This window comes from Strongylocentrotus purpuratus, unplaced genomic scaffold, assembly GCF_000002235.5.
Source record: "Strongylocentrotus purpuratus isolate Spur 01 unplaced genomic scaffold, Spur_5.0 spur5_scaffold_18, whole genome shotgun sequence".
Taxonomy (NCBI): Eukaryota; Metazoa; Echinodermata; class Echinoidea; order Camarodonta; family Strongylocentrotidae; genus Strongylocentrotus; species Strongylocentrotus purpuratus.
Genome location: NW_022145603.1, coordinates 6,916,551 through 7,060,729, shown reverse-complemented (window position 1 = coordinate 7,060,729; position 144,179 = coordinate 6,916,551). Strand labels below are relative to the sequence as shown.

Here is a 144,179-nt window from a genome sequence, read left to right as displayed (position 1 = left end):
ATCAAATTCATTGCCTTCGGAAATCATTTTTTTTTTTTTTACATGTTTAGCTTCTTGTGCTGCCGATTCGTGTACGAGTGCAAGTAGAGGAACTTGTACTCCTGGATCACCCGACTTTACGTGCGCGTGTATTTCTGGCTACGAGGGCAGTTTTTGTGAAACAGGTAATCTATAACTTCTGAATAGATTATAAAAAAAACATACATACATTCACTTTTGATGTAAAGCAAAATCCAATGAAATTCTTATTCGTTGCTTATCAAGAAATTAAAGATACAGAGCGAACAGGGGAACAGAAAGAAAGAAATTACAGTGATTGTTGAGGAAACTCTTTGAGTTTCTTCTTACTTGAGAGTCAACAGAAGTGAAAGTACAGACATACAGATTTGAACTTTGAAAGAAATAATCAGTCCGTTTACTTTGTTTGATTTATTGACTGATAGTTTCACAAATGAGGTAACTCTTTCCCTCACTGTCGTTAATCGAATTGAAGATACCACTTTTGACTCTATTTTACTGTATCCCTCCAAGTGAAGATTAATCTTTTCAAACGGGTATTTTTTCTTCTCGTCATATTTATCAAATTCATTGCCTTCGGAAATTTTTTGTTTTGTTTACATGTTTAGCTTCTTGTGCTGCCGATTCGTGTACGAGTGCAAGTAGAGGAACTTGTACTCCTGGATCACCCGACTTTACGTGCGCGTGTATTTCTGGCTACGAGGGCAGTTTTTGTGAAACAGGTAATCTATAACTTCTGAATAGATTATAAAAAAACATACATACATTCACTTTTGATGTAAAGCAAAATCCAATGAAATTCTTATTCGTTGCTTATCAAGAAATTAAAGATACAGAGCGAACAGGGGAACAGAAAGAAAGAAATTACAGTGATTGTTGAGGAAACTCTTTGAGTTTCTTCTTACTTGAGAGTCAACAGAAGTGAAAGTACAGACATACAGATTTGAACTTTGAAAGAAATAATCAGTCCGTTTACTTTGTTTGATTTATTGACTGATAGTTTCACAAATGAGGTAACTCTTTCCCTCACTGTCGTTAATCGAATTGAAGATACCACTTTTGACTCTATTTTACTGTATCCCTCCAAGTGAAGATTAATCTTTTCAAACGGGTATTTTTTTCTTCTCGTCATATTTATCAAATTCATTGCCTTCGGAAATCATTTTTTTTTTTTACATGTTTAGCTTCTTGTGCTGCCGATTCGTGTACGAGTGCAAGTAGAGGAACTTGTACTCCTGGATCACCCGACTTTACGTGCGCGTGTATTTCTGGCTACGAGGGCAGTTTTTGTGAAATAGGTAATCTATAACTTCTGAATAGATTATAAAAAACATACATTCACTTTTGATGTAAAGCAAAATCCAATGAAATTCTTATTCGTTGCTTATCAAGAAATTAAAGATACAGAGCGAACAGGGGAACAGAAAGAAAGAAATTACAGTGATTGTTGAGGAAACTCTTTGAGTTTCTTCTTACTTGAGAGTCAACAGAAGTGAAAGTACAGACATACAGATTTGAACTTTGAAAGAAATAATCAGTCCGTTTACTTTGTTTGATTTATTGACTGATAGTTTCACAAATGAGGTAACTCTTTCCCTCACTGTCGTTAATCGAATTGAAGATACCACTTTTGACTCTATTTTACTGTATCCCTCCAAGTGAAGATTAATCTTTTCAAACGGGTATTTTTTTCTTCTCGTCATATTTATCAAATTCATTGCCTTCGGAAATCAATTTTTTTTTTTACATGTTTAGCTTCTTGTGCTGCCGATTCGTGTACGAGTGCAAGTAGAGGAACTTGTACTCCTGGATCACCCGACTTTACGTGCGCGTGTATTTCTGGCTACGAGGGCAGTTTTTGTGAAACAGGTAATCTATAACTTCTGAATAGATTATAAAAAAACATACATACATTCACTTTTGATGTAAAGCAAAATCCAATGAAATTCTTATTCGTTGCTTATCAAGAAATTAAAGATACAGAGCGAACAGGGGAACAGAAAGAAAGAAATTACAGTGATTGTTGAGGAACTCTTTGAGTTTCTTCTTACTTGAGAGTCAACAGAAGTGAAAGTACAGACATACAGATTTGAACTTTGAAAGAAATAATCAGTCCGTTTACTTTGTTTGATTTATTGACTGATAGTTTCACAAATGAGGTAACTCTTTCCCTCACTGTCGTTAATCGAATTGAAGATACCACTTTTGACTCTATTTTACTGTATCCCTCCAAGTGAAGATTAATCTTTTCAAACGGGTTTTTTTTTTCTTCTCGTCATATTTATCAAATTCATTGCCTTCGGAAATCAATTTTTTTTTTTTTACATGTTTAGCTTCTTGTGCTGCCGATTCGTGTACGAGTGCAAGTAGAGGAACTTGTACTCCTGGATCACCCGACTTTACGTGCGCGTGTATTTCTGGCTACGAGGGCAGTTTTTGTGAAATAGGTAATCTATAACTTCTGAATAGATTATAAAAAAACATACATACATTCACTTTTGATGTAAAGCAAAATCCAATGAAATTCTTATTCGTTGCTTATCAAGAAATTAAAGATACAGAGCGAACAGGGGAACAGAAAGAAAGAAATTACAGTGATTGTTGAGGAACTCTTTGAGTTTCTTCTTACTTGAGAGTCAACAGAAGTGAAAGTACAGACATACAGATTTGAACTTTGAAAGAAATAATCAGTCCGTTTACTTTGTTTGATTTATTGACTGATAGTTTCACAAATGAGGTAACTCTTTCCCTCACTGTCGTTAATCGAATTGAAGATACCACTTTTGACTCTATTTTACTGTATCCCTCCAAGTGAAGATTAATCTTTTCAAACGGGTATTTTTTTTCTTCTCGTCATATTTATCAAATTCATTGCCTTCGGAAATCAATTTTTTTTTTTACATGTTTAGCTTCTTGTGCTGCCGATTCGTGTACGAGTGCAAGTAGAGGAACTTGTACTCCTGGATCACCCGACTTTACGTGCGCGTGTATTTCTGGCTACGAGGGCAGTTTTTGTGAAACAGGTAATCTATAACTTCTGAATAGATTATAAAAAAACATACATACATTCACTTTTGATGTAAAGCAAAATCCAATGAAATTCTTATTCGTTGCTTATCAAGAAATTAAAGATACAGAGCGAACAGGGGAACAGAAAGAAAGAAATTACAGTGATTGTTGAGGAACTCTTTGAGTTTCTTCTTACTTGAGAGTCAACAGAAGTGAAAGTACAGACATACAGATTTGAACTTTGAAAGAAATAATCAGTCCGTTTACTTTGTTTGATTTATTGACTGATAGTTTCACAAATGAGGTAACTCTTTCCCTCACTGTCGTTAATCGAATTGAAGATACCACTTTTGACTCTATTTTACTGTATCCCTCCAAGTGAAGATTAATCTTTTCAAACGGGTATTTTTTTCTTCTCGTCATATTTATCAAATTCATTGCCTTCGAAATCATTTTTTTTTTTTTACATGTTTAGCTTCTTGTGCTGCCGATTCGTGTACGAGTGCAAGTAGAGGAACTTGTACTCCTGGATCACCCGACTTTACGTGCGCGTGTATTTCTGGCTACGAGGGCAGTTTTTGTGAAACAGGTAATCTATAACTTCTGAATAGATTATAAAAAAACATACATACATTCACTTTTGATGTAAAGCAAAATCCAATGAAATTCTTATTCGTTGCTTATCAAGAAATTAAAGATACAGAGCGAACAGGGGAACAGAAAGAAAGAAATTACAGTGATTGTTGAGGAAACTCTTTGAGTTTCTTCTTACTTGAGAGTCAACAGAAGTGAAAGTACAGACATACAGATTTGAACTTTGAAAGAAATAATCAGTCCGTTTACTTTGTTTGATTTATTGACTGATAGTTTCACAAATGAGGTAACTCTTTCCCTCACTGTCGTTAATCGAATTGAAGATACCACTTTTGACTCTATTTTACTGTATCCCTCCAAGTGAAGATTAATCTTTTCAAACGGGTATTTTTTTCTTCTCGTCATATTTATCAAATTCATTGCCTTCGGAAATCATTTTTTTTTTTTACATGTTTAGCTTCTTGTGCTGCCGATTCGTGTACGAGTGCAAGTAGAGGAACTTGTACTCCTGGATCACCCGACTTTACGTGCGCGTGTATTTCTGGCTACGAGGGCAGTTTTTGTGAAATAGGTAATCTATAACTTCTGAATAGATTATAAAAAACATACATTCACTTTTGATGTAAAGCAAAATCCAATGAAATTCTTATTCGTTGCTTATCAAGAAATTAAAGATACAGAGCGAACAGGGGAACAGAAAGAAAGAAATTACAGTGATTGTTGAGGAAACTCTTTGAGTTTCTTCTTACTTGAGAGTCAACAGAAGTGAAAGTACAGACATACAGATTTGAACTTTGAAAGAAATAATCAGTCCGTTTACTTTGTTTGATTTATTGACTGATAGTTTCACAAATGAGGTAACTCTTTCCCTCACTGTCGTTAATCGAATTGAAGATACCACTTTTGACTCTATTTTACTGTATCCCTCCAAGTGAAGATTAATCTTTTCAAACGGGTATTTTTTTCTTCTCGTCATATTTATCAAATTCATTGCCTTCGGAAATCAATTTTTTTTTTTACATGTTTAGCTTCTTGTGCTGCCGATTCGTGTACGAGTGCAAGTAGAGGAACTTGTACTCCTGGATCACCCGACTTTACGTGCGCGTGTATTTCTGGCTACGAGGGCAGTTTTTGTGAAACAGGTAATCTATAACTTCTGAATAGATTATACAAAAACATACATACATTCACTTTTGATGTAAAGCAAAATCCAATGAAATTCTTATTCGTTGCTTATCAAGAAATTAAAGATACAGAGCGAACAGGGGAACAGAAAGAAAGAAATTACAGTGATTGTTGAGGAAACTCTTTGAGTTTCTTCTTACTTGAGAGTCAACAGAAGTGAAAGTACAGACATACAGATTTGAACTTTGAAAGAAATAATCAGTCCGTTTACTTTGTTTGATTTATTGACTGATAGTTTCACAAATGAGGTAACTCTTTCCCTCACTGTCGTTAATCGAATTGAAGATACCACTTTTGACTCTATTTTACTGTATCCCTCCAAGTGAAGATTAATCTTTTCAAACGGGTATTTTTTTCTTCTCGTCATATTTATCAAATTCATTGCCTTCGGAAATCAATTTTTTTTTTTTACATGTTTAGCTTCTTGTGCTGCCGATTCGTGTACGAGTGCAAGTAGAGGAACTTGTACTCCTGGATCACCCGACTTTACGTGCGCGTGTATTTCTGGCTACGAGGGCAGTTTTTGTGAAACAGGTAATCTATAACTTCTGAATAGATTATAAAAAACATACATACATTCACTTTTGATGTAAAGCAAAATCCAATGAAATTCTTATTCGTTGCTTATCAAGAAATTAAAGATACAGAGCGAACAGGGGAACAGAAAGAAAGAAATTACAGTGATTGTTGAGGAACTCTTTGAGTTTCTTCTTACTTGAGAGTCAACAGAAGTGAAAGTACAGACATACAGATTTGAACTTTGAAAGAAATAATCAGTCCGTTTACTTTGTTTGATTTATTGACTGATAGTTTCACAAATGAGGTAACTCTTTCCCTCACTGTCGTTAATCGAATTGAAGATACCACTTTTGACTCTATTTTACTGTATCCCTCCAAGTGAAGATTAATCTTTTCAAACGGGTATTTTTTTCTTCTCGTCATATTTATCAAATTCATTGCCTTCGGAAATCATTTTTTTTTTTACATGTTTAGCTTCTTGTGCTGCCGATTCGTGTACGAGTGCAAGTAGAGGAACTTGTACTCCTGGATCACCCGACTTTACGTGCGCGTGTATTTCTGGCTACGAGGGCAGTTTTTGTGAAACAGGTAATCTATAACTTCTGAATAGATTATAAAAAAACATACATACATTCACTTTTGATGTAAAGCAAAATCCAATGAAATTCTTATTCGTTGCTTATCAAGAAATTAAAGATACAGAGCGAACAGGGGAACAGAAAGAAAGAAATTACAGTGATTGTTGAGGAAACTCTTTGAGTTTCTTCTTACTTGAGAGTCAACAGAAGTGAAAGTACAGACATACAGATTTGAACTTTGAAAGAAATAATCAGTCCGTTTACTTTGTTTGATTTATTGACTGATAGTTTCACAAATGAGGTAACTCTTTCCCTCACTGTCGTTAATCGAATTGAAGATACCACTTTTGACTCTATTTTACTGTATCCCTCCAAGTGAAGATTAATCTTTTCAAACGGGTATTTTTTTCTTCTCGTCATATTTATCAAATTCATTGCCTTCGGAAATTTTTTGTTTTGTTACATGTTTAGCTTCTTGTGCTGCCGATTCGTGTACGAGTGCAAGTAGAGGAACTTGTACTCCTGGATCACCCGACTTTACGTGCGCGTGTATTTCTGGCTACGAGGGCAGTTTTTGTGAAACAGGTAATCTATAACTTCTGAATAGATTATAAAAAAACATACATACATTCACTTTTGATGTAAAGCAAAATCCAATGAAATTCTTATTCGTTGCTTATCAAGAAATTAAAGATACAGAGCGAACAGGGGAACAGAAAGAAAGAAATTACAGTGATTGTTGAGGAACTCTTTGAGTTTCTTCTTACTTGAGAGTCAACAGAAGTGAAAGTACAGACATACAGATTTGAACTTTGAAAGAAATAATCAGTCCGTTTACTTTGTTTGATTTATTGACTGATAGTTTCACAAATGAGGTAACTCTTTCCCTCACTGTCGTTAATCGAATTGAAGATACCACTTTTGACTCTATTTTACTGTATCCCTCCAAGTGAAGATTAATCTTTTCAAACGGGTATTTTTTTCTTCTCGTCATATTTATCAAATTCATTGCCTTCGGAAATTTTTTTTTTTGTTTACATGTTTAGCTTCTTGTGCTGCCGATTCGTGTACGAGTGCAAGTAGAGGAACTTGTACTCCTGGATCACCCGACTTTACGTGCGCGTGTATTTCTGGCTACGAGGGCAGTTTTTGTGAAACAGGTAATCTATAACTTCTGAATAGATTATAAAAAACATACATACATTCACTTTTGATGTAAAGCAAAATCCAATGAAATTCTTATTCGTTGCTTATCAAGAAATTAAAGATACAGAGCGAACAGGGGAACAGAAAGAAAGAAATTACAGTGATTGTTGAGGAAACTCTTTGAGTTTCTTCTTACTTGAGAGTCAACAGAAGTGAAAGTACAGACATACAGATTTGAACTTTGAAAGAAATAATCAGTCCGTTTACTTTGTTTGATTTATTGACTGATAGTTTCACAAATGAGGTAACTCTTTCCCTCACTGTCGTTAATCGAATTGAAGATACCACTTTTGACTCTATTTTACTGTATCCCTCCAAGTGAAGATTAATCTTTTCAAACGGGTATTTTTTTCTTCTCGTCATATTTATCAAATTCATTGCCTTCGGAAATCATTTTTTTTTTTTACATGTTTAGCTTCTTGTGCTGCCGATTCGTGTACGAGTGCAAGTAGAGGAACTTGTACTCCTGGATCACCCGACTTTACGTGCGCGTGTATTTCTGGCTACGAGGGCAGTTTTTGTGAAACAGGTAATCTATAACTTCTGAATAGATTATAAAAAAACATACATACATTCACTTTTGATGTAAAGCAAAATCCAATGAAATTCTTATTCGTTGCTTATCAAGAAATTAAAGATACAGAGCGAACAGGGGAACAGAAAGAAAGAAATTACAGTGATTGTTGAGGAAACTCTTTGAGTTTCTTCTTACTTGAGAGTCAACAGAAGTGAAAGTACAGACATACAGATTTGAACTTTGAAAGAAATAATCAGTCCGTTTACTTTGTTTGATTTATTGACTGATAGTTTCACAAATGAGGTAACTCTTTCCCTCACTGTCGTTAATCGAATTGAAGATACCACTTTTGACTCTATTTTACTGTATCCCTCCAAGTGAAGATTAATCTTTTCAAACGGGTATTTTTTTCTTCTCGTCATATTTATCAAATTCATTGCCTTCGGAAATTTTTTTTTTTTTTACATGTTTAGCTTCTTGTGCTGCCGATTCGTGTACGAGTGCAAGTAGAGGAACTTGTACTCCTGGATCACCCGACTTTACGTGCGCGTGTATTTCTGGCTACGAGGGCAGTTTTTGTGAAACAGGTAATCTATAACTTCTGAATAGATTATAAAAAAACATACATACATTCACTTTTGATGTAAAGCAAAATCCAATGAAATTCTTATTCGTTGCTTATCAAGAAATTAAAGATACAGAGCGAACAGGGGAACAGAAAGAAAGAAATTACAGTGATTGTTGAGGAACTCTTTGAGTTTCTTCTTACTTGAGAGTCAACAGAAGTGAAAGTACAGACATACAGATTTGAACTTTGAAAGAAATAATCAGTCCGTTTACTTTGTTTGATTTATTGACTGATAGTTTCACAAATGAGGTAACTCTTTCCCTCACTGTCGTTAATCGAATTGAAGATACCACTTTTGACTCTATTTTACTGTATCCCTCCAAGTGAAGATTAATCTTTTCAAACGGGTATTTTTTCTTCTCGTCATATTTATCAAATTCATTGCCTTCGGAAATTTTTTTTTTTTGTTTACATGTTTAGCTTCTTGTGCTGCCGATTCGTGTACGAGTGCAAGTAGAGGAACTTGTACTCCTGGATCACCCGACTTTACGTGCGCGTGTATTTCTGGCTACGAGGGCAGTTTTTGTGAAACAGGTAATCTATAACTTCTGAATAGATTATAAAAAAACATACATACATTCACTTTTGATGTAAAGCAAAATCCAATGAAATTCTTATTCGTTGCTTATCAAGAAATTAAAGATACAGAGCGAACAGGGGAACAGAAAGAAAGAAATTACAGTGATTGTTGAGGAAACTCTTTGAGTTTCTTCTTACTTGAGAGTCAACAGAAGTGAAAGTACAGACATACAGATTTGAACTTTGAAAGAAATAATCAGTCCGTTTACTTTGTTTGATTTATTGACTGATAGTTTCACAAATGAGGTAACTCTTTCCCTCACTGTCGTTAATCGAATTGAAGATACCACTTTTGACTCTATTTTACTGTATCCCTCCAAGTGAAGATTAATCTTTTCAAACGGGTATTTTTTTCTTCTCGTCATATTTATCAAATTCATTGCCTTCGGAAATCAATTTTTTTTTTTTACATGTTTAGCTTCTTGTGCTGCCGATTCGTGTACGAGTGCAAGTAGAGGAACTTGTACTCCTGGATCACCCGACTTTACGTGCGCGTGTATTTCTGGCTACGAGGGCAGTTTTTGTGAAACAGGTAATCTATAACTTCTGAATAGATTATAAAAAAACATACATACATTCACTTTTGATGTAAAGCAAAATCCAATGAAATTCTTATTCGTTGCTTATCAAGAAATTAAAGATACAGAGCGAACAGGGGAACAGAAAGAAAGAAATTACAGTGATTGTTGAGGAAACTCTTTGAGTTTCTTCTTACTTGAGAGTCAACAGAAGTGAAAGTACAGACATACAGATTTGAACTTTGAAAGAAATAATCAGTCCGTTTACTTTGTTTGATTTATTGACTGATAGTTTCACAAATGAGGTAACTCTTTCCCTCACTGTCGTTAATCGAATTGAAGATACCACTTTTGACTCTATTTTACTGTATCCCTCCAAGTGAAGATTAATCTTTTCAAACGGGTATTTTTTTCTTCTCGTCATATTTATCAAATTCATTGCCTTCGGAAATTTTTTGTTTTGTTTACATGTTTAGCTTCTTGTGCTGCCGATTCGTGTACGAGTGCAAGTAGAGGAACTTGTACTCCTGGATCACCCGACTTTACGTGCGCGTGTATTTCTGGCTACGAGGGCAGTTTTTGTGAAACAGGTAATCTATAACTTCTGAATAGATTATAAAAAAACATACATACATTCACTTTTGATGTAAAGCAAAATCCAATGAAATTCTTATTCGTTGCTTATCAAGAAATTAAAGATACAGAGCGAACAGGGGAACAGAAAGAAAGAAATTACAGTGATTGTTGAGGAAACTCTTTGAGTTTCTTCTTACTTGAGAGTCAACAGAAGTGAAAGTACAGACATACAGATTTGAACTTTGAAAGAAATAATCAGTCCGTTTACTTTGTTTGATTTATTGACTGATAGTTTCACAAATGAGGTAACTCTTTCCCTCACTGTCGTTAATCGAATTGAAGATACCACTTTTGACTCTATTTTACTGTATCCCTCCAAGTGAAGATTAATCTTTTCAAACGGGTATTTTTTTCTTCTCGTCATATTTATCAAATTCATTGCCTTCGGAAATCATTTTTTTTTTTTTACATGTTTAGCTTCTTGTGCTGCCGATTCGTGTACGAGTGCAAGTAGAGGAACTTGTACTCCTGGATCACCCGACTTTACGTGCGCGTGTATTTCTGGCTACGAGGGCAGTTTTTGTGAAATAGGTAATCTATAACTTCTGAATAGATTATAAAAAAACATACATTCACTTTTGATGTAAAGCAAAATCCAATGAAATTCTTATTCGTTGCTTATCAAGAAATTAAAGATACAGAGCGAACAGGGGAACAGAAAGAAAGAAATTACAGTGATTGTTGAGGAAACTCTTTGAGTTTCTTCTTACTTGAGAGTCAACAGAAGTGAAAGTACAGACATACAGATTTGAACTTTGAAAGAAATAATCAGTCCGTTTACTTTGTTTGATTTATTGACTGATAGTTTCACAAATGAGGTAACTCTTTCCCTCACTGTCGTTAATCGAATTGAAGATACCACTTTTGACTCTATTTTACTGTATCCCTCCAAGTGAAGATTAATCTTTTCAAACGGGTATTTTTTTCTTCTCGTCATATTTATCAAATTCATTGCCTTCGGAAATCAATTTTTTTTTTTACATGTTTAGCTTCTTGTGCTGCCGATTCGTGTACGAGTGCAAGTAGAGGAACTTGTACTCCTGGATCACCCGACTTTACGTGCGCGTGTATTTCTGGCTACGAGGGCAGTTTTTGTGAAACAGGTAATCTATAACTTCTGAATAGATTATAAAAAAACATACATACATTCACTTTTGATGTAAAGCAAAATCCAATGAAATTCTTATTCGTTGCTTATCAAGAAATTAAAGATACAGAGCGAACAGGGGAACAGAAAGAAAGAAATTACAGTGATTGTTGAGGAAACTCTTTGAGTTTCTTCTTACTTGAGAGTCAACAGAAGTGAAAGTACAGACATACAGATTTGAACTTTGAAAGAAATAATCAGTCCGTTTACTTTGTTTGATTTATTGACTGATAGTTTCACAAATGAGGTAACTCTTTCCCTCACTGTCGTTAATCGAATTGAAGATACCACTTTTGACTCTATTTTACTGTATCCCTCCAAGTGAAGATTAATCTTTTCAAACGGGTATTTTTTTCTTCTCGTCATATTTATCAAATTCATTGCCTTCGGAAATCAATTTTTTTTTTTACATGTTTAGCTTCTTGTGCTGCCGATTCGTGTACGAGTGCAAGTAGAGGAACTTGTACTCCTGGATCACCCGACTTTACGTGCGCGTGTATTTCTGGCTACGAGGGCAGTTTTTGTGAAACAGGTAATCTATAACTTCTGAATAGATTATAAAAAAACATACATACATTCACTTTTGATGTAAAGCAAAATCCAATGAAATTCTTATTCGTTGCTTATCAAGAAATTAAAGATACAGAGCGAACAGGGGAACAGAAAGAAAGAAATTACAGTGATTGTTGAGGAAACTCTTTGAGTTTCTTCTTACTTGAGAGTCAACAGAAGTGAAAGTACAGACATACAGATTTGAACTTTGAAAGAAATAATCAGTCCGTTTACTTTGTTTGATTTATTGACTGATAGTTTCACAAATGAGGTAACTCTTTCCCTCACTGTCGTTAATCGAATTGAAGATACCACTTTTGACTCTATTTTACTGTATCCCTCCAAGTGAAGATTAATCTTTTCAAACGGGTATTTTTTTCTTCTCGTCATATTTATCAAATTCATTGCCTTCGGAAATCATTTTTTTTTTTTTACATGTTTAGCTTCTTGTGCTGCCGATTCGTGTACGAGTGCAAGTAGAGGAACTTGTACTCCTGGATCACCCGACTTTACGTGCGCGTGTATTTCTGGCTACGAGGGCAGTTTTTGTGAAACAGGTAATCTATAACTTCTGAATAGATTATAAAAAAACATACATACATTCACTTTTGATGTAAAGCAAAATCCAATGAAATTCTTATTCGTTGCTTATCAAGAAATTAAAGATACAGAGCGAACAGGGGAACAGAAAGAAAGAAATTACAGTGATTGTTGAGGAAACTCTTTGAGTTTCTTCTTACTTGAGAGTCAACAGAAGTGAAAGTACAGACATACAGATTTGAACTTTGAAAGAAATAATCAGTCCGTTTACTTTGTTTGATTTATTGACTGATAGTTTCACAAATGAGGTAACTCTTTCCCTCACTGTCGTTAATCGAATTGAAGATACCACTTTTGACTCTATTTTACTGTATCCCTCCAAGTGAAGATTAATCTTTTCAAACGGGTATTTTTTTCTTCTCGTCATATTTATCAAATTCATTGCCTTCGGAAATCATTTTTTTTTTTTTTACATGTTTAGCTTCTTGTGCTGCCGATTCGTGTACGAGTGCAAGTAGAGGAACTTGTACTCCTGGATCACCCGACTTTACGTGCGCGTGTATTTCTGGCTACGAGGGCAGTTTTTGTGAAATAGGTAATCTATAACTTCTGAATAGATTATAAAAAAACATACATACATTCACTTTTGATGTAAAGCAAAATCCAATGAAATTCTTATTCGTTGCTTATCAAGAAATTAAAGATACAGAGCGAACAGGGGAACAGAAAGAAAGAAATTACAGTGATTGTTGAGGAAACTCTTTGAGTTTCTTCTTACTTGAGAGTCAACAGAAGTGAAAGTACAGACATACAGATTTGAACTTTGAAAGAAATAATCAGTCCGTTTACTTTGTTTGATTTATTGACTGATAGTTTCACAAATGAGGTAACTCTTTCCCTCACTGTCGTTAATCGAATTGAAGATACCACTTTTGACTCTATTTTACTGTATCCCTCCAAGTGAAGATTAATCTTTTCAAACGGGTATTTTTTTCTTCTCGTCATATTTATCAAATTCATTGCCTTCGGAAATCAATTTTTTTTTTTTTTACATGTTTAGCTTCTTGTGCTGCCGATTCGTGTACGAGTGCAAGTAGAGGAACTTGTACTCCTGGATCACCCGACTTTACGTGCGCGTGTATTTCTGGCTACGAGGGCAGTTTTTGTGAAACAGGTAATCTATAACTTCTGAATAGATTATAAAAAAAAATACATACATTCACTTTTGATGTAAAGCAAAATCCAATGAAATTCTTATTCGTTGCTTATCAAGAAATTAAAGATACAGAGCGAACAGGGGAACAGAAAGAAAGAAATTACAGTGATTGTTGAGGAAACTCTTTGAGTTTCTTCTTACTTGAGAGTCAACAGAAGTGAAAGTACAGACATACAGATTTGAACTTTGAAAGAAATAATCAGTCCGTTTACTTTGTTTGATTTATTGACTGATAGTTTCACAAATGAGGTAACTCTTTCCCTCACTGTCGTTAATCGAATTGAAGATACCACTTTTGACTCTATTTTACTGTATCCCTCCAAGTGAAGATTAATCTTTTCAAACGGGTATTTTTTTCTTCTCGTCATATTTATCAAATTCATTGCCTTCGGAAATCATTTTTTTTTTTTTACATGTTTAGCTTCTTGTGCTGCCGATTCGTGTACGAGTGCAAGTAGAGGAACTTGTACTCCTGGATCACCCGACTTTACGTGCGCGTGTATTTCTGGCTACGAGGGCAGTTTTTGTGAAACAGGTAATCTATAACTTCTGAATAGATTATAAAAAAACATACATACATTCACTTTTGATGTAAAGCAAAATCCAATGAAATTCTTATTCGTTGCTTATCAAGAAATTAAAGATACAGAGCGAACAGGGGAACAGAAAGAAAGAAATTACAGTGATTGTTGAGGAAACTCTTTGAGTTTCTTCTTACTTGAGAGTCAACAGAAGTGAAAGTACAGACATACAGATTTGAACTTTGAAAGAAATAATCAGTCCGTTTACTTTGTTTGATTTATTGACTGATAGTTTCACAAATGAGGTAACTCTTTCCCTCACTGTCGTTAATCGAATTGAAGATACCACTTTTGACTCTATTTTACTGTATCCCTCCAAGTGAAGATTAATCTTTTCAAACGGGTATTTTTTTCTTCTCGTCATATTTATCAAATTCATTGCCTTCGGAAATCATTTTTTTTTTTTTTTTACATGTTTAGCTTCTTGTGCTGCCGATTCGTGTACGAGTGCAAGTAGAGGAACTTGTACTCCTGGATCACCCGACTTTACGTGCGCGTGTATTTCTGGCTACGAGGGCAGTTTTTGTGAAACAGGTAATCTATAACTTCTGAATAGATTATAAAAAAACATACATACATTCACTTTTGATGTAAAGCAAAATCCAATGAAATTCTTATTCGTTGCTTATCAAGAAATTAAAGATACAGAGCGAACAGGGGAACAGAAAGAAAGAAATTACAGTGATTGTTGAGGAAACTCTTTGAGTTTCTTCTTACTTGAGAGTCAACAGAAGTGAAAGTACAGACATACAGATTTGAACTTTGAAAGAAATAATCAGTCCGTTTACTTTGTTTGATTTATTGACTGATAGTTTCACAAATGAGGTAACTCTTTCCCTCACTGTCGTTAATCGAATTGAAGATACCACTTTTGACTCTATTTTACTGTATCCCTCCAAGTGAAGATTAATCTTTTCAAACGGGTATTTTTTTCTTCTCGTCATATTTATCAAATTCATTGCCTTCGGAAATCAATTTTTTTTTTTACATGTTTAGCTTCTTGTGCTGCCGATTCGTGTACGAGTGCAAGTAGAGGAACTTGTACTCCTGGATCACCCGACTTTACGTGCGCGTGTATTTCTGGCTACGAGGGCAGTTTTTGTGAAATAGGTAATCTATAACTTCTGAATAGATTATAAAAAAACATACATACATTCACTTTTGATGTAAAGCAAAATCCAATGAAATTCTTATTCGTTGCTTATCAAGAAATTAAAGATACAGAGCGAACAGGGGAACAGAAAGAAAGAAATTACAGTGATTGTTGAGGAAACTCTTTGAGTTTCTTCTTACTTGAGAGTCAACAGAAGTGAAAGTACAGACATACAGATTTGAACTTTGAAAGAAATAATCAGTCCGTTTACTTTGTTTGATTTATTGACTGATAGTTTCACAAATGAGGTAACTCTTTCCCTCACTGTCGTTAATCGAATTGAAGATACCACTTTTGACTCTATTTTACTGTATCCCTCCAAGTGAAGATTAATCTTTTCAAACGGGTATTTTTTTCTTCTCGTCATATTTATCAAATTCATTGCCTTCGGAAATCATTTTTTTTTTTTTTACATGTTTAGCTTCTTGTGCTGCCGATTCGTGTACGAGTGCAAGTAGAGGAACTTGTACTCCTGGATCACCCGACTTTACGTGCGCGTGTATTTCTGGCTACGAGGGCAGTTTTTGTGAAACAGGTAATCTATAACTTCTGAATAGATTATAAAAAAACATACATACATTCACTTTTGATGTAAAGCAAAATCCAATGAAATTCTTATTCGTTGCTTATCAAGAAATTAAAGATACAGAGCGAACAGGGGAACAGAAAGAAAGAAATTACAGTGATTGTTGAGGAAACTCTTTGAGTTTCTTCTTACTTGAGAGTCAACAGAAGTGAAAGTACAGACATACAGATTTGAACTTTGAAAGAAATAATCAGTCCGTTTACTTTGTTTGATTTATTGACTGATAGTTTCACAAATGAGGTAACTCTTTCCCTCACTGTCGTTAATCGAATTGAAGATACCACTTTTGACTCTATTTTACTGTATCCCTCCAAGTGAAGATTAATCTTTTCAAACGGTATTTTTTTCTTCTCGTCATATTTATCAAATTCATTGCCTTCGGAAATCATTTTTTTTTTTTACATGTTTAGCTTCTTGTGCTGCCGATTCGTGTACGAGTGCAAGTAGAGGAACTTGTACTCCTGGATCACCCGACTTTACGTGCGCGTGTATTTCTGGCTACGAGGGCAGTTTTTGTGAAACAGGTAATCTATAACTTCTGAATAGATTATAAAAAAACATACATACATCACTTTTGATGTAAAGCAAAATCCAATGAAATTCTTATTCGTTGCTTATCAAGAAATTAAAGATACAGAGCGAACAGGGGAACAGAAAGAAAGAAATTACAGTGATTGTTGAGGAAACTCTTTGAGTTTCTTCTTACTTGAGAGTCAACAGAAGTGAAAGTACAGACATACAGATTTGAACTTTGAAAGAAATAATCAGTCCGTTTACTTTGTTTGATTTATTGACTGATAGTTTCACAAATGAGGTAACTCTTTCCCTCACTGTCGTTAATCGAATTGAAGATACCACTTTTGACTCTATTTTACTGTATCCCTCCAAGTGAAGATTAATCTTTTCAAACGGGTATTTTTTTCTTCTCGTCATATTTATCAAATTCATTGCCTTCGGAAATCAATTTTTTTTTTTTACATGTTTAGCTTCTTGTGCTGCCGATTCGTGTACGAGTGCAAGTAGAGGAACTTGTACTCCTGGATCACCCGACTTTACGTGCGCGTGTATTTCTGGCTACGAGGGCAGTTTTTGTGAAATAGGTAATCTATAACTTCTGAATAGATTATAAAAAACATACATACATTCACTTTTGATGTAAAGCAAAATCCAATGAAATTCTTATTCGTTGCTTATCAAGAAATTAAAGATACAGAGCGAACAGGGGAACAGAAAGAAAGAAATTACAGTGATTGTTGAGGAAACTCTTTGAGTTTCTTCTTACTTGAGAGTCAACAGAAGTGAAAGTACAGACATACAGATTTGAACTTTGAAAGAAATAATCAGTCCGTTTACTTTGTTTGATTTATTGACTGATAGTTTCACAAATGAGGTAACTCTTTCCCTCACTGTCGTTAATCGAATTGAAGATACCACTTTTGACTCTATTTTACTGTATCCCTCCAAGTGAAGATTAATCTTTTCAAACGGGTATTTTTTTCTTCTCGTCATATTTATCAAATTCATTGCCTTCGGAAATCATTTTTTTTTTTTTTACATGTTTAGCTTCTTGTGCTGCCGATTCGTGTACGAGTGCAAGTAGAGGAACTTGTACTCCTGGATCACCCGACTTTACGTGCGCGTGTATTTCTGGCTACGAGGGCAGTTTTTGTGAAACAGGTAATCTATAACTTCTGAATAGATTATAAAAAAACATACATACATTCACTTTTGATGTAAAGCAAAATCCAATGAAATTCTTATTCGTTGCTTATCAAGAAATTAAAGATACAGAGCGAACAGGGGAACAGAAAGAAAGAAATTACAGTGATTGTTGAGGAAACTCTTTGAGTTTCTTCTTACTTGAGAGTCAACAGAAGTGAAAGTACAGACATACAGATTTGAACTTTGAAAGAAATAATCAGTCCGTTTACTTTGTTTGATTTATTGACTGATAGTTTCACAAATGAGGTAACTCTTTCCCTCACTGTCGTTAATCGAATTGAAGATACCACTTTTGACTCTATTTTACTGTATCCCTCCAAGTGAAGATTAATCTTTTCAAACGGGTATTTTTTTCTTCTCGTCATATTTATCAAATTCATTGCCTTCGGAAATCAATTTTTTTTTTTACATGTTTAGCTTCTTGTGCTGCCGATTCGTGTACGAGTGCAAGTAGAGGAACTTGTACTCCTGGATCACCCGACTTTACGTGCGCGTGTATTTCTGGCTACGAGGGCAGTTTTTGTGAAATAGGTAATCTATAACTTCTGAATAGATTATAAAAAAACATACATACATTCACTTTTGATGTAAAGCAAAATCCAATGAAATTCTTATTCGTTGCTTATCAAGAAATTAAAGATACAGAGCGAACAGGGGAACAGAAAGAAAGAAATTACAGTGATTGTTGAGGAAACTCTTTGAGTTTCTTCTTACTTGAGAGTCAACAGAAGTGAAAGTACAGACATACAGATTTGAACTTTGAAAGAAATAATCAGTCCGTTTACTTTGTTTGATTTATTGACTGATAGTTTCACAAATGAGGTAACTCTTTCCCTCACTGTCGTTAATCGAATTGAAGATACCACTTTTGACTCTATTTTACTGTATCCCTCCAAGTGAAGATTAATCTTTTCAAACGGGTATTTTTTTCTTCTCGTCATATTTATCAAATTCATTGCCTTCGGAAATCATTTTTTTTTTTTTACATGTTTAGCTTCTTGTGCTGCCGATTCGTGTACGAGTGCAAGTAGAGGAACTTGTACTCCTGGATCACCCGACTTTACGTGCGCGTGTATTTCTGGCTACGAGGGCAGTTTTTGTGAAACAGGTAATCTATAACTTCTGAATAGATTATAAAAAAACATACATACATTCACTTTTGATGTAAAGCAAAATCCAATGAAATTCTTATTCGTTGCTTATCAAGAAATTAAAGATACAGAGCGAACAGGGGAACAGAAAGAAAGAAATTACAGTGATTGTTGAGGAAACTCTTTGAGTTTCTTCTTACTTGAGAGTCAACAGAAGTGAAAGTACAGACATACAGATTTGAACTTTGAAAGAAATAATCAGTCCGTTTACTTTGTTTGATTTATTGACTGATAGTTTCACAAATGAGGTAACTCTTTCCCTCACTGTCGTTAATCGAATTGAAGATACCACTTTTGACTCTATTTTACTGTATCCCTCCAAGTGAAGATTAATCTTTTCAAACGGGTATTTTTTTCTTCTCGTCATATTTATCAAATTCATTGCCTTCGGAAATCAATTTTTTTTTTTACATGTTTAGCTTCTTGTGCTGCCGATTCGTGTACGAGTGCAAGTAGAGGAACTTGTACTCCTGGATCACCCGACTTTACGTGCGCGTGTATTTCTGGCTACGAGGGCAGTTTTTGTGAAACAGGTAATCTATAACTTCTGAATAGATTATAAAAAAACATACATACATTCACTTTTGATGTAAAGCAAAATCCAATGAAATTCTTATTCGTTGCTTATCAAGAAATTAAAGATACAGAGCGAACAGGGGAACAGAAAGAAAGAAATTACAGTGATTGTTGAGGAAACTCTTTGAGTTTCTTCTTACTTGAGAGTCAACAGAAGTGAAAGTACAGACATACAGATTTGAACTTTGAAAGAAATAATCAGTCCGTTTACTTTGTTTGATTTATTGACTGATAGTTTCACAAATGAGGTAACTCTTTCCCTCACTGTCGTTAATCGAATTGAAGATACCACTTTTGACTCTATTTTACTGTATCCCTCCAAGTGAAGATTAATCTTTTCAAACGGGTATTTTTTTCTTCTCGTCATATTTATCAAATTCATTGCCTTCGGAAATCAATTTTTTTTTTTACATGTTTAGCTTCTTGTGCTGCCGATTCGTGTACGAGTGCAAGTAGAGGAACTTGTACTCCTGGATCACCCGACTTTACGTGCGCGTGTATTTCTGGCTACGAGGGCAGTTTTTGTGAAATAGGTAATCTATAACTTCTGAATAGATTATAAAAAAACATACATACATTCACTTTTGATGTAAAGCAAAATCCAATGAAATTCTTATTCGTTGCTTATCAAGAAATTAAAGATACAGAGCGAACAGGGGAACAGAAAGAAAGAAATTACAGTGATTGTTGAGGAAACTCTTTGAGTTTCTTCTTACTTGAGAGTCAACAGAAGTGAAAGTACAGACATACAGATTTGAACTTTGAAAGAAATAATCAGTCCGTTTACTTTGTTTGATTTATTGACTGATAGTTTCACAAATGAGGTAACTCTTTCCCTCACTGTCGTTAATCGAATTGAAGATACCACTTTTGACTCTATTTTACTGTATCCCTCCAAGTGAAGATTAATCTTTTCAAACGGGTATTTTTTTCTTCTCGTCATATTTATCAAATTCATTGCCTTCGGAAATCAATTTTTTTTTTTACATGTTTAGCTTCTTGTGCTGCCGATTCGTGTACGAGTGCAAGTAGAGGAACTTGTACTCCTGGATCACCCGACTTTACGTGCGCGTGTATTTCTGGCTACGAGGGCAGTTTTTGTGAAATAGGTAATCTATAACTTCTGAATAGATTATAAAAAAACATACATACATTCACTTTTGATGTAAAGCAAAATCCAATGAAATTCTTATTCGTTGCTTATCAAGAAATTAAAGATACAGAGCGAACAGGGGAACAGAAAGAAAGAAATTACAGTGATTGTTGAGGAAACTCTTTGAGTTTCTTCTTACTTGAGAGTCAACAGAAGTGAAAGTACAGACATACAGATTTGAACTTTGAAAGAAATAATCAGTCCGTTTACTTTGTTTGATTTATTGACTGATAGTTTCACAAATGAGGTAACTCTTTCCCTCACTGTCGTTAATCGAATTGAAGATACCACTTTTGACTCTATTTTACTGTATCCCTCCAAGTGAAGATTAATCTTTTCAAACGGGTATTTTTTTCTTCTCGTCATATTTATCAAATTCATTGCCTTCGGAAATCAATTTTTTTTTTTTTACATGTTTAGCTTCTTGTGCTGCCGATTCGTGTACGAGTGCAAGTAGAGGAACTTGTACTCCTGGATCACCCGACTTTACGTGCGCGTGTATTTCTGGCTACGAGGGCAGTTTTTGTGAAATAGGTAATCTATAACTTCTGAATAGATTATAAAAAAACATACATACATTCACTTTTGATGTAAAGCAAAATCCAATGAAATTCTTATTCGTTGCTTATCAAGAAATTAAAGATACAGAGCGAACAGGGGAACAGAAAGAAAGAAATTACAGTGATTGTTGAGGAAACTCTTTGAGTTTCTTCTTACTTGAGAGTCAACAGAAGTGAAAGTACAGACATACAGATTTGAACTTTGAAAGAAATAATCAGTCCGTTTACTTTGTTTGATTTATTGACTGATAGTTTCACAAATGAGGTAACTCTTTCCCTCACTGTCGTTAATCGAATTGAAGATACCACTTTTGACTCTATTTTACTGTATCCCTCCAAGTGAAGATTAATCTTTTCAAACGGGTATTTTTTTCTTCTCGTCATATTTATCAAATTCATTGCCTTCGGAAATCATTTTTTTTTTTACATGTTTAGCTTCTTGTGCTGCCGATTCGTGTACGAGTGCAAGTAGAGGAACTTGTACTCCTGGATCACCCGACTTTACGTGCGCGTGTATTTCTGGCTACGAGGGCAGTTTTTGTGAAATAGGTAATCTATAACTTCTGAATAGATTATAAAAAACATACATACATTCACTTTTGATGTAAAGCAAAATCCAATGAAATTCTTATTCGTTGCTTATCAAGAAATTAAAGATACAGAGCGAACAGGGGAACAGAAAGAAAGAAATTACAGTGATTGTTGAGGAAACTCTTTGAGTTTCTTCTTACTTGAGAGTCAACAGAAGTGAAAGTACAGACATACAGATTTGAACTTTGAAAGAAATAATCAGTCCGTTTACTTTGTTTGATTTATTGACTGATAGTTTCACAAATGAGGTAACTCTTTCCCTCACTGTCGTTAATCGAATTGAAGATACCACTTTTGACTCTATTTTACTGTATCCCTCCAAGTGAAGATTAATCTTTTCAAACGGGTATTTTTTTCTTCTCGTCATATTTATCAAATTCATTGCCTTCGGAAATCAATTTTTTTTTACATGTTTAGCTTCTTGTGCTGCCGATTCGTGTACGAGTGCAAGTAGAGGAACTTGTACTCCTGGATCACCCGACTTTACGTGCGCGTGTATTTCTGGCTACGAGGGCAGTTTTTGTGAAACAGGTAATCTATAACTTCTGAATAGATTATAAAAAAACATACATACATTCACTTTTGATGTAAAGCAAAATCCAATGAAATTCTTATTCGTTGCTTATCAAGAAATTAAAGATACAGAGCGAACAGGGGAACAGAAAGAAAGAAATTACAGTGATTGTTGAGGAAACTCTTTGAGTTTCTTCTTACTTGAGAGTCAACAGAAGTGAAAGTACAGACATACAGATTTGAACTTTGAAAGAAATAATCAGTCCGTTTACTTTGTTTGATTTATTGACTGATAGTTTCACAAATGAGGTAACTCTTTCCCTCACTGTCGTTAATCGAATTGAAGATACCACTTTTGACTCTATTTTACTGTATCCCTCCAAGTGAAGATTAATCTTTTCAAACGGGTATTTTTTTTCTCGTCATATTTATCAAATTCATTGCCTTCGGAAATCATTTTTTTTTTTTTACATGTTTAGCTTCTTGTGCTGCCGATTCGTGTACGAGTGCAAGTAGAGGAACTTGTACTCCTGGATCACCCGACTTTACGTGCGCGTGTATTTCTGGCTACGAGGGCAGTTTTTGTGAAATAGGTAATCTATAACTTCTGAATAGATTATAAAAAAACATACATACATTCACTTTTGATGTAAAGCAAAATCCAATGAAATTCTTATTCGTTGCTTATCAAGAAATTAAAGATACAGAGCGAACAGGGGAACAGAAAGAAAGAAATTACAGTGATTGTTGAGGAAACTCTTTGAGTTTCTTCTTACTTGAGAGTCAACAGAAGTGAAAGTACAGACATACAGATTTGAACTTTGAAAGAAATAATCAGTCCGTTTACTTTGTTTGATTTATTGACAAATGAGGTAACTCTTTCCCTCACTGTCGTTAATCGAATTGAAGATACCACTTTTGACTCTATTTTACTGTATCCCTCCAAGTGAAGATTAATCTTTTCAAACGGGTATTTTTTTCTTCTCGTCATATTTATCAAATTCATTGCCTTCGGAAATCTTTTTTTTTTTTACATGTTTAGCTTCTTGTGCTGCCGATTCGTGTACGAGTGCAAGTAGAGGAACTTGTACTCCTGGATCACCCGACTTTACGTGCGCGTGTATTTCTGGCTACGAGGGCAGTTTTTGTGAAATAGGTAATCTATAACTTCTGAATAGATTATAAAAACATACATACATTCACTTTTGATGTAAAGCAAAATCCAATGAAATTCTTATTCGTTGCTTATCAAGAAATTAAAGATACAGAGCGAACAGGGGAACAGAAAGAAAGAAATTACAGTGATTGTTGAGGAAACTCTTTGAGTTTCTTCTTACTTGAGAGTCAACAGAAGTGAAAGTACAGACATACAGATTTGAACTTTGAAAGAAATAATCAGTCCGTTTACTTTGTTTGATTTATTGACTGATAGTTTCACAAATGAGGTAACTCTTTCCCTCACTGTCGTTAATCGAATTGAAGATACCACTTTTGACTCTATTTTACTGTATCCCTCCAAGTGAAGATTAATCTTTTCAAACGGGTATTTTTTTCTTCTCGTCATATTTATCAAATTCATTGCCTTCGGAAATCATTTTTTTTTTTTTACATGTTTAGCTTCTTGTGCTGCCGATTCGTGTACGAGTGCAAGTAGAGGAACTTGTACTCCTGGATCACCCGACTTTACGTGCGCGTGTATTTCTGGCTACGAGGGCAGTTTTTGTGAAACAGGTAATCTATAACTTCTGAATAGATTATAAAAAACATACATACATTCACTTTTGATGTAAAGCAAAATCCAATGAAATTCTTATTCGTTGCTTATCAAGAAATTAAAGATACAGAGCGAACAGGGGAACAGAAAGAAAGAAATTACAGTGATTGTTGAGGAAACTCTTTGAGTTTCTTCTTACTTGAGAGTCAACAGAAGTGAAAGTACAGACATACAGATTTGAACTTTGAAAGAAATAATCAGTCCGTTTACTTTGTTTGATTTATTGACTGATAGTTTCACAAATGAGGTAACTCTTTCCCTCACTGTCGTTAATCGAATTGAAGATACCACTTTTGACTCTATTTTACTGTATCCCTCCAAGTGAAGATTAATCTTTTCAAACGGGTATTTTTTTCTTCTCGTCATATTTATCAAATTCATTGCCTTCGGAAATCATTTTTTTTTTACATGTTTAGCTTCTTGTGCTGCCGATTCGTGTACGAGTGCAAGTAGAGGAACTTGTACTCCTGGATCACCCGACTTTACGTGCGCGTGTATTTCTGGCTACGAGGGCAGTTTTTGTGAAACAGGTAATCTATAACTTCTGAATAGATTATAAAAAACATACATACATTCACTTTTGATGTAAAGCAAAATCCAATGAAATTCTTATTCGTTGCTTATCAAGAAATTAAAGATACAGAGCGAACAGGGGAACAGAAAGAAAGAAATTACAGTGATTGTTGAGGAAACTCTTTGAGTTTCTTCTTACTTGAGAGTCAACAGAAGTGAAAGTACAGACATACAGATTTGAACTTTGAAAGAAATAATCAGTCCGTTTACTTTGTTTGATTTATTGACTGATAGTTTCACAAATGAGGTAACTCTTTCCCTCACTGTCGTTAATCGAATTGAAGATACCACTTTTGACTCTATTTTACTGTATCCCTCCAAGTGAAGATTAATCTTTTCAAACGGGTATTTTTTTCTTCTCGTCATATTTATCAAATTCATTGCCTTCGGAAATCATTTTTTTTTTTTTTACATGTTTAGCTTCTTGTGCTGCCGATTCGTGTACGAGTGCAAGTAGAGGAACTTGTACTCCTGGATCACCCGACTTTACGTGCGCGTGTATTTCTGGCTACGAGGGCAGTTTTTGTGAAACAGGTAATCTATAACTTCTGAATAGATTATAAAAAACATACATACATTCACTTTTGATGTAAAGCAAAATCCAATGAAATTCTTATTCGTTGCTTATCAAGAAATTAAAGATACAGAGCGAACAGGGGAACAGAAAGAAAGAAATTACAGTGATTGTTGAGGAAACTCTTTGAGTTTCTTCTTACTTGAGAGTCAACAGAAGTGAAAGTACAGACATACAGATTTGAACTTTGAAAGAAATAATCAGTCCGTTTACTTTGTTTGATTTATTGACTGATAGTTTCACAAATGAGGTAACTCTTTCCCTCACTGTCGTTAATCGAATTGAAGATACCACTTTTGACTCTATTTTACTGTATCCCTCCAAGTGAAGATTAATCTTTTCAAACGGGTATTTTTTTCTTCTCGTCATATTTATCAAATTCATTGCCTTCGGAAATCATTTTTTTTTTTACATGTTTAGCTTCTTGTGCTGCCGATTCGTGTACGAGTGCAAGTAGAGGAACTTGTACTCCTGGATCACCCGACTTTACGTGCGCGTGTATTTCTGGCTACGAGGGCAGTTTTTGTGAAACAGGTAATCTATAACTTCTGAATAGATTATAAAAAAACATACATACATTCACTTTTGATGTAAAGCAAAATCCAATGAAATTCTTATTCGTTGCTTATCAAGAAATTAAAGATACAGAGCGAACAGGGGAACAGAAAGAAAGAAATTACAGTGATTGTTGAGGAAACTCTTTGAGTTTCTTCTTACTTGAGAGTCAACAGAAGTGAAAGTACAGACATACAGATTTGAACTTTGAAAGAAATAATCAGTCCGTTTACTTTGTTTGATTTATTGACTGATAGTTTCACAAATGAGGTAACTCTTTCCCTCACTGTCGTTAATCGAATTGAAGATACCACTTTTGACTCTATTTTACTGTATCCCTCCAAGTGAAGATTAATCTTTTCAAACGGGTATTTTTTTCTTCTCGTCATATTTATCAAATTCATTGCCTTCGGAAATCAATTTTTTTTTTTACATGTTTAGCTTCTTGTGCTGCCGATTCGTGTACGAGTGCAAGTAGAGGAACTTGTACTCCTGGATCACCCGACTTTACGTGCGCGTGTATTTCTGGCTACGAGGGCAGTTTTTGTGAAATAGGTAATCTATAACTTCTGAATAGATTATAAAAAAACATACATACATTCACTTTTGATGTAAAGCAAAATCCAATGAAATTCTTATTCGTTGCTTATCAAGAAATTAAAGATACAGAGCGAACAGGGGAACAGAAAGAAAGAAATTACAGTGATTGTTGAGGAAACTCTTTGAGTTTCTTCTTACTTGAGAGTCAACAGAAGTGAAAGTACAGACATACAGATTTGAACTTTGAAAGAAATAATCAGTCCGTTTACTTTGTTTGATTTATTTGACAAATGAGGTAACTCTTTCCCTCACTGTCGTTAATCGAATTGAAGATACCACTTTTGACTCTATTTTACTGTATCCCTCCAAGTGAAGATTAATCTTTTCAAACGGGTATTTTTTTCTTCTCGTCATATTTATCAAATTCATTGCCTTCGGAAATCATTTTTTTTTTTTTTACATGTTTAGCTTCTTGTGCTGCCGATTCGTGTACGAGTGCAAGTAGAGGAACTTGTACTCCTGGATCACCCGACTTTACGTGCGCGTGTATTTCTGGCTACGAGGGCAGTTTTTGTGAAATAGGTAATCTATAACTTCTGAATAGATTATAAAAAAACATACATACATTCACTTTTGATGTAAAGCAAAATCCAATGAAATTCTTATTCGTTGCTTATCAAGAAATTAAAGATACAGAGCGAACAGGGGAACAGAAAGAAAGAAATTACAGTGATTGTTGAGGAAACTCTTTGAGTTTCTTCTTACTTGAGAGTCAACAGAAGTGAAAGTACAGACATACAGATTTGAACTTTGAAAGAAATAATCAGTCCGTTTACTTTGTTTGATTTATTGACTGATAGTTTCACAAATGAGGTAACTCTTTCCCTCACTGTCGTTAATCGAATTGAAGATACCACTTTTGACTCTATTTTACTGTATCCCTCCAAGTGAAGATTAATCTTTTCAAACGGGTATTTTTTCTTCGTCATATTTATCAAATTCATTGCCTTCGGAAATCATTTTTTTTGTTACATGTTTAGCTTCTTGTGCTGCCGATTCGTGTACGAGTGCAAGTAGAGGAACTTGTACTCCTGGATCACCCGACTTTACGTGCGCGTGTATTTCTGGCTACGAGGGCAGTTTTTGTGAAACAGGTAATCTATAACTTCTGAATAGATTATAAAAAACATACATACATTCACTTTTGATGTAAAGCAAAATCCAATGAAATTCTTATTCGTTGCTTATCAAGAAATTAAAGATACAGAGCGAACAGGGGAACAGAAAGAAAGAAATTACAGTGATTGTTGAGGAAACTCTTTGAGTTTCTTCTTACTTGAGAGTCAACAGAAGTGAAAGTACAGACATACAGATTTGAACTTTGAAAGAAATAATCAGTCCGTTTACTTTGTTTGATTTATTGACTGATAGTTTCACAAATGAGGTAACTCTTTCCCTCACTGTCGTTAATCGAATTGAAGATACCACTTTTGACTCTATTTTACTGTATCCCTCCAAGTGAAGATTAATCTTTTCAAACGGGTATTTTTTCTTCTCGTCATATTTATCAAATTCATTGCCTTCGGAAATCAATTTTTTTTTTTTTACATGTTTAGCTTCTTGTGCTGCCGATTCGTGTACGAGTGCAAGTAGAGGAACTTGTACTCCTGGATCACCCGACTTTACGTGCGCGTGTATTTCTGGCTACGAGGGCAGTTTTTGTGAAATAGGTAATCTATAACTTCTGAATAGATTATAAAAAAACATACATACATTCACTTTTGATGTAAAGCAAAATCCAATGAAATTCTTATTCGTTGCTTATCAAGAAATTAAAGATACAGAGCGAACAGGGGAACAGAAAGAAAGAAATTACAGTGATTGTTGAGGAAACTCTTTGAGTTTCTTCTTACTTGAGAGTCAACAGAAGTGAAAGTACAGACATACAGATTTGAACTTTGAAAGAAATAATCAGTCCGTTTACTTTGTTTGATTTATTTGACAAATGAGGTAACTCTTTCCCTCACTGTCGTTAATCGAATTGAAGATACCACTTTTGACTCTATTTTACTGTATCCCTCCAAGTGAAGATTAATCTTTTCAAACGGGTATTTTTTTCTTCTCGTCATATTTATCAAATTCATTGCCTTCGGAAATCATTTTTTTTTTTTACATGTTTAGCTTCTTGTGCTGCCGATTCGTGTACGAGTGCAAGTAGAGGAACTTGTACTCCTGGATCACCCGACTTTACGTGCGCGTGTATTTCTGGCTACGAGGGCAGTTTTTGTGAAATAGGTAATCTATAACTTCTGAATAGATTATAAAAAACATACATACATTCACTTTTGATGTAAAGCAAAATCCAATGAAATTCTTATTCGTTGCTTATCAAGAAATTAAAGATACAGAGCGAACAGGGGAACAGAAGGAAATTACAGTGATTGTTGAGGAAACTCTTTGAGTTTCTTCTTACTTGAGAGTCAACAGAAGTGAAAGTACAGACATACAGATTTGAACTTTGAAAGAAATAATCAGTCCGTTTACTTTGTTTGATTTATTGTTAATCGAATTGAAGATACCACTTTTGACTCTATTTTACTGTATCCCTCCAAGTGAAGATTAATCTTTTCAAACGGGTATTTTTTTCTTCTCGTCATATTATCAAATTCATTGCCTTCGGAAATCATTTTTTTTTTTTTACATGTTTAGCTTCTTGTGCTGCCGATTCGTGTACGAGTGCAAGTAGAGGAACTTGTACTCCTGGATCACCCGACTTTACGTGCGCGTGTATTTCTGGCTACGAGGGCAGTTTTTGTGAAACAGGTAATCTATAACTTCTGAATAGATTATAAAAAAACATACATACATTCACTTTTGATGTAAAGCAAAATCCAATGAAATTCTTATTCGTTGCTTATCAAGAAATTAAAGATACAGAGCGAACAGGGGAACAGAAAGAAAGAAATTACAGTGATTGTTGAGGAAACTCTTTGAGTTTCTTCTTACTTGAGAGTCAACAGAAGTGAAAGTACAGACATACAGATTTGAACTTTGAAAGAAATAATCAGTCCGTTTACTTTGTTTGATTTATTGACTGATAGTTTCACAAATGAGGTAACTCTTTCCCTCACTGTCGTTAATCGAATTGAAGATACCACTTTTGACTCTATTTTACTGTATCCCTCCAAGTGAAGATTAATCTTTTCAAACGGGTATTTTTTCTTCTCGTCATATTTATCAAATTCATTGCCTTCGGAAATCAATTTTTTTTTTTACATGTTTAGCTTCTTGTGCTGCCGATTCGTGTACGAGTGCAAGTAGAGGAACTTGTACTCCTGGATCACCCGACTTTACGTGCGCGTGTATTTCTGGCTACGAGGGCAGTTTTTGTGAAATAGGTAATCTATAACTTCTGAATAGATTATAAAAAAAACATACATACATTCACTTTTGATGTAAAGCAAAATCCAATGAAATTCTTATTCGTTGCTTATCAAGAAATTAAAGATACAGAGCGAACAGGGGAACAGAAAGAAAGAAATTACAGTGATTGTTGAGGAAACTCTTTGAGTTTCTTCTTACTTGAGAGTCAACAGAAGTGAAAGTACAGACATACAGATTTGAACTTTGAAAGAAATAATCAGTCCGTTTACTTTGTTTGATTTATTGACAAATGAGGTAACTCTTTCCCTCACTGTCGTTAATCGAATTGAAGATACCACTTTTGACTCTATTTTACTGTATCCCTCCAAGTGAAGATTAATCTTTTCAAACGGGTATTTTTTCTTCTCGTCATATTTATCAAATTCATTGCCTTCGGAAATCATTTTTTTTTTTTTACATGTTTAGCTTCTTGTGCTGCCGATTCGTGTACGAGTGCAAGTAGAGGAACTTGTACTCCTGGATCACCCGACTTTACGTGCGCGTGTATTTCTGGCTACGAGGGCAGTTTTTGTGAAATAGGTAATCTATAACTTCTGAATAGATTATAAAAAAACATACATACATTCACTTTTGATGTAAAGCAAAATCCAATGAAATTCTTATTCGTTGCTTATCAAGAAATTAAAGATACAGAGCGAACAGGGGAACAGAAAGAAAGAAATTACAGTGATTGTTGAGGAAACTCTTTGAGTTTCTTCTTACTTGAGAGTCAACAGAAGTGAAAGTACAGACATACAGATTTGAACTTTGAAAGAAATAATCAGTCCGTTTACTTTGTTTGATTTATTGACTGATAGTTTCACAAATGAGGTAACTCTTTCCCTCACTGTCGTTAATCGAATTGAAGATACCACTTTTGACTCTATTTTACTGTATCCCTCCAAGTGAAGATTAATCTTTTCAAACGGATATTTTTCTTCTCGTCATATTTATCAAATTCATTGCCTTCGGAAATCAATTTTTTTTTTTACATGTTTAGCTTCTTGTGCTGCCGATTCGTGTACGAGTGCAAGTAGAGGAACTTGTACTCCTGGATCACCCGACTTTACGTGCGCGTGTATTTCTGGCTACGAGGGCAGTTTTTGTGAAATAGGTAATCTATAACTTCTGAATAGATTATAAAAAACATACATACATTCACTTTTGATGTAAAGCAAAATCCAATGAAATTCTTATTCGTTGCTTATCAAGAAATTAAAGATACAGAGCGAACAGGGGAACAGAAAGAAAGAAATTACAGTGATTGTTGAGGAAACTCTTTGAGTTTCTTCTTACTTGAGAGTCAACAGAAGAAAGTACAGACATACAGATTTGAACTTTGAAAGAAATAATCAGTCCGTTTACTTTGTTTGATTTATTGACTGATAGTTTCACAAATGAGGTAACTCTTTCCCTCACTGTCGTTAATCGAATTGAAGATACCACTTTTGACTCTATTTTACTGTATCCCTCCAAGTGAAGATTAATCTTTTCAAACGGGTATTTTTTTCTTCTCGTCATCTTTATCAAATTCATTGCCTTCGGAAATCATTTTTTTTTTTACATGTTTAGCTTCTTGTGCTGCCGATTCGTGTACGAGTGCAAGTAGAGGAACTTGTACTCCTGGATCACCCGACTTTACGTGCGCGTGTATTTCTGGCTACGAGGGCAGTTTTTGTGAAACAGGTAATCTATAACTTCTGAATAGATTATAAAAAACATACATACATTCACTTTTGATGTAAAGCAAAATCCAATGAAATTCTTATTCGTTGCTTATCAAGAAATTAAAGATACAGAGCGAACAGGGGAACAGAAAGAAAGAAATTACAGTGATTGTTGAGGAAACTCTTTGAGTTTCTTCTTACTTGAGAGTCAACAGAAGTGAAAGTACAGACATACAGATTTGAACTTTGAAAGAAATAATCAGTCCGTTTACTTTGTTTGATTTATTGACTGATAGTTTCACAAATGAGGTAACTCTTTCCCTCACTGTCGTTAATCGAATTGAAGATACCACTTTTGACTCTATTTTACTGTATCCCTCCAAGTGAAGATTAATCTTTTCAAACGGATATTTTTTTTCGTCATATTTATCAAATTCATTGCCTTCGGAAATCATTTTTTTTGTTTACATGTTTAGCTTCTTGTGCTGCCGATTCGTGTACGAGTGCAAGTAGAGGAACTTGTACTCCTGGATCACCCGACTTTACGTGCGCGTGTATTCTGGCTACGAGGGCAGTTTTTGTGAAACAGGTAATCTATAACTTCTGAATAGATTATAAAAAAAACATACATACATTCACTTTTGATGTAAAGCAAAATCCAATGAAATTCTTATTCGTTGCTTATCAAGAAATTAAAGATACAGAGCGAACAGGGGAACAGAAAGAAAGAAATTACAGTGATTGTTGAGGAAACTCTTTGAGTTTCTTCTTACTTGAGAGTCAACAGAAGTGAAAGTACAGACATACAGATTTGAACTTTGAAAGAAATAATCAGTCCGTTTACTTTGTTTGATTTATTGACTGATAGTTTCACAAATGAGGTAACTCTTTCCCTCACTGTCGTTAATCGAATTGAAGATACCACTTTTGACTCTATTTACTGTATCCCTCCAAGTGAAGATTAATCTTTTCAAACGGGTATTTTTTCTTCTCGTCATATTATCAAATTCATTGCCTTCGGAAATCAATTTTTTTTATTTTCATGTTTAGCTTCTTGTGCTGCCGATTCGTGTACGAGTGCAAGTAGAGGAACTTGTACTCCTGGATCACCCGACTTTACGTGCGCGTGTATTTCTGGCTACGAGGGCAGTTTTTGTGAAATAGGTAATCTATAACTTCTGAATAGATTATAAAAAAAACATACATTCACATTCACTTTTGATGTAAAGCAAAATCCAATGAAATTCTTATTCGTTGCTTATCAAGAAATTAAAGATACAGAGCGAACAGGGGAACAGAAAGAAAGAAATTACAGTGATTGTTGAGGAAACTCTTTGAGTTTCTTCTTACTTGAGAGTCAACAGAAGTGAAAGTACAGACATACAGATTTGAACTTTGAAAGAAATAATCAGTCCGTTTACTTTGTTTGATTTATTGACAAATGAGGTAACTCTTTCCCTCACTGTCGTTAATCGAATTGAAGATACCACTTTTGACTCTATTTTACTGTATCCCTCCAAGTGAAGATTAATCTTTTCAAACGGGTATTTTTTTCTTCTCGTCATTTATCAAATTCATTGCCTTCGGAAATCATTTTTTTTTTTTACATGTTTAGCTTCTTGTGCTGCCGATTCGTGTACGAGTGCAAGTAGAGGAACTTGTACTCCTGGATCACCCGACTTTACGTGCGCGTGTATTTCTGGCTACGAGGGCAGTTTTTGTGAAATAGGTAATCTATAACTTCTGAATAGATTATAAAAAAACATACATACATTCACTTTTGATGTAAAGCAAAATCCAATGAAATTCTTATTCGTTGCTTATCAAGAAATTAAAGATACAGAGCGAACAGGGGAACAGAAAGAAAGAAATTACAGTGATTGTTGAGGAACTCTTTGAGTTTCTTCTTACTTGAGAGTCAACAGAAGTGAAAGTACAGACATACAGATTTGAACTTTGAAAGAAATAATCAGTCCGTTTACTTTGTTTGATTTATTGACTGATAGTTTCACAAATGAGGTAACTCTTTCCCTCACTGTCGTTAATCGAATTGAAGATACCACTTTTGACTCTATTTTACTGTATCCCTCCAAGTGAAGATTAATCTTTTCAAACGGGTATTTTTTCTTCTCGTCATATTTATCAAATTCATTGCCTTCGGAAATCAATTTTTTTTTTTTACATGTTTAGCTTCTTGTGCTGCCGATTCGTGTACGAGTGCAAGTAGAGGAACTTGTACTCCTGGATCACCCGACTTTACGTGCGCGTGTATTTCTGGCTACGAGGGCAGTTTTTGTGAAATAGGTAATCTATAACTTCTGAATAGATTATAAAAAAACATACATACATTCACTTTTGATGTAAAGCAAAATCCAATGAAATTCTTATTCGTTGCTTATCAAGAAATTAAAGATACAGAGCGAACAGGGGAACAGAAAGAAAGAAATTACAGTGATTGTTGAGGAAACTCTTTGAGTTTCTTCTTACTTGAGAGTCAAAGAAGTGAAAGTACAGACATACAGATTTGAACTTTGAAAGAAATAATCAGTCCGTTTACTTTGTTTGATTTATTGACTGATAGTTTCACAAATGAGGTAACTCTTTCCCTCACTGTCGTTAATCGAATTGAAGATACCACTTTTGACTCTATTTTACTGTATCCCTCCAAGTGAAGATTAATCTTTTCAAACGGGTATTTTTTCTTCTCTTCATCTATTTATCAAATTCATTGCCTTCGGAAATCATTTTTTTTTACATGTTTAGCTTCTTGTGCTGCCGATTCGTGTACGAGTGCAAGTAGAGGAACTTGTACTCCTGGATCACCCGACTTTACGTGCGCGTGTATTTCTGGCTACGAGGGCAGTTTTTGTGAAACAGGTAATCTATAACTTCTGAATAGATTATAAAAAAAACATACATACATTCACTTTTGATGTAAAGCAAAATCCAATGAAATTCTTATTCGTTGCTTATCAAGAAATTAAAGATACAGAGCGAACAGGGGAACAGAAAGAAAGAAATTACAGTGATTGTTGAGGAAACTCTTTGAGTTTCTTCTTACTTGAGAGTCAACAGAAGTGAAAGTACAGACATACAGATTTGAACTTTGAAAGAAATAATCAGTCCGTTTACTTTGTTTGATTTATTGACTGATAGTTTCACAAATGAGGTAACTCTTTCCCTCACTGTCGTTAATCGAATTGAAGATACCACTTTTGACTCTATTTTACTGTATCCCTCCAAGTGAAGATTAATCTTTTCAAACGGGTATTTTTCTTCTCGTCATTTATCAAATTCATTGCCTTCGGAAATCAATTTTTTTTTTTACATGTTTAGCTTCTTGTGCTGCCGATTCGTGTACGAGTGCAAGTAGAGGAACTTGTACTCCTGGATCACCCGACTTTACGTGCGCGTGTATTTCTGGCTACGAGGGCAGTTTTTGTGAAATAGGTAATCTATAACTTCTGAATAGATTATAAAAAAACATACATACATTCACTTTTGATGTAAAGCAAAATCCAATGAAATTCTTATTCGTTGCTTATCAAGAAATTAAAGATACAGAGCGAACAGGGGAACAGAAAGAAAGAAATTACAGTGATTGTTGAGGAAACTCTTTGAGTTTCTTCTTACTTGAGAGTCAACAGAAGTGAAAGTACAGACATACAGATTTGAACTTTGAAAGAAATAATCAGTCCGTTTACTTTGTTTGATTTATTGACAAATGAGGTAACTCTTTCCCTCACTGTCGTTAATCGAATTGAAGATACCACTTTTGACTCTATTTTACTGTATCCCTCCAAGTGAAGATTAATCTTTTCAAACGGGTATTTTTTTCTTCTCGTCATATTTATCAAATTCATTGCCTTCGGAAATCATTTTTTTTTTTTTACATGTTTAGCTTCTTGTGCTGCCGATTCGTGTACGAGTGCAAGTAGAGGAACTTGTACTCCTGGATCACCCGACTTTACGTGCGCGTGTATTTCTGGCTACGAGGGCAGTTTTTGTGAAATAGGTAATCTATAACTTCTGAATAGATTATAAAAAAACATACATACATTCACTTTTGATGTAAAGCAAAATCCAATGAAATTCTTATTCGTTGCTTATCAAGAAATTAAAGATACAGAGCGAACAGGGACAGAAAGAAAGAAATTACAGTGATTGTTGAGGAAACTCTTTGAGTTTCTTCTTACTTGAGAGTCAACAGAAGTGAAAGTACAGACATACAGATTTGAACTTTGAAAGAAATAATCAGTCCGTTTACTTTGTTTGATTTATTGACTGATAGTTTCACAAATGAGGTAACTCTTTCCCTCACTGTCGTTAATCGAATTGAAGATACCACTTTTGACTCTATTTTACTGTATCCCTCCAAGTGAAGATTAATCTTTTCAAACGGGTATTTTTTTCTTCTCGTCATATTTATCAAATTCATTGCCTTCGGAAATCATTTTTTTTTTTTTACATGTTTAGCTTCTTGTGCTGCCGATTCGTGTACGAGTGCAAGTAGAGGAACTTGTACTCCTGGATCACCCGACTTTACGTGCGCGTGTATTTCTGGCTACGAGGGCAGTTTTTGTGAAATAGGTAATCTATAACTTCTGAATAGATTATAAAAAAACATACATACATTCACTTTTGATGTAAAGCAAAATCCAATGAAATTCTTATTCGTTGCTTATCAAGAAATTAAAGATACAGAGCGAACAGGGGAACAGAAAGAAAGAAATTACAGTGATTGTTGAGGAAACTCTTTGAGTTTCTTCTTACTTGAGAGTCAACAGAAGTGAAAGTACAGACATACAGATTTGAACTTTGAAAGAAATAATCAGTCCGTTTACTTGTTTGATTTATTGACTGATAGTTTCACAAATGAGGTAACTCTTTCCCTCACTGTCGTTAATCGAATTGAAGATACCACTTTTGACTCTATTTTACTGTATCCCTCCAAGTGAAGATTAATCTTTTCAAACGGTATTTTTTTCTTGTCATTTATCAAATTCATTGCCTTCGGAAATCATTTTTTTTTGTTTACATGTTTAGCTTCTTGTGCTGCCGATTCGTGTACGAGTGCAAGTAGAGGAACTTGTACTCCTGGATCACCCGACTTTACGTGCGCGTGTATTTCTGGCTACGAGGGCAGTTTTTGTGAAACAGGTAATCTATAACTTCTGAATAGATTATAAAAAAACATACATACATTCACTTTTGATGTAAAGCAAAATCCAATGAAATTCTTATTCGTTGCTTATCAAGAAATTAAAGATACAGAGCGAACAGGGGAACAGAAAGAAAGAAATTACAGTGATTGTTGAGGAAACTCTTTGAGTTTCTTCTTACTTGAGAGTCAACAGAAGTGAAAGTACAGACATACAGATTTGAACTTTGAAAGAAATAATCAGTCCGTTTACTTTGTTTGATTTATTGACTGATAGTTTCACAAATGAGGTAACTCTTTCCCTCACTGTCGTTAATCGAATTGAAGATACCACTTTTGACTCTATTTTACTGTATCCCTCCAAGTGAAGATTAATCTTTTCAAACGGGTATTTTTTCTTCTCGTCATATTTATCAAATTCATTGCCTTCGGAAATCAATTTTTTTTTTTTACATTTTAGCTTCTTGTGCTGCCGATTCGTGTACGAGTGCAAGTAGAGGAACTTGTACTCCTGGATCACCCGACTTTACGTGCGCGTGTATTTCTGGCTACGAGGGCAGTTTTTGTGAAATAGGTAATCTATAACTTCTGAATAGATTATAAAAAAAACATACATACATTCACTTTTGATGTAAAGCAAAATCCAAAGAAATTCTTATTCGTTGCTTATCAAGAAATTAAAGATACAGAGCGAACAGGGGAACAGAAAGAAAGAAATTACAGTGATTGTTGAGGAAACTCTTTGAGTTTCTTCTTACTTGAGAGTCAACAGAAGTGAAAGTACAGACATACAGATTTGAACTTTGAAAGAAATAATCAGTCCGTTTACTTTGTTTGATTTATTGACAAATGAGGTAACTCTTTCCCTCACTGTCGTTAATCGAATTGAAGATACCACTTTTGACTCTATTTTACTGTATCCCTCCAAGTGAAGATTAATCTTTTCAAACGGATATTTTTTTCTTCTCGTCGTATTCATCAAATTCATTGCCTTCGGAAATCATTTTTTTATTTTTACATGTTTAGCTTCTTGTGCTGCCGATTCGTGTACGAGTGCAAGTAGAGGAACTTGTACTCCTGGATCACCCGACTTTACGTGCGCGTGTATTTCTGGCTACGAGGGCAGTTTTTGTGAAATAGGTAATCTATAACTTCTGAATAGATTATAAAAAAACATACATACATTCTTTTGATGTAAAGCAAAATCCAATGAAATTCTTATTACGTTGCTTATCAAGAAATTAAAGATACAGAGCGAACAGGAGAACAGAAAGAAATTACAGTGATTGTTGAGGAAACTCTTTGAGTTTCTTCTTACTTGAGAGTCAACAGAAGTGAAAGTACAGACATACAGATTTGAACTTTGAAAGAAATAATCAGTCCGTTTACTTTGTTTGATTTATTGACTGATAGTTTCACAAATGAGGTAACTCTTTCCCTCCCTGTCGTTAATCGAATTGAAGATACCACTTTTGACTCTATTTTACTGTATCCCTCCAAGTGAAGATTAATCTTTTCAAACGGGTATTTTTTTCTTCTCGTCATCTTTATCAAATTCATTGCCTTCGGAAATCATTTTTTTTTTTTTTACATGTTTAGCTTCTTGTGCTGCCGATTCGTGTACGAGTGCAAGTAGAGGAACTTGTACTCCTGGATCACCCGACTTTACGTGCGCGTGTATTTCTGGCTACGAGGGCAGTTTTTGTGAAATAGGTAATCTATAACTTCTGAATAGATTATAAAAAAACATACATACATTCACTTTTGATGTAAAGCAAAATCCAATGAAATTCTTATTCGTTGCTTATCAAGAAATTAAAGATACAGAGCGAACAGGGGAACAGAAAGAAAGAAATTACAGTGATTGTTGAGGAAACTCTTTGAGTTTCTTCTTACTTGAGAGTCAACAGAAGTGAAAGTACAGACATACAGATTTGAACTTTGAAAGAAATAATCAGTCCGTTTACTTTGTTTGATTTATTGACTGATAGTTTCACAAATGAGGTAACTCTTTCCCTCACTGTCGTTAATCGAATTGAAGATACCACTTTTGACTCTATTTTACTGTATCCCTCCAAGTAAAGATTAATCTTTTCAAACGGATATTTTTTTCTTGTCATATTTATCAAATTCATTGCCTTCGGAAATCATTTTTTTGTTTACATGTTTAGCTTCTTGTGCTGCCGATTCGTGTACGAGTGCAAGTAGAGGAACTTGTACTCCTGGATCACCCGACTTTACGTGCGCGTGTATTTCTGGCTACGAGGGCAGTTTTTGTGAAACAGGTAATCTATAACTTCTGAATAGATTATAAAAAAACATACATACATTCACTTTTGATGTAAAGCAAAATCCAAGAAATTCTTATTCGTTGCTTATCAAGAAATTAAAGATACAGAGCGAACAGGGGAACAGAAAGAAAGAAATTACAGTGATTGTTGAGGAAACTCTTTGAGTTTCTTCTTACTTGAGAGTCAACAGAAGTGAAAGTACAGACATACAGATTTGAACTTTGAAAGAAATAATCAGTCCGTTTACTTTGTTTGATTTATTGACTGATAGTTTCACAAATGAGGTAACTCTTTCCCTCACTGTCGTTAATCGAATTGAAGATACCACTTTTGAATCTATTTTACTGTATCCCTCCAAGTGAAGATTAATCTTTTCAAACGGGTATTTTTTTCTTCTCGTCATATTATCAAATTCATTGCCTTCGGAAATCAATTTTTTATTTTTACATGTTTAGCTTCTTGTGCTGCCGATTCGTGTACGAGTGCAAGTAGAGGAACTTGTACTCCTGGATCACCCGACTTTACGTGCGCGTGTATTTCTGGCTACGAGGGCAGTTTTTGTGAAATAGGTAATCTATAACTTCTGAATAGATTATAAAAAAACATACATACATTCACTTTTGATGTAAAGCAAAATCCAAAGAAATTCTTATTCGTTGATTATCAAGAAATTAAAGATACAGAGCAAACAGGGGAACAGAAAGAAAGAAATTACAGTGATTGTTGAGGAAACTCTTTGAGTTTCTTCTTACTTGAGAGTCAACAGAAGTGAAAGTACAGACATACAGATTTGAACTTTGAAAGAAATAATCAGTCCGTTTACTTTGTTTGATTTATTGACAAATGAGGTAACTCTTTCCCTCACTGTCGTTAATCGAATTGAAGATACCACTTTTGACTCTATTTTTACTGTATCCCTCCAAGTGAAGATTAATCTTTTCAAACGGATATTTTTTTCTTCTCGTCGTATTCATCAAATTCATTGCCTTCGGAAATCATTTTTTTTTTTTTACATGTTTAGCTTCTTGTGCTGCCGATTCGTGTACGAGTGCAAGTAGAGGAACTTGTACTCCTGGATCACCCGACTTTACGTGCGCGTGTATTTCTGGCTACGAGGGCAGTTTTTGTGAAATAGGTAATCTATAACTTCTGAATAGATTATAAAAAACATACATACATTCACTTTTGACGTAAAGCAAAATCCAATGAAATTCTTATTCGTTGCTTATCAAGAAATTAAAGATACAGAGCGAACAGGAGAACAGAAAGAAATTACAGTGATTGTTGAGGAAACTCTTTGAGTTTCTTCTTACTTGAGAGTCAACAGAAGTGAAAGTACAGACATACAGATTTGAACTTTGAAAGAAATAATCAGTCCGTTTACTTTGTTTGATTTATTGTTAATCGAATTGAAGATACCACTTTTGACTCTATTTTACTGTATCCCTCCAAGTGAAAATATCTTTTCAAACGGGTATTTTTTTCTTCTCGTCATATTTATCAAATTCATTGCCTTCGGAAATCATTTTTTTTATTTTTACATGTTTAGCTTCTTGTGCTGCCGATTCGTGTACGAGTGCAAGTAGAGGAACTTGTACTCCTGGATCACCCGACTTTACGTGCGCGTGTATTTCTGGCTACGAGGGCAGTTTTTGTGAAACAGGTAATCTATAACTTCTGAATAGATTATAAAAAAACATACATACATTCACTTTTGATGTAAAGCAAAATCCAAAGAAATTCTTATTCGTTGCTTATCAAGAAATTAAAGATACAGAGCGAACAGGGGAACAGAAAGAAAGAAATTACAGTGATTGTTGAGGAAACTCTTTGAGTTTCTTCTTACTTGAGAGTCAACAGAAGTGAAAGTACAGACATACAGATTTGAACTTTGAAAGAAATAATCAGTCCGTTTACTTTGTTTGATTTATTGACTGATATTTTCACAAATGAGGTAACTCTTTCCCTCACTGTCGTTAATCGAATTGAAGATACCACTTTTGAATCTATTTTACTGTATCCCTCCAAGTGAAGATTAATCTTTTCAAACGGGTATTTTTTTCTTCTCGTCATATTAATCAAATTCATTGCCTTCGGAAATCAATTTTTTTATTTTTACATGTTTAGCTTCTTGTGCTGCCGATTCGTGTACGAGTGCAAGTAGAGGAACTTGTACTCCTGGATCACCCGACTTTACGTGCGCGTGTATTTCTGGCTACGAGGGCAGTTTTTGTGAAATAGGTAATCTATAACTTCTGAATAGATTATAAAAAAACATACATACATTCACTTTTGATGTAAAGCAAAATCCAATGAAATTCTTATTCGTTGCTTATCAAGAAATTAAAGATACAGAGCGAACAGGGGAACAGAAAGAAAGAAATTACAGTGATTGTTGAGGAAACTCTTTGAGTTTCTTCTTACTTGAGAGTCAACAGAAGTGAAAGTACAGACATACAGATTTGAACTTTGAAAGAAATAATCAGTCCGTTTACTTTGTTTGATTTATTGACTGATAGTTTCACAAATGAGGTAACTCTTTCCCTCACTGTCGTTAATCGAATTGAAGATACCACTTTTGAATCTATTTTACTGTATCCCTCCAAGTGAAGATTAATCTTTTCAAACGGGTATTTTTTTCTTCTCGTCATATTAATCAAATTCATTGCCTTCGGAAATCAATTTTTTTATTTTTACATGTTTAGCTTCTTGTGCTGCCGATTCGTGTACGAGTGCAAGTAGAGGAACTTGTACTCCTGGATCACCCGACTTTACGTGCGCGTGTATTTCTGGCTACGAGGGCAGTTTTTGTGAAATAGGTAATCTATAACTTCTGAATAGATTATAAAAAAACATACATACATTCACTTTTGATGTAAAGCAAAATCCAATGAAATTCTTATTCGTTGCTTATCAAGAAATTAAAGATACAGAGCGAACAGGGGAACAGAAAGAAAGAAATTACAGTGATTGTTGAGGAAACTCTTTGAGTTTCTTCTTACTTGAGAGTCAACAGAAGTGAAAGTACAGACATACAGATTTGAACTTTGAAAGAAATAATCAGTCCGTTTACTTTGTTTGATTTATTGACTGATAGTTTCACAAATGAGATAACTCTTTCCCTCACTGTCGTTAATCGAATTGAAGATACCACTTTTGAATCTATTTTACTGTATCCCTCCAAGTGAAGATTAATCTTTTCAAACGGGTATTTTTTTCTTCTCGTCATATTAATCAAATTCATTGCCTTCGGAAATCAATTTTTTTTATTTTTACATGTTTAGCTTCTTGTGCTGCCGATTCGTGTACGAGTGCAAGTAGAGGAACTTGTACTCCTGGATCACCCGACTTTACGTGCGCGTGTATTTCTGGCTACGAGGGCAGTTTTTGTGAAATAGGTAATCTATAACTTCTGAATAGATTATAAAAAAACATACATACATTCACTTTTGATGTAAAGCAAAATCCAAAGAAATTCTTATTCGTTGCTTATCAAGAAATTAAAGATACAGAGCAAACAGGAGAACAGAAAGAAAGAAATTACAGTGATTGTTGAGGAAACTCTTTGAGTTTCTTCTTACTTGAGAGTCAGCAGGAGTGAAAGTACAGACATACAGATTTGAACTTTGAAAGAAATAATCAGTCCGTTTACTTTGTTTGATTTATTGACAAATGAGGTAACTCTTTCCCTCACTGTCGTTAATCGAATTGAAGATACCACTTTTGACTCTATTTTTACTGTATCCCTCCAAGTGAAGATTAATCTTTTCAAACGGATATTTTTTCTTCTCGTCGTATTCATCAAATTCATTGCCTTCGGAAATCAATTTTTTTATTTTTACATGTTTAGCTTCTTGTGCTGCCGATTCGTGTACGAGTGCAAGTAGAGGAACTTGTACTCCTGGATCACCCGACTTTACGTGCGCGTGTATTTCTGGCTACGAGGGCAGTTTTTGTGAAAAGGTAATCTATAACTTCTGAATAGATTATAAAAAAACATACATACATTCACTTTTGATGTAAAGCAAAATCCAATGAAATTCTTATTCGTTGCTTATCAAGAAATTAAAGATACAGAGCGAACAGGGGAACAGAAAGAAAGAAATTACAGTGATTGTTGAGGAAACTCTTTGAGTTTCTTCTTACTTGAGAGTCAACAGAAGTGAAAGTACAGACATACAGATTTGAACTTTGAAAGAAATAATCAGTCCGTTTACTTTGTTTGATTTATTGACTGATAGTTTCACAAATGAGGTAACTCTTTCCCTCACTGTCGTTAATCGAATTGAAGATACCACTTTTGAATCTATTTTACTGTATCCCTCCAAGTGAAGATTAATCTTTTCAAACGGGTATTTTTTTCTTCTCGTCATATTAATCAAATTCATTGCCTTCGGAAATCAATTTTTTTATTTTTACATGTTTAGCTTCTTGTGCTGCCGATTCGTGTACGAGTGCAAGTAGAGGAACTTGTACTCCTGGATCACCCGACTTTACGTGCGCGTGTATTTCTGGCTACGAGGGCAGTTTTTGTGAAATAGGTAATCTATAACTTCTGAATAGATTATAAAAAAACATACATACATTCACTTTTGATGTAAAGCAAAATCCAATGAAATTCTTATTCGTTGCTTATCAAGAAATTAAAGATACAGAGCGAACAGGGGAACAGAAAGAAAGAAATTACAGTGATTGTTGAGGAAACTCTTTGAGTTTCTTCTTACTTGAGAGTCAACAGAAGTGAAAGTACAGACATACAGATTTGAACTTTGAAAGAAATAATCAGTCCGTTTACTTTGTTTGATTTATTGACTGATAGTTTCACAAATGAGATAACTCTTTCCCTCACTGTCGTTAATCGAATTGAAGATACCACTTTTGAATCTATTTTACTGTATCCCTCCAAGTGAAGATTAATCTTTTCAAACGGGTATTTTTTTCTTCTCGTCATATTAATCAAATTCATTGCCTTCGGAAATCAATTTTTTTTATTTTTACATGTTTAGCTTCTTGTGCTGCCGATTCGTGTACGAGTGCAAGTAGAGGAACTTGTACTCCTGGATCACCCGACTTTACGTGCGCGTGTATTTCTGGCTACGAGGGCAGTTTTTGTGAAATAGGTAATCTATAACTTCTGAATAGATTATAAAAAAACATACATACATTCACTTTTGATGTAAAGCAAAATCCAAAGAAATTCTTATTCGTTGCTTATCAAGAAATTAAAGATACAGAGCAAACAGGAGAACAGAAAGAAAGAAATTACAGTGATTGTTGAGGAAACTCTTTGAGTTTCTTCTTACTTGAGAGTCAGCAGGAGTGAAAGTACAGACATACAGATTTGAACTTTGAAAGAAATAATCAGTCCGTTTACTTTGTTTGATTTATTGACAAATGAGGTAACTCTTTCCCTCACTGTCGTTAATCGAATTGAAGATACCACTTTTGACTCTATTTTTACTGTATCCCTCCAAGTGAAGATTAATCTTTTCAAACGGATATTTTTTTCTTCTCGTCGTATTCATCAAATTCATTGCCTTCGGAAATCAATTTTTTTATTTTTACATGTTTAGCTTCTTGTGCTGCCGATTCGTGTACGAGTGCAAGTAGAGGAACTTGTACTCCTGGATCACCCGACTTTACGTGCGCGTGTATTTCTGGCTACGAGGGCAGTTTTTGTGAAATAGGTAATCTATAACTTCTGAATAGATTATAAAAAAACATACATACATTCTCTTTTGACGTAAAGCAAAATCCAATGAAATTCTTATACGTTGCTTATCAAGAAATTAAAGATACAGAGCGAACAGGGGAACAGAAAGAAAGAAATTACAGTGATTGTTGAGGAAACTCTTTGAGTTTCTTCTTACTTGAGAGTCAACAGAAGTGAAAGTACAGACATACAGATTTGAACTTTGAAAGAAATAATCAGTCCGTTTACTTTGTTTGATTTATTGACAAATGAGGTAACTCTTTCCCTCACTGTCGTTAATCGAATTGAAGATACCACTTTTGACTCTATTTTTACTGTATCCCTCCAAGTGAAGATTAATCTTTTCAAACGGATATTTTTTTCTTCTCGTCGTATTCATCAAATTCATTGCCTTCGGAAATCATTTTTTTTATTTTTACATGTTTAGCTTCTTGTGCTGCCGATTCGTGTACGAGTGCAAGTAGAGGAACTTGTACTCCTGGATCACCCGACTTTACGTGCGCGTGTATTTCTGGCTACGAGGGCAGTTTTTGTGAAATAGGTAATCTATAACTTCTGAATAGATTATAAAAAAACATACATGCATTCACTTTTGATGTAAAGCAAAATCCAATGAAATTCTTATTCGTTTCTTATCAAGAAATTAAAGATACAGAGCGAACAGGGGAACAGAAAGAAAGAAATTACAGTGATTGTTGAGGAAATTCTTGAGTTTCTTCTTACTTGAGAGTCAACAGAAGTGAAAGTACAGACATACAGATTTGAACTTTGAAAGAAATAATCAGTCCGTTTACTTTGTTTGATTTATTGACTGATAGTTTCACAAATGAGGTAACTCTTTCCCTCACTGTCGTTAATCGAATTGAAGATACCACTTTTGACTCTATTTTACTGTATCTCTCCAAGTGAAGATTAATCTTTTCAAATGGATATTTTTTTCTTCTCGTCATATTTATCAAATTCATTGCCTTCGGAAATCAATTTCTTTATTTTTACATGTTTAGCTTCTTGCGCTGCCGATTCGTGTACGAGTGCAAGTAGAGGAACTTGTACTCCTGGATCACCCGACTTTACGTGCGCGTGTATTTCTGGCTACGAGGGCAGTTTTTGTGAAATAGGTAATCTATAACTTCTGAATAAATTATAAAAAAACATACATACATTCACTTTTGATGTAAAGCAAAATCCAAAGAAATTCTTATTCGTTGCTTATCAAGAAATTAAAGATACAGAGCAAACAGGGGAACAGAAAGAAAAACATTACAGTGATTATTGAGGAAACTCTTTGAGTTTCTTCTTACCTTAGAGTCAAGAGAAATGAAAGTACAGACATACAGATTTGAACTTTGAAAGAAATAATCAGTCCGTTTACTTTGTTTGATTTATTGACTGATAGTTTCACAAATGAGGTAACTCTTTCTCTCACTGTCGTTAATCGAATTGAAGATACCACTTTTGACTCTATTTTACTGTATCCCTCCAAGTGAAGATTAATCTTTTCAAACGGGTATTATTTTCTTCTCTTCATCTTTATCAAATTCTTTGCCTTCGGAAATCATTTTTTTTTTTACATGTTTAGCTTCTTGTGCTGCCGATTCGTGTACGAGTGCAAGTAGAGGAACTTGTACTCCTGGATCACCCGACTTTACGTGCGCGTGTATTTCTGGCTACGAGGGCAGTTTTTGTGAAATAGGTAATCTATAACTTCTGAATAGATTATAAAAAACATACATACATTCACTTTTGATGTAAAGCAAAATCCAAAGAAATTCTTATTCGTTGCTTATCAAGAAATTAAAGATACAGAGCGAACAGGAGAACAGAAAGAAAGAAATAACAGTGATTGTTGAGGAAACTCTTTGAGTTTCTTCTTACCTGAGAGTCAACAGAAGTGAAAGTACAGACATACAGATTTGAACTTTGAAAGAAATAATCAGTCCGTTTACTTTGTTTGATTTATTGACTGATAGTTTCATAAATGAGGTAACTCTTTCCCTCACTGTCGTTAATCGAATTGAAGATACCACTTTTGACTCTATTTTACTGTATCCCTCCAAGTGAAGATTAATCTTTTCAAACGGGTATTTTTTTCTTCTCGTCATCTTTATCAAATTCATTGCCTTCGGAAATCAAATTTTTTATTTACATGTTTAGCTTCTTGTGCTGCCGATTCGTGTACGAGTGCAAGTAGAGGAACTTGTACTCCTGGATCACCCGACTTTACGTGCGCGTGTATTTCTGGCTACGAGGGCAGTTTTTGTGAAACAGGTAATTTATAACTTCTGAATAGATTATAAAAAAACATACATACATTCACTTTTGATGTAAAGCAAAATCCAATGAAATTCTTATTTGTTGCTTATCAAGAAATTAAAGATACAGAGCGAACAGGGGAACAAAAAGAAAGAATTACAGTGATTGTTGAGGAAACTCTTTGAGTTTCTTCTTACTTGAGAGTCAACAGAAGTGAAAGTACAGACATACAGATTTGAACTTTGAAAGAAATAATCAGTCCGTTTACTTTGTTTGATTTATTGACTGATAGTTTCACAAATGAGGTAACTCTTTCCCTCACTGTCGTTAATCGAATTGAAGATACCACTTTTGACTCTATTTTACTGTATCCCTCCAAGTAAAGATTAATCTTTTCAAACTTATATTTTTTTCTTGTCATATTTATCAAATTCATTGCCTTCGGAAATCATTTTTTTATTTTTACATGTTTAGCTTCTTGCGCTGCCGACTCGTGTACGAGTGCAAGTAGAGGAACTTGTACTCCTGGATCACCCGACTTTACGTGCGCGTGTATTTCTGGCTACGAGGGCAGTTTTTGTGAAATAGGTAATATATAACTTCTGAATAGATTATAAAAAGCATACATACATTCACTTTTGATGTAAAGCAAAATCAAATGAAATTCGTATTCGTTGCTTATCAAGAAATTAAAGATACAGAGCGAACAGGAGAACAGAAAGAAAGAAATTACAGTGATTGTTGAGGAAACTCTTTGAGTTTCTTCTTACTTGAGAGTCAACAGAAGTGAAAGTACAGACATACATATTTGAACTTTGAAAGAAATAATCAGTCCGTTTACTTTGTTTGATTTATTGACAAATGAGGTAACTCTTTCCCTCACTGTCGTTTATCGAATTGAAGATACCACTTTTGACTCTATTTTTACTTTATCCCTCCAAGTGAAGATTAATCTTTTCAAACGGGTATTTTTTTCTTCTTGTCATCTTTATCAAATTCATTGCCTTCGGAAATCTTTTTGTTTTGTTTACATGTTTAGCTTCTTGTGCTGCCGATTCGTGTACGAGTGCAAGTAGAGGAACTTGTACTCCTGGATCACCCGACTTTACGTGCGCGTGTATTTCTGGCTACGAGGGCAGTTTTTGTGAAATAGGTAATCTATAACTTCTGAATAGATTATAAAAAACATACATACATTCACTTTTGATGTAAAGCAAAATCCAATGAAATTTTTATTCGTTGCTTATCAAGAAATTAAAGATACAGAGCGAACAGGTGAACAGAAAGAAAGAAAGTTCAGTGATTGTTGAGGAAACTTTTTGAGTTTCTTCTTACTTGAGAGTCAACAGAAGTGAAAGTACAGACATACAGATTTGAACTTTGAAAGAAATAATCAGTCCGTTTACTTTGTTTGATTTATTGACTGATAGTTTCACAAATGAGGTAACTCTTTCCCTCACTGTCGTTAATCGAATTGAAGATACCACTTTTGACTCTATTTTACTGTATCCCTCCAAGTGAAGATTAATCTTTTCAAACGGGTATTTTTTTCTTCTCGTCGTCTTTATCAAATTCATTGCCTTCGGAAATCATTTTTTTTTTTTTACATGTTTAGCTTCTTGTGCTGCCGATTCGTGTACGAGTGCAAGTAGAGGAACTTGTACTCCTGGATCACCCGACTTTACGTGCGCGTGTATTTCTGGCTACGAGGGCAGTTTTTGTGAAACAGGTAATCTATAACTTCGGAATAGATTATAAAAAAACATACATGCATTCACTTTTGATGTAAAGCAAAATTCAATGAAATTCTTATTCGTTGCTTATCAAGAAATTAAAGATACAGAGCGAACAGGGGAACAGAAAGAAAGAAATTTCAGTGATTGTTGAGGAAACTCTTTGAGTTTCTTCTTACTTCAGAGTCAACAGAAGTGAAAGTACAGACATACAGATTTGAACTTTGAAAGAAATAATCAGTCCGTTTACTTTGTTTGATTTATTGACTGATAGTTTCACAAATGAGGTCACTCTTTCCCTCCCTGTCGTTAATCGAATTGAAGATACCACTTATGACTCTATTTTACTGTATCCCTCCAAGTGAAGATTAATCTTTTCAAACGGGTATTTTTTTCTTCTCGTCATCTTTATCAAATTCATTGCCTTCGGAAATCATTTTTTTGTTTATATGTTTAGCTTCTTGTGCTGCCGATTCGTGTACGAGTGCAAGTAGAGGAACTTGTACTCCTGGATCACCCGACTTTACGTGCGCGTGTATTTCTGGCTACGAGGGCAGTTTTTGTGAAACAGGTAATCTATAACTTCTGAATAGATTATTAAAAAACATACATACATTCACTTTTGATGTAAAGCAAAATCCAAAGAAATTCTTATTCGTTGCTTATCAAGAAATTAAAGATACAGAGCGAACAGGGGAACAGAAAGAAAGAAATTAGAGTGATTGTTGAGGAAACTCTTTGAGTTTCTTCTTACTTGAGAGTCAACAGAAGTGAAAGTACAGACATACAGATTTGAACTTTGAAAGAAATAATCAGTCCGTTTACTTTGTTTGATTTATTGACTGATAGTTTCACAAATGAGGTAACTCTTTCCCTCCCTGTCGTTAATCGAATTGAAGATACCACTTTTGACTCTATTTTACTGTATCCCTCCAAGTGAAGATTAATCTTTTCAAACGGGTATTTTTTTCTTCTCGTCATCTTTATCAAATTCATTGCCTTCGGAAATCATTTTTTTTTTTTTTACATGTTTAGCTTCTTGTGCTGCCGATTCGTGTACGAGTGCAAGTAGAGGAACTTGTACTCCTGGATCACCCAACTTTACGTGCGCGTGTATTTCTGGCTACGAGGGCAGTTTTTGTGAAACAGGTAATCTATAACTTCTGAATAGATTATAAAAAAACATACATACATTCACTTTTGATGTAAAGCAAAATCCAATGAAATTCTTATTCGTTGCTTATCAAGAAATTAAAGATACAGAGCGAACAGGGGAACAGAAAGAAAGAAATTACAGTGATTGTTGAGGAAACTCTTTGAGTTTTTTCTTACTTGAGAGTCAACAGAAGTGAAAGTACAGACATACAGATTTGAACTTTGAAAGAAATAATCAGTCCGTTTACTTTGTTTGATTTATTGACTGATAGTTTCACAAATGAGGTAACTCTTTCCCTCACTGTCGTTAATCGAATTGAAGATACCACTTTTGACTCTATTTTACTGTATCCCTCCAAGTAAAGATTAATCTTTTCAAACGGATATTTTTTTCTTGTCATATTTATCAAATTCATTGCCTTCGGAAATCATTTTTTTGTTTACATGTTTAGCTTCTTGTGCTGCCGATTCGTGTACGAGTGCAAGTAGAGGAACTTGTACTCCTGGATCACCCGACTTTACGTGCGCGTGTATTTCTGGCTACGAGGGCAGTTTTTGTGAAACAGGTAATCTATAACTTCTGAATAGATTATAAAAAAACATACATACATTCACTTTTGATGTAAAGCAAAATCCAAAGAAATTCTTATTCGTTGCTTATCAAGAAATTAAAGATACAGAGCGAACAGGGGAACAGAAAGAAAGAAATTACAGTGATTGTTGAGGAAACTCTTTGAGTTTCTTCTTACTTGAGAGTCAACAGAAGTGAAAGTACAGACATACAGATTTGAACTTTGAAAGAAATAATCAGTCCGTTTACTTTGTTTGATTTATTGACTGATAGTTTCACAAATGAGGTAACTCTTTCCCTCACTGTCGTTAATCGAATTGAAGATACCACTTTTGAATCTATTTTACTGTATCCCTCCAAGTGAAGATTAATCTTTTCAAACGGGTATTTTTTTCTTCTCGTCATATTAATCAAATTCATTGCCTTCGGAAATCAATTTTTTTATTTTTACATGTTTAGCTTCTTGTGCTGCCGATTCGTGTACGAGTGCAAGTAGAGGAACTTGTACTCCTGGATCACCCGACTTTACGTGCGCGTGTATTTCTGGCTACGAGGGCAGTTTTTGTGAAATAGGTAATCTATAACTTCTGAATAGATTATAAAAAAACATACATACATTCACTTTTGATGTAAAGCAAAATCCAAAGAAATTCTTATTCGTTGCTTATCAAGAAATTAAAGATACAGAGCAAACAGGGGAACAGAAAGAAAGAAATTACAGTGATTGTTGAGGAAACTCTTTGAGTTTCTTCTTACTTGAGAGTCAGCAGAAGTGAAAGTACAGACATACAGATTTGAACTTTGAAAGAAATAATCAGTCCGTTTACTTTGTTTGATTTATTGACAAATGAGGTAACTCTTTCCCTCACTGTCGTTAATCGAATTGAAGATACCACTTTTGACTCTATTTTTACTGTATCCCTCCAAGTGAAGATTAATCTTTTCAAACGGATATTTTTTTCTTCTCGTCGTATTCATCAAATTCATTGCCTTCGGAAATCATTTTTTTTATTTTTACATGTTTAGCTTCTTGTGCTGCCGATTCGTGTACGAGTGCAAGTAGAGGAACTTGTACTCCTGGATCACCCGACTTTACGTGCGCGTGTATTTCTGGCTACGAGGGCAGTTTTTGTGAAATAGGTAATCTATAACTTCTGAATAGATTATAAAAAAACATACATACATTCTCTTTTGACGTAAAGCAAAATCCAATGAAATTCTTATACGTTGCTTATCAAGAAATTAAAGATACAGAGCGAACAGGAGAACAGAAAGAAATTACAGTGATTGTTGAGGAAACTCTTTGAGTTTCTTCTTACTTGAGAGTCAACAGAAGTGAAAGTACAGACATACAGATTTGAACTTTGAAAGAAATAATCAGTCCGTTTACTTTGTTTGATTTATTGTTAATCGAATTGAAGATACCACTTTTGACTCTATTTTACTGTATCCCTCCAAGTGAAAAATATCTTTTCAAACGGGTATTTTTTTCTTCTCGTCATATTTATCAAATTCATTGCCTTCGAAAATCATTTTTTTTATTTTTACATGTTTAGCTTCTTGTGCTGCCGATTCGTGTACGAGTGCAAGTAGAGGAACTTGTACTCCTGGATCACCCGACTTTACGTGCGCGTGTATTTCTGGCTACGAGGGCAGTTTTTGTGAAACAGGTAATCTATAACTTCTGAATAGATTATAAAAAAACATACATACATTCACTTTTGATGTAAAGCAAAATCCAAAGAAATTCTTATTCGTTGCTTATCAAGAAATTAAAGATACAGAGCGAACAGGGGAACAGAAAGAAAGAAATTACAGTGATTGTTGAGGAAACTCTTTGAGTTTCTTCTTACTTGAGAGTCAACAGAAGTGAAAGTACAGACATACAGATTTGAACTTTGAAAGAAATAATCAGTCCGTTTACTTTGTTTGATTTATTGACTGATATTTTCACAAATGAGGTAACTCTTTCCCTCACTGTCGTTAATCGAATTGAAGATACCACTTTTGAATCTATTTTACTGTATCCCTCCAAGTGAAGATTAATCTTTTCAAACGGGTATTTTTTTCTTCTCGTCATATTAATCAAATTCATTGCCTTCGGAAATCATTTTTTTTTTTTTTACATGTTTAGCTTCTTGTGCTGCCGATTCGTGTACGAGTGCAAGTAGAGGAACTTGTACTCCTGGATCACCCGACTTTACGTGCGCGTGTATTTCTGGCTACGAGGGCAGTTTTTGTGAAATAGGTAATCTATAACTTCTGAATAGATTATAAAAAAACATACATACATTCACTTTTGATGTAAAGCAAAATCCAAAGAAATTCTTATTCGTTGCTTATCAAGAAATTAAAGATACAGAGCAAACAGGGGAACAGAAAGAAAGAAATTACAGTGATTGTTGAGGAAACTCTTTGAGTTTCTTCTTACTTGAGAGTCAGCAGGAGTGAAAGTACAGACATACAGATTTGAACTTTGAAAGAAATAATCAGTCCGTTTACTTTGTTTGATTTATTGACAAATGAGGTAACTCTTTCCCTCACTGTCGTTAATCGAATTGAAGATACCACTTTTGACTCTATTTTTACTGTATCCCTCCAAGTGAAGATTAATCTTTTCAAACGGATATTTTTTTCTTCTCGTCGTATTCATCAAATTCATTGCCTTCGGAAATCAATTTTTTTATTTTTACATGTTTAGCTTCTTGTGCTGCCGATTCGTGTACGAGTGCAAGTAGAGGAACTTGTACTCCTGGATCACCCGACTTTACGTGCGCGTGTATTTCTGGCTACGAGGGCAGTTTTTGTGAAATAGGTAATCTATAACTTCTGAATAGATTATAAAAAAACATACATACATTCTCTTTTGACGTAAAGCAAAATCCAATGAAATTCTTATACGTTGCTTATCAAGAAATTAAAGATACAGAGCGAACAGGGGAACAGAAAGAAATTACAGTGATTGTTGAGGAAACTCTTTGAGTTTCTTCTTACTTGAGAGTCAACAGAAGTGAAAGTACAGACATACAGATTTGAACTTTGAAAGAAATAATCAGTCCGTTTACTTTGTTTGATTTATTGTTAATAGAATTGAAGATACCACTTTTGACTCTATTTTACTGTATCCCTCCAAGTGAAAAATATCTTTTCAAACGGGTATTTTTTTCTTCTCGTCATATTTATCAAATTCATTGCCTTCGGAAATCAATATTTTTATTTTTACATGTTTAGCTTCTTGTGCTGCCGATTCGTGTACGAGTGCAAGTAGAGGAACTTGTACTCCTGGATCACCCGACTTTACGTGCGCGTGTATTTCTGGCTACGAGGGCAGTTTTTGTGAAATAGGTAATCTATAACTTCTGAATAGATTATAAAAAAACATACATACATTCACTTTTGATGTAAAGCAAAATCCAATGAAATTCTTATTCGTTGCTTATCAAGAAATTAAAGATACAGAGCGAACAGGGGAACAGAAAGAAAGAAATTACAGTGATTGTTGAGGAAACTCTTTGAGTTTCTTCTTACTTGAGAGTCAACAGAAGTGAAAGTACAGACATACAGATTTGAACTTTGAAAGAAATAATCAGTCCGTTTACTTTGTTTGATTTACTGACTGATAGTTTCACAAATGAGGTAACTCTTTCCCTCACTGTCGTTAATCGAATTGAAGATACCACTTTTAAATCTATTTTACTGTATCCCTCCAAGTGAAGATTAATCTTTTCAAACGGGTATTTTTTTCTTCTCGTCATATTAATCAAATTCATTGCCTTCGGAAATCAATTTTTTTATTTTTACATGTTTAGCTTCTTGTGCTGCCGATTCGTGTACGAGTGCAAGTAGAGGAACTTGTACTCCTGGATCACCCGACTTTACGTGCGCGTGTATTTCTGGCTACGAGGGCAGTTTTTGTGAAATAGGTAATCTATAACTTCTGAATAGATTATAAAAAAACATACATACATTCACTTTTGATGTAAAGCAAAATCCAATGAAATTCTTATTCGTTGCTTATCAAGAAATTAAAGATACAGAGCGAACAGGGGAACAGAAAGAAAGAAATTACAGTGATTGTTGAGGAAACTCTTTGAGTTTCTTCTTACTTGAGAGTCAACAGAAGTGAAAGTACAGACATACAGATTTGAACTTTGAAAGAAATAATCAGTCCGTTTACTTTGTTTGATTTACTGACTGATAGTTTCACAAATGAGGTAACTCTTTCCCTCACTGTCGTTAATCGAATTGAAGATACCACTTTTAAATCTATTTTACTGTATCCCTCCAAGTGAAGATTAATCTTTTCAAACGGGTATTTTTTTCTTCTCGTCATATTAATCAAATTCATTGCCTTCGGAAATCAATTTTTTTATTTTTACATGTTTAGCTTCTTGTGCTGCCGATTCGTGTACGAGTGCAAGTAGAGGAACTTGTACTCCTGGATCACCCGACTTTACGTGCGCGTGTATTTCTGGCTACGAGGGCAGTTTTTGTGAAATAGGTATTCTATAACTTCTGAATAGATTATAAAAAAACATACATACATTCACTTTTGATGTAAAGCAAAATCCAATGAAATTCTTATTCGTTGCTTATCAAGAAATTAAAGATACAGAGCGAACAGGGGAACAGAAAGAAAGAAATTACAGTGATTGTTGAGGAAACTCTTTGAGTTTCTTCTTACTTGAGAGTCAACAGAAGTGAAAGTACAGACATACAGATTTGAACTTTGAAAGAAATAATCAGTCCGTTTACTTTGTTTGATTTACTGACTGATAGTTTCACAAATGAGGTAACTCTTTCCCTCACTGTCGTTAATCGAATTGAAGATACCACTTTTAAATCTATTTTACTGTATCCCTCCAAGTGAAGATTAATCTTTTCAAACGGGTATTTTTTTCTTCTCGTCATATTAATCAAATTCATTGCCTTCGGAAATCAATTTTTTTATTTTTACATGTTTAGCTTCTTGTGCTGCCGATTCGTGTACGAGTGCAAGTAGAGGAACTTGTACTCCTGGATCACCCGACTTTACGTGCGCGTGTATTTCTGGCTACGAGGGCAGTTTTTGTGAAACAGGTAATCTATAACTTCTGAATAGATTATAAAAAAACATACATACATTCACTTTTGATGTAAAGCAAAATCCAATGAAATTCTTATTCGTTGCTTATCAAGAAATTAAAGATACAGAGCGAACAGGGGAACAGAAAGAAAGAAATTACAGTGATTGTTGAGGAAACTCTTTGAGTTTCTTCTTACTTGAGAGTCAACAGAAGTGAAAGTACAGACATACAGATTTGAACTTTGAAAGAAATAATCAGTCCGTTTACTTTGTTTGATTTATTGACTGATAGTTTCACAAATGAGATAACTCTTTCCCTCACTGTCGTTAATCGAATTGAAGATACCACTTTTGAATCTATTTTACTGTATCCCTCCAAGTGAAGATTAATCTTTTCAAACGGGTATTTTTTTCTTCTCGTCATATTAATCAAATTCATTGCCTTCGGAAATCATTTTTTTTTTTTTTTACATGTTTAGCTTCTTGTGCTGCCGATTCGTGTACGAGTGCAAGTAGAGGAACTTGTACTCCTGGATCACCCGACTTTACGTGCGCGTGTATTTCTGGCTACGAGGGCAGTTTTTGTGAAATAGGTAATCTATAACTTCTGAATAGATTATAAAAAAACATACATACATTCACTTTTGATGTAAAGCAAAATCCAAAGAAATTCTTATTCGTTGCTTATCAAGAAATTAAAGATACAGAGCAAACAGGGGAACAGAAAGAAAGAAATTACAGTGATTGTTGAGGAAACTCTTTGAGTTTCTTCTTACTTGAGAGTCAGCAGGAGTGAAAGTACAGACATACAGATTTGAACTTTGAAAGAAATAATCAGTCCGTTTACTTTGTTTGATTTATTGACAAATGAGGTAACTCTTTCCCTCACTGTCGTTAATCGAATTGAAGATACCACTTTTGACTCTATTTTTACTGTATCCCTCCAAGTGAAGATTAATCTTTTCAAACGGATATTTTTTTCTTCTCGTCGTATTCATCAAATTCATTGCCTTCGGAAATCAATTTTTTTATTTTTACATGTTTAGCTTCTTGTGCTGCCGATTCGTGTACGAGTGCAAGTAGAGGAACTTGTACTCCTGGATCACCCGACTTTACGTGCGCGTGTATTTCTGGCTACGAGGGCAGTTTTTGTGAAATAGGTAATCTATAACTTCTGAATAGATTATAAAAAAACATACATACATTCTCTTTTGACGTAAAGCAAAATCCAATGAAATTCTTATACGTTGCTTATCAAGAAATTAAAGATACAGAGCGAACAGGGGAACAGAAAGAAATTACAGTGATTGTTGAGGAAACTCTTTGAGTTTCTTCTTACTTGAGAGTCAACAGAAGTGAAAGTACAGACATACAGATTTGAACTTTGAAAGAAATAATCAGTCCGTTTACTTTGTTTGATTTATTGTTAATAGAATTGAAGATACCACTTTTGACTCTATTTTACTGTATCCCTCCAAGTGAAAAATATCTTTTCAAACGGGTATTTTTTTCTTCTCGTCATATTTATCAAATTCATTGCCTTCGAAAATCATTTTTTTTTATTTTTACATGTTTAGCTTCTTGTGCTGCCGATTCGTGTACGAGTGCAAGTAGAGGAACTTGTACTCCTGGATCACCCGACTTTACGTGCGCGTGTATTTCTGGCTACGAGGGCAGTTTTTGTGAAATAGGTAATCTATAATTTCTGAATAGATTATAAAAAAAACATACATACATTCACTTTTGATGTAAAGCAAAATCCAAAGAAATTCTTATTCGTTGCTTATCAAGAAATTAAAGATACAGAGCGAACAGGGTGTTTTATGCTTTTGTTTGACTCTACATAATAGGCAATAAAGTCTGTTTAAAGTTTACAACTTCAACTGGTTAGTGCTTTATTCTAGTAATCTTCATTCTGGTTGTCAAGTCAGTACATAACACAAGAGGGCGCACTGCCACTCTAAACCATATATAACATCCTTCCTTCTTTAAGAAGTTAATACCTGTATATTAGTTTGTCGGCCTGAAATGCATGTATGAATGCCCATGTCAGTACACATAAATCTAATTATAAATCCTCTGGAAATATCTGTGTTTATAGAAATAGTATCATAATAAATCAACTTCAGCATGGATGCATAATTACACTTGAGTGGTTTTGTTGTTCTTTTGAGACAATACATAAGAGCTTAAATTCTGTTTTCTCTCGATTAGTCCTTTGGAACACTGGCTTAGATTATGTATCATCTTCATCAAATTTCAAATAGATCCAAAATCAAATACTTTTGTTTTGATTTGTCTAAACAACATCAACCAATCAATATAAACAACATACTAACTTTCTTTCTTGTTAATTAACAGGTGACTTTCCTGTATAAACAATTAACTTTCTCTTAATGAAACAAATATATAGTTGTCTGTCTACATCTATATAAAGTAGTTACACATAATGTTTATTTAATGATAAACAACAAAATCTTTCATGTGAGCTGGTGGATGGCGAGCTCTGGTACTACGGCGAGCTGGTCTTGGTGGTTCTTGAGTCTCTTCAGCGAGCTGGGGTTCGCGAATATCATTATTTGCTTCGCGACGAGGAGACTTCGCTACGTGATCTGGTGAATTTGTGTCGCTACGCTTCGCTTCGGATGTTGATGGCTCTGGTTGTTCGCGAGTTACACTAGTAGGCGTGGAGAATATATCTGACTGGTCACTGAATGTGCTACTACATGTGCGCAAGTGCTTCCTGTTTCGTCGAACTATATTGCCATTCTCTGACCTGACTAGATATGATCTGGAATCAACTTGTTTCTCTACTCTCGCTTTGTGCCATCGCTTACTCTGTGCGTTAGACTGCGGCTGAACACGAACAATATCTCCGCGTTTCAATGGTGGTAGCTCTTTCGTGCTCTTATCGTAGTACTGCTTTTGCTTCTTCTGCTTTTCCGCTTTCTTTGCGACAACTCTATTTTGTGTGCGTGGAATCAGAAGCTTGGACGCGGTTGGTACAAGAGTGCGAGTGCGACGACCATACAGGCGTTGAGCTGGCGAGCTATCAAGTCCTGCTGTGGGTGTGTTACGCCAATTTAGAAGAGCTACAGTAGCTGAAAATCTTCTTGAGCTTCAGTTGTCTTACGTAAGAGACCCTTCGCAATCTTGACGGCACTCTCCGCTTTCCCATTGCTCTTGGGATAATATGGGGAACTCGTGATGTGCTCAATCTCATACTCCTGCATGAAGGTCGCGAAATCTTGAGAGTTAAATGGGGGACCATTGTCCGACATAATGGTTTCTGGGATACCGTGACATGCGAAAATGCTCTTTAGTCGCCTGACGACTGCTCTGGTATCTTTCTTGTGTGGCAGAGGAAGAACTTCGAAGTAGTCTGAGAAATAGTCCACAACACAAACATAGTTCTTGTTGTTCAACTCGAATAAGTCTATACCGAGTTTCTGCCACGGACGTTTCGGCAAGTCATGATTGATCAGAGGTTCACTTCTTTGCTTCGGAGCAAAGGTTGCACAGACTTCACAGTGTGAGAGATAGTCTGTAAGATCGCTTGTCATCCCTGGCCAAAATACACATTCTCTGGCCCTTGCGAGTGTGGCCTGTATTCCTGTGTGTGCGCTATGAAGTCGCTGTTTCACACGAGGTCTCACTTTGACAGGAATTACACAACGCTGTCCGCGGAAGATTATACCCTCATCATACGTTAGTTCATCACGGATGTCAAAGTATGGAGAAGTCCCAGGTGGCAGACGAGACTTGTCTTCGGGCCACCCCTCAAGGATCAGTCCCTTTACAGCTTGTATGCTTTCATCCTGTTGCGTTTCAATCCTGATGAGCGCTAACGTCTTCTGCGACACCGCTATGTCCTCAAGCATGTGAATGCTTTCAACTTCTTTCTCTGTCGGCGATTGCTCGGAGTTCGGTAAGTATGCTCGCGACAGCGTGTCTGCTAGGTACATCTCTCTACCCGGCTTGTAGAAGATCTCTACATTGTACTGTTGCATTCGCAATAGTAATCTTTGCAGTCTCTTTGGTGTAGAAGCCAACGGTTTACGCGTTATTGTCACTAGCGGTTTGTGGTCTGTCCAAAGGATCACCTTTCTACCGTACACGTACTGATGGTTTCTTTCAAGTCCGAAAACTTGCGCAAGAAGTTCCTTCTCGATCTGAGAATATCTAGTTTCGGCCTCAGTCAACGCTCTACTTGAGTATGTCACCGGTTGGTCATTCTGAGTCAACACGAAACCCAGGCCCTTTTGTGAGGCATCACCTTGACCCTCTACCGGCAACTGCTGATCAAAGTATCGGAGAACCGGTGCTTCTGTAACAAGTCCTTTGATCGCGATGAACGCTCTAGACTGTTCTTCTCCCCAGTTCCAGGGAGTGTCCTTGTGGGTCAACCTACGTAACGGTTCGCTGAGCCCCGACAATGATGGCAAGAACTTTGCTAAGTATTGAACCATTCCCACAAATCGCTGGATTCCAGGTTTATCTACTGGCTGTGGCATGTCAACGAGAGCTGCGACTTTGCTAGGATCGGGCCGAACACCTTCCTTGGTCAGTCGGTGACCAATGAACTGCACCTCCTTACATTTGTACTCAAGCTTGCTAGAATTCAGCTTGATGTCTCGCTCGCGACATCGACGAAGGAAACTAGTCATGTTACGATCATGGTCTATGCAGGCCTCTGCATGTGTCTCACCCTGTCCAGTTATGAGAATGTCATCTGCTATGACGAATACTCCTGGTAGGCCTTCAAGGCACTGATCTAGGCGCTTCTGGAAGAGCTCAGGCGAAGGTGATAGACCAAAGGGTAAGCGAAGAAACCTATATCTACCCCAAGGTGTCTGAAATGTTGTGAGCTTGGATGATTCTGCGTCCAACTTACACTGTAGAAAACCTTCCTTCAAGTCGGCCTTGCTGAAAACTTTCACATTCGCTAACTGTGGTAGGACATCATCAATCGTTGACAATGGGTAATGCTCACGCTTCAACGACCTATTAAGATGTTGCGGATCGATGCATACTCTCAATTTACCACTTGGTTTCCTAGCTACTACAAGACTAGATACCCAATCACTAGGATCTTCTACCTTCTCAATCACCTGCAGCTTTTCAAGCCTACACAACTCTTCTTTCAAATCTTCTTTAATTGAAAGAGGGACCCTTCTAGGGGGCATCACTACTGGCTTTGCCTCAGCCTCTAAGGTCAAATGAACTACTCCTGGCATGTTACCCAACCCTGTAAATACATCCTTGTATGGGATCAGAATATCATCATTAGCTACTGCATGAACAACTTCAATGTTTTCATACTGTACTTTGATCAACTTCATCTGCTGGCCTGTACTAGCTCCCAACAGTGGTCTTGTGACTTCGCCCTTCACAACAACAAATGGAACTAAGTACCTCTTGTTATTCTTTACATTCCTAAGATGCAACTTGCATTTCCCTGCAACTGGTACTGTTCCTTGACCATACACAATCAGAACCTGATTTGTACTAGTTAACTCTGTCCCAGATGGAACATCTTCTAGATGGATAACATTACATGTCGCTCCACAATCAACCTGCATACCAATCTCGTCTTCGTCATTGATTCTAAACTTTGCAATGATCTTTTTCTGATAATTTGGACCCTTACTATCAGCAGATACCTGAAATGCTTCATCTGTGCCTATCAGAGAAACATATACACACTCTTGTTCAGAATCTTCATCCTCTTCAATTGTCTCTACTCTGTGAGCCTTGTTCTTATTCTGTCTACATTTCACAGCGAAATGATTTTCTCTTTTGCACAGCTTACACTTTTGGCCATAAGCTGGGCATTTTGATTTGTCTTTTTCATGCTGCTTACCACAGAAACCACAATTAATCAATTTAGGAGCTAGCTTCTTGCCCTTACCCCCACTATGCTTCCAAACCTTTGGTTTATGGGACACTGCATAGGCAGATACTGGTTCCTGCATGGCTTTGCTCTGAGCTTTGGACGACTCCATAGCTCTGCAGATATCCAAACAACTAGACAGAGTAAGATTTGGCTCTTGCAAAAGACGTTTTCTTGTATTATCGTCTCTAATCCCTAGAACGATTCGATCTCTGATGAGGTCATCAGTTAGAGTACCAAACTCACAAGTACTTGCAAGAGACCTTAACCTCACATAATAATTCTCAACTGACTCATCAGTATTCTGAACACACTTATTGAACTGATATCTTTCAAAAGTAATGTTTGTTTGCCCGACACAATATTCAGACCAGAGTTTTCTTATGCATTTATAACTCTTTCTTTCCTCCTCATTTCTGAAAGGGAGGCCTTGTTGAATCTCCAATGCATCAGTTCCTAGTGCCGTTATGAAATGTGCCACACGAATTTTATTACTTTCGTGTTCTAACCCAGTTATGACCTCATAACTGTCCCACATCTGGGTGAAAATACCCCAGTTTTTCTTTATATCCCCTTTTACCGAAAGAGGTCTTGGGAGTGGCACATTTGTTCTACTTGTACTGCCCGGCCTATTTCTGGTCCTAACACTATCATTATCAGTATTGTTATCACTCAAGACCTGACCCTGGTTAGTCCCAGTTTCATTTACTCCTTCTGACTCTTCACTTCCCCTCTGGGGAGGATCTTGTACTGCCTCAGTGTTAGACATGGTTATCTCTACCGCCTATACAATTACACTTACAGTAACAAATCAGCAAATTCTAATACGGAGTAAACTATACTGCTAAACCCACTGAATGAACCAGACTGATTGGACTTATCGAGTATTAATTCTGATATTAATGCACTCTTTCCATAAATCCACACCATTTCATTCCAAACAATGCACACGTAAAACAACCAAAATAACTAAACATCGTTATTATTATTGATAGTTCACATTACATCGACTGACGAGTCAAGTCTATTGCGACAATGTTCATAAGTCATATTCACCGCTGCTCAACGACGTCGCGTTTATAGATGCTATGCTACGAACCATTCGCTAATCTGTCCACTGTACGACGACTTCGCGTGTACTCGGTTGCTGCAAACTTGCTCGGAACGTGAACAGTTCGACTCTGTAAATTATTCTTCCTGGCTGTACGCCGATTTCAGGAATGAGTCCATGGTCACTACACTTCTGACACCATGTTTTATGCTTTTGTTTGACTCTACATAATAGGCAATGAAGTCTGTTTAAAGTTTACAACTTCAACTGGTTAGTGCTTTATTCTAGTAATCTTCATTCTGGTTGTCAAGTCAGTACATAACACAAGAGGGCGCACTGCCACTCTAAACCATTTATAACACAGGGGAACAGAAAGAAAGAAATTACAGTGATTGTTGAGGATACTCTTTGAGTTTCTTCTTACCTGAGAGTCAACAGAAGTGAAAGTACAGACATACAGATTTGAACTTTGAAAGAAATAATCAGTCCGTTTACTTTGTTTGATTTATTGACTGATAGTTTCACAAATGAGGTAACTCTTTCCCTCACTGTCGTTAATCGAATTGAAGATACCACTTTTGACTCTATTTTATTGTATCCCTCCAAGTGAAGATTAATCTTTTCAAACGGGTATTTTTTTCTTCTCGTCATATTAATCTAATTCATTGCCTTCGGAAATCAATTTTTTTATTTTTACATGTTTAGCTTCTTGTGCTGCCGATTCGTGTACGAGTGCAAGTAGAGGAACTTGTACTCCTGGATCACCCGACTTTACGTGCGCGTGTATTTCTGGCTACGAGGGCAGTTTTTGTGAAATAGGTAATCTATAACTTCTGAATAGATTATAAAAAAACATACATACATTCACTTTTGATGTAAAGCAAAATCCAAAGAAATTCTTATTCGTTGCTTATCAAGAAATTAAAGATACAGAGCAAACAGGGGAACAGAAAGAAAGAAATTACAGTGATTATTGAGGAAACTCTTTGAGTTTCTTCTTACCTGAGAGTCAACAGAAGTGAAAGTACAGACATACAGATTTGAACTTTGAAAGAAATAATCAGTCCGTTTACTTTGTTTGATTTATTGACTGATAGTTTCACAAATGAGGAAACTTTTTCCCTCACTGTCGTTAATCGAATTGAAGATACCACTTTTGACTCTATTTTACTGTATCCCTCCAAGTGAAGATTAATCTTTTCTAACGGATATTTTTTTCTTCTCGTCATATTTATCAAATTCATTGCCTTCGGAAATCAATTTTTTTATTTTTACATGTTTAGCTTCTTGTGCTGCCGATTCGTGTACGAGTGCAAGTAGAGGAACTTGTACTCCTGGATCACCCGACTTTACGTGCGCGTGTATTTCTGGCTACGAGGGCAGTTTTTGTGAAACAGGTAATCTATAACTTCTGAATAGATTATAAAAAAACATACATACATTCACTTTTGATGTAAAGCAAAATCCAATGAAATTCTTATTCGTTGCTTATCAAGAAAGTAAAGATACAGAGCGAACAGGAGAACAGAAAGAAAGAAATTTCAGTGATTGTTGAGGAAACTCTTTGAGTTTCTTCTTACTTGAGAGTCAACAGAAGTGAAAGTACAGACATACAGATTTGAACTTTGAAAGAAATAATCAGTCCGTTTACTTTGTTTGATTTATTGACTGATAGTTTCACAAATGAGGTAACTCTTTCTCTCACTGTCGTTAATCGAATTGAAGATACCACTTTTGACTCTATTTTACTGTATCCCTCCAAGTGAAGATTAATCTTTTCAAACGGGTATTTTTTTCTTCTCGTCATCTTTATCAAATTCATTGCCTTCGGAAATCTTTTTTTTTTTTTTACATGTTTAGCTTCTTGTGCTGCCGATTCGTGTACGAGTGCTAGTAGAGGAACTTGTACTCCTGGATCACCCGACTTTACGTGCGCGTGTATTTCTGGCTACGAGGGCAGTTTTTGTGAAACAGGTAATCTATAACTTCTGAATAGATTATAAAAAAACATACATACATTCACTTTTGATGTAAAAGAAAATCCAATGAAATTCTTATTCGTTGCTTATCAAGAAATTAAAGATACAGAGCGAACAGGGGAACAGAAAGAAAGAAATTACAGTGATTGTTGAGGAAACTCTTTGAGTTTCTTCTTACTTGAGAGTCAACAGAAGTGAAAGTACAGACTTACAGATTTGAACTTTGAAAGAAATAATCAGTCCGTTTTATACTTTGTTTGATTTATTGACTGATAGTTTCACAAATGAGGTAACTCTTTCCCTCACTGTCGTTAATCGAATTGAAGATACCACTTTTGACTCTATTTTTACTGTATCCCTCCAAGTGAAGATTAATCTTTTCTAACGGATATTTTTTTCTTCTCGTCATATTCATCAAATTCATTGCCTTCGGAAATCAACTTTTTGATTTTTACATGTTTAGCTTCTTGTGCTGCCGATTCGTGTACGAGTGCAAGTAGAGGAACTTGTACTCCTGGATCACCCGACTTTACGTGCGCGTGTATTTCTGGCTACGAGGGCAGTTTTTGTGAAATAGGTAATCTATAACTTCTGAATAGATTATAAAAAAACATACATACATTCACTTTTGACGTAAAGCAAAATCCAATGAAATTCTTATTCGTTGCTTATCAAGAAATTAAAGATACAGAGCGAACAGGGGAACAGAAAGAAAGAAATTACAGTGATTGTTGAGGAAACTCTTTCAGTTTCTTCTTACTTGAGAGTCAACAGAAGTGAAAGTACAGACATACAGATTTGAACTTTGAAAGAAATAATCAGTCCGTTTACTTTGTTTGATTTATTGTTAATCGAATTGAAGATACCACTTTTGACTCTATTTTACTGTTTCCCTCCAAGTGAAAAATAATCTTTTCAAACGGGTATTTTTTTCTTCTCGTCATATTTATTAAATTCATTGCCTTCGAAAATCATTTTTTTTTATTTTTACATGTTTAGCTTCTTGTGCTGCCGATTCGTGTACGAGTGCAAGTAGAGGAACTTGTACTCCTGGATCACCCGACTTTACGTGCGCGTGTATTTCTGGCTACGAGGGCAGTTTTTGTGAAATAGGTAATCTATAATTTCTGAATAGATTATAAAAAAACATACATACATTCACTTTTGATGTAATGCAAAATCCAAAGAAATTCTTATTCGTTGCTTATCAAGAAATTAAAGATACAGAGCGAACAGGTGAACAGAAAGAAAGAAATTACAGTGATTGTTGAGGATACTCTTTGAGTTTCTTCTTACCTGAGAGTCAACAGAAGTGAAAGTACAGACATAAAGATTTGAACTTTGAAAGAAATAATCATTCCGTTTACTTTGTTTGATTTATTGACTGATAGTTTCACAAATGAGGTAACTCTTTCCCTCACTGTCGTTAATCGAATTGAAGATACCACTTTTGACTCTATTTTACTGTATCCCTCCAAGTGAAGATTAATCTTTTCAAACGGGTATTTTTTTCTTCTCGTCATATTAATCAAATTCATTGCCTTCGGAAATCAATTTTTTTATTTTTACATGTTTAGCTTCTTGTGCTGCCGATTCGTGTACGAGTGCAAGTAGAGGAACTTGTACTCCTGGATCACCCGACTTTACGTGCGCGTGTATTTCTGGCTACGAGGGCAGGATTTGTGAAACAGGTAATCTATAACTTCTGAATAGATTATAAAAAAACATACATACATTCACTTTTGATGTAAAGCAAAATTCAATTAAATTCTTATTCGTTGCTTATCAAGAAATTAAAGATACAGAGCGAACAGGAGAACAGAAAGAAAGAAATTTCAGTGATTGTTGAGGAAACTCTTTGAGTTTCTTCTTACTTGAGAGTCAACAGAAGTGAAAGTACAGACATACAGATTTGAATTTTGAAAGAAATAATCAGTCCGTTTACTTTGTTTGATTTATTGACTGATAGTTTCACAAATGAGGTAACTCTTTCCCTCACTATCGTTAATCGAATTGAAGATACCACTTTTGACTCTATTTTTACTGTATCCCTCCAAGTGAAGATTAATCTTTTCAGACGGGTATTTTTTTCTTCTCGTCATCTTTATCAAACTCATTGCCTTCGGAAATCAATTTTTGTTTACATGTTTAGCTTCTTGTGTTGCTGATTCTTGTACGAGTAGAGGAACTTGTACTGCTGGATCACCCGACGTTACATGCATGTGTAATCCTGGCTACGAAGGCACTTCATGTGAAACAGGTAATTTATAACTTCTGAATAGATTATAAAAAACATACATACATTCACTTTTGATGTAAAGCAAAATCCAATGAAATTCTTATTCGTTGCTTATCAAGAAATTAAAGATACAGAGCGAACAGGGGAACAGAAAGAAAGAAATTACAGTGATTGTTGAGGAAACTCTTTGAGTTTCTTCTTACTTGAGAGTCAACAGAAGTGAAAGTACAGACATACAGATTTGAACTTTGAAAGAAATAATCAGTCCGTTTACTTTGTTTCATTTATTGACTGATAGTTTCACAAATGAGGTAACTCTTTCCCTTACTGTCGTTAATCGAATTTAAGATACCACTTTTGACTCTATTTTACTGTATCCCTCCAAGTGAAGATTAATTTTTTCAAACGGGTATTTTTTTTCTTCTCGTCATCTTTATCAAATTCATTGCCTTCGGAAATCATTTTTTTAATCCTGGATCCGCGCCTGTGTCAATTATCGTATTGCCTGTTATTGCCTTGATAATTCGATTTGTATGCCTCCTCTACAAAGTATCCGGAGACATTATACGTACTCGGGTTGTCCATCCGTCCGTCTTTATGTCGCCTTATCTCAGGAACCGATAGATGAATTCCCGCCAAACTTCAGTCATGTACTTATCTTGCAAATCCAATGAACCGATTACATTTTGGGGTCACGAGGTCAAAGGTTAGAGATCACACAGCTCATTATGTATGCAAAAAGAGCTCGTGATCGCGTTCTCAGGAACCGATTTGATGGATTACCGCCAAACCTGAGTCATGTATTTGCTTATATTTTAGGGTCATGAGATCAAAGATCAAAGGGTAATACATGTATATAAACAATAGCTTGTAATCGCGATATTCAGAGAACATTGTTAATGGATTAATACCATTAAACTTGAATTTTAGAAATTGGTTCTGTTTTTGTTTGTAAACTCGCTTAATGGCAGAGGCATCATTTTCGACTGTGCGCAGTCGAAGATCCCTCTAATGTTTATTTTTTCATATTTTTCTTCAATTCTTCTTTAATTGCTTTTATTTTTATTTTCTTAGAGATTATCTACTTGGATTATGGAGCAGACATTGATGAACAATTTACTTTTCAATCTAACTTACTGGCTTGGGGGTGCGTTGACGTCAAGTCATGTATTCCGATTGGCGACGGGCATCTATACACAACGATACGGGTAGGTTTATTATTATTAATTTTATTATCATTATCATTATTACTATTACTAGTATCATATTTCTAGTACTACTAGTTGTATTGATGATTTGGTTTATCAGTCCCTTGGAATTAATGAAAATTGCAGTGAACACTGGATCTCTCCTCCCTGTAGAACTGATTGGGATAAGCAGATGGACAACCATAAAGGGGTTTCCCCTACTTTTTTACGAATAATGCAGTGTTAATTAAGGCCCGGTCACACAGCCCTCCACGGGCGTATCGCGGCCGAATCACGGCCAAAAATTTCTGCCCGTGAAGCAGACGCTGTTGGACGCTTTGAGGTCGCGATAAAGACGCGATACAGCCGTACTTTACCCGTCGTTACACGCGGTAAGAAATTCACACGCGGTTGGCCGCGCGAAAAAGTTTTGGGCTGCCCAAAAATTTAGACCGCGGGTAATCGCGGGCGGTACACGTGGTACACACGCGGTAAAGACGCGGTACAGACGCGGAACGAACGTGCTAGGACGTGCTACGGCCGCGGTTAAGACGTGGTTACACGCGGTAGGACGCGAAATTTTAGCGGGTAATCGCGGGTGGAGCACGGTCATAGCACGTTTGTTCCGCGTCTGTACCGCGTTGTTATCACGTGCATTAGCGTGTGTACCGCGTGTAAGCACGGAGCGGTTATGATTTCTACAGCCCGGTTCGGCTGCTTTATTATACCCGTGGTAGGCCGCGGTACCGCCGCGCTTCACCCGCGATAAGGACGCGGAACAGTCGCCGGCGTCTGTTCCGCGGGCATACCACGGGTAAACCGCGGGTAAGCCAATTTTGCACATTTTCCACCACGGGCAACCGCGGGCGAAAAAAAAATCGCGAAATTTTACCCGCGATACAGACGCGAAAGGCTGTGTGACCGGGCCTTTAAAGGGTGACTAAATTACCCATTCATGTCGATTTTTGTTGATCTGTGATAATGTTTACTGTATATCACATATCTTTTTACTTTTTGATGTACATTTTTATCTTGGGTTTTATATTATTTTGGGGAGCCACGCAGGAAATGTGTTACAAAGAACTTATATTGATTGATTATTTTGTTCAAGTAAACCATTCATCCAATGTGATTTGGAAACTGTGCCCGTGAACTTTTTCTCGGGGCACAATACAGCTTTCGAGATCGCCTTGGGAAATAGTTTTAACCATGTCCCTAAAGCATTTGTGTAATATAACAGTATCCATGATTGCTTAGAATCTTGAACCAAATATCTCTTTGATTATCTGATATGCATGTAGTTCACATCTACTGGCATGATCGAGTTCTCCAACGACAAATGTTCGATAGACAAGTCTCTGGTTCGTTACACAAACCCATCTCTATTCACTACAACTGATGGAGATGCGTCAGTCGCTGTCCTAGGAGCTGCAGTGGACCTCAGCATTGGTGATCCCAAAATATTTTATCAGGTATGATTTGAGTAAACATTGAAAAATATATTTACCAATAACCTTTAGAACAAATGTAAACTGTTATATATGGGCTAAAAATAAGAAGGGGGATGAAGAAAATAAAGAATAACACAAAACTATTCACACAGATTCCAAGTCGGAATTGAGAGCGTACTTGCAAAATCTCTTGACAGAAGTACTGTTTAGAACTTATATTTTGAATATATAACGAAATGGAACTACAAACATACACAAAAAATATTCTTGTAGTGATAAGTAAACTTGAAGATTGTTTTACTTCCATGTGAAAGCAAAATCAGTTTGTAATATCATTCCTGTGAAGAAGATACATTAGATCGAACGGTCTTAATTTAATATATCAATTTTGGGGGAAATAATGATGATGATCATGATAACAATGATAATGTTGATATTAAAAGACGCTGGTTGATAGTAAAATATGATGGTTGATGATTATCATAATGATATTGATGGTGGATTGAATGCCATTACACTGCTTTAGTGTCTCAATACTTTAACATATAATTTTTAATATTTTTTTATTACATTCTACAATGTCTTTACAGTATTTATATCGATGTCTACTTCTCATTTATAGTTGCTGCTATACTTTTGATCCTAAAGCAAGCATTTGAGTGGTTTAGAGAAACTTTTGTTCAAAGAGTTTGAATAAAATTACTAAACAGTTCATAGTTTAACGAAACTGAAACAAGGACAAGTTCAACGACATACCACTGAAGTACGTGCTAATTATAATACTCACATTTCATTTGGATGTCGGTGAACTGGTATTTATGACAAATCTGTGAAACACTGCCCGGTCTATTCCGGTATATGTGATATATGTGTATCATGGGTGTGACCAAAGTTTGCGGATAAAAATAAAATGTGACATTCGATCCATGATATCTCATATTTTACACAAATTCATTTCAGTAGTTATTACCAAATGGACTGCAAAGTTTTTGACTTCACATTGGTGCAACTCCAACATTTACTGTCTAAGAATTATGGAGATATCGCATTCTCGAAATTTGATGTCGGATCGGCATGTCCTGCAACTGACGAAAATGTCATTGGTTACAGATTTGCAAGGGTAAATGTGGCCACCGCAATTCCGATTTTGACTTTCTTGCATCTGTTATAGTTGACCCTAGATATTTGAATGGATTAACGGTATCAAGCGATTCTCTTTCAATCTTAACAGTTACATTCACACAAGAACCCATCTTACGGGTCTTGCTTTTATCTGAACTGATTTTCATGCCAAGATTACTTTTTTGTAATCTTGTAAGGGAACTTACTCTCCAAAAAATCAAGTGCTAATTTTAGCACCTCAAGATTTGGAGGCAGCACCTGTAAGGGAACGCATAGCGACTGCCCAAATTGTGCTAAAGTAGCACTTGTGCACGTGCTATAATTCAACACCAGTCCAAGTGCTACTTTACACACTTTAAGTGTAAGCCTTGTTACACTTCTGGTGCTATTAGATGCATGCAGCTCGCAAAAACCACACTTCTAGTGTATTAAATAACCCCTTTTAGAGTCCACAAAACGGCACTACTAGTGCTAACACTTTTGCACCTAATATAGTGCAAAAGAACACACACGAACAGCATGCACAAAATGACACCTGTAGTGCTGAAAACTCACCCTTCTGTTAAACAGCCCAAACATTATTTTCAGCCTACTTTAAGCACCTAAAACATACCCCTAAAGACGCCACAGTTTTTACTGTTACATTGAGATTGCACATTTATATGCCAATTACATGCAGTGGTAGTCTTGCTATGTAGAATGTTGGAAATGGTATCATCATGCACAAGCATAATTATTAGGCAATGAAAAGAATACCTTCTCAGATCCCCGCTCTTTTATAGCCGAGTGGTGACCTATCTCATTTGAATTTTAAATTACTTTGCATTTCTTTTGTGTGAAGCACTGCCTTAGCACCTGGAATATGCACACACATTCAATACACTTTCTGTGTACATAGTACACAATCTCCTTCCTACTTACATTCTCCAAAAAGATGAATACCTTCTCAGATCCCCGCTCTTTTATAGCCGAGTGGCGACCTATCTCATTTAAATTTTCTTTTGTGTGAAGCACTGCTTTAGCACCTTGAACGCTGGTGCGCCTGCGTATAGAGCGCCAGCACTACCGGTGTTTCTTCAAGTGCTAAAACAGGCAGGGTCACACTTCGGGTGCAATTTCTCGAATAGCACGTGTTTCCAACACTCATTTTTCTGCTCGTCATCGCTTCCCAAACGCTGCATGCACGCCAAGGGCTACACTTGGCACGTGTGGTGCATATTTGTACCCAGCACCCGTGATTCAGCACTTCATTTTTTAGAGTGTATATGGTATTCCAAAAATTAGGTCGATGTCATCGGCAAATCTCAGATTGATATAATCCACCTTTGCTGATTGAGATTCTGTAATGATATGTTCCAAGAATATATTGAACATGGTTGGTGAAATTAAACAACTTTGCCTGATGCCATTATTGGTAGCAAACCAATCGCTATATAATAAGCTCATCTTCATGTAAGCCTTCAGAGTGTAAACGTGTAAAATATCAGAATGTGATGTTTCATCCAAGATTTTTCTTTTTTAATGTAATATTAAAGTTCTTTATTTCTATTCACATATATATAACTATTTTTCTAGCTTCAAGATGAGTATGACTTCTCAGATAACAACGGAGGATCCCTTCTTCAAGCCTTAAAGAGCAGACTAAACAGGGCAGACTCCGAACTGAGTGAAACGAATCCAATAGTAGCGTTGAAGATCACTTGGGAAGGTATCCAGCCGCCTGGATCACAACCGGGAGAGGAGGTAAGATTAGAAACATGTACCACAGGCGACGTAGTGTCACTTTCTTTTGACTTTGTTTACGCATGATATTTGGAAATTCAGAGAAAATACATGCTTGAATAATAAGTCAAATTCGTTTCACTCAAACATGGTTCTTGTGGTTCGGCTAGCAATCACGTTTATAGAAATTGCTATACCGGTATGTTGACCAGGGGCGTCGCCAAAGGGGGGGGGGGGGGTGTGGGGGCGGGGGGTGCGACACCCCCCCCCCCCCCCACCTGTCAGGATATTGTCGGTAAAATTGCGCTGCCGTCGGGAAAAAGAGGAAAGGGGGAGGGAATAAAAGAGAGGGGGGAAAGAGAGGGGGGAAAAAGAGAGGGAAAAAAGAGAGGGAAAGGAAAAGAAAAGAAAAAAAGAAAAGGAAAAAGAAAAGAAAGAAAAGAAAAGAAAGGAAAGAAAAGAGAAGAAAGAAAGAGAAAAAAGAAAAAGAGGGAGGAGAGGAAAGAAAGGAAAAGAAAGAAAAGGAAAAAAAGAAAAAAAAGTGAAAGGGAAACAATAGAAACGGGGGGTGAAAGAGAGGAGAGAGAGGGGAGGTAAGAGTCTGAGAGTGGGAGTAAAAGAGAGAAGGGGGTTGTTGGGTGGAGTCGTCTCGTCGAGGGAGCAAGAAAGACACGGGTAAATATGTTGCTATGTCGGGTCAGCTTTGTCGGTATTCTTGCTCGATCCTCGTGTACTATATCAATGCAGAAGTTTGAAGTCGGTGAGATGTATATTGTCGGTCGACCGACAATATACATCTTTCCCTACGAACTGTGACTTCTTATTCGCTGTGACGACTTCGCGAGTAACTACAACTACAATACTTGTATTTTCTCGAAGTTTCACTTTCCTATAATATTAGCTAAAGAAATCAGAAGTTTAAAACTTTCGAGGAAACTAAATTCAAACAAGGTTTTAGAGTCAACAACGGTACGACGAATCGTCTTCCTTTCTTTTGTGATGAAAAGCCAAAAATTCCGCGCTTCGCGCGGAAGGGGAAACTTCATTTAGACGAGTCGAAACAGTACAACGAATTGTCTTCCTTCTCTAATAATTTAAGGAAACGTCAAAGCTTCCGCGCTTCGCGCGAGAGGGGAAAACTGAGATCAGACAAAATTAATAGGGCTTATTTAGAGTCGAAAACGGTACAACGAATCGTGATCTTTCTCTAATAATATGAGGAAACGTCAAAGCTTTCGCGCTTCGCGCGTGAAGGGGAAACTGAATACAGATGAATAGGGCTTTTTAAGATTCGAAAACGGTACGACGAATCGTCTTCTTTCTTTATATTGTGATGAAACGCCAAAAATTTCGCGCTTCGCGCGGAAGGGGAAACTTCATTTAGACGAGTCGAGAACGGTACAACGAATCGTCTTCTTCTCTAATAATTTAAGAAACCGTCATAGCTTCCGCGCTTCGCGCAAGAGGGGAAACTGAATTCAGACAAAATTAATAGGGCTTATTTAGAGTCGAAAACGGTACAACAAGTCGTGATCTTTCTCTAATAACATGAGGAAACGTCAAAGCTTTGAGGGGGAAACTGAATTCAGATGAAAAGGGCTTATTAAGAGTCGAAAACGACGAATCGTCTTCTTTCTCTAATAATTAAATGAAACGACAAAACTTCCGCGCTTCGCGCGGGAGGGGGAAGCTTCATTCAGATAAGGATTAAGTGTAAAGAACAGTACACCGAATCGTCTGATGTTCTCATAATTCAACGAAACGTCAAAGCTTCCACACTTCGCGCGGGAGGGGGAGAAACTGAATACAACCAAGGATAAACAGTCGAGAACGGTACGGCAAATCGTCTTTTTTTAGTAATAATTTAATTTAAAAAAAAACGTCAAAGCTTTCGCGCTTCGCGCGGGAGGGGGGGGGGGGAACTTCATTCAGCCAAGGATTAACAGTCGAAAACGGTAAAATTAATCGTCTTCCTTTCTCTATATTGTGATAAAACGTCTAAGCTTCACCGATCACCCCCCCCCCCCCTAATGAGCCCAAGTACTATAGATAGTCCATAGGAAAAACAATTTAGCCTTCGGCCCCAGGTTCATAGGGTTGAATTTGTAGATTTTGTCGGTAATTGGTGGCTAGTTTTGTCGGTAATCGTTGGCCTCTACACCCCCCCCCCCCCCCCCCACTGAAAAAGGTCTAGCGACGCCCATGATGCTGACCTCTATCAATAATCCCAGATTTTCATTCAGTTTCCCCTATAGTTTAAGTGAGTCATCCACTGGGCGAGGTCTTGGTGTTTGGTCTTTTCCTGTGCCATATTGTAGAGGTTGACCGTTTGTAAGAGTGATAAAGAACAATTATCAAACCCGCTTCTGGGACTTCGAGCCTCACGCGCCCTCTCTCTCTCTCTCTGCATTCGTAACCCGGAATAACGTCACTGACGAAATAATACTCTCTCTCCTAATTGTCTCTACTTCCCTCCCAACCGTATCAGATAATCCTATATGAGACAAAACCAAATGAGTATTGCTCCCTCTCTTTCTTTTTCGTTTCTATATCCTTTCAAACCAAATAATCTATTTCAGGAATACCCAGCCACACGGTGTAACAAGAAACGTACTGAATGCTAATTTTCTCCTTTATCAGAACCCCACCTTCTCTTTAATCATTTTTAACGCAGTAAATGACTTTCTCTTTTACTAAAATGCTCAAGTTTAATCTGATTTTCCATGGGATAAACTGTGTCTAGTATATATATACCGATTACCCTGCTGTGGTTAAGATATATATGGTTCGCAGTTCAAGTCCCTCCCCACTAATAATTTCCTTTGGCAATATATTTATCTGCATTTGTCACTCTCCATCCAGGTGTAGTAAATAGGTACCTGGTAGGAATTATTGTTGAATGTTTTTAGCGCCTGAGGGCAGCTAGACTGTAACCAGAGTAATCATAGTACATTGCAGGCGCATTGAGCACCCCCAGAATAAGTACCTGCGCAAAATAAATGCAGCTATTATCATTATTATTTATTACATAGACAAACACCTACCAGGCTGTGGTATTCACCGACGGCAAACAGACAGGTGTAATGATGAATTACCAGGCAGGGGACCTTCAATGGCTGACTCAATCAAAACCATTACCAGCACGAGTGGGATACAGTAACATTGACGATGTAATGAATCTGTATGAAGATACTGATCAGGACACTATTTATAATAGTTATCGACGAGACTTGGTCACTGGAAATACGGGTCAGACGGTAAGCTGTTCTTATCTGTTTAGCACTTTCAGGACAAGGGTTTATTGAGGGCTTAATTGATCTCATAATATGTTCGTCAATTGGAAGCAAGGATATTTTATTTTATGCTACATTATGAAATGCTTTTTCTCTGATTGATACACTTTAAATAAACAACAAACCTGAGATGAATACGGAATACTGACAAATTGTGTCCCTTGTATCTTTGAAGAAGTCACATCTGATCCAGTTAGTTAAGTCTATGAAATATAGGAGTGTCCTTATCTTTATCACACTTTTATAAAATGCAGATTAACAATATATGTGTTTCACAATACTATATTTCGTGATGCTGTCAAGTCATACATGGAGTTATAGTTTGTGTGTTAATGATCGGTTTACTTTAAACTTGTTGTGTGATATTGGTACCTTCAGGGCAGCTACATTTATCGCCTAGACCTCAATGGTGCCGATTTTGTCAACCCATGTGTTGAGTGTCTGATCTGGTATGAAAATGACCTCAGCGTGACCTACAACTATCCTGATGCATCTGTGTGTCCTTGTTCAAGGAAACAAGCTGCAAGCGACGTAAACTTCAGAAGATGTACTTTCCCCAGGGGCAACGATCCCGATTTCAGTAGTGCCAGTTATAGTAAGTTCGAAAAATATCCCAAGATGACTGATATTTGCTATAAATATTGCCTCTTTGACTTCAAACATAAACAGCAATTGCTGCCTAGCATGATCAATTATTGTTTGCAACTTAATCCCCCCAAATTATATATCATTATTTAAAATAAGTGTGTAAATTATGCTGTTGAAATCGACATTCAATTTAATAACAACTAATATATTAAAGTCGTGCTGTGAGAGAACTGTTTTAGAAATTTTCTTTCAGCTTCGAATATCAAAGACATGAAGCTATATATTGATACATGACAGGTGTATCATTACTTAACTTTTGTTTATTTTCCAAAAGAGGAAATTATTTCAGTTTTTCATGTAAATGTTACTGATAACGGAAATTGACGTTAGGAGGATTTTAAAGTTCTTTTATCACATCCAAAAGCAAAATTTAACAAACAGTTTTGATGATATAAATTAAAACAACATTATTACAACCATCCTGGTGAAACTCTTTTTTAATATAGGATATCATTATTATAGTTATGGTCAAAAATAGAAAGGTGTAATGATTTATTTCAAAATTGGGGTTCATCTAAATGAACGTGGCTTTAGCCTTATTACTTGTACATCTTATCTATCCCTTTCCTAACCCATTCTCCGACACCTCCCACCCCCAATCCCTCCTAAAACCCCTTCCCCGTACCCTGCCCACCCTTCGCCCGCTTAGATTCAGTGAAATGCTTCCAGTCAACCACGGATGGTGATGAGGGTTTCCGCTGTAACTACATCAATAATGCTCTAGTCACAGACTACCAGAACCTATGGGAATCCAGCAATTTCCAGGCACTCTTACTTACCAGATCTCTAAGAAGAAATGACGCTTTGTATGATGAATGGAAAAGTAAGTTTCATGTATGTGTTTGCAAATATCAGCCTGTAGCAAATGTAAAGTTGTTAAAAATCCCCACTTTCATCATTCATCGAAATGCTGGGATATAGTCATCAAGCACTAGAGATCTGATCAGTCAGTGATCAGTCGTCAATCAATATGAGGCTCACATGTTTAAGACATACAGGGGTATGCCGCTCTAATGGTTTGGTTTTCCACCAAAAAATCCCCACTTTCATCATTCATCGAAATGCTGGGATATAGTCATCAAGCACTAGAGATCTGATCAGTCAGTGATCAGTCGTCAATCAATATGAGGTACTCACATGTTTAAGACATACAGGGATATGCCGCTCTAATGGTTTGGTTTTCCACCAAAGAATCCCTAAACATGGATTCCGTTTTCTATATTTAAAAAAAAAAAAAATTGCTTAAAGCTATGGTCACAAATCAGAGCAGCGATCGACCGACCGATCAGTAGCCTGCTCGGTCGCTGCTGGAATAAGGCATCGCCCAGCGATTAGGTCGGTGCCCGGGCGGCGACCGCCCAGGCACCGAGCGAATTTTGGGCGGTGAGTGAAAAGTGAGCAGGCGCCGCCCAAATTTTAACTCCGCGCTAAAACTTCAGCGGCGACCGAGCGATGCCCTAAAAACGAGCAGTGCCTGGGCGGCCGCCGCTCGGTGGCCGGGCAGCCGCCGGGCAAAATTGGTTAAAAACTCGCCGCTCGGCCGCCGAGCAGGCTACTTTTGGGTTTTGTGACCATAGCATAACATGGGTCCATTGTTCCACAATTGTCAGTGTTTGCAGGTAAAAAAAATGGCTTAAATTTTGAGAAAAATCATTACAAATTTGTATTTTTTTCTACCAAAATGACTAATGAAAATGGATACGGGTTTTGAGCTTGAGCGTCACACCCCCGTCCAAATAAAATCTGAGTACCCTCGCCCCCTCCATTCACGCTCTCTACATAGTACATTATACAAGTCACTCCTATATTCATATTATATGTATATACCGGTATATATAGATATGTGATAATCTAAATAAATGAATCACATGTGGCTGCCTTTCACCAATCATTTGGTTAACATAATAATTGAGCTGATATGCCTGGAGAAGCTCAATACATTGTAGTGCTAAGCATATTAACTTTCATGTATATATGTATTCTACATCATATTCAATTATTATACTGTTTGTGCGTCACATTAGCAAACAGTAAATACCAATCACCTTAAAGATAATTTGTGTCTAGCTACAATGTATACAATCAAACCTAAAAAAAAAACATCACCTGCATGCTATGGGCTAACAAAAAAGAAGTACAGTCAAGTGTATGAAGAAACTAAGCATAAAGCTGCTGACTATAGCTTTAGTCAGACTTGGGTTCAAGTTAATTGCGGGACGTGAATTTGTCACAGATTAGCTAGTGACGGTCGACTTAATACGGCTATATACAACGAATATACCACCACCTCATAATTATTCATGCTCTCAGTAATTAACCATTCTTCTCCAATAACCAAATGTTAGTACTGGTGTCTGATGATGTAATACAATTGTGATTTTAGATTCGGGTAAGGGTTCGGGTTATATTTGGGGTAAAAGATTTAGGGTTGAGGTTCAGCCTTAGAATTAAGAGTGGGTATCTGAACAAGCAATTAAAGACGATTCTATACGAGCAACTCAATTGCTCTACATCCTACAATATAAACAAAATAGCTTTTTATGCAGGTGCGTCGATCTTGATTAAGGTTGTGTCAATCTCTATTTTATAAAGTAATATTTGAAACCCATATTTTGAATATATATTATCAACACAAGGATTTACTGACATGCAGAACACATTTTTGATGATTGGTACACTGTAAAGGACTGCTTAATAATAAGTTATCCTGAAATCCGTTCAATGTTTTAGGTGAGGACGTTGTACCTAGACAAATGTGCTGTGAAAGGGCTATTCTGAGTGAGGGATATTGTGATCTTTATGAGGAGCGTCGCCCACAGGCAAGCTGTGAGGGATACAACCCTCCCAATAGTGGTGAGTTTTTTGTCTATTAAGACATCAATTACCCCATATAGCAGATCATTGTTTCTGTTTAGAAATTTTTGAAAAATATATTCTGATTCAGATTGCTTTTTGTAAATCAAGTATAGGAATTACGTACACATTAAACATGAGCAGAAATAGAAAATGCACAGCAAATTTTGAGTCAATTTCTAATGCAGTATAATACACTGTATTGCTCATAGATAAAGAGACAACTTAATTGTACATGGTCATTACAGTGTTGAGATTTTGATGGATACAACGAAAAAGCTAGCCTTTTAATAAAGACCGCATTTGGTAAATATCTCCCTTTTTTACTGGTCTTCATGAATTGGTTTCACTGTATAATTTTGTCTTTTAGTGGAGTATCCTTGTCATGCTGCCAGCTAGGGGCAAAACAGAAGTACTTTCCATCCAATTTTCAAAATTTCCCAAAACTTTGCATTACATTTAATATTAGTGGAGTCTGCTTAGTGTCATTAGTGTCCCTTTATAAAGGGACACTAAGTGTCATGCAGCCATAGCGCCATCTAGGGGCAAAACAATACCGCAACAATACTCGATAGAAATTAGAGGGTCTAGACTATATAACCCTGAATAAACCCATCAACCTAAAATTACTGGAATGATCATGTATCTCTCATCTTGGTCTTATTGTGTATGGAAGGCTACACTTTGATGGCGACGAGAAAGTCCTGAATGCGTTCACGTCATGCAGTTTTTGTGAGTTTTTATGTACTTTCCTGTGAAATCTGTGAGTAAGCCTGGCCCCACGCATTGATAACGGTGTCATGTTAGTCTGTCTCACTGTTTTGATAATTTAATGTTCATCATCATGGCGAGTATATCCTCCCACCTTTCGACCTACATGGGGAGAGTTCCTCCCTAGGTCTGCAATGGGAAAGCTGGGTGAGATTTGAAGGGGCAATTGGCAATGCCAATGGTAGCTTAAACAACGCTAGTAAAGACTGCTATGTATGACTCTGAGGAGGCGTAAGGCTTCTACATAGTAGAGTAAAGGAGGGGGTTTTCGGCCACTTAAGAAAAAAAATCCTATTTTTTGGACTCTTTACTTCCTATTTATTATCATTTCTTGTTCAAATCATGAAGCAAATACTATTATTATTTAAACAAAAAAAGAATCCCAGGAAAAAAAATCATGAATTACCATGACAATATTCAATTCCATTTTCGATGTTTCGGAGGTAGTTTTCGGCTTAGCGAGGCAATTTTCGGTCGCATGTACAAAGTCAAAAGGAAGCAAGCGGGCACGCCGTGCATTCCCCCGCTGATCTATAGCACTAGCGGCCGGAGCAGGTATCCCACGCCGGAGCTCGCCGTGCTGAAAACTACCTATGCGGTGATCAGAAATTGGAATCTGAATTACATGTAGTGTGTGCGCTGCGGTATCCAGCTGCATTGATTTAATACATGCCATGAGATACTTTTGAGCTTGCGACTGACACAAAATCGGGCTCAAAATCAGAAAAATACTTGAAATACATCTTGGCATCTTGGCATATTTTACACACCTATAAAGTTTGGGGATGCTGCCCCTAGTGTTCCGTCTTCTAACTGGCACATTTCTTGACGGATTTCTTTCAAATGTTGTATGGAGGTGTGTCTTGGTACAATCTACACATCTCTAGTGTTTGGTGATGCTGCCACCTGTGTTCCGTCTGTTATAGGGTCAAAGGTTATATTTTTGTGGCTGTCTTTTGTTCGCTCTAACTGCCACATTTCTTGACAGATTTCTTTCAAGTTTTCTACAGAGATGCATTAGTCTAATCTATACACATATTGTTTTGGTGATGCTGCTCCTAGTCTTGACAATAGTCTGAGCCACTAGTGGCAATCTCTACATCATTCTTTTGTTTCAGGGAGGGGAGAGGGGATCTTTGTCCCTCCTTCGATCATAAGGATGACACAAAATCGCTGCCACTGCCGGGGGATACATTCGCATTGCGCGGCAATACAGATTGCGATATTTCTAGTTATTATTATTATTATTCATATTACTATCGTTTTTACTTTTTGTTACCATTATTATTAATATTATTACAATTTTATTTCTCATCATTATTATCATTCTAGCTCAGGGAGCTGGTGACCCACACTTTTTAACCTTTGATGGGAGGATGTACAGCTTCAATGGGTTTGGCGAGTACATTATGATGCAATACAACAATAATGACCCATTTGTTCTCCAGACTCGTACCGGCGTAGCATTCAGGAATGGTGAACCTGTCAACACAGGGACCGTCTTTACAGGTTTTGCTGCGACACAAGGCATTACAAATGTGAGAATATTTTCTTCAGAAGTGTTCCTCTTAATCACTATATATGATAATAATAAAATTAATGATTATTAATAATAATACTTATGATAATCATAATAATAAATATAATAATAATAATAATAGTAATAATAATGGTTATAATGATTATTATATTAAATATTAATTATAATATTTAATAATGTCCCTTAAATGCGCCATCTGTCTAGTTTCTTTTCCTAAACGCATTGTAAAACATATTAAAGAAAGGAAAATTCAAGATTAAAAATTGTGTCCAAATTCTACACATTTAGGTACTGTATGCTTTCAAGAAAAGGACTGTCTTCAGGTTAGATTTTTAAAAGCAGTTACATAGTTCTTTACAATGATTGTGGTATTGTTGGGTTCTAGGACAATGACCTCCTGGACAATCACCCCCAGCCAGTTACGAACGGGACAATACACCCCCAAAGACAATTACCCCCTGGTAAATAACCCCTTCCCCAGAAAATTACCCCCTGAGAACAACCACCCTAGAGGACAAAAATTCCCCGGAAAATCCCCCCCCCCCTCCCCCCAAGGAAATTACTCCCCGAAAAATAAATGAATGATAATGAAGATGAAGATGATTGATTACATGAATTTTGGTATTTCTTTATAGGTATCATTTACTTTAAATGATGATAGAACAGAGCTGCTACTCTCGGTCAACCAGACGTCAGTCGATATAACATCTCTTGAAGCAGGTACTGCTGGTACATGTGATAGGACTGTTTATTACTAATGTATTTCGATATATTATGCATGTTTCTCTTTTTAGTTGTCAAGAGCAATTGTTTTTAAAAAGCATGCATAGAATTAGTAAACAGGCCTTTCACGGTACTATTGATTCGATTTAATTTCATCTATTGGATTCTGCATTTTTTTTTCTTTCTTTTTTACCAATATGGCTTGATACAATATTTCAAGTGTACATAATTTTATACAGATAATATATGAAATTAAACAAATATATTGAATGCATAATATCTGTTTTGATAGGAGGAGCCTTTCTCAAGTTTTAAAATGATATACATGCAGGGGGATTACATGCACTGTGGCCCGTACGACATGCACTGTATGATATTTATCCAATTTATTTCATCCCAAATGAACATTTCTTACTTTGACCGTTTACGACCGATTCTTTTGTGTACCAGTAACATTATCAGAAGTCATATCAAGAGACTATTCACTTGTGGATGAAATTGCTCTATAACAAATTCTTTCACGAGATCAATGTATTTCTTCATGCAGATGGCTACGATTCCGCTGATCCAACTTTCAACTTATACAGTGATGATGAGGCGGCAGAAAGTGAAACTGCTATCATCGTAACCTTCAAACTACCAGACATACCTAGCTCCGGACTTCGTGTGGTTTTCAGAACCGGGATATTACTAGGAAATAGTTTTGTTCCTCGAGAATACGCTACTGGAGGGATTGGAAATGGTCTATTCGGTTAGTAGTGTAATAATAATAAAAATGATAATAATAAAAATTACAAAAATTACATTATTAAAAATGATGAGGATAACAAGTATCATTATTATAAATTACTACATTTATTGTAACTATCATTATTATTATTATTATTATTATTATTATTAATAATGATAGTACTATCATTATTATATCATTAGTTTTGTCATCATTAATGTTATTATTTTAATTATTATCATTTTGTTTAGGCCTCATGAATGGTGATAAGAATGATGATTTCCAATACCGGGACGGAACCATCATCATGGATACAGCTGAGAAAAACCTGACAGAGAGAGAAATCTTTGATTTTGGACAAAGTTGTAAGTTACTTTCCTTCTTTTTAATGTTATCTGTGTGAATGGGTTTTGCTTGTTTCAACATTCTTCCAAAACCCAACAATATTTCCCAAATTCCTGTACTTGTTTCAGCATGTCTTACATATCACCATATGTTGTGTACTAAATTTGTGAACAATTTATTACTCTTTTTAATGATACAGATAATTCACAACATATATTCAATCTCACAAATGAAATTACAACAAAAAAATGAAATACATTTTCTTTGAGTACTTTGAATTTGTGTTACTCATTCAGATACTACTGTTTGATGCTTTAATTTTTAAAGATCTAGTACAAAATGTGCAATTTTCTCAAAAAGGTCTATTGAGTTGTCTTTATATACAGATTTCACTTTACCATTTATTTTGTATTTATTTCTTTTCTCTGAAGGGATGATCTCACCGAGTGAATCTCTTTTCGATTATGGTGATCGGGATTGGAGTCATTATAACGATCCTGACTACGTCCCTCCCTTCCTCTCAGAGCTGATTGCGGCAGACCCGGATTTGGCAGCAGAAGCTAAAGCGTTTTGCGGGGATAGTGAAGCATGCCTCTTTGATTCCCTAGCAGTTGATCCATCAGTTGGTTTAGATACATTGTCTTCTAATAATGCTTTTGAAATACAGCTATCGGATTTAAGTAAGTTACAGCTCGTAGTAATTTTCTTCCTCAAAAAACAAAATGAATACTTAGAAATAACAAATTTTTAAACACCCCCTCCTACCGTTAACGAAACATCATGCAAAATACACTGGTACAGTTTAAATATGTTTATGTAAAAAATGCGCTATGTATCACATCAAAACACACTTTAGAAATGAAATGATATTCTTCTTATTATTATCATTATTTTCATTAATATTTATTTTACTTTTATTGTTATCATTATTATTATTTTGATTATTATTAATATTATTAATGTTGTTATTATTTTGATTTCATTTAATTTATAGATAACTTCCCACCAAACATCACATCTGTCATTGAGACCAGTTTGACAGATGCACTGTCAGAGAGCGGTATACTGCGTGTAACTGTTGACCAAACAGTCACCTTACAAATAACAGCTTCAGATCCAAATGACGGAGATGTTGTCCAGTATTCATTGCAGGGTGTTCAGCCTGGCGCAACCATAGACCAAAGTATGTTGCAGTTTATTGTCGATTTTTAGTGACGTTTAATATTCATCTTTTAATCTAGTATGCTCTGATGACAATTACAAATCGGACATGAGCAGTAAAGCTTTGACGATAATGAAAAAGAATGATTTCATTGAAAAAATTGTTGAAGTCTCCAAATTGGTAGGAAGGAATTCCTTGAATGCTGTGAGCACAAAATATCGGGAGCCTAGAGGTAGCTAGAATCTTGGGTAATTTGTGAGCACATTAACCCCTATTAGGCCAGGGAGGGGGGCCATTATACCCCCCCCCCCCTCCACAAATGTTCACATTGTTCTGGAACCCCTGAGGATGACCAGCACTTAAATATTTAAATACATAAGTTAAAAAACAATGAAATGCATAATAAATTATCAAAGCAATAGATAACATAAGGAATAACCTGGCCTTTCCAAATTTTGTTGTATTATTATTCTAAATGGTCTAAAATATATTTAATGTATGTAATGAAAATTAATGTAAATATAATATGAAGAATTAATGATTTATTGTAAAAATGTGAATTGTATGACTTTATTTGCATAAATTACCATAATGCAGAATTTTTCAAAACCGTTTATTGGTTGCCTTTTTATCCACAGACTGCCAATGGGATTCTTACCCATGATCTGATGATGCACGTATTTCGCCTATATCTTTTCTTCTATTTCTTTTTCCAAAGAAATGGTTTATTTTGCTTTCTCTTTTTCACCATACAAAAAGGTCATCTGATGTTTTTTTCCTCCAGAATCCTTAACCCTAAAAGTGCTGGGGGGGGGGGGGGCTGATTTAGCCTGCCCCACTCCTCTACATTCACAATTACTATGTAATGCTTCAATATTTGATTGTGCCACTTCACGACTGTTTCCCTTAGAGTCTTGCGTGTCTTTATGGACACATTTTCAAAAATCGGACCTACCGTTACAAAGTCACATGACCTTTTGTCTTTGCATGTCAGCCCCCTAAATCCCTCATTTCCGCGATTAGGTATAAACATTGAAATATTATTTTTTCCTAAAAAGAGATAAACATTTGTTATTTGGTCTTGATATAATCTATACATGTACACTTTTGGGTGATGCTGTCCTCATTGTTCAGTCCTTTATAGGGTCAAATGTCTTTTATGCGCTCTAACTGCCACATGCATTTCTTGACAGATTTCTTTCATATTTTGTTCAAATTTTGTATGGAGGTGTCCTTTGTAAATTATACACATCTTCAGTGATAGGTGATGCTGTCTTTTGTGCGCTATAACTGCCACATTTCTTGACAGATATCTTTCAAATTTTCTATAGAGATGCATTATACTTTAATCTACCACATATATTGTTTTGTGATGCTGCTCCTAGCCGGCCTTGACGATAGTCCGAGCCACTATTATAACACTGAGTACTATACTAGTGGCAATCTCTACGTCATCCTTTTGTTTCATGCAGGGAGGGGAGAGGGGATCTTTGTCCCTTCTTGGAACATAAGGATGACACAAAAATTGCTGCCACTTCCAGAGGAATGATTCACATAGCGTGTCATACATTGTTGTTATTACATGTTTTTATTATTATATATTATTATTATTGCAATGACGACCTTCGTCATTGCCTTGTTTTCGTTCACGTTATTAATATTCTTACTTCTTCCTAGCGTCCGAAATCCTATTCGTTTTGCACGTAGTGCTTGTGGACCCTATCTAGATCCTTTACTCTTGCTCGATTCCTTTCAAACTTCGTAGGCGTAATCTCTGATATCCAATCTAGGTCACCTACTTTTTCGTTTTCTGAAATCACTCATGCGTAAACGTCCAGGCGCCATTTTGTCCGTTTCCGGTCCATTATAAGGCCTTTCTATCTTCCTGCCTATCTCCACTATCCTAGATCCTACAAACTTCTTACAAATCTCTCTAGATAGTCTAAGAGTTGTTCTTTAATCTGCGACGTATCACTTGACCTTCAAAATGCCATCTTCGTACTCAAAATTCACATCAGAAACCGACTCCGTCAAAAATCTCTAAAATTCTTGAAAAATGGACCCCTAAATAATCTAAAACTGCCATAACTTTCTCATATAAATTCCGTTTTGTATTTAAATCTCACAGTATCTTTATCTCATGATTGCACATAGCCATGCCAAATTTCACGCTCCAATGTCTATGCAAAACATAAATAGCGCCCTCTAAACTTCTGGGAATGGGATTTCTTTCTGTGGCCCTATCTCCATTTTGGCTTGGCAGACCCGTACCCTTTTTTGGATTTAGATACCTGAACATATGCCCTTTCCAGCCATATACAAAATTATATACCCTAACACTGACCGACTTTGCGAAAAATGCCCTCCAAATTCGCCATTTTCAAGAAAATTGAGAAATAACTTCAGATTGCTCTAAATTAGCGATCTTTATACCTACATCAATGAAACTTGGCAGACACATATATCCATATACGTGACAACTGTCTGCCAAGTTGAATAAAGTTTAATGCCCTCTTCGCAAAGTTATCGCCAAAAATGATGAATTTGCTGTGCATTACGTAATAGCGCGTTGAATACGTGCAGTACATTGCGCGCAGATGACGATGGTGTCAAACTGACCGCAATGAAGTGCCCTTTCGAATGATACCAAGTATGGTATATGTTCACACAGACAATTTTGAGTAAATCACATTTGAACAAGGGTACCTATACGAATTCCCCCGAGTTTCCACCCAATTATAACACATATCGGCTATAATGTCATTTTTTCAGACTACTTTTCGCCCCCTAAACGTCCTTTTCTTTCCTTGAAAATTTGCAGTGACATTCCGAGTTGCAATACGCAGGGCACCTCGTGGCCGGATTTTTGAAATTGGTCAAGGGGGCCATTTAAGACGCCATTTTGTCCTATAAATCTCTTTTACATCACGTGTTTCGATAGGATCATCATAGACAAAAAAAAGAGTGGTTCACAATAACAACCATGAAATTCTCTTTCCAATGATACCAAATACGGCCCATAAAGAGACATAAAGAGAGAGAGAAAAAACAATTTAACTCCCGTCATAATACAGATCCTGTACGTTTTCCACCCATGCATTACACGCATTGTCTATGGGGCAAATCGGGTTCACGCTTAGTGACCCCCAGAACGATCTTTGTTGCAATGACCAACATGCACCAAATCCCATTGGTTTTTGCACGCAGTGCTTGTGAGCCCTTTCTATGTTCTTTCCCCTATCCCAATTTCTTTCAAACTTCGTAGGTGTAGTCAATACCATCCCATCAAGGTCACTGTTGAGGCCTTTCTTTCGCCCCACCTATCTCAAGTAACACAGAAGCTACAGACTTCGTACAAATTGCTCTGGATAGTCCAAGAAAAGCTCTTTCGTTTGACATGTAGAAACATGGCGTCATTGCACGCACATCGTTGAGATACGATTGCATTTCTAGTCATTATATTCTTTGACTGTTGCAGATACTGGATTGTTCACGTGGACTCCTCCAAGCTTAGATGTTTCTATGATTGAGATCGTAGCAACCGATGATTTTGGAGCGAGTACATTACTAGCTTACAAGGTCAGAGTGTGTCAGTGTTCTAATGATGGAGTATGCAACTTTGACAACTTAGCAGCAAATCAGGATCTCAACAACAATGGCTTTACCGTGAGTAGAAATATTGAATTACTGGACAAATATTAACAAAAGCATATAAACAATCATTCACTGTTAGTAGCAGCAAACTTAGATCTTGAAAATATGAATGTATTTTTTGGCATTTCGAAATAATTTTAAAAATCACACAAATAGGTCTATACATATTTTCTTTTTAACGCAGCTTGTGATTTCTATTGGTGTACCAATACAGATGTTTCTTCTGTATGATCTAAACAACTTTGTCAATGTTTTCTCAAGCAAGTAATTTGCATAATCGCTTTGCCCTATTTGCCCTATTTTTACAGCAACACTTTCATTTCACAAAAATAAATTACTGAAGAATTCCATATCTCCTTGCATAACACAGTCACGGAGACTCACAAATAATCACCTCACTGCTCTTTTTAGAAATCATGTTCAAATTAGGTAACATCCATTGTAATGTTTTGCACATTTATCAAAAGGTGGCACAAAAGCAATTGAAATTACCTTGAGTTTATTTCCAGATTCCTTTGTGACTGTGTTTTTCCAAAATACAGATTATGGTGTTGTACAAATCGTAAGTGGAAAATAGCTAGAAGTACTGTCAGAATGTTCTTAGCACTTCTATTCATACATGATATTTCAATTTTGTTATTCTTGCTTTTGTTTGATTTGTATAAAACGTTTCTTAACTAATTAGCCATCCATTGCTTGTTTTATAATTTGTTTTCATAAGATAAAGATCATCTACTTTTTTATGGCTTTGATATGTACTGTTTATATATATGTTTGTTATCCATTTTAAATTATAGTAAATATGATATTACACTCAGTAAAAACAAGAAAGTGGACACTATTACCATTATTGTTAAGATTCTAAAATAAGTATTTAATATTAACCTAGCTTTCATTAATTAAAATAAACATAAAATTAAACCTCTTTAAAATTATATACATTTATAATTATACCAGTCATGCATGAGTGAGCAAAAACAATTAACAATAAATGAGTCGCTGAATGAAAATGTAAAAAAAAATGGGCATCTGGTCATTCAAATTGTTATCAGTTAGGATCTTAGGTGAAAAGGGAGGGTATCTTGACTGTGCTTGCCAAACCATGCAAAGTTCAAATATTTATTTTCTTGTTAATAAAACATCAATGGATTGAATTTAATGACTGTGTTACAGGTTGTCACATGTACATGCGAGGTTGGCTGGTCAGGTGATCACTGTGGTGTAGACTTCGACTCTTGTCAACGTTCCCCTTGTTACGAAGGTGTTTTCTGCTCTGACTTGCCGCCACCTTCAGTTATGCCGATGTGTGGACCATGCCCACCGTCTCTTACAGGAGATGGATTAACTTGCTTTGGTATGCCTTTGTTTACCAAGTAACAATAATTTTTAAAATAAATATCATGATACCAATTAAGATAATAATAATAATTACAACAGTTGAAATGTAGTCATTTATAGTGAGCAACATTTTCACCCAGATGGTGCTCAAGCCTCTGAAAATAAAAAGATTGATGACAAAGATAACCTAAAGGTGCTTAAAATAAAACAAAACAACACATTCAGGAGAAAACACTTGTTAATAAAGTGTTTTTAGTATTCTCTTAAAGTCATCTATGATTTTCAACTACATCATGATACTATATCAAACTGTACTGATTATCATAGTGCGACATGTACATTTGTCGTTTTTTAATTCATAACCCAACTCCTTTCTGTGTGTAGTTTTCAGCAATTTGCCAGTACATTTCTTGTTGTTTTGATGATTCTAAAACATCACTGCATGCAATATTTATTATATATTACTTTATTGACTGTTCACCTTTGTTTCTAAACAGTTTCTTCCATAATGTACTTGTAACTGCATGACCAGAACTCAACTTCATCTTTCAGTATCGATTTTAGCCCCCAAATTGTCATGGAACGGACAGTTTATTGTGTGCTTTTAGATGACATTGTTTTATACCGATTTTTGTCTAGATGTTGATGAGTGTGCAAATGACACACTTAATGAATGTGATCAGAACTGTGATAACAGACTTAATGGATATGATTGCACGTGTAATGATGGCTTTACACTTGATATGGATCAAAGAAGGTGTAATGGTAAGTATCTTTTGATTATAATGATAATAATAGTAAGGTGGTCTTTAAGATATACAGCCTACCTGATAATGATAATAATAATGATAATAATAGTATCAATAATACATTATACTGATAAAAATAATGATGATAATGATAATAATAATAACAGTAATAATTTAGAGAATCCAATGACTATGGTAATAATAATTACAATGTAAGGTGCTTAGAAACATTTTAGTAAGCGTTTTACAAATGTGAATATTGTTATGTTTATGTCAATTTATGTTCACAGTTACATAATGCAATTCACTGAAACTTGTTTAACTTATAGGATATGCTATACATTAGACTGTCCCTTCATATAAAGCATAATTTCAACGCAATGAATCACCACATTATATTTTGTGACAGTACAAGTACAGTAATAACTATATTATTTATATATAGTCCTTGTAAATTTGATGTTTTTATGTTTTTTTCGTAACTCAAGAATGAAAGTTGGACTGATTGTACTAGGGCTATTGTTGAATATTTGTCGAAAATGCTTAATATGTCCCATTATCAAAAAATATATAAATCTTGACAAATTGCAAAATGTTGTAAGGATATGAACAATTTAATTTCTTTAATTATTATGACATGTATTCATTTAGTCCTGATTTTGAAGATCAAAATTTCTACAAAAGTTTCAAAGTAAGTGTTCACCTAAGATGAATAAATAAATGCTAAAACAAACAAACCTGAAAAATGCCGCGTTTCACAGCTTCACATCTGAAAGAGGTTTCAGTCACATGTCGGGTTAATATGAGTTGTATCGGAAATTGAAATATTTATTTATTTACAGATATCAACGAATGCATATTGGGTACACACGGTTGCCAAAACAACAGTCTTTGTAATAATACCATCGGTTCCTATCAGTGCTATTGTGAAGTCGGATTTTCTCCAATTACAAATGATAACGTCAATTGTGAAGGTCAGTAATGTCAACTATAATGATGATGATGATGATATGAATAGTGAAAAAGTAAGAGTAATGATAAGAATCATGATAATCATCATTACAATGGTTATGATAATTTTGGTTATAATAATAATCATAACAATCATAATAATAAACGTAATAATAATAATAATGATAAGAACAATAATGATTTTTAAAAGCACACCAATGATTAGGTTCACGTTCACCAAAAGGCAGAAAAGCTAGCACATGGTAGTACATGTAGCTGCACTACGTTATACAAATATTGAATGCTCCAGAGTTCAGTATAACACAATGTATGAAAAGACAAATTCCTGAGTGATGTTATGCATGCTGACGTTGAAATAGAATTGCACTTGGGAAATTCTGGCTTATAATATATATATTTTATATAGAACGATATGCATTCAATATGTGTTGCATACAAGTATAAGGGTATTTGAGATCTCATACCTTGGGGGGTTTGTTCAAGCCATCAAGCTTTCCATGTCAGATCTATGCGGCTAAGGCAGTACAAACAATTGGTATGCACATACTTAGATATATGCGGTATGACGTACATTTTATTATGCAAAAAGAGGCTGTATTTTGCATATTTGGTCACGTATAACAAATTGCCATGTGATTGCTTCTCAGCCAATAAGATGCTCTCTAACAAACACCCGATTTTGTAAAAAAATTAATTGTGATGATGATGATAATGATGATAATTAAGCTTATGATTGTCTTTATTCCCAGATATTGATGAATGCACGGTGGAGAGCCAATGCGATGCGGAAGCAACGTGTGGAAACAATGAAGGCTCTTTCATATGCACGTGCAATGAGGGTTACGTAGGAGATGGAACCACTTGTACAGGTACAGTACCGCCCATGATAAACTTCCACATTTGCGCGGGCAGAAGGCGGGTGGATATGTATTGACCACGCTCAGTATTGTTTGGTCGCGATTCACACACAAAGCCATTAATTCCTTGCACTGTTTGACAAGGTTGCCCCTATTGGTGAGCATGCTTGCACAAAACACTTAACTGTGGTCAGGTATATGCAATCTGTATGAATAGACTGTCTAAAGCCCACTGCATACTGTACAATCTTGCATCTGTGGAAAAGAGGAAGAGAAGAGGAATGGGGTTAGGATAATCTGGCATTGGTGGGAAAGATGAAGAGTAGGAGATGGGTGGTTGGATAATCTGGCATTGGTTGGAAAGATGAAGAGTAGGAGATGGGTGGTTGGATAATCTGGCATTGGTTGGAAAGATGAAGAGTAGGAGATGGGTGGTTGGATAATCTGGCATTGGTTGGAAAGATGAAGAGTAGGAGATGGGTGGTTGGATAATCTGGCATTGGTTGGAAAGAGGAAATGTAGAGGAACGGGGGTTGAAATTTAGTGCTCATTACACCCCCCCCCCCCCCCCCACTGAGCAAAATATCGGTAGACCGATTTTTCAAATTTTCTGGGGCAAAAATGAAAGACAAATTGTGCTCACCACTACCCTGACCTAGCTGTCACCTTCTATTTCTTTTCTCTATTCAAGATATGAATGAATGTCTGGACGAATCTCTAAATGACTGCGCCTCACAGTCGACTTGTGATAATTCACCTGGTAGTTTCTCATGTGCTTGTGATGGAGGCTGGGTCGGCAACGGTACCTACTGTGAGGATGCTAATGAGTGCTCCACTAACGACGATGATTGCAGTGATGATGCGACGTGTGAGAATAATCCTGGGAGCTACCTCTGCACCTGTAATGCAGGATATGTTGGAAATGGAATCGAATGCTTTGGTAAGTCAGGAAGGTCTTCACGGTTATAATATTAAACTATGTGCTCATTCAGATGTGACCTGCTAAGCCACCGCAGTCTTTTTACATCTAAATGAATGGCAACTGCGTTCAATAAATATTCTCATGAAAATGCCTCTGTGTAGAAAATTCATGGGAACAAAGTGGGTCATGTGTGAGTGTGTCAGGTGGGTCAAAAAGAAGCGGTACAGTAAATGGAAACACCCCCCCCCCCCCCAACAGACCATGGACCATCTACTGACTGTGTCATGCTGGCTGACACATGCACTGGGAGGGACCTGGCAGAGGCCAACTACATGGCTCGTACCTTTTATATTTTCAATTTTCAGTTGTAACTGTTGAAATACAATTATTCGGAACAAGCTAATGAAATGATTACATAACATTATAACAAAAATAGTCTATTTGGTCACAGGTGGGCGAGCTAGGTGGGTATAATGCAACAATGGTCCTACGTGTACTCCATATTTCTGTGTGTTATAAGGATTACAAACAGTGAAAGTCGGTATGCTTCCGTATGCACAAAATGTTTAGCACTTTACAGAGCGTTTGCGAATAAGCCTGTGCAAATGAAATCTCTGGTTACAAAATACCTCTTTTAAAGATGTTCAAGCTTGAGTATATAGAGGGCAGCACACAGAACCTGCCATAATCTCCTGAATGAAACTCAGTGTTTACATTGGCGCAGTTTGGGAGTACCGCACGTAATACCATAATAATCGTACATAATGCAGTCATATGAAGTCTGCATGAACATTTGCAGTGTACGTACAGTGCATACAAAGTGAAATATCATGTACACGTATGTTGCATGCTTGCTAAGCAAGATCTAGCAACGCCCGGACATTGACCATATTTTGAAAATATAATCTTAATGAGTTTCCATCAAATATCAAATAAAACTTGCAAGATTAAATTGTAAATAAACATGTTTACAGAACTATAATAATGTGCATTTTAAAATGTATTCAATTAATCACATATCAATAAATTTGATATTTTAAAGCTAAATTACAAACAGTTGTTCGAAATTACACAATCCCTTGTGTAAAAAATTTGCACGATGGCATAGGTATCGCACGTCTGTGTATTGTCCTCTATATACCCATGCTTGAGCAACTTTAAGCCTGAAGTGACTTTTTTTGCAATATCTTGTCATTCTACTTTTTGCGTAAAAATTTTACTCACAAAATAAATTGACATATGCTTTGATATTTCTATCTAGATATCGACGAGTGTGCCTCTGAAGATGATAACTGTACTATGTCAGCTCTGTGTGTCAACACAAACGGATTGTTTGAGTGTCAGTGTGCCGACGGCTACAGAAAAAGTCTACAGGGAGAATGTGAAGGTGAAGAAAATACTCTCTTACATCAATGATTCTCAAAATTACAGCCCATAACAACTTCTGTTTTGCCCAAAAGATATAATGATTATGCAATACAATAATGACATTATATATTTTATTATGCCTTAGCAAATCTTTACATGTAAAAAGATTCTTCACAAGTCATGAGTTTGACAACAAAAAAGGTGGTGCTGTACACATGTTGGTTCCATCCTAGAGTAAAATTTTCTTCAAAACCATATTGCTGATACAAACAATTTTGGTAGCATTTTCGAAGTTGAGTTACAATGTAATTTTCTTGCTAATTATTAAAGTTATATATTCACAATTAGTGTTACAGCATTTTGAAGTTGGAACACCAGGGGTGGAGAAGGAAGCGGTGCTGCCCATACAATTTTAGTGGTGAAATTGAGAATTTTGTGCAATGTTGAAAGCCCTTGTAAATTTTGGTCAAAACTTGACATATGTCTACAATGTTGGTATCAAATCTTAGCTAACCAACTTTGTATTACCGTCTTATAATTAAAAGGTTAGTTTGGCTAGTAAATGGTAATGTCTGAAACTGAAATAATGAGAATTCAAATCATACATTTGTGCTGTCTGTACATAATTCAATGGGCAATTTTAATTTTTGAGTAATTGTGGGAAAGTTTTAATATTTCGGTCAAAATTTGGTACATGACTACAAATTTGGTACCAAATCTATCTATTGAAATCCATCTTACTGTCTTATGTATGTAAAGTATGTTAGACTTTAAAATTACTAGTGACGCAACACTTAATATATGACTATTCGTTTAAAGACTACCTCACTATAAAGACCGCTTTTCTTGTCTCCATTGAGCGGTCTTTATATACAGGTGTGTAATTGGGTTTTTTACCTACGTTTATCAAATCAATCAGATATAATGATTAATGTCTGGGGACCGACCTTTGGCATCACTATCTGAAAGACGTAACGGTTTTCACTGTAATGCATTATCTATCTTTATCTAGATGCGAATGAATGTGACGATGACCCTAATTGTGATATGGACGCACAGTGTGTGAATACTAATGGATCATTTGTCTGCTCATGTAACGAAGGATTTCAAGGAAATGGATTCGCATGTGAAGGTAGTTATAAACACCTATATGTACATGTAGCTATCACAAATTCTATATTCTTATAAATTATGGAAAAACCTAGATAGTCATGGAAAAATAATTAATTATGATAAGTTATGGAAAGTCATGGACATTGATAATAGGTGTGAGCCATGTGATGCTATGGCAGCCTTCCAGTTTGAACTGACAATGGGCGTGGTATTTGTACATCCCTTGGATGCCACAACCCAAACCGAAATGGTACCTATCTAGTTATGGAAAGAGGTACAAATAAGTCCATGAAAGAAAAACTCATTAAAAAATTGAAGAAAATTGCCAAAACCTTGTACACATATTCATGTAGAAATGCCGTGCAACTTTGTCCATTGAAGCCATTTCCACTGTTGTATTTTTGCACCCTTAACTCAATCACCAAAACATTTTTTGTTGTGACGGAAGGGGTACCCTGTTGTACTGGATTCAAAATATGAGGTCCAAATATTTGTTTTACAAAGAGATACAAAGAAAATAGACTAGTCGATGCATGTATCTGTGTTCGCATAGAACAAGCGTAGACGTACTTGCGTTCCGTGATAGGTGCTTGAAGTTATCCTTTGTTTTCTTCAAACTTCTTAGCCGCTAACCCATAGAATACCACGTAGGTTTTTTAGGGTGACGTCACATACTCTAGCTATACACAAATTGCATTTGGAGATGATTGGTGCACTTCAATCATGAGACAAACTATCAACCAATCATGGTCTATATGTGGCCCATATCGCATCACCATTCAAGTCAGAGCAGTACTATTTTAATTTATTTCCAGGCAGAGATAACCAAAAAACATACAGAGACAAATAATGTAGATTGTATAATGATACTATGAATGATATTTATATTAATATTACTGCTATCATTATAATTGTTTTTTAATGTTATTATTGGTAAGAAGAAATTTATTGAGTGCTTGTGCGCCTTAATCATGGAAGCTTGGCTAAAGCCGGGGTGTATTATATGATTGCAGGTCCCTTAAGGAGAACAGTGTAAATACTGATGAGGCTACCCTTGGTAAAATAAGACATATTATTAACATAAAAAAATTATTATTACTTTATGTTTGTTAACTGTCATTGTTATTCTTATTGTTCTTGCTATTCTATTTTCACAGATATCGATGAATGTACATTGGGAACTCACGATTGTCAGCAGAGCTGCATTAATGACAGTCCTGGGTTCAACTGCAGTTGTTTTTCAGGCTTTATTCTTATGAATGATAACAAGACATGCATGGGTATGTATTTCCTTTTGTTAACCCTTTGAAATCCCCCTCCCTCATTTTGTGGTTTGACGTGCTGGACAGCTCTTGATTCAGAGCTGTAACGAGTATACCACATGCATGATAAGAAGGGAAACTAAATTATGCACACCATGTGCCCATTTTAATTTTAGTTGAAGTTTGAAGTGTATTTGTTCCCCATTTACTTTTAAAAAAACTTTTTTTTTTGTTCATACAAGTGTATTAGGGTAGATTGCAACAAAAAAATAAAGATTTCAAATCAAGTATACATGTACAGAAAATAGAAGTTTCAAAATATATAGATATGACAGGCAAGGTAATACAATGTACAATGTAGGAAGCCTTAATAAAGAGCATAGCTTGTAATAAAGTGAATAGGCTCGCATACTGAGTTACACAATATAGTAGGTCTGAATTAAAAAGGTATTATAGGAGTCGAAAACGTTGTAGTTTAGTATGCATGATCATTTGCATTCGATATCACAGATTTTAGGAGGGCAAGTATGCATTATAATTCATAAATTAGCAACACATGTTACGTTTTGTTATCAAAATTTGAAATTTTCCCAACTTTTGGACAAATTCCCTTCTCACATACTGCATATCGTTTCCAGAGACACTGCATTGCATTGAAAATATAGCATTAAAAGAAAAATTAAGTTGTTGTTGCCGATTTGAAAAACCGTATATGATCAATCGGGCCCTTAAATATGCCTTCCTGAAAAGAAAAACCCAAAATAATTGAGTGGGAGGTCATCCCCACCTTACACTCTAGCAGTAGCAAAGCTCCTGTAATAGTCAATTGGAATATCGCTACAAACTACCAAAATGACTCAATATTCCAACGTATATGATCTGATGCGGTTGTTGTTTTAGTTTTAATGGTGCGTGTCATTCAATTGTGATATTAATGCAACTCTATTCGCAAAAAATAATATAATGATATGCTACCCACAATATCTTTTTAAGTGACTACCCCAATGTAGAAGGCAGTTAACTGACGAGCCTGACATAAATTAAGATTTTGTCAATATTCACTGACCAACTTGACAATTTCATATTGAAACAGATGTAGCGATTTTATATGTCAAATATTCATATTTTTCTTATTCCGATTTATTTCAAACTTTTACCTTTTTTTTTCTTAGTTTTCTGTTTTCATAGAAATACAAATATTACAAAGGTTGGCTTTCCCTTTAACTGGGATCAATTAGGCTTTTGTGCAGACACAATTTCTTAAGGTGTCAACACTCTCAACCGAGGTATCCTAGCAACGAATGCGGGGCTGATAATGATAGCAGTTGTGGCTACCCAATACTGTAATATTTTTCATCTGAAATTCTTTAATATGAATATTGCAGTTACTGAAAGTTGTGACCTCGAATGTGGCTCTGGTGTCTGCATTAATTCTACGGACGGGGAAATCTGTGTATGCGATCAGACTGGATATGAATTCAATTCAACTATAAACAACTGCACAGGTATGAAAAATACCAACCTATTTTGTCCTTATATATTGCCGGCCATATGTAAGTATTTATTAAAGCCTATCTGCACTAGTTTGGCTAGGAGGGATTAAACCTCCCTGCTTGATCACTGACAGATGGTTATGTCATCAAATCAGCTCTCAATTACTTAAGAAAAAGGGGACCGTGGGGGAACAACGTGTCGCTTAGGCATTGTTTGTTATATAGAGGGCGCAAGTAGCTACAAGTAGTGCAGTCCCGCTGTAAGGTATTAGCCATACTAGATCTAAGATAAGACTATTTGTGAAGTAAAATGACATGGGTAATGCAAGTGACAATGGATTGTATGTTCTGAACTCCACAATACTTGAAAACATATATAGGGCTCCAAGTAAGCAGATACTTGCCTGTGTATACACATATATTCTACTTCTAAAAAGTCCTAGTGCAAGGATTGGCTACAGATGGCTCACGTATAATACTTCCACCTTGAAGCCCAAAATGGGGTTTGCATGGCGTCAACCGGGGTAAAGCCTTTTATATTACTGTTCCAAGCCATCGATAGGCCTGTCATGATATTGCCACTGCAGCCACTGTGAAATGGGCTGCACTTTTTTGTGAGCTTAGTATGTGCTCGTTTTGACTAATTAGGTATAAGTGGATATTTATTTTCAGATGCATTTCTAAATAGCTAACACTTTTAATTTTTCATTTGTTAATGAGGGATATATATCGAAATACCATGCACTCTTTTTGAGGCACCAATACAGTAAAAGATTTTGGTTAAATGGCATGGTGACTATTTTCTTTTGGGCCATACCCCTGAGAAAAAACTGCTTTGCCCATCACCTCAGAGAAGACATATTTTCAACTGGAGTTCATGGTATAACATGTGACAAAAGCTTGTTGCAAAAATATTGTGTATCATCTTTCTGTTACGGTTGTTCTAATTATTTGTTGTTCACTTCTTATATATGTGCAACTCATTAATCAAATTATTTGTTTGAGAGCTGTCAAGTGTGATTCATTTTATTGAAACTCTGGCACAATTTTCCATTAAAAGGCATCTGATAGTTCCCATTACATCCAAATATCAACAAAATCAAAAATTTGGGATTCGTTATTGAGCAGCTGCCGGATTGGTATCTTTTGAATATACATGTACATTGTATTATTAAATTTTATGTTTTAATTTTGTTCTACGGTTAATAGCAAAATTTAATGTGATTCAATATCTGTGTTTATTTATCCCTCTTATTTCCCACAGACGTCAATGAATGCCTTGGGGAGAATCGTTGCGAAATGGACTGCGATAACATCCCAGGAGGATACGACTGTTCCTGTGTAACGGGCTTCTTGCTCGATGTAAACGGAAGAAGTTGTTCAGGTAGGCCTTGATTGTATTATTCCTTTATGTAAATTCCATGAAATTGGGGCCCAAAATGTGACAATATCCAGGTAAAACTGTTGTTATGAAATAAACTAATACACATGGAAGATGAAATCATTCTTTTTTATCAAATGACTATGCGCTGCCAGAACAATTCTGTTTAAGTTGCATCTCTTCAATTTTTTTGTTAAATATGCATTTCTTTTTTTATTAATGTTACATAGACATCACATTTATAAAACATTAACACCCCCCCCCCCCCACCTCGGTACTTATATTTGGCCTTATGATATTGATTCATTGTGAAGCTAAAGTACACTCTTCTTGTAAACATAGTGAGCTATACTTTTTATGCTAAACTCAATTTGGGCGAAAAATTGTAAAGTTCATTGGAGACATGGTTTCTCACTTTTGGCACATACAAATTAAAATTATGATAAAATACATGCAGTTCCAAATGGCAAGGAAATTGATTCACGCACTGAGAAGTGCATTATGCTGTTTAGTTATACTAGTTGAACTCCACAAGTCTAATCCATTATCATATTGTGCCTTAACCTGCGTACAGTGTTTATTTACTATGCACATGCGCACTCGAATTATTTGTATAATTACGGCTAAACACATATTTGTTTATATTAGTATATAGTACTCATCTTCAGGTTCAATATCTGTTATTATCGCTTTATATGCCACACAAATATTCTCCTTGTGCCACATAGTATTTAGCATGGGGTAGATAAACAAAAGAGTTTAAGATTATTTAACTGTTTTCAGTGCAAGATTATTTAAGTGTTGTTTATGGAGCTATTCGACCCTGGAAATGGGAAATTGTGCAAAGCCTGGATTGTTTTGGACACACATGTAGCAATCCATATATCAATTGGTCCCTATTCGTTTGTGCAAAGTTGCATGTGTGGCAAATGAATGACTGTTCATAGAGACAAAGAAAGCAACCCAACTGTTAAAATAGCCCGGGCTAAATAGGGTTAAGATAAGTTTGTTATGGAGGTTTTGACAATGGTTTCGCACCACAGCTTAAATCAAAACACCCTTGATTTTTTCAGAAGAGTGCATATTATTCAAGCACAGTGATGGCAGTTGTTCTAAAGCCGGAGTAATAATAACGGAGTGCCTGGAGTGGCAATGTGCCAGACAGGAATGATCTGCAATATTTCACTTGAATTCATTCCATCATGTTTATATGACTTAGTACTCGGATGATTAGAAGCGTTGATCGATTTTGTTTTTCTTTATATTATTTTAGATCGGGATGAATGTCTTGATGGTACTCAAGATTGTGATACCAATGCTGCATGTTCCAATACAGAAGGGTCCTTCTCCTGTTCATGCAATGATGGCTACACGGGAAATGGAGCAATGTGTACAAGTAAGGCACTTAATTTCAACCTCACTTTATTGGTCAAACTTTTGAAAGGAAAGAGACATATTAGTCCAGGAGAAAAACAAATTATTGGTAGATGCAGGCATGAGAAAGATTTTAAATATCGGACAAAAGTTTAGCATAAATATCATTGAAAAAAATGAAGAAAAGAAATTGATTTAGAAATAGAAATAATATTAATGTATTTTTTCTCTCCTATCCCATTCAAGTTCTTCTCCAGCTGACATGGAAACAAACTACACAAAATTATTTTCTTTTATTCTTTTAGGCATAATTTTTTTTATTTTTTATTTTTGGCCCACAACCAGACTTTAAATAAAATAAAGCACACAATTACCCCAATACTATCATAATTTATTTTATTAAGTGATTGTATAACATTATTTTACAAGAATGTGGAGTAGACCCGACTTTGAGGTAAGTTAAAGAGCCCAATACAGCACAAATATTGAACTTTGTAGGAGATTTGGGTTGTCTGTCCGTCCGTCCAAATGAACTTCCAGTGAAATCCCTAACCTGCTGCTGCATTGATTCAGCCATCAAAACTTAATCATCTGCAAACGACATTTCCATAGCACATCTTTATTTCCTGGTTCCAATAAAAAAAATCGACCACAGTAGCGAGCAGCAGTGGAGATAAGACTGATCCCTGACGAACACCCACTCCGATATGAAAAACTCTGAGAGTACCCACTTCCACATCTCACTCTTTGTTCTTTTTTTATGCTGTGTGTACTCCTCATATAGATACCGATGAGTGCCTTTCTACGTCCCCATGCCACGTCTTCGCGAATTGCATGGATACAAATGGCTCTTTCAATTGTATGTGTATGCCAGGTTTCTCTGGTAATGGCTTCAGCTGTGTAGGTACGACATTTCAGATTTTTTTATTTTCTAATTCCTTTGAAAAAAGTACACATTTTAACATATTAAATGCAAATACATACAAATGTAAAGACATTATGCGAGAAATGAGTAATATATGAGAGGGAAAAAAAAAGATTCCACAGAATGTGCGCGGAAATGCTCTAGTGATTGGAAACCTGTCATATAAACTGACTTTGTTGAAATTAACTTCCGTATACGATGATGTTGTCTACATGTAGTATGCTGCTCCTTTCGCTGTATAATAATACTTGATAGTTTATACAACATTTCTTAATGAAATTTTCGTTTATTTTTCCTGTAGTGTGTACATGCTATAAGAATTAATCCATCCAAATTTTCACTTTCTTTAAAAGATAATAATGAGTGTGATCAATCTCCTTGTGATGAGAATGCTGCATGCAACAACACAGATGGGTCCTTCTCATGTACCTGTCTTGAAGGTTATACTGGGAATGGTCTAAGTTGCTCAAGTAAGTAGATACAATATTTAAGAACAAATATCTCTCTCTTTCCCCCTCTCCGGATTCATTCCTAGGTTCACCAGCCTTTTTCAGGCATTTACTCACAAAAGAATACCTCTCTCTCCTTTTACCTCACAACTTCTCTCCTTTTACTTCCATCTCAACAATTTCAAGTAGTCCTCAATAGGACTAAACACAAAAGAACAGTTTACTCTCCTATAACTGCTCTCAATCTCTTTGTAGTCGCATATATTAAGACAAAGATGTCTATATCAATACAAGATTATGGTTATTATTTTAATTTTACTCTTGTATAATATCTTGAATGTATTCTGTTTTTTATCATTTAATATTTAACGTCTCAATGTAGCTTTTTGTTGTAACAATTGTTACATTTGACAAACCATGTCAAATCAATTGACATTTTTAATCTGCATTTTCAATGGATATGTGCTGAGGATGAATGTATTACATTGATGAAATTTTCATTTCATTTACTTATTGAATTATTTTATGTATTCAAATCATGTCAAAAAGTCTATGAATATAAATATTAAAGTAACAATGAACTTGATTTATCAATTAATCATATAGTGTTTATACTCTTTTTAATCTCCTCTTTATTGCTGTCAATAATTCTTGTCTGTCAGTAATAGACCGGTTTGATAATGAATATAAATTTGTGCAGAACCCCTGGTTAATAGTTATTTAAGTCAGGGCCTATGTACGGCTATACTGTAGATGGAATCCAATGTGCATACATTATTTGTTGCCATGACTGGCAAGCCTATGGCAATCATCTGATTTGTCAGCATAAAATTAGCAAACAGCTCTATTGATGAACAGAGCATGTATACATGTATGTATGTGTGTGTGTATGTATAACATCATAATAGGCTTAATTTCAGTGAAACCTGCTTTTTCATAGTGACCACCTGAATAGAAAGGACATATACAGAAAACCAAATCATCGTGACATCAGCTCCTGCTCTGCTGAAGTCTCCACTCATAACAATTAGGAAAAAAAGATCTTCTTTCAAAACTTTAAAGAAATCCATTTAGACCTATCTTGTCATGCACTCAGTATTTATATCTTTCTGGATTATGATTATGTTATCCAAGTTTATAATATAAAACGCCTAGAGAATTTAATTGTAATTATTATGCACAATGAATGTAAATGATTGTAACGTTCAGTCATCTTTCCAGCCAAGATTAACAGAAAGTGTCTCAGATTTTCTGTGATGTTTTAACCAATCTTTACTCAATAAAAGGATAAGGTAAGAATTCTTGGTAGATTTTTTTTTCTTCAATTGGCATTTAAAAGACATATCGACTGCTTTAATATTCGAGGTCTGGCTCACAAGAAATTGCACATCTTGCCATGACCCAGAGGCTTGCCTGGGTGGGCGGCGCACCGAGGGGTCATGGCAAGATGTGCAATTTCTTGTGAGCCAGACCTCGAATATTAAAGCAGTCGATATGTCTTTTAAATGCCAATTGAAGAAAAAAAAATCTACCAAGAATTCTTACCTTATCCTTTTATTGGCAAGCCTCTGGGTCATGGCAAGATGTGTGCGTGTTCTCTTGAGCCTATTTAACAGCCAGGCCTCTCAAAGCATTCAATATCTCTATACAAGAACCTACCGGTATACATAAAAACCAAGTTGTTTACATGTAAAGATCGCTTTTCTTGAGTAGTCTTTGTAGACAGGTCTCACTGTATGATGTTCATATTGTCATTTAATGTAGATATCAATGAGTGTGAAGTAGACCCGCCGTGTGGTGTGTATGCTGACTGTTCAGACAATGAAGGTTCGTTCACATGTTCCTGTCTGCCTGGTTTTCAAGGTGATCCCTACGCGGCATGTACCGATATCATTGAGTGTCAGAACCCATCCTTGTTCACATGTCATCAACTAGCGTCTTGTGTGAATACTCTTGGAAACTATTCGTGCGAATGCAACAATGGTTACGAGGGAGATGGGATATCCTGCTCAGGTATGGATCATTAAGATTATATTAATGACAATAACGATAAGATAAGAAGAAGAAACAAAGAAAAATAAGGATAATTATAATTATAATAATGACAATAGTAATATTAATAAAAATGATGATGATAATATTCATAGTGATAATTATAATGACATTAATGGTAATAATAATAATGATATACTTATAATGATGGTAATGGCAATGATAATGTTGATAATAACAATTATAATACAAAAAATGATGATTATGATAATAGCTCAATAAAATGACTTGAATCCCATTACGAACATGTAGTTCACAAATACATTTTGAAACATAACCTTCTCAAAACTAAGAATAACAAGCTTTGTACGTCCAAAAATAATCTGTAATCGATATTGTATCCTTTCTTTTCCCATCCAATGTATGTCTATGGATATGTAGATCAAGATGAATGCAGTGATGTCCTTCAATTCTGTGGACCAAACAGTAACTGCTCCAACTCGGTTGGCTCTTATGAATGCATGTGCTCCGAAGGTTACGTGAGGGAGAATATGGATAGCAATTGTACAGGTATGGTATCTTTTTACTGGTATGGTAAATAACAAACATAATATCGTATATGAATCACATATTAAGTATGGAATTCATATGAATACATATGAATTAACTCTGTTTTTCACAATTTGTTCTACTTGTTGACAACTTTCCTACCTATGTATATCGTTTGCGCATCTTTAAACAATTTTTTTTTAAATCAGGCGTACAGTTACAAAGTCACATGATCTTTTGTCTTCGCATGTCAACCCAACAATTGCTCATTTTTGTGATTTGTGTACAAAATATATGGAAATGTCATATTTCCTAAAAAAGAGATAAAACATTGGTTATTGGGTCTTGTTTAAAGTTTAGGTGTTTGTTTTAGGAGTCAAAGTAGTTAAATTGTAGTTAGAAATACAACAACAAAAAAATTACAAAAGTTGAAAAAACAATGAAATACATAAAAAATTATCAAAACAGGAGATAACATAAGGAATAATCTAGCTCTTCCAAATTGGTTGTCATATTATTGTTTCAAATGGTCTAACAAATACATGTAGTGAAAAAGAAATGCTTAAATATAAAGAATATATGATTTATGGGTAAAAAGGTGAATTTTATGACATTTGCATAAATTACCATACATATGCAAATGTGTGAATTTAAAAAAAAAAAAAAATTACCACAGTATTCTATACACTTCACTTGACATGCATGCACATTTTTGCAGCGATCGAGATCTTAGGGTGGGGGCATAATGCACCCCCCCCCCCCCCCCCCGGGCCATATTAAGACCTCAAATAGCCCAGCAATTTTCAGGGTTAAAGGGCATAGATAATCTCTAGTAGTAAAACTACCCATCATTCTTGGGAATACAATAGAAAACAGGAAAACCACAAAATAAATGGATGATGCTGACAGAGAAAATATTAGTAGTTTGAAGGGAAGACTACAGAGGCTCTGTATTATTCCCCATAAAAATCAAATTGTTATTATTATCATTATTAATATTGTTATTAATATCATTCCTGACAGATTTTAATGAATGTGACAACGTTCAAAACACCTGTCCTCCGGATATCTCTTCGTGCGTGAACACAGATGGTGATTTCATGTGTACATGTGCTTCTGGGTACCAGAATGATTCACCCAAGACCTGCAATGGTAAATGATATGGAATTACTATGTTTTTGTATTATCATTGTAAATAAGGAGGACGCTCGGGGAAAATTAGAATAAGTGGAGGGAGGGAGCCTCATCATGGCGCGAAAGTCAGTAATCCCTCGTAAGAGGGAAAATACTGACCTTGGTCAATGATGATGTACAGTATAAACGAGAAGGTCCCTTAGTTCTTGCTGTGCTGTCTGCAAATACATGTGACAGAGACACTACATGTACATTTACAGTTAACAACTAAATTATTCATCCCTTACAAAGTAAAGTATAAAGTTTTGTGATGTTATAAGTATGTGAAAAAAATGATTAATTTGGCAGTTATTTAAAAGCATTTTCAATCAAGCATACTGCATGTACATGTCCAGTATAATTATGATCGCCAATCTGTATCACTGCCGGTGCTAGAATATGAATCAAGCATTCTAAATATCAAAGAGTTATTATATACCACTAGATGTACATTTATATACATTGTTTGAGAAAATACCAAATTTATTTAGGATCTTTTCTCATTTTACCTTTAAGCAATGCTTAAATGAGTGAGGAACAGAAACGTAAAGGACTACCAAAAATCTCATTTATACTTTACAATAATTTTCTAATATGAAATTGAATATACCTGTATTAGGAACTGTTGCTATTATTAGACAAGGTAAACAAAGTCCCTACAACTTCTGTACACATAACAGGATAATTATAGGTGTTCAAAATTACCCCATTGCTTTACGGGGAACAGTTGTATAAACTCTCTTCAGAGGCAACAGGTAAAGCATTGTCTTTCTTTTTGTAAAATCTTGATACCAGCAATTATTCCAATGTCCAGTCTTGGAGTGTAAGACACTGAAGAATTGTATAGCTATACAAATACTGCATTGTTTACATATCTGTACAGGGCTTAGAATCATCATCGGGGTATTAAGCTATATGCAAACCACACATATCATTATTTTTATTACTATTATGAATGGCGGTCCTTATGAATAGCGAGGTAAATTGCCTATGGTTTGCTCGCTATTTATATATTGTCACACGTTATAGTTAATGGTCCTTATGAATAATGGTCCTTATAGATAGCAAAACTTGATCAATTATTTGTTTTACCCACTATCTAGACACAAATGAGTGCGCAGAAAGTACTCGTGTCTGTAGCGACAGTCGAGAATGCATCAACACTGTGGGAGACTTCAGGTGTATCTGCACTGAGGGCTTTGCTGAAATTGAAGGAAGCTGTGAAGGTAACGCAATCTCATCGGCCAATATGAATTAATGATACTCTTAGATTTGGGTAGCTTGGGTTGATATGGCTTATTTTTACCAGGGGACCGACCGCTTTTAGTCCTCTCCTAGGGACTTTGTAATGAGGATTCAGGCCTTTGATACCACTGAGCCATTTGCCTCCTTGCAAGTTGTGACTTTTGAGCTTTAATGTGAATGGGGATGAACAAGATAATCACAGATAATCTCACTGTAAAGCTGTTCATTTAATTTCCATTTAACCCTACATAGCCCTGGGGGAAGGGGGCTTAATAAGCATCAATTACCATAAATATGCAAATGAGTGAATTTTTCTGAAAAATTGAAATTACCATAGTATTCTTTACACTTCACCTGACATGCATGAAAGTGTTCACGCTTTAAAGGAAGGAGCCAACTCCCCCCCACCCCCCCCCCCCTCCCGCATTCTGGGCTATGCAGTTTCAAAATAGCCCTGGCTATAAAGGGTCAAACCAACATGATATATGCTTGTGGACTTCCCCTTCAAGTAATTACAAGAACTAATGATAAACAAACTTTTATTTTTTAATCATATTTTAGCGTCCTTAACCTTGCAACTGAGGGTAAGATTTGAAGCCATTCTCGGTGCCTTAATTGCTGCCAATCCATCTATTATCGAATCTGCTACAAATCAAGAGCAACTTGAACGTGACGTAAGTCAATTCCATATGTACTCATTATTGATTAACCCTTACTGTACTGGGCTATTTTGAGCAGCCTCTGACTGGGGGGGGGCCTGGGAGGCCCCCCCCCCTATGATCTCGGCCGTCGATTGTCAGATGAACACGAAAATTTGCATGTTTGTAGATATTTACGTAAGGAACAAGATGGTATAATTAGTTTTTTCCGAATATGCAAATTTTTGTTGTTAGCCTAATTAATTATGCAAAATGCGCTAATTTTATGCATTTTACAGAAAACGTGTCAAACTCCACTTTTTGAATGTTGAAACTCATTATTCATATGAAACTTCTTTTCTAACACAAAAAGTTATTTTAATGGAATTAATAATGATAATTTATGCAAATTTTGATGCGATTTTTAATTTTTTTTTTTTTTTTTTTGATGACATGCGCATACTAATTGTTATGTAACGCCTTAAGGGTATATCCGATTTCGACGAAAATGGTATCAAAATGTGCGTAAGACTCGAGGGAAAAAAGTCATGAAACGACAATTCAAAATTCCAAGCGGTTGCGGCGCAATCTCCGAAAATGTCGAGGGGGGGCCTCCCAGGCCCCCCCCCCCAGTACAGTAAGGGTTAAACAGTAAGTCTGTTCCACATTCATTTTGTTTGTTAAGTGTACCAATCACCTGAAACCGTAATTTGTCTACAGCTAGAATGCATATAATCAACATTAAATCAACCTAACCCGGTATTCTATAGGCAAGCAGATTAGAAGTATGAACAAAATGTTTTCTTTTGATGATGTTGTGGTTGTCATTGTAGTTTGCCAAGGCATACAAATATTGAACGTGTATACAGGTCATGCAAGTTTGTACAGACAATGCATATTTGTTTAAAATAACTTAATTTGTTACATTATTTGAATGAAAGCGACTCTAGAATTCATGTTTCTGATTTAGTCTCTGTCTTAGAATAGATTTAATTTTTTTAATCATTTCTGTGTGTGAAATCATTACAAAATGTGATATATATGTGATGTATGCAAAATTTGAAATAAACTGAAACTGGAAATAGAGAATAGATCAAACTGTATGCGGCCTCTATTGTATCATAACTTGTACATGTGCATCACCAGTCACTTTTATGTTTATTGAGAGTGATTATAAACTAGAAAAAAATATTTTCAGAACCAATAATTGAAGCTCATACTTTGAATAATATAGTGAGATGGAAAATAGTTTTGGGGGATTGTTATTACACTTTAGATACACCTGTATATATTGTGCCTTGTCATGTGCATTCACAGGCGACAAGAATAAAAATTAAACACCACCTCTGGAAAGAAAGAGATGTTTTGTTACACCTTCACTTAGATTTAATTGCCATACCTCCTGGAATTGTCTCCCTGCTCAAGTCACAGAAGTAAAGTCCTTTTTAAAAGTAGGCTGAACAAAAAAATAAGACTGACATCTTTTTGAAGATTAACTCTGATTTCCCCCAAAATTCACCCTCCTAAAAACAGTACTGATTGATCTAGTTAAAATCATAATGATAATAATGGTTTCATATTACAGAAGAGAATATGGGCTTACGTGGTTATCTTGGTGAAAATACGTCTAAATCACACATTTTTCACAAGAAAGTAAAGGTCTCCCCATTCCCCCTCCCTGGAAAATTTTGTTTTTGACTTTTGAAGAACATGCAGTTTGATGTGAATGTGTGTCATTTTATCTTTAGATGCTGATGTTTCTCCAAGGCATTTCAGAACTTGGGGACTCTGTTTTCATGGCTACAATATCAGATGTAAATGTGACCGGTCCCTATGCTGTCATAGACTTCAGGACAGATGTTGAAACAACACTAAATATCAACGACACAGTATTGGAATCATTGTTCAACATTGCTATACTAGATAACCGGCGCTTTGGAGTTTCAGGAGCCGAAAATATAGTCAACCAAGAGGGTAAGGACGGCATAACGACACATAAGCATGAGTTTTCCTTGGGAATTGACACCATTTGGGTATTTCCCCTAATATTAGAGAGGGACGGGAATTTCTTTTTGGCACATCAAATCCGCTGTGTGCGATACTTCTGCCCAAATGAATGCTACTTCCGCAAAGTCTGTGTCAGATGTAGCATTTATGACATACTACTTATAGAAACTGCAGACCATATCTCTTTAAAGGGCAGTCCAACTTTTGCAATTAGATTTGGAACATGAAGCAGAAAAGTAAGAGAAACACAATGGTGAAAGTATGAGGTAAATTGAAACAATAAGAAGAAATACAGTAGGCTTGCGGGTGCCCCATGTGAGAGAGAGGGAGGATTGAGGAGTCCTGAAAAGGACTCTCGGTAATCTTTCTTGAGGATTTGTAGTCCTGAAAAGGACTGTTGGTTATCTTTCTTAGCTTATAGTTCTAAGGAGAACTATAGCGCTTGGAGAGGATGAGTGGCGGGAGTGGCTCGACATTTCAAACAGGTTGACTATCCGTCGTCAGGAGTGGAGAATAGCTGGCGTGCGTGAGCTTAAGTCACCAGGGTGCGGATGTCGGGGAAAAATACATGACCGTGCGGGCTTGAGTCATCGGGGAGTGGACATGGATGGTCAAAGTTATAAGTGTTTGAAATATGAGATCACTACATCCTTGCACATCACAATTGGGCAGTCTGGTTAGTGGCTTGTAAGAAATATATTGTACTCAAATTGAAGTTTCCATGAAAGCAAATACATTTTCATTGTTACATGTACTTAATTTACATGGAAATTATACATAATTTACGGCCAAATAATGTGTGGAGGGAAAGGGAATAATGTTGGAATACTGTAAACTGCAAAAGATTATAAACCTGAACATGATAATATGTTTTATATTGTTGTTTTATTTCTTGCTGCAGATGTTGATGAATGTGCCGATGATCCAGTCCCGTGTACTAACGGAATGTGCACTAACACCATTGGGTCTTTCTTCTGTACTTGCAATGACGGATATATTGAAAACGGAGCAAGAACTGGTTGTAATGGTATGTGAAAGGGAATGTTGTAACAAAGAAAAACATGCATAAACATATCCCTTTGGTATTAATATTCATTAAGACACGTTTATCAAGGCTATACCCAAGGGAAACAGGAAATTGGCTGTAGACACTTGGTCTTTCTAGACCGATTCTTTAACACATACTATTATTATGTTGCTTTGGTTAATGTAAAAGCACATCAAACAAGCAGCTCGCAGTTTGAAAATTTTCAAGTTACAAACAAATTTAGAATATATGAAACAAAAAATATATTGTAAGTTAACTTTTCCAGAAATTATATAGCATTGATCAGATAAATCGAAATTGCAAAACGAAATAATTTGTTTAATGTAGTAAACTAGTAAAACACTTTTATGTTGAAAGACCAAGATTGTGAAAAGGAGAGCATGGAGAAGAAAAAATGGAAAGTTGTTTTGAGCGAAAGAGTTCAGAAAGCATTTAACAATGGATATAAACATTTCTATTACACAAATTGAAATTAAGCATAAAAATATGTATTGGAAGAGATAAAATTAAACCGTAATAATTCTGTTTTTCACTTATAAATGTAAACACAGCGTTCATCTAAATCAAGAAAGTTGCTCATAAAATTAGACTGAGTATTTGAATAACAATATTGGGTAATTTTGTATAAGATATTGCACATTATATTTGAGAAAGAAGCCCAAATTAAATATTTGGCAAGGGCATAAAATTGCAGTAACAATTGAACACTAATGTATTAATGAAACAACGGATCAAAATGTGTTTACAGTGTAATGTAATCTGAGATTAAATTGAATAAAAATGTATGTAGCAAACGGTTATTATAGCGGTTTGTTTAAAACCAAACATCTACTGATATGCATGAAAAAACGAAAGTTGTATGTCTAAGCAAATCAGAGTTCAAAAGGTATTTAACAATGGCTATTGCTATTGTTAAATGTAATGATATCATTAATCTGTATTTCTGCCTAGATGGAGCTATTATAAGTGCTCACTTAAGACAGGTGGACTTCATAGAGAGGTATCCACTAAGGCTGGCAGGGTAATTGTCATGGGGGTAATTGTGCTGGAGCAGTTGCAGGGGGTAACTGTCCAGGGGTTAAATGTCCTTGTTGAGTAATTATCATTCGGTTGTTATACTGTATGGATTTCTTGATTCCTTTTTCCGCCAGATATTGATGAATGCGAAAAAGATTCCACCCTCTGTGCTAATGGAATATGCGTTAACACCGATGGTTCTTATACTTGCAACTGTGACGTAGGGTTCCAACTAGATGTCACTGGTGTCAATTGTAGTGGTATGCTTTTCTGAATTTTGCTTCTTTCTTGTAGAGTTGCTTTCTTGCCATAAAGGTGGAATTCCCCTATAATCAATCCATCTTTACACAATCCCCCCTCCTCCCCAACCAATTACCATCCTGAATTCAAATCTGCTCCATTTTCTCTTTAAAAAAATGAATATTACCTCTTTAAAAAAGTGAATATTTCATCTTGCTGTAAAAACCAAGACGTACATTCCAATGTAGTCCTACATGTATTTCATGTAAAGACACATTCCTTATATGTAAATTATTTTTTAGTGTACAAAGTTGATAAAGTGTATCAACATTTTGAAAGACTTTATCTTCTAACCGATACCGTTGTCTCCTGTATAGACATTAATGAGTGTGATGCTGGGAATCTCTGTGCTAATGGAATTTGCCAAAATAACGAGGGATCATACATGTGTTCATGCATTCCTGGATTTGCAGTAGATTCAACAGGGACTACTTGTGATGGTAAGTAAATCTTAAAATCATTTTTTTTAAAGAAACCCCATCAATATTTGTATCAATTTATTTCTTAACTCTTATCATTGGTTTATACCATCAATGCAACCTTTTTGTAACAGCCCGCAGAATTGTTGCCTAGAGAATACCCTCAAGGTTCTCTTGCCACCATGCAAACCTCTCAATTCTGTTTTTTGTATATTCTGTTGGATTATCTTTCCTTCTCCTTTTTTCTGTTATACTTGTAACTTCCTCATGAATTTGTAAATGTCAATGTATTTCTCTGTGCACATAATCTGTTTGAATTGTATTTTTATTGGAATTATGAAAATACATAAAGAGGTTCCTAAAAGAACGCAAAAGTTGAGATCTATGACTTCAACGACATCATTGAGAAAATGTCGTTTTGTTTATTGCATATCAGACAACTTTTTCATCCATGTAAAATCAATACAAGATCATAATGTGTGTGTGTGTGTATTGAGTTTTTACATACGTGTATCATATATGATTATTTATATTTATTATTTACCAACCTTTAAACGTCACCATCCGAAAGACGTCATATGTTTGAGTAAGGTATTTTTATCCTAGGGCTTTTTAAGGATGCAATTTCATTTTTAAAATTGGTTAGTTTTGCAAAAAGAAGGAGCTAGAAATTGGCATATGATGGCTTGCCCTAAGATCAGCTGTGTCAACAAAAGCAAGACTGCTCTTGCTTTATAAATGAAGGCACCATTAATGAAATGGGGGCATTCAATACACAACATTGTCCGTCTAGCGAAGTTGTTGCAAAAGTAGCAAATTTTAGAAAATTACATTGCCTCTAAAAAATAGCCCCAAAATCAAAATTCCTTCATAGTAATAAAGACTGATGATCTTGGAGAAAATTTCCTTCCCAATAAAAGAAATAAAATATCAATGTCATTTCGTCTACAAATCTGATTGAAGTTACAGATGTCAGCATAGCATTCTTTTGGGGCACCTTGTTTAACCCCATTTTAACTGGGCTATTTCAGACCAGGTTTTTACTGGGGGGGGGGGGGGGGTCAATTTGACCCCCCCCCCCCCCCCCCCCCCCTCCTCTAAGATCTCGGCCGTTTTACTGCCGATCGCCGCGAAAATTTGCATGTCAAGTGAAGTGTATAGAATACTATGGTAATTTCTATTTTTTGAAAAATTCACTCATTTGCATATTTATGGTAATTTATGCAAGTACAGCTGTAAGGTCATAAACTTCACATTTTTGCCCATAAATCATACTTTATTGATATTTAAGCATTCTTTTTCACTACATATATTTGTTAGACCGTTTGGAATAATGATACAACACAAAAAATTGGAAGAGCCAGGTTATTCGTTATGTTATCTCTCATTTTGATCATTTCTTGTGTATTTCATTTTTTTTTTTACTTATGTATTTTATTGTTTTTGTTGTTTTATTTCATTTATAACTACAATTCAACTATTTTGACCCCAAAACAAACACCCAAACTTTAAACAAGTTTAAAGAACCAATGTTTTATCTCTTTTTAGGAAAAATGCAATTTCTACAGGGGGGGGGGGGGGGGTCAAATTGACCCCCCCCCCCCCCCCCCCCCCCAGTTAACGTAGGGTTAAAGAATTTTTTTAAGGAAACGGATACAAAAGGCTGAATTATTGTCTACTTAACTTTAGCCAAGCTGCCACTAAACGGCTCTTATGAAATTTAGAAAGTAAGAATATCAATCGAAGAGTTCAACTGTTGAACCTATGTTCTGCTTGTGAACAGGACCTTTTCCAAGTCGATCTATGTTCACGTACTACATCTTTACCTGAATTACTATTATTAATTATTTAATTTGAATTAATTTAATCATTCTACTTGAATCATTTCATTAATATTAATGTACTTGAATTAATTATTCAACTTTGATCTTAATCACATTAAGAATACAAAGTACCAGACTAAAAAGTAACTGGATTTATATTCCATCGGTTATGATCATAAAAAAGGCTAACATGTTCTTCTCCAAATTGCCCCTGATTAGATATTATCGAGTGTGAGGATCCCTCCCTGTGCGTCGATGGAACATGCAACAATATCATGGGGACGTTTAGTTGTGACTGTAACGATGGATATGAGAAGAATATCAACGGAAAGGCTTGTAATGGTATGCTGATATTTCTTTATATGATTTTCAATTAGACAGCCAAACTCTTTTTCATGAAAGAATACTGTGGTTTGATACTCTCATTCAGAACGTCTCTACAGAAGAATACAACAAATTCTTCCCAGAACTACATGCTTACATTTCTGTGATCTGCTTACAACTTTCTCAATCTTGATCACTCCTTCCTTTCCTTTCCTCTTTCCATTTCACCTATTCATTATAATATTTTGTATACCCCAGTACGTGTACTGTATATTTTAAAAACAATGCATATGATATTCCAAGTGACAATATAGTATACAAATATGCACTGCCTTGAGAGGTTCTGGTTAAAACTATGCGCAAGAGGTGACTCCAATAGTACAATAGTATTTGCTGAGGGGCGCAGCCCCGAAGCAAATGGTACTTTTGGAGTCACCGAGGCCCATAGTTTAAACATTACCTCGAATAGAAGGCATGGTATATTTGTTTTATATCCTGCATCAAAAATTTATTATTAAAAAAAAAAAAAAAAATTAAAATGTCAATTTTTATCTAAAAAGATTTAAAATATTTTGTTTTCATTAAATTAAAAATAATTAAAAATTAAAATTAAAAAATTGATTCAATTAAAAAAAAAAAAATCACATTTTTGTTCAACTCCCAAATAGTAAACCGAAATAGTACTCTTATATAGTACTTTCTAAAAATAGGTTAAATATTTATGGTCATGTGACGAGCTCTCAACCAATCAAAAGCCAACAAATTTTTGATGCAGGATACAATTTATACTATCTAGTTGTCGATACTACCCCCCTCCCCCCCCCTTAGAAATTCATTGATTACCATGCAACTGTTGAAGACTGTGTTCAGCCTTCTTATCACTTTTTTTTAAAGGTGTTGCATACATTTTTTAATCAAATTTGCAAAAACCTGACATTTTTTGCAAGCTTACACAAATTTGTGTGATTGCATGTTAGGCCAACTTTGAACGATGTGTCATTTTCCACATGTTTTTCTAAAAAATACTGTTTTCACTAAATTTAACTTTAAATTGTATAATTACAACATATACCGGTATGTATTCATGGAACTTTTCTTTTCTATTGAGACCAACATAACTATGATAAAATGAAATGAAATGATCAATGGATTACTTCTATTCTTATGTTTTCTTTCCCATATTTAGATATCGATGAATGTGCAAACATTCCAAACCCATGTGGGAATGGAACCTGTAACAATATTGACGGGACTTATGGGTGTACCTGTCACCCTGGATTTGAGGCCAACGAGAGCGGTACTGCCTGTAATGGTAAGATTGTTACCACTGGCAAACAGAAGGGCATGTGGGGGGAGTTTCACAAAACTTGTCATCAGTGACAAATAACAATTTTTGTTATAAGCTGCTGAAATCCTTGCTTGTGATTGGTTATCAGCAGATTTGTCACTGATTATTGTCATTTGTCATTGAAAAAAGGCTTTGTGAAACAGGTCCCAGTTCTTACCTTTATCACAAGGTTAATGTCTGTATGTCTGTCTAGTTAAAATGATATCTCAAGAACCACTTCAGAAATGAACTTCAAACTTGAAGATAGTTTGTATCACTATTGGAAGACGGTCTGAATAGATTATAGAGTAACTAGGTCCAAGGTCATTAATGAAATTCCTGGTATTTGCCTCGTTATAGCGATATCGCGATCTAGAATCACTAAAGATTTGAGGCACAAAATTGGTGATATTATGTATTACCCTATAAAGACAATCTAATTGAATTTCCAGTTTATAGGTCAAAGGTTACAAAGTTCAATTTCAACATTTTAGATATAGCCTTTTTGCAAATAAACAAAAAAAGGACCACAGGAGATACGAGGCTTAAACTTGGTGATCGTGTGTATCACCATATGAAGATGATCTGATCAGATTATTGGTTCAAAGGTCATAGAAGTCAGTTCATGAATTTACAGGTTTTAGCCTTACTATTGCGATATCTCAAGAACCATAGAAGATGGGCTTTTTGTTTTTAGTGTGATATTTCATGGATAAATCCAGCCATTTCCTATACCTTTAGAGCGGATGCATATATGAGACGCAGTGGCATTTATGCTCTTTTTTAATGTATTTTTGATTCTTTTCTAGACATCATTGAGTGTGCTGGTAATGCTAATCCCTGTGGTGATGGAGAATGCACTAATACCGATGGATCTTACATGTGCATCTGTGACAGCGGCTTTAGATTAAGTGTGGATGGCAGTACATGTGACGGTATGTACATGTACCCAAAATTTCTACAATTGATAACATATAACGTCGGTGGGGTGACAAAACCTCGTATCTCTAAAAATCATGAATTTTCAGGAGAGCGGAAAATTATTTCCTGTCTCAACAGACTTAGTGCTGTGACACCGTCCTTTGTGTGGAATTTGTGAAAAAACCGAGACAGGAGGCGTTCCATGGATTTATCAGGTGGTGTCGTAGGCCATTAGGTACACAATTATGAAAAAAAAAATCAAAATCTCAAAAAATTGAGATACAAGGTTTTGTCACCCCACCGACTATGAAGAGAACGTATACGTTTAATAACTAATGAACTTTCTCATTCTTGTTATGTTGTTGTGGAAGAATATCACCAAAAATAATTCCCCTGAAAGGATGGCTTTCCAATTCCAAATGCCATATTCAAATTATGCCAAGAAATAAATAAAGGTTGTGGACCACACTTTCATGCCACATACTTGTGTATTTCCATATGTATTTTTCTGTGTACAGTTCATGGTAATGGAGCCTTATACCCCGGCTGTATCTAAATGTCTGCTTTATCAGAATACTTCAAAGAATCCATCTCCTCAAGTACCCTTTGGGTGTTTTACTGGATATTGAACCCAACACCCATCTCAGTTCACATAAAAGAGTAAAGGCTTGTTCCGATATGAAGTAAACCACCGCCCAAATGTATAAAGGAATGGCAACGTCATAACTGAGGCCTTGCCCATATTCCCTGAAGCACTGTGTTATAAGATACAGAAATGTGACGGATAATACACAAGAATGCTACTAGATTGGACATTACCAATATTCTGGCAATTAATATTTTAGACGTAGGCAGCGAAATTGTACAGTTTTATGTTTATATAGAGGACATTACTCATCATTTAAAAAGTTTCTTCAACGTTTAAATTGTATCAGTAAGATATAAAGCTTCTCTCTCTCTCTCTGCTTTTTGGCACCAACCCCCAGTCAATGAATGTATCAGAGTATTATTAATGCATTAATCCAAACATTCTACAACTTTATTTTCTGTTTAGCCGAGTGTGGTGGAGCTGTTTGTCAGAATGGCGGAGCATGCGGGAGTACTAACCAGTGTGATTGTGCTAATACTGGTTTTACCGGTACTATGTGCGAGACTAGTAAGTACCCCTCCCCTGAAAAAAATATATAAATATAAGTTTAGTTTTAATAATTATAAGAAATACATTAAAATGACAAGTAAATGATAAATCAATGAATAAAAAGGAAAAGTATTAAATAAATGAGAGATAATTTTATTAGTAAATATGTGCAATTGACAAAACGGGTATATTGATACTGCAACATCTTAGGAAGCTGTGAAGCTATTTATACCAAACTTGGCCCAATCAACTGGCATATAAGGATTACTTTATTAAATATTCTTTAGGTGTAAAAGGTATGAAAGGTCAAATTAGTTTTACAAATGATGTAATTTATTCCTGAATTGTCATACATTTACATTTGAAATACGACTTAATACTTAATTTTCCCTTTTATCTGCCCAAAAAGATTAATCTGTCAAAACGAAAATTATTTCTCTTCACTTTGATCACTATCATTGTCTTTGGAACTCAATTTGCACAGATATCGATGAATGTGAAAGCAATCCTTGTATGAATGGAGGAAGTTGCGCTGATGAAGTTAACTCTTTTACTTGTTCTTGTGCTGATGGCTATACTGGGACTTTGTGTGGAACAGGTAAGCTACAAGGTTGAATCATATTACATACCTACATACATGCACTTATTATGTAGAGCAATTGCTCCTTTCTAATCAGGAAATTAAAGATGAAGAGCGAATAAAATAATAAAAAGAAAGAAACATTATAAAGGTCATTTAAAGAGCAGGTATGAGATTGTGATTCCCACAACGATCTCTATTAACAATGTGTGGTAGGGTATGATAAGTGTAGCCTTTAATAGAAATGATCAATAGATTACCTCTTTTCTGTTTTCTTTTCCATATTTAGACATCGATGAATGTGCAAAAATTCCAAACCCATGTGGGAATGGAACCTGTAACAATGTTGACGGGACTTATGAATGTACCTGTGACAGTGGGTTTGAGGCCAACGAGAGTGGTACTGCCTGTGATGGTAAGATTTTCACCAGAAACATAAACTAGGTTATCAGTTCTTACATATACCATAGATCATTTACAGTTATGCATGTAATTGCAAAATTTTCACCAGTAGCATAAACAAGGGCATCAGTTCTTACTTTTATCAAAACTGCCTGTAATAGAAGGATTAAGGTCTGCCCGTCTCTACGTCTGCCCTGCTTTCTCAATAAAGCGATATATCAAGCCCCACTTCAGATATGAACTTCAAACTTGAAGATAGTAAATATCACCATAGAAAACGATATGAATACATTTTGGAGTAACTACATCAAAGTTCACGGAGTTCAATTCATGAATTTATAGGTTTTATTTAGCCTTGCTATTTTGATATCTCAAGAACCACAATAGATAGGCTTTTTCTTTTCAGTGTGATATGTCGTGAATAAATCCATCCATTTCCAAAACTGAATTTAGGGCGGAGGCATAGAGAAGATGCATTTGCATTTAGCATTTTTTTTAAATGTCTTTTTGTTTCTTTTCTAGACGTCGATGAGTGTGCTGCGGTTGCTAATCCCTGTGGGGATGGAGAATGCCATAATACCGATGGATCTTACATGTGCATCTGTGACAGCGGCTTTAGATTAAGTGTGGATGGCAGTACATGTGACGGTATGTACATGTACCCAAAACTTCCACCTTTGAAAACATATGAAGAGAACGTATATGAGCTTTGTCTTTCATTTCATGTTGTTGTGGAAGAATATCATCAAAAATAATTCCCCTGAAAGGATGGCTTTCCAATTCCAAATGCCCTCATATTCAAATTATGCCAATAAATAAATAAAAGTTGTGGATCACACTTTTATGCCACATACTTGTGTAGTTCCGTATGCATTTTTCTGTGTACAGTTCATGGTAATGGAACGCTATACCCCGGCTGTATCTTAATGTCTGCTATATATCAGAATACTTCACGGAATCCATCTCCTCAAGTACCCTTTTGGTGTTTTACTGAATATTGAACTCAACACCCATCCCAGTTAACATAAAAGAGTAAAGGCTTGTTCCGAAATGAAGTAAACCACCGCCCAAATGTAAAAAGAAATAGCAACGTCGTCACAGAGGTCCTGCGCATATTCCCTGAAGCACTGTGTTATAAGATACAGAAATGTGACGAATAATACTAAATATGCTACAGTTTTTTAGCGTCATATTTGAACAAGCATCCAGGGGGCTAGATTAGACAATTAATATTTTATACATAAGCAGCTAATTTGTACAGTTTTATGTTTACATAGTGTGCATTACTCGTCATTTAAAAAGTTCTGTCAACGTTTAACTTGTAGCAGTAAGATATAAAGCTTCTCTCTCTCTGCTTTTTGGCACCAACCCCCAGTCAATGAATGTATCAGAGTATTATTAATGCATTAATCCAAATCTTCTACAACTTTATTTTCTGTTTAGCCGAGTGTGGTGGAGCTGTTTGTCAGAATGGCGGAGCATGCGGGAGTACTAACCAGTGTGATTGTGCTAATACCGGTTTTACCGGTACTTTGTGCGAGACCAGTAAGTACCTCCCCTGAAGAAAAAAAAAATATATATATATATATATATAAGTTTAGTTTTAATAATGATAAGAAATAAATAAAAATGACAAGCAAATGAATAAACCATTAAATGAAAGGAAAAGTATTAAATAAATTAGAGATAATTTTATTGATAAATATGTGCAAATGACAAAACAGGTATATTGATACTGCAACATCTTAGGAAGCTGTGAAGCTATTTATACCAAACTTGGCCCAATCAACTGGCATATAAGGATTACTTTATTAAATATTCTTTAGGTGTAAAAGGTATAAAAGGTCAAATTAGTTTTACACATGATGTAATTTATTCCTGAATTGTCATACATTTACATTTGAAATACGACTTAATACTTAATTTTCCCTTTTATCTGCCAAAAAAGATTAATCTGTCAAAATGAAAATTAGTTTCTCTTCACTTTGATCACTATCATTGTCTTTGGAACTCGATTTGCACAGATATCGATGAATGTGAAAGCAATCCTTGTACGAATGGAGGAAGTTGTGCTGATGGAGTTAACTCTTTTACTTGTTCTTGTGCTGATGGCTATACTGGGACTCTGTGTGGAACAGGTAAGCTATAAGGTTGAATCATATTACATACCTACATACATGCACTTTTTATGTAGAGCAATTGCTCCTTTCTAATCAGGAAATTAAAGATGAAGAGCGAATAAAATAATAAAAAGAAAGAAACATTATAAAGGTCATTTAAAGAGCAGGTATGAGATTGTGATTCCCACAACGATCTCTATTAACAATGTGTGGTAGGGTATGATAAGTGTATCCTTTAATAGAAATGATCAATAGATTACCTCTTTTCTGTTTTCTTTTCCATATTAAGACATCAATGAATGTGCAAACATTCAAAACCCATGTGGGAATGGAACCTGTAACAATGTTGACGGGACTTATGAATGTACCTGTGACAGTGGGTTTGAGGCCAACAAGAATGGTACTGCCTGTGATGGTAAGTTTTTCACCAGAAACATAAACTAGGTTATCAGTTCTTACATATACCATAGATCATTTACAGTACTGCATGTAATGGTCAGATTTTCACCAGAAGCATAAATAAGGGTGTCAGTTCTTACTTATATCATAGATCATTTACAGTTATGCATGTAATTGCAAAATTTTCACCAGTAGCATAAACAAGGGCATCAGTTCTTACTTTTATCAAAACTGCCTGTAATAGAAGGATTAAGGTCTGCCCGTCTCTACGTCTGCCCTGCTTTCTCATTAAAGCGATATATCAAGCCCCACTTCAGATATGAACTTCAAACTTGAAGATAGTAAGTATCACCATAGAAAATTATATGAATACATTTTGGAGTAACTACATCAAAGTTCACGGAGTTCAATTCATGAATTTATAGGTTGTAGCCTTGCTATTTTGATATCTCAAGAACCACAATAGATAGGCTTTTTCTTTTTAGTGTGATATGTCGTGAATAAATCCATCCATTTCCAAAACTGAATTTAGGGCGGAGGCATAGAGAAGATGCATTTGCATTTAGCATTTTTTTTAATGTCTTTTTGTTTCTTTTTTAGACGTCGATGAGTGTGCTGCGGTTGCTAATCCCTGTGGGGATGGAGAATGCACTAATACCGATGGATCTTACATGTGCATCTGTGACAGCGGCTTTAGATTAAGTGTGGATGGCAGTACATGTGACGGTATGTACATGTACCCAAAACTTCCACCTTTGAAAACATATGAAGAGAACGTATATGAGCTTTGTCTTTCATTTCATGTTGTTGTGGAAGAATATCATCAAAAATAATTCCCCTGAAAGGATGGCTTTCCAATTCCAAATGCTCTCATATTCAAATTATGCTAAGAAATAAATAAAAGTTGTGGATCACACTTTTATGCCACATACTTGTGTAGTTCCGTATGCATTTTTCTGTGTACAGTTCATGGTAATGGAACGCTATACCCCGGCTGTATCTTAATGTCTGCTATATATCAGAATACTTCACGGAATCCATCTCCTCAAGTACCCTTTTGGTGTTTTACTGAATATTGAACTCAACACCCATCCCAGTTAACATAAAAGAGTAAAGGCTTGTTCCGATATGAAGTAAACCACCGCCCAAATGTATAAAGGAATGGCAACGTCGTGACTGTAAGATATAAAGCTTCTCTCTCTCTGCTTTTTGGCACCAACCCCCAGTCAATGAATGTATCAGAGTATTATGAATGCATTAATCCAAATATCCTACAACTTTATTTTCTGTTTAGCCGAGTGTGGTGGAGCTGTTTGTCAGAATGGCGGAGCATGCAGGAGTACTAACCAGTGTGATTGTGCTAATACCGGTTTTACCGGTACATTGTGCGAGACTAGTAAGTACCTCCCCTGAAGAAAAAAAAAAATATATATATATATATATATATAAGTTTAGTTTTAATAATAATAAGAAATAAATAAAAATGACAAGCAAATGAATAAATCAATAAATAAAAAGGAAAAGTATTAAATAAATTAGAGATAATTTTGTTGGTAAATATGTGCAAATGACAAATCAGGTATATAATGTTACTGCAACATCTTAGGAAGCTGTGAAGCTATTTATGCCAAACTTGGCCCAATCAACTGGCATATAAGGATTACTTTATTAAATATTCTTTAGGTGTTAGAGGTATGAAAGGTCAAATTAGTTTTACAAATGATGTAATTTATTCCTGAACTGTCATGCATTTACATTTGAAATACGACTTAAACTTAATTTTCCCTTTTATCTGCCCAAAAAGATTAATCTGTCAAAATGAAAATTAGTTTCTCTTCACTTTAATCCCGATCATTGTCTTTGGAACTCAATTTGCACAGATATCGATGAATGTGAAAGCAATCCTTGTATGAATGGAGGAAGTTGTGCTGATGGAGTTAACTCTTTTACTTGTTCTTGTGCTGATGGCTATACTGGGACTCTGTGTGGAACAGGTAAGCTATAAGGTTGAATCATATTACATACCTACATACATGCACTTTTTATGTAGAGCAATTGCTCCTTTCTAATCAGGAAATTAAAGATGAAGAGCGAATAAAATAATAAAAAGAAAGAAACATTATAAAGGTCATTTAAAGAGCAGGTATGAGATTGTGATTCCCACAACGATCTCTATTAACAATGTGTGGTAGGGTATGATAAAAGTAGCCTCACTAATATTTGTTTGCACAATGCAATCTCATGTCCAGAACTCAACCATTTCCTTCATCGTCAATATCACCATCATTATTATTTTTTGTTAAATTGTTAATATAGTTGTTATTATTATCATTATTATTATTATCATTATTAGTATTGCCATCATATATTATCATTGTTTATATTATGATAATTATTATTAAAGATTATTCATCATATTGTTCCAAATTTTCATTTTACCACTTTACATAGATGTTAATGAGTGTGAGCTTGATTCGAGTCTCTGTAGTAATGGAAGATGTGTCAACTTGGATGGATCATACACTTGTATCTGCAATGCTGGATTCACATTAGTCAATGCAAATTCTTGCAATGGTATGTCTAAATATAAGTTTTTCTTTTTCAATAAGGAATAATATAGGTTTCTACCAACTTGGTAAAATTGAAATTACAGATAGATAATAACAAACAAATCAATATCAAGTTCGTTCAGTTTCATGCAAAATTTCATGAAGGAATAGTTCATCATCCAAATAGCATTTTTATATATCGTTTTTTATGCCTCCGTTACGAAGTAGCCGGAGGCATTATGTTTTCGGGCTGTCTGTCCATAGTACGTACGTACGTACGGCCCGTTCTCGTGATCGCGTTATCTCAAGAACAGACTGATAGATTCCTACCAAACTTTGGTCGTTTATGTAACTTGCAGAGACAATGATTTGATTAGATTTTGGGGTCACGAGGTCAAAGGTCACAGGGCTCATTATGTATGCAAAAATAGCTTGTGATCGCGTTATCTCAAGTACCGATTGATGAATTCCTGCCAAACTTAGGTCATGTATGTATCTTGCAGAACCAATGAATTGATTAGATTTGGGGGTCACGAGGTCATAGGTCAAAGGTCCCAGGGCTCATTATGTATGCAAACATAGCTTGTGATCACATTATCATTAGAACAGATGGACAGATTACCATGAAACTCAGGACATGTATGTATCTTGCTGAGGCAATGAACTGATTAGTTTTTGGGGTCATGAAGTCAAGGTCAAAGGTCATGGGGCTCATTATGTATGCAAAAATAGCATGTCATTGCATTATCATTAGAACCGATGGATGGATTACCATCAAACTCAAGACATGTATGTATCTTGCATTTTTGGGTCATGAGGTCAAAGATCCATACATGTATATGAGAAATAACTTGTAATCACAATATTCTGAGAATTGTTAATGGATTACAACGGAACTTGAATATGAAAAATTTCTTCCATTTTGATTTGTAAAATTGCTATATGACAGAGGCATCACAGTCGAAGTTCCATCTAGTTTGCATGTGATTTAATAGTTACATATCCAAAAGTATGTAACAACTTATATGCTCTGGCTCCTAATGGTTAGGAGCCAGAGCATATAACACTGAGTTCCTATGGGGAGTATATTTATTCAGATGGTCATATCTCAGCCAATACTTAACATATTCAATTGGTTTTCGACATTTGGACATTATTTTTGATGTTATTTCGGAATATGAAAAAGAAAATGAGAAATTCTAAAAACAGATTTTTGATGACGTCACACTTCACCACTCTATTGCATATATTGTACACTTTCCATCTGTGGTCTCATTATGGAAACCTTGTTTGATGAGAATACAAAACCAAATGTATTCATGATTTTTGCATGGAGGAAACACATTGAAGTATCCATAAATATCTTGGCTTCATGTCATTGTTTTTGTTTCTTTGTTCATGTATATCCAGCTCTCCCAAGCAGTCTGTCCACTAGTCAAGTGACTGTGAAGATTACAGGACAAAGTCTGAATGGTCAAACCCTGACGTATACACCAGAATTAACCGATAGGTCATCGGCCAAATTCATGGAATATGAAGTTGCATTCTGTTACATTGTAAGTATGTCTTTCTTCACCAGTAAATGCGAGAAAATTGATGACAATTCTATAGACTCAAATATGTACAAATGGTGCTTCTTCAGCACACTACATAATCACCATACATTATATATCACATTAAGATGTCCATACAAATGTCAGGTAGTGCAGTAGTCTACTGGAACTTTGTAATAAAGTGTTGGTTCCTCCTGAACAAATGCTACTTGTAGATCCATGAAATAAAAGAGAGAATATACCTGTAGTCCTTTCTTTATGCCTCCGCCACTGAAAATGGTGCACAAGAAATTGTTTTTATCGTCTTGCCAGTCCGTCCTCCGTTCGTCCCATTTGAACAAAACTTGGATGAAATATGTACAAGTATGAGTATGAAAAGTTGAACTGACTATATTTTTGGTGTTAAAGCTTGAAGGTCAAATGTCACAGGCTCATACATGTGTTTTCAAATACCAAAAATATATCTTGTTTACGCAATAGCTTGAAAACACATTGTAGTAATTCAAACCATACTTGGATGAAGTATGCATGAGCATTAAAGGATGAACTGATTGGATCTTTGGTGAGAGGTGTCAAAAGTCAAACGTCACATGGTCATGAAAGCGTTAAACTTACCAGAAAATATATCTTCACTGCAATAATGGGTTGATGTCAAAGTCAGAGGAACATTCATATAGACAGAGGTATATTGGAGAAGTAAGAGGAGACACTCTACTGCTATGGGTTATTAGTGTTGTATTTCTGATCATTTTGTTGTTTCCAGAACCTCATAGTTTACATCAATTTGTGTGCACTACATAATCACCCTGTATCTATTGATTTTTCAGTGCATGACTGGAACTGAACTTTATCTTTGAAAAAAAAATATATATATTTACATGAACTACATATGTATACAAGCATACTCTGATTCTGGCTTTCTCTACTTTCTCATTTATCAGTTCAGCCAATACGTAAGGGAACAGTTAGGTTCTCAACTTGTTAATGCTAATTGCATAGTGCTGTCATTCAGCCAAGGTAGCGTAGTCGGTGACGTGCAAGTGGAACTTGCTGCTGAGAGCCAAAGTGTAGCAGATGGGCTTGCTGTGAGTTTATCTGCCTTATCTACCAACATTGATCAAAACTTATCAGCTAATGGTCAAACTCTGGTAGCATCTATATCGGCAGAAGGTAAGAGTAAAATCCAGGCTTTTTTCACCAGCCATTCTTTTAAGACACCTTACAAGAGGATATTATCTTTTTAGTTGTCAAAACAAATAATGTTGTTGTTTGTGACTTGGTATCTTGACATGAGTTCAGCTGTATGCAATGTATAAAGAGCCACCTTCGCAAATGACAGGCAATGCCAGAGGACACAATCACAGGTCAATTTCAGATACTTGTTTGCATTAGAAATTTATAGTATAGCCTTGCAAATGTTAAAAGTTTGTGATTTTAATTTGACGGTCCCTAATTATTTGCAAAATCATATCTAAGATTAATTGGTAATGAACTCTAGATCACTAAGGGCTAGAGTGAGTATCTGATGCAACCAAGGGATAAGATGTGTTCAAGATACACTCGAACATACAGCAAATAGTGTTTGTTTTTTAAATTTGTTTGTGACAAATAATTCTTCAAATTATGATATCTTGGAGTGACTTGCATTTGAACCAATTGTTATGTCATCATAAAATATCGAATCAAAGATGGTTCTGTAATAATACATAGGCAAGAAAAGGCATGGTGCTGGTGCACATGGCGTTTGACATTGTCCAATCCATGGGATTCGACCCCTGTGCAGTCAACCGTGAAGAGATGCCCAACAAAAATGGTACTAAAATAAGAGGAATGACGCTACTTATCATATTCTGTACTTATAGTTCTATAAATTAGGCAATTTCAAAAATTGCACACATCTAGCTGTCAAAGCACATGTAGTATTCAGTATACTGTATTATTATTATTATTATTTGTTCATATTAGAGTAGTTATGGAGTTCTTGTGTTTTCTACTGTTTATACCTTGTCAATAAATAACGATAAAATAAGTTGGTCAGTTATCTGAAGTAATTTGAATCATTCATATATCTTTGAAATGAACAGTTCAGTGCGATCAAACAAACTGCCAGAACGGTGGGACATGTACTTCTGCTGGACAGCCTTGTAATTGCCCAGCTGGTTTTACAGGAGACCTTTGCCAGAATGGTAAGTTGTGTAATTAGTCATTTTTAGTGTGCTTATGCTCCCTCTCACTCATTCTCCCTAGGCGTACACGTTTATATATATATATATGGTGTTATATACAGTTTCACAAGAAATGGATGTGAGGGTACTCTCTTTTCTTTGCGTACATGTACATGTATATTTGTTTGATCATGTTTTTCCTAATCTCATATCTGATACATTTATTTTGCAGCTCCTCAAGGATTGTCGAATGGAGCCATCATTGGTATTGCTCTCGGAGTTTTTGGTTTTGTTCTTGTCCTCATAACCTGTGTCTGCTGCGTTTTCGTACAAGGTGTCAGACGAAATCAAGCAACAAAACTGATGCTCGCGTGAGTATTACAATACACTTACAAATGAACGAGCTCAAGCTATTACTTACCACATCTACATGTATGATTTCAATATATATGACGACTGTAGTAACAAGATAATAGCTCTAGAGCTTGAATTGGATAACACATTACATTAAATGGTAGTTTTATGTTGACACAATTCAATAATAGTATACCTCATAAAGTATGGGACCTATATATGTATTTTTGACTTGCCTTAAATGTATTTAAGGCAAAACAAAACAAACAAACCATTTTTTTATTACGAGCATACCAAAACTCTTTGTATATATGTTTATACATGTTCTTACTTATTGTTTATTGCTGTTATGAATTTATGTTCAATATTTTGTTATTAATATTATTATCATATCTATATTTGTTAAACTATAATGTACATCATTATGTTTAACAGGGCCTCATGGAAGACCACCATTACTGGTGATAAATCAGTCACCTTGTCTAAATATCAGAAATAAATAAATAAATATATAAATCTAGAGGTGCCTTGCCAAGTGATATTTAACTCTTCTTGACATGTTGTATGCATGATATTAAGAAAGTGTCTATCAATCTATAAATCTGCTGCCTATTTGTACAAATCTCTATCTACCTGTCTACATTTATTTATATAATTATACACCTTTATCCTCCTTTCTATCCATCTGCATACCTGTTTATCTATCTATCAATCTGTCCAACTCTGTGTAACCACAGATCCCTCTCAATTCTCTTTGAGATGCAGTGAACCACTTGATTGGACCATCACAGTTCTTAGTGATGGTCTTCTGTCTCGACACATTTTGTAAATTTGTTGATGCTTTTTCTCACAATGTTTACACTGATAACAACAAAATATATAACAATGATGTTTTTTTCTTCAGTGAACAACGGTATGACAATCCAAGTAGACAAAATAGAGGCTTCTACGGAAACGAATCTTTCAATGGTTCTGATGAGTACAACTCCCTTGAAGGACGCCGATATGCTGTTGGTCAAGCATTGGATCGACTGCGCGGAACTGATGCACTGGTAAAAACAGTTTCCTTGTCAATGTGTTTATATACCTCACAGATAATCTCCCTGTTCAACATGGTATTTATCATGTAATACATACACCAAAGGCTTCCTATATCTTACCAAAAAGATAAACAGTATATAGTTTTCAAACACCTGCACTTCATTTTCCATTGTAGCATTGTGTGCTTAAAACAATGCATAAATCATTATGCAACATATACAATGAATTTGACACCGGCACAGCAAGGGTTATCAAAATAACAACAAATATTGAAAAACAAAACAACCCTCATCCTCAAAAAATATCAAGGCATGGATGGTGAATGTGCACCGCCACCCCCCCCCCCCCCCCCATCCCGTACATAGCCTCCAGGACATATACCACTGCTTGAAATATCCACGTAAATGTCAAAATCTGAATATCAGTAAGGAATTATATTCAGCTGCACAATGAATGATCACATTGAATAGACCATTTTACTAACTGTTTCAACGTATACATGTTTCTTCTCCCCCATTACCAGTCATTCCATTCACCTGCTAATAATTGCATCTCTATGAATGGGGTTCACTTTGCTTACATTATTTCTTGCTATGTTGGACAATCCTCTGGCAAGTTTTTGAGCAGTCAAGAAAAACATTTGTTTAAAAATTATGCAAACAATGAATAAACATGTCTAGTGCGGCATGTTTTATTTTAAATTGTTATTGTTCAAGATACAACTAGATTCTTGTTTATCTGTTTTAATCAATATACTTTTGATTTTATAGATTATGTTTTGAAAGAAAAAGAATTTATTATGTCTTTTTTTATTGTTTGTCTTGTCAACAGCGTCATGGAGATGGCAATTTCAGGACTCCCTACGTGGTAGATGGGAGTGAAATGGTATGTAAAAGATTCTTTGCATTTGACAATGCTCCGATTCGTAGTGTCATTTGTCAGGAGAGTTTGGCCAACCATATTTGAGTTTGGCCAACCGTATTTGAGTTTTGCCAACCATATATGAGTGTTCCACAGTTTTGCAAATACTGCTATGATGGGCAGACACTGAATAAAAATACACCATGCTCTGACCAACTGAAATCAAGTTGGTCAAACTCTTGTGTATATGACTCTGAGTACTTGTAATACGGTATGCCACCTGTCAGATGCCGTGGGCCAATTTAGGACTTCTGGGCTCGACATAAAATCTGAGCTCTCTCGACGGCGTTGTTGCATGGCTTTTTTACCCACTGTTTGTGGACATTTGATGCATACAGAGTAATCGAATGAAGAACTTTGCAACGTGTCAACTCCTTTTTTCCAAGAACTATACGAGATTAGCATAAGTTACCCCGTTGTAAAGCTGCCCTTTCAAAATTCCTAATATGTATTAATTAATGCTTATTTAATTAATGATAACGATCTGGGTTTGTTATAGGGCTTGATACATTGGCAATGTCTCTAAGCCCTTTATTGTTATAGTATTACCATTGGTCATTGGATTAATGTTTGCCTGCACACAATGCATGCAAATGTAGGCACATTCTCCACTCCAGAGGTGCCAACATCCCAGCCAAGTGCCATTTCCCAGAAACTCCCAGAAACCTGGTACCCATTTAATACCTGAGTAGAGATTAGTAAATGTGGATTAATTCCAGTCAAAGGACATTATTGTTTGGCTTGGATTCAAACCCTCAACCCTTGGATTGAAAGGCAAGTGAATGGACCACTATACCACGACACCTCCACTTTCACCGTCTTAGGAAAATGAACCATTCCCAGTCTTAATATACTGGAATTACTTAGATAAACATGTGTAATTATGGTATTTTGCAATGCTTGTCATGTCACATTTGTGTCTTTTCTTAAACCCCTCATTTATTATTTCTACTTTAGAGTGTTCTGATCACCAGAAAATATATTGTTTTATATGTTACTAGTTCCATGTTGTATTACTTTATTCCAAATATGAGCTTTAGAGATATTACATATAAATATTTTAATTTAAGTCACTATATATATATATATATGTATTACACTCTCAATTATAAACAAGAAACTTGTGAGTAGACTATGCAGTATGCAGTGCACCTGTTGCGTTCGCTTCTAATAGGGCTCGCACCGCACAGGACGGAAGTCCAACTTGGGTTCCACATGCACTATTTTGTATCCTTACCTTTTAACCGTGAATCCATTAGATGCCTGGTTAAATGTTGAAGTTTTATTTATTAATTCTAGCAATACATAAGTTATTTGTGGTTAGTGATTGGTACACTTTAATACCAAATGATATGTATTTTCTTTCAAACTTTGATATTTTGTTTCAATTTTTTTGTTTTGTTCTACTCTTCTTTATTACAGTACAACGGTGTGGAGCGAAATCCAATGCATTATTGATCACCAAGAAACTTACCTTCGGACAAAGAACGAATATGACAACGGAAAAGAATATAGTGAATTAGTTATATATTTCTTATGGATAGATGGGTTCTCTTCTGGATAGGCTAAATATCAAAGTGTATACAATCATATTATTATATTAATTAAGGGCTTACTTGCATTTGACAGATTGACTGAATAAATTTAAATGCATATGATGTAGAAAGGAGAGCGTTCAAGTAAACAGAATGGTGTGATCATATGGGATGAATCCATGGCGCTAAAACAATACAAACAGTAATTTTGAATCTTTCTTTTATGAATATAAATAACATTGTTTACCTCTTGCACTTTTATCTGTCACATTTTTGCCAGGTACCAAAGTAACGCCCTGGATAGGCTAAATATCAAAGTGTATACAATCATACTATTATATTAATTAAGGGCGTACGGTATTTGCATTTAACCGATTGTTTGATGTAATCATGCTAAGTCTCTATTACAAACGATCATACTATTATATTAATTAAGGGTTACTCACATCACTCTTAAAGTACTACTTATCAGCAAGTCTTTGTTAAAAACATAAGACTATGATATAGAAATATTTGAAGATAAGTATAAAAATGAATTGAATACGATTTTCTGTATTATCTGTGAGTGTATAAGGGCTGCATTGTTGATCAGGACGGGTTTGATATCATATCTGTATTGATCAAGTAATTTATGTTTATCTCACGCTTTTAATGCGGATCAATTTTAAGACTTTAAATAGTACAAATTTTCTATAGTTTTATTTCAAATGCTTATGTTAGCGGGGAGTATACCACCCCCCCCCCCCCTCTTTCTCTCTCTTTCTATATATATAGTAGATAACTACTCCTTTTAATTGATATGATTTTGTATGAATAGATTTAATTGCATATTATGTAGAAAAGGGCTTTCAAGTACCCAGAATAATGTGATCATGTGATTACCTGTCACATTTTTGCCAGGCACCAAAGTAATGCACTGGATAGGCTAAATATCAAAGTGTGTACAATCATATTATTATATTAATTAAGGGCTTATGGTATTTGCATTTAACCAATTATTTGATGTACCCAGAATAATGTGATCATATATGATAAATACATAGCACTAAAACAATACAAAGAGTAACTTAGATTATTTTCTTTATGAATATTAAACAATGTTTTTTTACCTCTTGCACTTGTACCTGTGACATTTGTGTCAGGTACCAAAGTAACCCCCCCCCCCCCACCTCCAGGAATATTTTTAATCCCATTTGCTTGACTTGCAATTACAGGATTGTGTAACAAGGACTTGTTTGTTCAATTAATTAATAAAAGGTTATGCTGATTTTATGAAGATTAAGGGAAGTGTAACCAAAACTTTCACTTAGGTCCTTTCTCTTGTTTAGGAACGTGTCGCTTCAATAATGATGTAGAAATGAATTGGGTTGAAAGGGAAAAAAAATACATGAATGTACGCATGATGTATTGAAACAAAGCAGGCTTTCAATGGATGTGTCATGTAGCACAATACAAGTAAATTTATTGACGCACACATACTTTCTTTTGTCTCATTGCCATTTGAAAATATTTTTCTAAACATGTAATATATCTTTTGTTTAATTTCTATTTTCATGTTCCTCGGAAGCAATTCCTTATACAGTACTATGATTACCCCTTATAAGTCTTTCAGTTTTCAAGGATGTATTTTTTTTTTAAATTTCGTACGATATATTTTTGTATTGATATATATTTTTCATTAGAGATCACAAGTAATTGAAATAAATGTTCCAATAGGGAAGACTGCTGAATAGTTATTTGAGTTCATGTGTGATTCATAGAGTGTATTTTTTCAATACAGACAATTTAAGACGTGTTGGTATACTATTATTATTATAATCATCATCATCATCATCATTTTTAATTTTAATATTATCAACATTTATAATCAATAATATCAAGATTGTTGGTATACAAATTATCACTATTTATTATTATCATTATTATTATTAATAGATAAGAGATTATATATTAACGATTGCTTTATGACTGATCATCAAATGGTTCATTAATACATAAGTCATTCAAGGAGAAGTGGGAATTGTATAGAATATGAGAAGAAAGAGAAGGGAAAGGTGTATAAATGAGACGGAATGAAGTATAAACACAACAGAGACGGATAGAGATAGAGAGAGAGACTTTTGAAACAATTGCAATCATAGACAATCGAGAACTAAAAAGAAAAGAAAAGAATGAAGAAGCCAGAAGGAGATCGAGACTTTGTTTCAACATATGTAAGGATTCCATCGTTTTTGGAACGTGTACCTGTAAAGCCACTATTTTAGTTTGTTTCTGTAGAGTACAAAATACGGTTTTGCAGCATATAGGCAGGGGCGTCGCTAGACCTTTTTCCGTGGGAGTGGAGGGGGGGGGGGCAGGCGCGGATCCAGGATTTCTTAGGGGAGGGGGCCCAACTTTTTTTTTTTTTTGGCTCCCGAAAATTTGAAAATCGCGCCGGCCGAAAAGTCGCTCAGTGGAGGAAGGGGGAGGAATTGAAAAACGCGCCGGCCAAAAATTCGCTCAGTGGGGGGGGGGGGGGGGGGGGGGGGTAGTGAGCCCAACCCCAAAAAAGGTTAAAATCACGTGATTTTACATGATTTTTTTTCTCAAGGAGGGGGGGCCGGGCCCCCCACCCCCCTGGATCCGCCACTGGGGGGGGGGGGGGGGTTAGAGGCCGCCGATTACAGACAAAACTAGCCACCACTTACCGAAAAATATATCAATGCCAATATCCCAATGTCTACAAATTTTACCCTAAAAACCCGGGGCAAGAAACTATCATTTGTCATCACCCCCCCCCCCCCCCCCCTGACAGTTCATTACATTATTAGAGAAAGAAGACGATTCGTTATACCGCTCCCGACTCTTAATAACATTAATAATAATAGTAAGTTCTTGTATAGCGCTCATGTCAGTCAGTCACCCTCCTGGCGCTCCTGATCATTACCCTGGCATTAGCACGGCTGCCATACGGCGCTCTAGCAATTCAAGGAATAAATTCCTACCAGGCAGTGGCGAATCCAGGGGGGGGGGGGGCCGGGCCCGGCCCCCCCCCCCCCCCCCCCCCCCCCCCCCTGAGAAAAAAATCATGTAAAATCACGTGATTTTGACGTGAAAAAAAATGAAATGAAAACAAATTCAAGGACCAAAAAAAAAAAATGTGCTCACCCCCCCCCCCCCCCCCCCCCCCCCCCCCCCCCCCCCCCCTCCCCCTCACTGAGCGACTTTTCGGCCGGCGCGATTTTCAGATTTTCAAATTTTCAAATTTAAAAAAAAAAAAAAAAAAAAAAAAAAATCGAAAATGTTTCTTTTGGCCGATACAAAAGTGACAGATTGCCGGCCGACCAAGATAATACATCTTACCGACTTCAAACTTCTGCATTTATATATATAACAATAATAATAACTAGACTGTAATTCGTCACTTTGACGAATTAGGTGATACGTAAGCTATTTTTGTATCATGAGCGTGTGCCAATGTTGATCTAATGATAATATTCATAAATACGATAATGACGATATTGATGATGATGATTTGTTTCTTTTAAATGACGATGACAATGATTAAAAGTGGTATAGCGCCCCCTTTAGGTATTCGATAGAGAATTGTTATATGATTAAACTATTAATTTACTAAACAAGCTCAAATTTTTGCCTGATTGCAGAGCCTATCAATCATTGAACTGATATTTCGACGCACTACTTACGCAACATAATGAACAAGTCTAGACTAAAATGTAGTATCAATCACCTCCCATAGGCATAAGACGCATATTCAGCAAAAATCTAATGACGTCATCAAAATGAATAAATATTGGTAATAATCTTGTGAAGAATTTTCTCAGCTACAACATATCAAAACTTAGAAGAAAATTGATCAATATTTGCAGAGATACAATCATTTTCCGTAAATATGTTGACGTCATAATATGCAAATTCGTATTTTGAGTTCCAAGGTAAACATGATTATGTAAAAATATACCTAATGGCCAACTGAGACATGAAATCATATCTCTGACTCATACTCTATCCAAGGAGTTACTAACTCCTTGCTCTATCTAAATATGAAAAAAAATGGCAGTCCTTATTCATCCCGATGTACTTTTTATAGGCATGTTTTTGCCCATATATGCTATGTAATACATGAGCTAGCACGCATGGATATTTATCTTCAACGGGCGCTCATTACGTTATTAACAGAGATAAAGAGATGAACATGGTATCAAATTGTTTAGAAAAATATGAGGAATATCCTGTCTAAAAAAAATGAGGGGTAATTATTTCTCGTTCGGCCGTGACGCACGAAAACGCGCAAATATGCGCGTTTTTGCGCGATTTTTTATGAAATGCTTATAATGGCCTGAAACGAATGTAAAAAAAAATTAAGACGATTTTGAGCAATTTGAAATTTTACGCGCGCGTTAACGCGCGCTCAAACGCGTACGCGCATTTTTGCACGTATTGACCTGAAATTGACCAGACGGATATTGATCTTAATCCTCATAATTATAAATGAGAAATTCCTTTCCGTTATGAAGATATGATCATAAGTTGATTTTCACAAAATGGTGCCTTGATCATCATGGATCTCGGGAAGATTGAAACAATATATGACCGTTGACCCTGTACAGTAACCAGTTACACCTTTGACTCTAATTTACATCATGAAGAACACATTTTTATGATTTTATCTTATTCAAAGAAATGAAAATGTAATTGATAAATGATTATCATCATTATGGTAATGATGGTCAACTGTAGGGCAGAGGGAGACAGACCAAGATAATAAGAGGGAGGCGAGGCAAGAGAGAGAGAGAGAGGGAGAGGGTGAAAGAGAAGAGAGATAGATGCAGAGACAGACCAAAAAAGGAGAGGAGCAGAACATGAGAGGAGAAGTAAAAGAGCAAGAGAGAGAGGAGAGAGAGAGAGAGATGCAATTGAGAACAATGCCTTCCAGATGACCATGATTGAAAGTGGTATAGCGCCCGCTTCAGGTATCCGATTGAGAATTGTTATATATGATGATTGACAAGTCACCTATGATTGAATTTTTGACTATGATAACGTCATGATAATGTTAGATAGTCTACATAAATCTTGTGGCAACTTGTCTCAGCTACAACATACTCGAAAATCAACAAAATCCAAGCAGAAATATCGACGATATTGCTCAAAACACAGGAATGTAGAATCCAGATTTCAAAAAAAGTCATCTCCCATAGGGATTAAACGCAAAAAGTAATGGATTAAGTGAAAATAGGGTAATACCAAAGTAAATAGGGTTGTTTTATACATTATTTGCGAATCTACATGTTTTAATATTCAAAGGAGAATGTAAAGTGAAAGGACAAAAAGAATGAAAAAAAAGTGAAAACAAAAAATTGTTGGCGACACCCGGACTCGAACCAGGGATCTCGAGGTTGAAAGTCACGTGCGTTACCGATATACCAAAACATTTCCGATAGAAATTACACGTAAACGGGAAATCGAATGCTCAAATCCTACTTTGGAAGTGCAATATGAGCATAATCCCGGCATCTGGTCGAAAAATAAAAAGCAAATTTGTGATAGCTTATGGTCTCAGCTACAACATACTCGAAGCTCAGCGAAAAGTAAGCTAAAACAATGGAGATTTTGTTCGCGAAAGACAGGAATGTAGAATCCAGTTTTGAGAAAAAGTCATGTCTAATAGAGAATACACGCAAAATGTGAAAAATTGACATGCCTCCTTTAATCGCAAAAATACGCCATGATGTCTTTGTCAAAATGAAAAATTGTGGCTACTGCATTTGTAGAAAATTGTCTCAGCTACAAGAAAATCGATCAGTATCTACAGAGATACAATCAATTTTCTAAAAATATGCTGACGTCATAATATGCAAATTGAAATTTTGAGTTTGGAGGCCATTATGATGACGTCATGAGTCAATCGAGGGTCAAATGAGACATAAAATCATATTTACGACTCATAATCTATCTAAATATGAAAAAATATTGGGAGTTCCTATCTATTCTGAAGAGTTACAAAGAATTTTGTATAGGCATGTTTTTGCTCATGTATTGTGGATAAAGATAACACAGGTCCTCGCGCGCTGCCAACTTTGACGGGCGCTCATTACGTTATTAAAAGATGAACAAGTTATCAAAATGCTTGGAAAAATGTGCCAAATATGATGACGGAGAAAATTCGGCGATTCTATGTTGCAAAATGCTAGAACGCGCAAAAAACGCGCGCGCATGCGCGTGATTTTTTGTCAAATGCTCCATATGGCACAAAACGTATGCAAAAAAAAAATTTGGGATGATTTGGAGCATTTAAAATTTTTGCGCTTGCGTAAACGCGCGGACGAACGCGCACGCGCGCATTTTCGCACTTTTATTGACCTCAACTTGACCGGTCGGATATTGATCTTAATCATGATAATTATGAATGAGAAATAACTTTCCGTTATAAAGATATGATCATAAGTTGATTTTCACAAAATGGCGCCTGGATGACGTCACGATAATTTTGAGCCATTGAAAAGTCACGCAGTTTTAAGTTAGACTAATATCTATCATCAGGAAAAGTTTTATGATAATAGCTTTATTCATTCTTGAGATATCCTGCGAACAAATTCGAGGAAGAATAATAATTTAAAAAAAAATAATAATAATAAAGAAAAATCTTGACGAAATCAAAAGGTGATTCGTCTACGTACGTATCACCTAATAATAAAAATATTGACGAAATCAAAAGGTGATACTTCTACGTACGAATCACCTAATACTACAAATCTTGACGAAATCAATAGGTGATACGTAGACTTCGTACTGTACGTATCACCTTATAAATAATAATAAAAATCTTGACGAAATCAAAAGGTGATACGTATATTTCATACGTATCACCTACTAAATAAATAAATAATAAAAATCTTGACGAAATCAAAAGGTAATACCTCTACGTACGTATCACTTAATAAATAAATAATAAAAATCTTGACGAAATCAAAAGGTGAAACGTATGTTTTATACGTATCACCTAATAATAACGTTTTATTTACCCAGGGTAGCCACTTCAGTTATGAAACTGCTCTTCCAGCGGGCCCTACATAACATAATATGTTATTACTACCCTTCTCCAATCTAATATGCTGAGCGTCTAGCTAGAAGGCAGAAGGTCCCACTGTTATAAGTCTTTGGTATGACTCGGCCAGGGTTCGAACCCATGACCTCCCGTTCATAAGGCGGGCGCTCTAACGACTGAGCCACCATGCCCGGTTGCATTATTCTTTTGTGGCTACTTACTAAGAAACTTTCAAAAAGATGATTTGTAGAAAAAATAACATAGAAAACATGTGCACCAAGCAGCTCAATGTACTGGGTGTACAAAAATGGACACTTATTTTCAGGTACTTGCATGTTGATTACATTTCGATAGTTGACGGCCAGATATTTTTTTTTTTAAATTCTGGATTAGAATTAGATGGTAGAGCTTGTTTTAATTTGTTCAGAAGAGGATTTCGAACTTGGGCCAAAATCCTACCCTATACACATTTTCATTTTGAATAGTGGTCTATGAGAGTAAAGGCCGCTGGAGCGTGTGACAAACGAAAGCCCTTTTCAAAATCGTTCATCCGGGCCTACAAGTTGTGAAGTTTGGAGTGCATAATTGCCTATCGATATACCATGAATAAAAGATGTGCCATTAAATGATTACCTGTATTTCATGAATATGCAAGTAAAACGTTTGCCTACCAATTTAAAAGTTGTTACAAATCAAAAGTGTCAGGTGTTTTTTTTTTATACCCAGTATTTGTAAATACCATTGAGTCTATTGTAGAGAGACTTCTCTGTTTTTATTTGTAAAAATACGAAATCCATCCTTTGTTTTTATTCCGATAACATCACGAATGTTACTTGATTCAAGATAAATTTTGATAATTGTATTAATTGTAAAGTGCCAATTCAAATATATACCTACATCTAGCCAGCACCATGCATTAATAGACCTAAGAAAAATACAAAACTGATATTGCTTAATTGCTCGATAACATTGTTCAGTCTTATTTGATTCGAAATATATCTCATTAATGAAACATTGTAAAACCTGTATAGTCTTTTAAAAAACCTACAACATTAAATCGAGCGCCACCACCGTCCAGCTAGGCACCATGTTTAGTAATATCATTCTGTGTATTATATGTATAAACAGTCATTTACTTTAATTGCTTAGGTAAATGCGTAGCCGAACTCCAATCGATTCGGGTAAATTGCTATACATACAATTGATATATATTCTTCTTAACACAATACCGTTATTTGTAAGCAAGGCACAATATATAGAGTGGTTCTGACTGCCTCCCGGAAAAAGTAGGAGGAGCCTACACACAAACAATACCTGTAAATCTAACACAGAAATTGAAGTCCATGAGTTGTTTACCCGTTACTGGCATACTTTCGGAAACATAATTAATTCTAATCAAAAGCCAGTACCTCGAAAGTTGAGACTTGTTCTATTTTACTGTAGATATATACAATGTCGAACTATTAACCACCCAAACAATCAAGTAAATCAAATTTCTCAATTGCTAGGGCGCCCCCTTTAGTTCAATATTTTACCCAAATCGGCGTGCCACTTCACTAACAGTGAACTAGCCCTTTAAGCCAAATCATATACTTCGCATTTATAGTCATACAGTGAACGTAGTAAAGCTTTATAGACAATAATCATAGAGTTAAACAAATTTCCGATGTTATACCAGTTATTTTCTTCAATGATTCAATATATTTGCCTTTGGTATTCTTGAAGGAACCAAGGTGAAGTTCTCTGTTCCTTGCAGTATCGAATTCACCAACAGATATATATATCTTTTTACTACACCTGAATATGTGGTCTCCAACTTAATTTTCTACCAAAATTAAGACTACGAATTTGTGCTTCTGTATATATTGTAAGGGCACTCCTTACAGTTTCAGTTAAAATTGTATATAACTGGTAATAAATATAAGTGAGACTGCTTTTTCTTTAGGCGAGGCGTCAAAAATAAATATTCTAGCTGGCGGCAGCTAAGTGCACTTATGCGTCTGGCTGTATTTTTTTAATTAGCTCATTTCAATTAGCGTATTTCTTTAAATAGGCTGCGCCTATCGAATGGAAGCCGAGCCTCGGAAAAAGCTGAAAAACATGAGATCAGCCGGCGGCCGCCGGCGGGAGGACAGTGACATGCCCTGAAATTGCCGCCTCTCGCATGGAAGCCGAGCCTCGTCTTAATGAGGTCGTCTGGCCACCGCCGGCCTAATTGGAAAAGCCACATCCGTCCAAACGATACCTTTATAAACTAGAATCTAATCTGTCAGAGCAAAAGAAACAGCGCCATCTTATCATCATTGATTAATAACTCGAAAAACAGTATAGCCTGGCGAAAATAATCTTTTCAGATTGGACAGCCTTATGAACCCAACAAAATTTAGTCACTAACGACAAATATGTGGTCATTCACTTCTGATATGCCTTTATCAATAAAGAGACCAGTCATATCGTAGATATCTGTGGGCTCACTTCATGTAGATGCACCCTGCATGTAAATGGATTAGAAGCCTTGTTATCTTTGTCAAGACGAGGTGAGGGAGATAATATCATCTTTATCAAGTCAAGGCGAGACAGATAATATTCATATTATATTATAATATGCCGCCGTCATGTTTTCAAGTTCTGATGAGTTGCGTTTGAAAAATAGAGTTCAGTCTATAAATCAGGGGTAATTTGTTTTTCGAAGGATTTAGCAAATATGAATCTAACGTACATCTCTATCAGTTGTTTGGGGACTGAGTAGATAATAAAAAGAAACATGTCAACGGCAAGCAAGACAAAGAAGCATATATTGTCATAAAGCTTTTTATTAAATGAAGTTTCTGTCAATATATTGAGTAAAAAGGTCGATAATAGGAAAGGGTAGAAGGTATAAACAGTTTTTCTTCGAGTGTATTTTTGTCGTTTAAAAAAAATGCGAAATTCTATAGCTCTATTAAAAACACAAAGAAAACAGAAGCTATGCCGAGAATACAAGTGCTTTTTTTTAGAAGGAAATATAGAAATATGTTACTTTTTAGTTGGGAATTCTTCTTATCGTACGAAAAGTTGAGTGACCGCTGTCCTCTTGGTGCGTATTGGCGGATGTTGTGATTCATGATGATGATGAGGATGATGAGAATGATGATAATGATGATGATGATGATGAAGATTATGATGATGAAAATGATGATGATGACATGATGGTGGTAGTGAATGTGTACAAAAGGGAAAGATTTTTAGGGTTATGTCACTTAAACATTCAGCGATCTTGATATAATCAATGCTCAATCAGAAAAGGGGTAATTATGAAACAATTGTCACCGTGTATGTTGTGTTTGCGTGTGCGTGTGTGTGTGTGTGTGTGTGTGTGTGTGTATGTGTATGTGTGTGTGCGTGTGCGCGTGTCTGACTGTCTATGTTTAATGCACTGTTGTATTCCTCACGCAGTAACTTGGCGCAAGTGAGATCTGGCAGTCTTGTAAAGATTGTCTGATATTTAGAGATGCATGCAGAGATTCATATGAAAATGGTACCTAAAGGTACTGGGAGGATAACTCTATCCAGATATATCATGAAACCCATGATTAAATATTTATATTCAAACAATACAACTTTTAAAAAGTGGGACATTTTTTCTCTGTAGTTCAGTGCACCGCACGGCACCCTGCCTGGCGCCTTGAGGACACCGACCGGGCCCCGGCAGGGCACCTTCCAGGAGCCATCGGCACACCTGCTCATCGGACGGAGCCCGTAAGGTTACTTCACTTCATAATCATTTTGAAGCGCAAATTTGTTTAAGGGCTTCAATATTACATCATATCAAAGACACTGATAACACGTAGGGCCATGCATCTTAGATTTAACATTGTTAAACGATGTCTTTAAGTAAGGGTCATTATAATGATAATAATTTTCGGTTCTTGTATAGTACATGAATGGGCGTCAATCCCTACGTAATACCTATTGTTCAGGGGGGATGGATGAATAGATCATCCCCCCCCCCCCTGAACATTAGGTTTTACGTAAGGATTGACGCCTATGAGTACATGTCACATTATATAACGTCTATATGCGCTTTCAAAGAGCTTCAGAACTACCCTAGCTTTAGCTCCGGCAGCCCTTATCGGCGCACAGTGTATTTCAAGGAATAAACCTACCAGGTACCTATTAACTTCACCTTGGTACACCTGGGAACACCTGTTTACGACGGCGAATCAAGGCCTTTGTTATTTTTAGCATTAATTTTTCTCCATTCCAACGGGAACGAATTTCATTAGGCGTTTTGCCCCATTGCTTGAGATGAAAGGTTTATTTGTAAGGTTATGCCATTTTATTTCGTAGTATCCTATATTTATCTGATCCCTTGAATGCTATGTGCATGCCAATAATTCATCTCTGAAACAGAACAACCTTGAATATGTTTACGTAAGACAAACCTTATCACTTCGAACCTTTTCATAGTCCCCCTTTCAGAGTCACACCCATGAAATTACCAATACATTTTGCCTTATGTAAACAAGGATAAAACCGTTGCTCTCTCGCTTGTGAAATTCACCCGTTATTAACGACGGAAGAATGAAGGCCGTTGTTATTTTTAGCATTAATTTTTCTCCATTTCAACGTGAACGAATTCAATCGGGCGTTTTGCAGCATTGCTCGAAATGAAAGGTTTATTTGTTATGTTTTGGTATACCTCAGTCACACCACCAAAAAGGCACTCCGAATCAGACCGATCGATTCATGACCATTCGGGGGATAATGTAATTGTTTTTAAACGTCTGCTGTCGGTTTGGTGTCAATCTTCGGCCTGTCTCGTTGGTGCGACTGGACTCTTATGCTAGGAGTCCACTGGGCCGGCGCCAGTTGGTGCCAGTTTGCGCCAAAGATTATGTGATTGGCGCGTAGTGGCTCGCTGTGGCGCCGAATTACTGTCCGCTCGGCATGTGTCGCCAAGTGGAATAAACTGGGTGCCATATGGCGTGCGCCAAATGCCACCCGGCTTGCTCCAAACTGTTGCGCCAGTTTGCGCCAGGTCGCGCCAGTTCGCGCCATTACACGGCCATTTGATTCCAAAATTCACCCTGTTGGCGCCATTCGCGCCAATAGACGGCTACTTTGCGCCACTTGGTGATTATTTTGTGCCAAAGGTCGCCAAATTGGTTTGAACTTGCCGCCGCTTGGCGCTACTTGCCGACTATATAAATACCGGCCATCGGCTACCTGGTTCAGACCCTCCTCAGCTGCTGTATGAACAACATCTCTACTAAATATTTACAATTTTGATATGTGTGAGGCTTTTGATAATGTTGGAGTGATGATGCTGCTCCATCAGAAGATGATGAGAGATGCTGAGGTGGCCACTGCCTATCAACTTATGCTGGCCAGTCCTGAAGAAGAAGAGCCTCCTAAGAAGAAAAGGAAGCACAACTGGTGGTTTAGACCCATGTTGAGGGCCGAACGTGGACAGTACCACACTATGACAGGAGGAAGTTCAAGAACTACACCAGGGTGTCCCCAGAGATGTTTGATGACCTGTTGGTCAGGCTTACACCCCACTTGCAGAAGAAGGACACCCACTTCAGGAAGGCCATTCCCCCTGGTCTCAAGTTGTTCGTCTTCCTGCGCCATCTCGCCACTGGGGCCACCTATGCCGAGCTGTCTTACAACTTCCGAGTGAGCAAGGAAACCATCCAGAAGTTTGTTCCTGATGTAGCCAGAGCGATAGTGGATGAGTATACTGCAGAAGTCATCTCCCTCCCCACAACCAATGAAGGCTGGCTTGAGGTTGCAGGTGATTTTGAAGCCAGATGGAATCTTCCTCACTGTCTGGGAGCCTATGATGGAAAGCACATCCATCTCCAGAAGCCCAACAAATCAGGGAGCCTTTACTTCAACTGCAAGCAGTACTTCTCGGTTGTCCTGATGGCTCTGGTAGATTAAAAGTACCAGTTAATGTGGATC

At 35.7% G+C, this 144,179-nt stretch overlaps 2 protein-coding genes across 2 annotated transcripts; one reads left to right on the top strand and one right to left on the bottom strand.

Moving 5' to 3' along the window:
- Window positions 1–57,533: 57,533 nt before the first annotated feature.
- On the bottom strand, window positions 57,534–61,738 carry LOC115925495 (uncharacterized protein K02A2.6-like). Its single transcript, XM_030989459.1, has 3 exons — window positions 61,689–61,738; window positions 58,210–61,085; window positions 57,534–58,138 (listed from the first exon to the last, which is right to left on the bottom strand). Exons 1-3 carry the CDS (start codon window positions 61,736–61,738, stop codon window positions 57,534–57,536), a joined length of 3,531 nt encoding a protein of 1,176 aa, XP_030845319.1.
- Window positions 61,739–67,317: 5,579 nt separating this feature from the next.
- On the top strand, window positions 67,318–132,914 carry LOC100891475 (fibrillin-2). The gene is made up of 57 exons (XM_030989112.1): window positions 67,318–67,446; window positions 68,727–68,897; window positions 71,574–71,741; window positions 74,753–74,977; window positions 75,392–75,608; window positions 76,311–76,484; window positions 78,392–78,514; window positions 80,618–80,823; window positions 81,461–81,545; window positions 82,096–82,299; window positions 82,530–82,643; window positions 83,055–83,303; window positions 83,618–83,806; window positions 87,264–87,451; window positions 88,613–88,793; window positions 89,417–89,542; window positions 90,369–90,500; window positions 91,248–91,367; window positions 92,047–92,295; window positions 93,539–93,664; window positions 94,658–94,777; window positions 95,916–96,038; window positions 97,406–97,525; window positions 98,778–98,897; window positions 100,168–100,290; window positions 101,053–101,172; window positions 101,547–101,663; window positions 103,407–103,655; window positions 104,076–104,204; window positions 105,207–105,335; window positions 106,460–106,582; window positions 107,163–107,275; window positions 108,988–109,213; window positions 110,148–110,273; window positions 111,446–111,571; window positions 111,929–112,051; window positions 114,073–114,195; window positions 115,364–115,489; window positions 116,314–116,439; window positions 117,480–117,581; window positions 118,048–118,161; window positions 118,433–118,558; window positions 119,068–119,193; window positions 119,989–120,090; window positions 120,570–120,683; window positions 120,955–121,080; window positions 121,665–121,790; window positions 122,359–122,460; window positions 122,945–123,058; window positions 123,516–123,638; window positions 125,024–125,169; window positions 126,108–126,336; window positions 127,251–127,352; window positions 127,564–127,702; window positions 128,590–128,737; window positions 129,558–129,611; window positions 131,070–132,914. Exons 2-57 carry the CDS (start codon window positions 68,742–68,744, stop codon window positions 131,103–131,105), a joined length of 7,923 nt encoding a protein of 2,640 aa, XP_030844972.1. The 5' UTR covers window positions 67,318–67,446; window positions 68,727–68,741; the 3' UTR covers window positions 131,106–132,914.
- The last annotated feature ends 11,265 nt before the right edge of the window (window positions 132,915–144,179 follow it).

Excerpts from the sequence above, each read along its gene's own strand:
- LOC115925495 (XM_030989459.1), bottom strand. The coding sequence starts at position 61,738 with ATGTCTAACACTGAGGCAGTACAAGATCCTCCCCAGAGGGGAAGTGAA. Across the intron at positions 61,086-61,688 it reads CCCCAGAGGGGAAGTGAAGA|AGCTATGGAGTCGTCCAAAG; the intron begins GTCAGAAGGAGT and ends GGATATCTGCAG. Across the intron at positions 58,139-58,209 it reads GATTGCGAAGGGTCTCTTAC|CAGGACTTGATAGCTCGCCA; the intron begins GTAAGACAACTG and ends ACACACCCACAG.
- LOC100891475 (XM_030989112.1), top strand. The coding sequence starts at position 68,742 with ATGATCGAGTTCTCCAACGACAAATGTTCGATAGACAAGTCTCTGGTT. Across the intron at positions 105,336-106,459 it reads TTCACCCAAGACCTGCAATG|ACACAAATGAGTGCGCAGAA; the intron begins GTAAATGATATG and ends CCCACTATCTAG. Across the intron at positions 109,214-110,147 it reads AAATATAGTCAACCAAGAGG|ATGTTGATGAATGTGCCGAT; the intron begins GTAAGGACGGCA and ends TTCTTGCTGCAG.